This window comes from Phaethon aethereus (genome assembly GCF_964289735.1).
Source record: "Phaethon aethereus genome assembly, chromosome: 16".
In the NCBI taxonomy this organism is placed as follows: Eukaryota; Metazoa; Chordata; class Aves; order Phaethontiformes; family Phaethontidae; genus Phaethon; species Phaethon aethereus.
The window spans coordinates 15,995,695-16,100,982 of record NC_138592.1 but is presented as its reverse complement, the minus strand read 5'-3'; the positions used below and the strand labels follow the sequence as shown (position 1 = coordinate 16,100,982).

The 105,288-nt window shown below is 49.7% G+C and overlaps 1 protein-coding gene across 1 annotated transcript; it reads left to right on the top strand.

Moving 5' to 3' along the window:
- Nucleotides 1-39,481: 39,481 nt before the first annotated feature.
- On the top strand, nucleotides 39,482-82,286 carry LOC309410741 (uncharacterized protein; the record flags this gene model as incomplete). The annotated part of the gene is given in 39 exon segments (XM_082007187.1): nucleotides 39,482-39,532; nucleotides 40,037-40,234; nucleotides 45,534-45,695; nucleotides 46,427-46,533; nucleotides 47,111-47,177; nucleotides 47,700-47,840; nucleotides 48,475-48,660; nucleotides 48,823-48,912; nucleotides 49,274-49,650; nucleotides 51,684-52,110; nucleotides 52,606-52,786; nucleotides 54,082-54,312; nucleotides 55,115-55,482; nucleotides 55,677-55,745; nucleotides 56,462-56,544; nucleotides 56,947-57,112; nucleotides 57,844-57,950; nucleotides 59,240-59,467; nucleotides 60,060-60,361; nucleotides 60,493-60,743; nucleotides 61,050-61,211; nucleotides 61,539-61,717; nucleotides 62,156-62,338; nucleotides 63,284-63,428; nucleotides 63,711-63,857; nucleotides 64,064-64,294; nucleotides 66,188-66,381; nucleotides 68,679-68,806; nucleotides 69,012-69,181; nucleotides 70,039-70,182; nucleotides 70,614-70,939; nucleotides 72,199-72,358; nucleotides 73,134-73,451; nucleotides 73,883-74,008; nucleotides 74,265-74,385; nucleotides 76,129-76,283; nucleotides 78,060-80,594; nucleotides 81,368-81,523; nucleotides 81,946-82,286. Coding segments are annotated over 39 exon segments (9,594 nt in total). The 3' UTR covers nucleotides 82,168-82,286.
- Between the last annotated feature and the right edge of the window lie 23,002 nt (nucleotides 82,287-105,288).

Sequence of the window (105,288 nt, the reverse complement as noted above, 5' to 3'; positions counted from 1 at the left end):
AATTACTCCTATTTGTCCACCAACACTGGGATTTACAAAAAACGTCTGAAGGTTGTTCCCAATCTGAGGCCACTTTCCACCCTGCAGGAGTCACATACGCTCCTCAGATAAAATTGTTCATTTCCCCTTTTTATCCAATGTCTTCCTTCATTTAGATATCCCCAAGGTTTGAGCCCGAACCACTGAAGGAGTAATTCCCTTTGCCCCGCTTCTTCATTAACATATAAAGGTATTCACAATCTTTCTATATATTACACACATAAAGACAAAGACTTTTAACATAAAATTCCCGGGTACTTAATTTATACATTCATCACTCCAGGTAACACCCATCCAGCAGCTGCAAATATATAAAATAATAACCCTACCGCAATTGCGAGGAGGTCCGCTTACCCTTCTCCTGCTTCTTATATACTAGTCATTAGCAGGTCCATCCTGGCTCCCGACACTGGGATGCAGCGGTGACCTCGGATTTGCTTGATCTACCCTCAAGATCGCTAGCGGCCTCCCCTTCGGTCAGCAAATCCCCTTATTCCCATACAGGGTACCCTCCTCCTACAGGGACTGTGCTGCACGCCAGACGTCTCCGCGCGATTTACCAGCTGCCCCGGCCACGCGTACGACTTACAGGCTCCCCTCATAAAACATACCGTTTTCTTCCGCAGCTTCAGGAGGTTGTTGTCTGCTCCCGCGGTGAGCGGCTGGCAGCGGACTCCCCTCCGAGGAAAGTGCTCGAGGCGCGCCCAGGGGCGTCCGCTCTGTAACCAAGGTGGTAGAGAATTAAAATAAAATAGGGTTAGAAAATAGGTTTGTGAATTTGTAGAAAGTTGTAACTATAAGAACATTATGCACCAGCAATGCTGCTCGAGAACCCACCTAACCCTTCTCATCTTGATTTAATTATCAAGGAGTTAAGTGTAACGTTGTGATCATGGTATTATGTTTTGTTCTAATAACAAGTAGTCAGAAAGAAGGAACACCTTGGTGAGTTCTACGGTCCGGTGGGTAGGTAATTATTCATTCTATAGTCTTGTCTTAAAACAAAGGACTGCGGGGTGAATGATTGCATACTGGACCGATAGCCTGTGAAGATCTATTTAGTGTTGCCAAGCTTAAGTGAACTTTGTAGGAAAGGTAATTCCGGCAGGGGGAGATCGCGACCACCGACTCAGAGACCACCCACTCAAGAAACCCTCCGACTCAAAAGATTAAGGAAGTAAAATCCCAAGAAATTATAGTGAGCATGCGTGGTCATTTACATGGTAGGCGAGGAATACTTAACCAATCATTGTATGGACACTTGATGAATATGTATTAATCTTGCCTATAAATGTTTGATTTTTGAACTGATCGAGCGAACACGATTTAGGAGGAGCTATCCCCCGTGTTCCCGGCGCCGTGAATAAAGAATGCCTGCCTTTTAACACTACATTGGTGTTACGAGGTTTATTCCCAATTTCGGTGACAGTTTTGGCGACCCAGGTGGGACCCTGCTTGTGAATCTCGACGGATCCGTGGGATCACAGGACCTCCAGCCGGCACCGAGGGATTCTCGGGGAGAACCTCTGATCCCCGGACCGAAGAATTCTGAGCAAGTCCCCTGGAAAGGTAATAAGGCATTCTTTAAAGGATTGAAGTAACGTGGGTTCGAGTCCCACTAGCTCGCTCGTAAGGCGCGGCGAAAGCTACGCAGAGTAGGGCTGAAAGGTACCTCTGGAAAGGGTGAGGGTACGAGACCCTCACAAGGAATGCCTGCCTATAAGACGCGGCGAAAGCCTCGCAAGGTTGGGCTAGGGGCCCAGGTAAGGAGGTTGGGGGATTTCTAGCAGGGGGCTAGAAGATCCAGAGGGACCCTCGAGGAGAGTAGGGGTCCCTCCAACTAGTGCCTGTGATAGTGCACAATCACACCCACTAGTCTTGGGAAGATGGGAACATTTCCGAGTAAAAGATCTATCCCACAAAAAACACCTTTGGGTTGTATTTTGAGGCATTGGAAAGATCTGGGAGGTGATCCTCTGACTCGGAAGCAATTAATTGAATATTGCAATCATTGGTGGCCAATGTATGTCCAAGGTTGGACAGTGGGGAGAAATGGTCAGAAAATGGGACATTGCAATATAACACCATCTTGCAATTAATGTTGTTTTGTAAAAAGGAGGGTAAATGGGAAGAAATGGCTTATATTGATTTGTTCTTTACACTACAAAATCATCCAGAATGGCAGAGACAGTATGGAATACATCTGTATGATCCCATGGTAAAGATTATGAAAAAGGGAAAATGTGATGAGAACTCGAAACAGTGGTGGTGAAATTAATTTTCAATTACTGATTTAAGATCATGGAAAGAGACTGCAGGTACCTATCAGGAGGATCCCGAAAGGGTGGCTAAGGTAAAATGCTTGAAATTGCTTAGGCTGTATATAACAATAGAGTAAAAGAAAAATAGGTGAGGCAAACCCGAAGGGGTGGAAAGCTACTAGCAGTTTTGGCAGGGAATAACAGGATAGGCAGAGGGAGAGGACAAGGAATGAATATCAGAGAGAGAAGGAAAATAAGCCCCGATTGGCAGAAGATCAATGTGCTGTTTGCAAGAAGTGTGGGCACTGGAAAAGAGAATGTCCTAAGGCAGGAGAATTAGATCCGGCTCTGCAGGCAATTAAATTAATGACTCTGGATGAAGAACTATGAAGGGGACTGGGGGAATCAACCCTAGCTGAACCTCTGGTTACATTGAAGCTAGGGAATGAAGAAATAGAGTTTCTGGAGCTACTTACTCAGTATTGTATACATGTAAAGGGAAATTTAGTCACAAATCAGTAGATGTTGTTGGTGCGACAGGGCGGAAGGAAAATTGGCCATTTTTAGAGCCATTAAAGTTTAAATTGGGAAAACAATGGGTAACTCACCAGTTTCTGTATATGCCTGAATGTCCACTGTCTTTGTTGGGACGAGATCTATTGAGTAAATTAGATGCACAAAGAACTTTCAAAGATGGAGAAATCAAGTTGTTAATGCCAGAATCAAAAGCCATAGAGGCAAGAGTGTTTATGTTACAGGATTCCTACAGGGAAGAACAGATTCCAGAAGAAGTGGAAAATGCAGTTATTCCTTTGGTCTGGGCAAGTGGAATTCTGGGACGATCTAAATTGGCAGAGCTGGTAAAGGTGATTTTAAAACCTGGAGCCAAACCGGTAAGACAAAAACAATATCCTATTAAGTGGGAAGCTCGAAAAGGATTAGAGGGGTTGATTACAAAATTTTTAGAATATGGACTATTGGTAGAGTGTGAATCAGAATATAACACTCCCATATACCAGTAAGGAAATCCGGAGGTAAGGAATACCGATTGATTCAGGATTTAAGAGGTATAAATCAGATAGTCCAAGATATACACCCAGTAGTGGCTAATCCATATATTTTACTGACTTCCTTAAAAGAGGAACATAAATGGTTTACTGTACTAGATTTAAAGGGTGCCTTCTTCTGCATACCTCTAGATATAGGCAGCCAAAACATATTTGCTTTTTATTGGGAAAGTCTGGCCACAGGACGAAAGACCCAATTGACATGGACTGTACTTCCACAAGGATTCAAAAATAGCCCTACGATATTTGGGAATCAATTGGCAAAGGAATTAGAGATATGGAAGAGACAGGACCAAAAGGGAAGTGTTCTGCTATCAGTTTACTAAATTTCCTAGGCCAAGGAGGATATAGAGTCTCCAGAAATAAGGCCCAAATAGGAAAAGAAACAGTAATTTATTTGGGATTTGAAATATCCCAAGGACAGAGACAATTGGGAAATGAAAGAAAAGAAGTTATCCGTCAAATTCCTGAACCAAGTAGCCTGAAAGAATTGAGAACTTTTCTGGGAATGATTGGGTGGTGCTGACTTTGAATTTTGGATTATGGATTGTATGTAAAGCCACCGTATGAGGCTTTAAAGGAATCCAAGGATCAGTATCTGACTTGGACACCACAATGTTAGAAATCATTCAAAGAACTGAAAAAGGCATTAATGATGGCACCTGCTCTGGGATTACCTGATGTGACCAAACCTTTTGAGTTGTTTGCACATGAAAGGCAACATCTGGCTCTTGGAGTGCTGACGCAACAGCTGGGACCCTGGAGACGACCAGTGAGGTACTTCTCTAAACAACTTGACAACGTGAGTAAAGGATGGCCAGGATGTTTACGCGCTGTGGCAGCAACAGTATTGCTGATCCAAGAAGCTCGAAAATTGACCATGGGTCAAAAGACGGTGGTGTACGTACCGCATATGGTAATAACTGTTCTAGAGCAAAAGGGGGGGGTCACTGGCTATCCCCCAGCAGAATGCTGAAGTATCAGGTTGTCCTATTGGAACAAGATGATGTGGAATTGAAAACCACACCGATTGTTAATCCAGCAATCCAATATTTTTGTCAACAGAGAATCCAACAGGAAATTTGGAACATGATTGTTTGTTAACTATTGAACAAGTTTATTCCAGCAGACCAGATCTGAGAGATGAACCCCTAGAAAACCCTGATCTGGAGCTATATACAGATGGAAGCAGTTTCGTACGAGAAGGAAAACGAATGGCTGGATATGCTGTCATCACCACCTCTGAGGTACTGGAATCAAGGACACTATCTGTAAGTACCTCAGCACAGAAAGCAGAATTGGTGGCATTGAGGCGGGCTCTGCAAATAGCTGAAGGAAGAAGGGTGAATATTTGGACTGATTCTAAATATGCATTTGGTGTGATCCATGCTCATGGAGCCCTCTGGCAAGAAAGGGGACTGCTGTCAGCCCAAGGAACATCAATAAAGTATAAAGAAGAAATTCTCCAACTCCTGGAAGATGTGCAGAGGCCGAAAGAAGTGGCGGTAATGCATTGTAAAGCTCATCAATTTGGTCAGACGGCTGTAAATATAGGTAATCGATTGGCAGACAAAGCTGCAAAAGAGGCCGCAGAACGAGGTATCCTTGCACTAGTACCAGTAAAACAAAAAAACAGGTGATAGTAACCCTGCAAATTATGACATAACTCACAGAGGAAAAACATGAACAAACACACTGGGGAGTAGATGCTATGGTTTCAAGTTTAAAAACGTCTGTAGTATGTGTAGGAATGACAGGAATAGTTAAATCAATAATAGCTAAATGTCCAATCTGCCTTAAAAATAACGCCATGAACCAAAAGAGGCCACCTCTAGGAATGATAAAACAAGGAAATTCTTCAGGAGATTATTGGCAAATTGATTTCTCTGAGTTACCCAGTCAGAACGGGTACAGGTATTTATTAGTACTAATGGATACATTTTCTGGATGGCCGGAGGCCTTCCCTTACCGCACCAACAAAGCTAGAGAGGGAGTTAAAGTGTTGTTGAAGGAAATAATACCAAGATTTGGAATGCCATTGGGAATGTCTTCTGATAGGGGACCACACTTTGTGGCAGATGTAGTTCAATAGTTCAGTAAAGTTTTGGGTATAAAATGGGACTTATATACCCCTTGGATGCCACAATCGAGTGGAAAAATTGAGAGATTGAATCAAATGTTGAAAAGACAAATAAGTAAAATTTGTCAGGAAACATCTTTGAAGTGGCCACAGGCTTTACCACTAGCTCTCTTGAAAATCAGGATCCAACCAAGATCAAGAGACGGTATAAGTCCATATGAAGTCCTGTATGGTAAACTGTACCAGACTCCTTTAATCCCAGGGGATATGAAGGTAGCTGGGGAAACTGATTTGCAAGTGTATCTAATTTCTTTAGGAAAAGTCCTTGGAGCACTTTGGAGATATATTGTGCTGAGTAGGTCACTTGCCTGTACATCAGTATCAGCCAGGTGATCTTTAAACTTGGAACTCTGAACCACTGCAGGAAAAGTGGAGGGGACCATTCTAGGTACTGTTAACAACTTATACTGCAATCAAGGTTGGAGGAGTGGAACCGGGGATACACGACACCCGAGTGAAGAAAGCCCCGTCATGGAAGGTCATCAATAGGGATTCAGAGACTGCAAAGTTGATTTTAAAACATGTTTAAGAAATTATCATTGGAAAATATGGAAAAATGGGTTTTGATTTGGAAACTGATGATGTTGGGAGCATTATTTGAGATGATAATAGATCAATTGGAAGGGAGGGTGAAGCAGAGCAGCTAATATACATTCCAAGGAGAACTCCAGAAGAAAATTTAATGGTAGGATTGATAAAAGAATTTGCAAATTTACAAAATGTAACCCAAATAACCGCATGTCTTCCAATTCCAAGAGCAGTAGGTGAATCAATTCCATGGGGAATCTTAACAACAAATTTGAGTGCAGTAAGCACAAGGGATAAACAATTATGCAAAGAAATAAGTAGAGGCCTCCCTGTACATGATCCCGAGGAAGCTGGACATGTAGTCCATAATTGTGAAAATCAGACTAAGCTAGAGGCAGAGGCTGCATGGGATTCAGTGTGGTCTATGACTATTCTATCTCAATTTCAATATATGGCTAATACTTCATGGTGTTTTGCCTGGGACAGAACAATCTTTACAGTTTTCCCATCAGTTAATGACAGGGGAACCACATCCAGGGAAAAGGAAGACATAGTACCCTGGTGGAATTGTAAAAAGATATGTAATTGCAGTGCAGTTGATAGAGCAGTCCAAGAAGTTCCTCCCTTAGCAGCTGCATTGAAATATGGGTGTTAGTGCAGAGGACTCAAGAACGATTTAAATTTGACTAGTGTATATAAAATTAGAAAGGGATCAATATTTAGTTGTAGAAGATCTACAGTTCAGAACCCAGGACATTTAGTTTGGGCAATGAGTGATGGAACTTGGACCACCCATTTACCAATGGACGGGAAAGTAAAACAAATTACTTTAGGAATGCCAACATTATGTCCAATCTGAAAGAAATCTTCCTTTAGGGGAGATTCTGAAAATTTTAACTTTATGGACAAAAAGATCACAAATTGATGATGATGATTGGAATGAACCCTCGACAGGAGTGAAACTTGGATGAGCCTTAGAATCCTTATTGACTCCCTTGGCAACTTACAGGAATAGGGATTGGTTATATAAGTTAACAGGTCAAGTGAAAAGATTAGCCAAAATAATGAGGAAAGGATTTAAACAACTAAATTTACAGTTACAAGCCACTTTGAAGATGACCCTACAAAATAGGATAGCTCTAGATATGCTCTTACTAAAAGAACATGGAGTTTGTGGATACCTGAGGGATAGGATAGATCATTGTTGCATAGATATCCCAAATGTTACCCAGGATGTTGAATATGATTTGGACTTATTGAGAAAAATAGAAAAGGATACTCAGGAAATGCAACAAGACATGCAAGAAAATTGGTTTGATAAAATTTTCAGTGGATAGGGATAAAACTTGAGTTCTTGGGTGAAGTCCTTTAATTGATACTGTGTTATTATTATTAATAATATCTTTGAGAATATTATTCATTTATCATTGTTTGAAAAAGAAATTTACAAAAAGAGCTACCATTGATAGCAGAATTACACTTGCATTGACTACAAAACACCAAAATTTAAATGGACTAACTAATAATGCTCCTACCATCATACAATAAAGTGATTGAATGTTAATAAGGAAATTAATTTGTAATGGAAGTATTGAAAAGAAATTATTTCAAAACTTCCAAAGGGGGGAAATGTAACCAAGGTGGTAGAGAATTAAAATAAAATAGGGTTAGAAAATAGGTTTGTGAATCTGTAGAAAGTTGTAACTGTAAGAACATTATGCACCAGCAATGCTGCTCGAGAACCCACCTAACCCTTCTCATCTTGATTTAATTATCAAGGAGTTAAGTGTAACATTGTGATCATGGTATTATGTTTTGTTCTAATAACAAGTAGTCAGAAAGAAGGAACACCTTGGTGAGTTCTACGGTCCGGTGGGTAGGTAATTATTCATTCTATAGTCTTGTCTTAAAACAAAGGACTGCGGGGTGAATGATTGCATACTGGACCGATAGCCCGTGAAGATCTATTTAGTGTTGCCAAGCTTAAGTGAACTTTGTAGGAAAGGTAATTCCGGCAGGGGGAGATCGCGACCACCGACTCAGAGACCACCCACTCAAGAAACCCTCCGACTCAAAAGATTAAGGAAGTAAAATCCCAAGAAATTATAGTGAGCATGCGTGGTCATTTACATGGTAGGCGAGGAATACTTAACCAATCATTGTATGGACACTTGATGAATATGTATTAATCTTGCCTATAAATGTTTGATTTTTGAACTGATCGAGCGAACACGATTTAGGAGGAGCTATCCCCCGTGTTCCCGGCGCCGTGAATAAAGAATGCCTGCCTTTTAACACTACATTGGTGTTACGAGGTTTATTCCCGATTTCGGTGACAGCTCCACAGCCGGTCCCGCGGTTAAGCAGAGAGTCTCCTGCCTGGCTCGCCAAAACTGACGTGCGGAAAACAGACTCCACAATTTGTAAGATTGTAAAGTAGGTACGTTTATTCAGCGCTGGGCAGCACGGGGGGGTAGTCCCACCAAAAACCGTGCGCGCCCAACGAGGCACTTACTTCAAATATATACAGCAAAGTGTTGCATATACATAAAGTTTAGCAATATACCTATACATATGCATGATCTATCCCCGCTTCGTATTAAAATGAGTTCTCCTCCCATCTGCGCTTGCGTGTTGCCTCCTGGTGGTGGTCGTCGGGGGTCGTGGGGATGAAGGCCGGTGGTTCCTCTTCATCACCGCTAGTAACCTTTTGACTTTGCGCAGGCTCCGTTGTTTTTTGGCTTCTATCCAAACTGCAGAGCTAGTTTCTTGAGGTAAGTTCTTAATTCTTATCAGGGACCGTCCTTGTGAGGACCCACAAATCTTCTTTCCTCTTTTCAGTTTATCAGGACCTGTCTTTGGGAGGAACTACAGTTCTCCTGCTTTAACTACTTCACACAATAGCTAACAAGATTTCAAGCTTCATCTACTAATTAACTGCTAAGATTCCCTTAACCCCTCCTCTCATTGGGAGCGGATCCAACAGCAGCCGGACTGCTGAGGCTGTGGCGCTTCCCAGAGAGATGCGGGGGACGCCCGCAGCGTGCCAGAGCAGGGAGGAGGAGCACCCTGGCCAGGGAACTAGCCCTTTTTCTTGATTAGCTCGCAAGCGCAGGAATTAAGCGTTACTTAAGTAAGTGTAAGCTCTGCAGCCTCAGGGCTTGAGTGGCGGATAAGGGAATCCACGTAACAGCCTGGTCTGGGCAAAGGGGACTGAGCCCCGCTTGCCGTGTGTGTTTGTTGTCTTTCTTCACGAGCTGCTGACAGCGAGCTTCAGTCACAGAGCAGGCTGTCCTGGCAGTGGGTTTGCAGTTCTGTCTGCCACAGCGTGTTTTCTCTTTTCTGCTTGCAGCCCGTCCCGTTCGTGCTGCAACCGGGGAGACGAAGCGCCAGCGACTCCACCCGCGGAGCTCTGGGTTTCGCACCAGACGGGGCCTCCTGCTCCAGCGCAGCCAAGGGCTGAAGCTTGAGCTTTCAGCCGAAAGCTGCCGCTGCTCCGCGGGCTGCCCTGGCCGAGGGAGCTTCCCCGTGCCGCCGCGGTGCCAGCCCCCCCGCCCCAGGGTGCCTACACGCCCCATCGCCGCCCCGGTGCCAGGGGCTGCCCGCAGCGCTCTCCGCGGCCGGTAACGGTCTCCGCGCAGAACGCGCCGGAGCAAACCGCTGCCTGGGCGGCCTCTCCCCCGCGGCAGCCCCGCAGCCCGGCGCGGCACCGTCAGTGAGGAGCGAGAAGGGAAGCGCTGCCACAGAGCGGCCCCGAGCGAGCCCGGCGCTCCCGGCCCGCGGCCCGGGGCCGCCTGAGCTCGGTCCGCCGGGGCCGGCCGCGGAGCGGCCCCCGCCGCGGGGCCCGTCAGGCGGCGGAGCCCCGCGGGCGGCGGGCCCGGCGGGCGAGCGGGGCCATGGCGGCGCGGAGCCAGGCCTCCCTGCGGCGCCGGCTGCAGAGCTCGCAGGAGGCGCGGTAGCGCCAAGCGGTGCCGGTGCGGCTGCTACAGGCGAAGGTGAGGAACGCGGGCGCCTGCCCGGCCCGTGTCGGGAGCTGCCCCGGGCCGCCACGGCTCCCTGTTGCCCGTGTGGGCAGCGCCGGGCAGGGCCCGGTGCTGGGGCTGTCGGGACCGGGAGAAAAGCCGGGGCGGGAGGAGCCGAGCCCCTCACAGGCTGCAGCCGCTCATGGCCACTGCGTGTGCCCATCCAGGTCCTGCAGTACCGGGCTCGGTGTCGAGAGCTGGAGCGGCGAGCGGGAGCAGCAGGGGTGAGTGTGCAGGTTGCGGACGAGAGGTCGCCTGCGTAGCATTCGTTGACGCAGACAGCACAAAGCTCCCCGAAGCCGGGGCAGAGGAAAACGAGGTTCTGCCACCTGAGGCTGGAAGGAAGCGCTGTACGGTTGCCCGTTGGTGGTTTGTCTGGTTGCCGCGCGTAGAGCAGCCGGTAGGCGCAGAAATGCCCATCCAGAAAAGCCTGTCAGGAAGGCTAAAAGCCGCAGAAGGCTAAAACCTGCGTGCAAGAGGGCTTTGCTGCTGGAGCAGCGTTTGTCCTAGGTCTCGGGAGAGGGCTGTGCTGCCTGGTACGCTACATGGCTGTCTCTGAAAAAGAGCCGCTTGAAACATGGCACGTTGTAGGCGAGAATGCTGGCGTTCGACATGCAGAGCCGGCTCTGCGCTTTTCTTTCCGCTTCACGGCTAAAGTGAACCCAGGGAACGAAGGGCAGGAGAGTGGGAGAGCGTTCCCGGGCTTCGGGTCGAAGTGAGCGCTCGCGGTCATGAGCTGAGGATGCCTCGCTGTGAGAGTGCAACAGTGGGAGACTGAGGAGAGCTGCTGCCATTAGCTAGTAACGCCCCTCCCCTCCCTTCCTGTCCGTAGTCCCGAGACCGTTACGCCGGGAAGGAGCCCCGAGCTCCTGAGATGATAGCCAGCAAAGGGAGGGGAAAGCGATGGGTGCTGACGGGAGCGAAGGGAACAGGAGAATTTGACTAAACATGTCCTTTCTCCTTCAGGGCTCCCTTGCAGGCAGGTGGGAAGCCGCCGAAGAGCACAGCCTGGAGAAAGCACTGCTTCAGTGGGAAGAGGAGCAGCAAAGGTACCAGGAAGGAGTGGTACTTGGTACCCTGGATGCTCGTGGAAGTGAGGGGAAACCCGTCAGTGCTACCTGGTCACCCCAGGGGAAGCGGCTGGGCAAGCGGCTTTGAAAAGAGAAAGGTCCACAGTCTGTTTTCCGTGGGGCAGTCCTAGGAGTGTGTGCCGAACAGCTCTGTTTTGGGCGGGGGGCTATTCCGGGCGACCTCCAAAGGACCCTTTCCAGCCTAAGCAAATGAGTTTGCCCTCACAGAGAGCTCTCAGTTAATGCTAGAAAGCACTTCTACTGCCTCTCGGTTTGACAACAAAGTCTGTGTGGAGGGAGCTGGGAAATGACGGGGATGCTGCTTGTGGATAGCAGTTGTTCAGAGGCCTCATTGCTGTTTCTCCCTTTCCAAGGTTTTCCTGGCCAAAGTGAACACTGTCCTGCGGGAGCACCTCGATAAAGCGAATGAGGTTAATTCAGCCCTCAGAGAAGATGTTGGAGAACTGACGGCGGATTGGATGAGGGCCCGGCAGGAGCTGGAATTGAGGGAGAGTGAATGGCGCGCTGAACGTGAGGTAAGGAGCGGCTACGGGAGCGTCACGGGCGATGCCAGGGTGGAATGCGAGTGCGTTTTATTTGTGGCCTAGAGGACTTGCTGTGGGAAGGTTGTGGCTTTGTTGAGGCTGTGTTGGTGTTGACGAGCAGAAGCCAGGGGTGTGAGATGGAGGAGTGTCAGCAAATTGTGGTGATGGAAAATGGATGGGCTTGAATCTGGACAATGCGGTAAATCAGAGGATGTTCAATATGTTCAAAATGTTCATTGGGCAGTCGACTCAGGATACAAGGAGAAAGTTGCAGAAAGTTGAGGGGGCTGGGGGAATGTCGATTTTGCAAGTGATAGAAATGGCATATAAAGCGTATAACGATTGGGAGGAGGAAAAAAAAAAGGAAAAACAGCAGAATGAGGTTGCAAGTATCTTTGCTGGCAGCAGCAATAAATGGAAACGATGTCAGAGGAAGAGGCAGAGGAAGTGTATGGGGAGGGTTCAGAGGTAGAGGTAAGGGTTGTGGAGGTAGTAGCGGAGGCCACTGTGAAACCCCTCTAAAAACAAATCAATGTGCCCATTGTCAACAGGAGGGTCACTGGGAGAAAGAATGTCCACGTCTTTTGAATGGAGAAAAGAGGGAAACGGGGGAAGCTGTTGGGGTAATGACAGAGATTGCATTAGATTGAAGGGGACCAGAGGAATCTATTAAAGTTTCCCCAGCCGATCCTCTGGTTCTAGTTAAGCTGGGGAATGAAATAATAGATTTTCTGTTTGATCGTGGGGCCACCCATTCTGTAGTGACTAGTTGTAAGGGACCATTAAGCAAGACTAAGATAAGCCTTGTTGGTGTGACAGGGAAAAGAACTTCCAGACCATGTTTACAGCCTATGGAGCTCTCAGTTGGGGATGACACTTAAATTCCTCTATATGCCAGAATGTCCTTTACCATTACTCAGATGAGATTTACTTTGTAAGTTAAATGCACAATTAACCTTCTCTAAGGATTCTGTTCAGTTACGTATTCCTCCAGAGAATGCATGGAGGGCCCAGATGTGTTTGTTAACTGAGAATAATGATGTGGAAGAAGGAGGCATTCCAGATGAAGGAGGCATTCTGGATGCGGTGATACCTTTAGTATGGGCTTCGAGAACGCCAGGACAAGCAAAGAATGTGACTCCGGTCAAGATTGAGCTAAAACCAGGAGCCCAGACGGTAAGAAAGGAGCAATATCCTATTAAATGGGAAGTTTGGAGGGGACTGGAGCCTATAAACAATTCCTTCTTAGAACATAGACAATTTGGGGAATGTCAGTCAATGTTTAACACCCCAATTCTGACTGTAAAGAAACCTCACTCTCATGAATATAGGTTGATACAGGATCTACGAGAGGTTAATGCAAGAGTTACAGACGTGCCCCTATGGTTCCAAATCCATATACCCTCCTCGCCTCAATCCTGATAGTGATACCTACTTTACCGTATCGGACTTGAAAGATGCTTTCTTTTGTATACCTGTGAACTAACAGAGCCAGACCATTTTTGCTTTTAAATGGGAAAACCTGACCACAGGACAGAAAATGCAACTCTGCTGGGCGGTCCTCCCTCAAGGGTTCAAAATTAGCCCCACACTGTTTGGTAATGCATTGGCAAAAGAACTAGAGCAATGGCACAGTTTAGCCAGCTACCGAGTGTCCAAGAAAAAAACCCCATCGGAAAAGAAAGAGTCCAGCATATGGGATTTGAGGTTACAAAAGAAAAAAGAGAATTAAGTACCAAAAGGAAGGCGGCTATTTGTAGGATTGCAGTACCTGCATCAAAGAAACAATGAAGGGGATTTTTAGGAATGGCCGGATGGGGTTGGCTACGGATTCCTAATTTCAGACTAATTGCCAAGCCGTTGTATGCTGCTATAAAAGGACTTGGAGGGATCTTAGAATGGACAGCAAAATGCCATGAAAGCTTTGATGAAATTAAGAGAAAACTGATGGAAGCCCCTGCCTTGGGACTACCGAATTTAAGAAAACCCTCTCAATTATATGTACATGAGAGACAACAGATAGCATTGGGAGCACTAACACAAAACCTGGGAGTCTGGAAGAGACCAGTGGGGTACTTTTCCAAACAAGTGGATGAGGTCAGGAAAGGTTGGCCTACCTGCTTGAGGGCAGTAGTAGCAACTGTAACCCGAATTGTAGAATCTTGAAAACTGACACTGGGGCAACCCATTACTGTGCTTGTGCTTCATGCTGTATGATCCCTCCTTGAAAATAAAGGACACCACTGGATTTCCCCAAATTGATTAGCTAAATATCAAGTTGTGTTATTAGAAGAAGGTGATGTCACACTTTCTTTGACTTCCACCTTGAATCCTGCCACCTTACTCCCAATCTCTGAGTCTGATGAACTGCAACATGATTGTCTAACCACTATTGAACAAGTGTATTCCAGCAGACCAGACCTACGGGATGAACCCCTGCCTGACGCGGAAGTGGAGCTCTTCACTGGTGGCAGCAGCTACACGAGGGAAGGAAAACGAAGAGCTGGATACACAGTGGTAACCAATACCCAGACATGAGAAACCAAAGCACTGCCTAGTCATACATCCGCTCAAAAGGCAGAATTAATAGCCTTGAGCTATTAATTTATTTCCTATTAATTTAGCTATTAATTATAAGTTCCTCGAGACTGGAACTAAGTTGCGGAAAGAACACGGATATATATATTGATTCCAAATACGCATTTGGAGTGGTACATGTACATGGGGCAATTTGGCTATTAAACTCACCGGGGACTCTCATAAAATATGGAATAGAAATTATGAGGCTATCACAAGCAGTCCTCCAACCAAAAGAGGTTGCAATAATGCATTGTAGAGCCCACCAAAAGGGAAATAATGAAATTATAAAAGGAAATAAGAAAGCAGATTGGCTAGCTAGAGAGCCAGCCCTAAAAGAGTCAAACCTAGAAGGAGCTTTAATTCAGGGTCTTGTTTAGAATTGCTGCCACCAAAATACATTGAGAAAGAAAACCAACTGGCATAACAATTAGACTGCACCAAAAATGATCAAGGATGGTAGGTAACACCACTAAAACAGTTCTTGGTCCCTGAGAAAATGGTGGAAAATCTGCTTAAAAGACTACACCAAGAAACACATACAGGAGCAGATGCGCTGATAATAACTGCTAAGAGAAATTTTTTTTGACTGAAAACGCAGATTGTAGCAGCCGTTGTAGTGAAGAAATGTACTATCTGCCGTACCAATAACCCAAAATTGGGGAAAAGATTATAGGAGGAAGTGTGAAACAAGGAATAACTCCTGGGTAATACTGGCAAACAGACTTTTCAGAATTACCTAGATGTAACCGATATAAGTATCTATTGGTATTAGTAGATACCTTCTCTGGTTGGCCAGAGGCTTTTCCTTGCTGTACCAACAAAGCTAGAGAACCGATTAGGATTTTGTTAAAAGAAATTATACCTAGATTTGGTATTCCAGAAGGTATCTCTTCTGAAATTGGGCTTTATTCTACTGCAGAAGTAGTGCAAGTTTTTACAAATTAAGTGGGAGTTGCACACCCCTTGGTGGCCAGAGTCTAGTGGGAAAGTAGAAAGAATGAATCAGACTTTCAAAAGACAAGTTGCAAAACTTTGTCAGGAAGCCCACCTTAAGCGGACAGAGGCCTTACCCTTAGCTCTGTTGCAAATTTGAATAAGCCCTAGGGTTAAGGAAAGAGTAAGTCCCTTTGAGATTGTATATGGGAAGGCGAATCTTCTGACCATCAGGGGAGACCAAATGCATATAAAAGGACAGACCAACGTTAAGAATATTTGATTTCTCTTTCACAGACTTTATCTTCACTGCACGGGTACCTAAATCAAAAGGTTTCTCTTCCATTGGATACACCAGTTCACCCATTCCAACCAGGAGACACCGTTTACCTACAGACCTGGAAAGATGAACCACTAAAGGAGAAGTGGAAAGGACCTTATACTGTACTATTAAAGACTTATACTGCAGTCAAAGTAGAGGGGATTGATTCCTGGATACACTACACACGAGTGAAAAGGGCACCAGAACCAGATCAAGAAACGTGAACCTCCACGCCATCTGGAGAACTCAAGCTTCGATTGACCAGGGACTTTTAAAATGCAATTTGCTTATGTAGATGTTGAATGTCTACAAGGCCAATTGTTTTAGTGTTGGGAAAGCAAAAGTCTTGGCAGTGGTTTCAATTTGTTTAATGCTCACTGTGTGTGAAGGCAATCTAGTTTTGCGACTCATCCAGTCATTTGGGAGAATCCATAATAGTAGTTACCTGAGGCAAATGGGAGGCTCTAGTGTGCAGGTGGGTAGGAGTTAACAATACCATAAAGGTTACAACATTAGAATGAAACCAGATCCTGGTGGTCAAGAAGACGAAGAAGTGTTTGTACTTAAGCAGTAAACCGTGAAGACTTAGCTGTTCCCGCACTCTTGAAAAACGTAACTGTCATGAGGTCAGCAGAATCCACAGTAATTGGGATAAAGGTAAAGGTGGCAGAGGGAGATCGTGACCACCGAGTCAAGTGAGGGACTCTGTGAATTACCCCCCTACTCTTTCTAGGACCATGCGCACCAATTTGAGTATGTGTAACCAGTAACGGGCAATGTGGTAATTACCAGCCAGTGAATTTAACCTTGGTGGGTTCTCTGTTGTTTTTGCTGATAACAGGATAATGTAACAGGATAAATATGTGGTAATTCCTCTGTGTGGGGTGCTAGCTTTGTAGAATACCACCTAGCACCCGTATCTGCGCAAATATGCTATAAATAAAATAACTCTGTGTGTATATTGGCGTGTTGCGCACCGGCTATATGACTCCATGTTTGGGACAACGCTATCACAAAGTGTGATGAGCAGGAAAGATTCAAAGGGGAATGCGGGAGGTAGTAACAATTCAAGGGTGGGTTTCACTGCAGAAATTTCTGGGGGCGTTGTTATGCGCTTGGAATTTTACACATCTCCATTCTCATCAGGTCTGCAGTTCACATGAGCGATATAGGTTTGCGCAGACATTGAATGTGTAATGCAGCACGTGCGTTTGGGACGTTCAGATCTTCCAGGAGAGAGTGTGTGTGATTGCCAGGGAGTGTCACAGAGGATTGGCACCTAACAGCCGTATCCCTTTCAAATTCCAGGATGAAGTTTTAACAACGTTTTTCTTTTTCTCTTTCTTTTGTCATGTTGTGTTGATTTACTGCTCGCTGAGCTCCTGAAATTCTCTGCTGTAAAATTCAGTGGATGTCTTTGCAGGGATGTCACCATGCTCACAGCATCACAGGCTATCCCAGCTGATGTGTAGCCATCAGATCCTTCCCCTGATCTTTACTGATACCTAACACACTACAATTATGAAATAGTCTTTATTTTAGGAATGATTGAACTGCAGAGGTCTGACAAACCTTTGAAGGGGTTCTTAGTGTAACTAGAACCTTCTCCTTTTCCGATACCCTGGCATCGAGTGCACAGGGAGTTCTGCTGTGCCATGCCTGGCCTCCCTCTGTCTTCTTTTCTCTAAAGACACAAATCAGGAAGTAGATGTTAACAGCAATGGGTCAAAAATCCCAATCAGCACAAGTCCCCGAGTTGAGCCGCTTGAAACATGGCACGTTGGAAGGCGAGAATGCTGGCGTTCGACATGCAGAGCCGGCTCTGCGCTTTTCTTTCCGCTTCACGGCTAAAGTGAACCCAGGGAACGAAGGGCAGGAGAGTGGGAGAGCGTTCCCGGGCTTCGGGTCGAAGTGAGCGCTCGCGGTCATGAGCTGAGGATGCCTCGCTGTGAGAGTGCAACAGTGGGAGACTGAGGAGAGCTGCTGCCGTTAGCTAGTAACGCCCCTCCCCTCCCTTCCTGTCCGTAGTCACGACACCGTTACGCCGGGAAGGAGCCCCGAGCTCCTGAGATGATAGCCAGCAAAGGGAGGGGAAAGCGATGGGTGCTGACGGGAGCGAAGGGAACAGGAGAATTTGACTAAACATGTCCTTTCTCCTTCAGGGCTCCCTTGCAGGCAGGTGGGAAGCCGCCGAAGAGCACAGCCTGGAGAAAGCACTGCTTCAGTGGGAAGAGGAGCAGCAAAGGTACCAGGAAGGAGTGGTACTTGGTACCCTGGATGCTTGTGGAAGTGAGGGGAAACCCGTCAGTGCTACCTGGTCACCCCAGGGGAAGCGGCTGGGCAAGCGGCTTTGAAAGGAGAAAGGTCCACAGTCTGTTTTCCGTGGGGCAGTCCTAGGAGTGTGTGCCGAACAGCTCTGTTTTGGGCGGGGGGCTATTCCGGGCGACCTCCAAAGGACCCTTTCCAGCCTAAGCAAATGAGTTTGCCCTCACAGAGAGCTCTCAGTTAATGCTAGAAAGCACTTCTACTGCCTCTCGGTTTGACAACAAAGTCTGTGTGGAGGGAGCTGGGAAATGACGGGGATGCTGCTTGTGGATAGCAGTTGTTCAGAGGCCTCATTGCTGTTTCTCCCTTTCCAAGGTTTTCCTGGCCAAAGTGAACACTGTCCTGCGGGAGCACCTCGATAAAGCGAATGAGGTTAATTCAGCCCTCAGAGAAGATGTTGGAGAACTGACGGCGGATTGGATGAGGGCCCGGCAGGAGCTGGAATTGAGGGAGAGTGAATGGCGCGCTGAACGTGAGGTAAGGAGCGGCTACGGGAGCGTCACGGGCGATGCCAGGGTGGAATGCGAGTGCGTTTTATTTGTGGCCTAGAGGCCTTGCTGTGGGAAGGTTGTGGCTCTGTTGAGGCTGTGTTGGTGTTGACGAGCAGAAGCCAGGGGTGTGAGATGGAGGAGTGTCAGCAAATTGTGGTGATGGAAGATGCCCACCTGCTGTGAGCGTACTGCTCGGTCTTGGAGGCAAATGCTTGCTGTTGCTGGGCACTGCAGGGCAGTCACAGAGGACCGCTCGTCTTTTTAATAGTCCTGGAGTGTCCGTCTAGAGCAGTGGAGACCAGAGAGGACTGTGTGCTTTGAGGTTCAGAGGAGCCAGCAGAAGAACAAGGCAGGCCTCCCTTACCTCCCGTAACAGCCTGTTGGCAGGAAATCTGACGCGGGTCTCGGAGGGGCTTGTTTTTGTCTTCCTCCACCACGACCGCTGGACACCTCGGCAAGGCGAGAGGAGGAATCGTGATCAGTTTGCTTTGCTGCCGTCCACTCCTGCAGGAGGAGCGTGGACGTTCCCTTCTTGGCAGTCAGGTGGCAGGTCTGCTGAGGATGCTTCTGTGGTGGCTCCTGAGCCCTTGATGCCCCTGTTGCAGTGGTTGCTAAAGGAGACCTGGGGATGGTGGCTGTAGTCTCTCCTGTGTAGAGAGACTTGTGCAGTGGCAGCGAAGGCTGACTTGGCATTTCTTTTTGTCTTTGCACGTTCAGCTTTATGACAGCTACTTAAGGGGTGAACATAACCGTCTCCTCGGCCTGTGGTGCCAGGCGGTAACCTTCCGCCGTCATTTCCTGGCAACGAAGACTGCCACTGACCGGTGAGTAGAAGCTAAGGCTAGAGCTCTTGCAGAAGAGCTGTAGCTTCCCTTCACACCTGCTTTTGGAGCCGCGATGTTAACGTTAGTTGCGGCTACAGCTCGGATTTCTCCTAAAGCATTAAGCGTGCTTTAGGCTATTTTCAGAACCGTTTTTGTTCGATGCTGGTTTTCAGCTAAAGCTGAGGGACTCGGGCTAGAAGCAATGCAGGGGCCCTAAACAGGTGACTTGACTATGGTGATGTTTGGTGATTCACAGAGACACGGGCGAGTGTGGACACATTGGAAGTGACTCATCAGCGCTATGCATGCCGCAGGTAGAGCAGTCCCTTTTACAGAATGATGAAAATCTGCCTTAAATCTCACTGAGTTGCTTTTCCCGCTGCTCCCGTTGGAGAGGTCGTTCATGGATGTATTTTTTTTCCTTCTCATTCCCAGCTTACATTTATTCTGGTCAGTTTGCATCCGCTTCTTCAGTGCAAGTCCCCGACTTGAGGCTGCTTTGCCCGTGACAGGGAAGAGGTCGGAAAAGGAAAAGGGGGTAAACCCGAGCCAAGCCCGAGCACCTTTGGTGCGGCAGTCCCTTGCGTCTCCTGCCAGTGGGCGAGGATGCCGGCTTGGCTTCACCGAAGCACGGAACAGTCGAGGTGGGAAGGGGCCTGTGGAGATGGCCTCTCAAAGCCCAGTCAGCAAGAGCGGGTGGCCCTCGGGCCTGTCCAAACAGGCCTCCAGGCGGGCCCGCCCCACCGCCCGGTGGACAGCAGCCGGGCGGCGTCTTGGCAACCCAGTGAGGTGACAATGTGGCGACGTGGCAACGCGATGATGGAACAATGCGCGATTGCGCTCTATAGCCGCTGGCTGGGGGACCGGCTGGGGCGGCCGCAGCTGGGTGCCTCTGGAGCGAGAGGTGCCAGCGCAGGGTCGCAGCTCCAGGAGAGCTCTTGGAAGAGGCCATGGAGCGCCGTGTCGCTGCTGGCGTCCGAAAGGCAGACGCAATGCCGAGCGCACCAGGGAAGGGGAGAGAGGTGAGCAGCGGGCCGCTGAAGGGGGCTGGGCCGGGGAGCCTGCGCCATGGGGGGGCTGCTCCGGGCCCTGGGGACGTGCTCTGTCTTGCAAGGGCCGTGCAGGAGGCCTGTTGAGCTAGCGCCTGATTGTCTCTGTCTTCCTAGTGCGGGCACAGAAGACGGGACCCGGGAGAAGGAGCTGCTGGGCTGATGGACCCTAGGCTGCTGGACCTCCCCCTCGGGTTCAAGGTCCCGATGCCGCCCGGCTGCAAGCCTGTCTTCTGCAGGGCAAAGCTGGGGGAAAAGGTAAAGGCAGTAGAAAGGGGTAGAAAAGCTCTGCTCTTTGGCGGGGTCCCCGTCACGCAGAGAAGCCCTCGTGGCCACCTGCCGTACAGCGGCAGCTGCAGCCCTTGCGTCGGACAGGGCTGGGGAGCCGAGGGAGGCGCCTGGCTCCGTGGTGCCGAGAGGAAGGAGGACTTGCCCGTAGTTCCAGGCTGGCCAGAGGTGGATGGAGAAGAGTGTTGGAGTCAGCTCTTCCCACTACCTTTCCCTTTCCACAAGGGCGGCTTGTGGCACCTCCCATTTTGCAATCGGACTGAATTGCCCGAGGAAAAGACCCGGCTGTAGGCACTGCTTCAGCTTAGCTCCTTCCAGCTGCAGCGCCGGGCACAGCCCTCTCACGCCCGCAGTACGCAGCTCCTTGTATTGCTACAGCAACAGTAGACAGCCCCCAGATGGAGGATGGGGGCACAGGGCCGCTTCTCCGTTGGAGAGTCTCGGAAGTAGAGAGACCTTTCCTCTGGGTGGGAAGTAAGCCCGGGATTAGCCTGTACCTCGGAGGTTTGGAAATGCCGCCCTGCGCGAGGGAGGAGCTCGGGGGTGCGTTCGTCTCTGCTGCGCTCTGCTGCCCCGTTCCTAGTCCGGAACATCCCTCTTACAGCTTCACCGGCCCTCGTGCTACTTTGACCTGGGAGATCCCTACTGTCGCCTAACGCGCACAGAGTACAACAGCCTGCATGACCCGCACCTGCGGGTGTACCACAAGCGCAAAGTCAACATCCGGAGGCTGAAGAGAGGGGGTTACGTCACCGCCGACGGCAAAGTAGGTTTGGACGTCGTCGGACTGGTAAAAAGGCTTCCCTCCGAGCGGGGTTCCCCGAGCGCAGAGGGCGGGTGTGCAGGGGAGCAGCTGCCCTCCGAACCGCTGGGTTCGGGCCGTTTCGGGGAAGGCAGTCTGCGTAGCTGGCTTGACAGCACTCGGGGCATTTCTGCCCTCGTCTCTCCGCAGGTGGTTTGCACTCTGAAGGAGTTCAATGAGTACAGGGAGTACCTGGCCAGGCTCAAGCTGGAGGCAGAGAGAAGGTCGAGGCGAGAAGAGGTAGGCAAAGCTCAGTGTTGGCGGGCAGCGGCCGGCGGCGCGCTGCCGAGGGCTGGGGCTTTACTTGCCGCATCTCGGGGAGGCGGTCGGCGCAGAAGAGGCGAGGGCTGTGCTGCTGGGCCGGGCGTTGTGGCGGGGCCAGGACCAGCCGGCTCGGAGCCGAGCTAGCGCAGGGTGCTGGGGCGGGCACAGGCAGGACGGTCACGTGAAGCACGGGGAGGCCGGAGGGAAGCCCTTCTCGTCTGCCCGCGACGCGTGGCTGAAGCAGAGCGCTGGCCCGGGCCCGCGTGAAGCCTCAGCGCGCAGGGGCGTGAGCGCTTGTCCAGGCAACAGCGAGCCACAACCTGCTGTCTCCTTTCAGGAAAGGCTTCGGGAAGAGCTGCCCAAATTAAAGGACGTCCCCAAGCCGCTGGTAGCGAGCAACACATCTTGCCTGGCAGAGTGGCTGCTGCGCCCTCGGAAGCCATCTTGCTCACCTCCACCCAAGAGCAGAAAGGACTCCCTGAAATCGGGGCGATGCAGAAGAGTGAAAGCAGCCTGCGACGAGGGCCAAACCTGCTCCCAAGCTGAGCTGGGACAGGAAGGTGCCAAGCTGCCCCGGGGGGTCAGTAGCGATGCAGCCAGCGGGTTCCGAGCTGCCTCTGCACAACAACCTGCAGCAGGAGCCCAGAAGCTTGGAGAGGTGGCTGAGACTGTGGTGGAGGAGGTGTTTGAGAGGGTGAAGGCTCCTTGGGATCAGTGTGCCTGGGTTTTAAGGAGGGCTGCCCTGGCGATCAGAGGAACAATGAGCGGCAGCGCCAGAAGAGCAGAGCCGTCGGAGATTTCTCCTCCAGGTTGCTGTCAGGAGGTTGCCCTGCTGGCCAAAGAGCTTGCAGCGAGCGTGTTGGAGAGCTTGGGCAACCGTTTGGCGTCCAGCATACCCAAAGCGTCCGAGCCAGGGCCAGCAGCCAGGCGGAAGGAGCAGCCTGTTGCCGAAGGAGCCAGCCGAGTGGGCAAATGGGAGGAAGAGAAATCGGGGCAGGCGGAAATGGCAGCTTCCGACAGAGCATTTTCAGAGGCTTCCCTTGCCAGGCTCACCAGAGAAGTTGTTGACGGTGTTTGCTGCACCATGGAATCCTTTGTGGCTTCCCCGTTTAAACAACACTCTTGCTGCAGCGATTCCAAAATCCTGGAGCTTCCCAGGGGAAATGTCTCCAATAGGCAGCCGCAGCCACCCCAGACACCTTTCTCAAGGCAGGGTGGGGAAGAAGGACGAGGATTGCCCAGAGCGTCTGAACAGCGGAGCCTGGCAGCAAGCAAGGGAGCAAAGCTGCCTGTGTCGCAACCACTGGCAAACACAACCGCTGCCGATGACTTGCGACTGAGCCGCACGGCTGCCAGGGAGGGCATCCAAACTGCACGGACCCCCAAAGTTCATTTTGGAAGCCGTGTAGCAGAACCGCCAAGACCACGAGATGGAAAGGAGAGCTGTCCCGCTGAGAATGCCCTCCCCGCCACGGGCGCACGCGTTTCCAGACAGCCCGTCCCCCCAGCAGGTCCGAAGCCGCCTGCCCAGACAGGAGCACGGCGCAGATCGGTGCGCGTCACGCACTTGTCCGAGGCGAGCCCCAGCAGCCCGTATGAGAAGCGAGGGCGTTAGTTGGGAGGCTTGTGGACGACGTCCTGAGGAGGCGTGTGGCAAGAGAGGTGCAGAGCCCCTGGGCAGCTCCACCAGGCACCAAGGACAGACCTTACACCCTTGTGCTCGCAATAAAGTGTTCACTCGCAAGTGCTTGCTTGTGCCTACCTTCGTTCAAGCCAGGCCATACTGGGCCTGGGCGTTTTCCCTGCTATAACCTGTCTCATCCTCTTCCCCCCGACAGCCTCTCTCACGCTAAGGCCCAATTTGACAGGGAATCTTAACCAGGGAGGCGAGAAGTAGCCAGCATTTTTGCCTCGTTTAGCAAGCTTTGCTGCCGGGCTGGTGGAGGGACGGGTCCCGTTCTCGGAAGCCTGCTTTTCACATTGTGTGAAGGGTAATGTTGGTCTTTGCCTCGAGAGCCTTTTTCCAGGGCCCTTTCTCCTCCGACCGAGCTCCCCAAGCGGCTCTGCACGAATACTTCTCGCCGCTCCGGGGACGGCTCTGCCACACGGCGTTTGGGTCTCGTCTGTCCGGAGCCCGGGGACGGGTATATTGCGGAGGCCCATAATCGTGCACGTGAGCAGGTTCAGGCAGGCGGTGCCAGGGCTCACCCCAAGGGAGCGGGGGGAGCAGCCCCCTCTCTACCGGGAACTTGCTACGCTGCAGTGCCGCAGGCTGGGCCCTTGACCCTGCGAGGTGCAGCATCCCCTGGGGAAGGGAGGCCTTCGGCCCCCCGCGGAGACAAGTCAAACCCTTGGCAGGAAGCAGAGCCTGGCCTGCCCCGCTTGCCCCCAAAGCCCGTTGTCCGTGACGCGCTCAGCACTGGCGGCTGGAGCTGGACCCTGGGTGGCAGCCCATGTGCCCGGTGCCGGCTACTGGCGCGGGGGCGAGTGCCTGCATCTTCCCCAGAGTGTGCGGGGGGAGGTGGGGTGGCTGGTGGGAGATTTGTCGTCTGCCAGCAAACGTCAGGCTGGGCTGGTGGGAGATTTGTCGTCTGCCAGCAAACGTCAGGCTGGACCATACTGGGCCATACATACAGGCATACATTGCCCTTGACTGGTTCTCATCCTCAAGCTTCCCACTATCAGACAGCCACAGGCATCCCAGGTGCCTTTCTCAGCATTACAGGAGCAATGTACTCTGGGAGTGACGATGGTGGCAACAGACCAGGCTGGATGGCCGGAGGGCAGCGTCTGGTTCCCTTTACTCAGCAATTGCCCCCCACTTTTGCAGTCGTGCATGCAATTGTAGCTCCCTCATGACAAGAAATACGGTGCTAAACTGATGCGAGTCCTGTGGACCCCCAAGGTGGTGAGGGGGCTGGCATGCACAGCTTGTAATACAGCTTGGCTTGGCTTGCTTAGCCTGGAGACAAGAAGGCTTTGGTGGCCCTGATAGCAGCCTAGCATGGAGCCTCCGAGGTGGTTATCAGGAAGATGGGACCACACTAACACCAGCTGCAGTCTGTGTTGTTAGCAATCACCAGGTGATCTCTTACAGTGTCATGGGCCTGGCTGCTGCTGTGTCAAATGTAACGTTCAGAAGCTTGCAGCACTCAGGTTTATCTTAAGGCAGTGCCACAATCTCGGTGTAGTGCAAAGATTCACCCAAGTCTGTTGCACAGCAGCACAGCATCAATAAGGTTAAGACTGGCACTGGGACACATTTATACGTGGTAAGGTAGATGGCATAAAAGTGGACTGAAAGTGCCCCCTAAAACTTTAATGCTCATCTTCAGATCTTCACCCCGTTCTGTATCATGAGGAAAATGATCGGCATTGCATTTGTATCTTTGCTTGCTGGGTGCCCTGCCCTACGTATCCTTGTCCCAGGCTCATCTGGGTCATATTGCCCCCAGAGAAACATCTGCTTCCTCCTGCCCTGGGGGTTCCATCATTTGGCATCAGCCAGCACCTGCGTACAGCTGTGCCGCAAAATCTGCTTGGCTCAGTGGCTCAGCTCTGGGTCAGGTTAGCTGGTTGGGTCAGTTCTGGTCAGTCCGTTAAGCCAGTCTGGCAAGTTTAACTTCTCTAGTCAAGCAACGCCTAGCGGCACCAGGCTACGAAAAGCCCAGGCAGGCCCTCATGCACCAGCAGTTGCTTGCATCAAAACACCCAGCACTTCCCGAGCTTCTCTAGCTGAAGGGTAGCAGAAAGGGAGGACAAGGCAAAGGTCCACTTTCATCTCCCACATGGCAAGGGAGGGGCAAGAGAGCAGCATTTCCATCCGGAGACCTTTGAGAACCCGTAGGTATTACAAGCCAGGCCAGCGCGGACTCCAGCTGAATCTATAGGATAAACAGAACTGTGTACGAATGAGCAGGGCTGGCATGTGCCCCTGGGGCTCTGGGGATGAGCTCCAACTGTTACTCACCATCATTTGCAAGTCACAGGGAACTAAGGGCAGAGTGGAGGAAAGGAGAACAGCAAAGAACCACCTGAAAATCAGTGAGAGGAGAGATTCTGGAAGTGGTTGAACCTTAAAGCCAATATCACATAGGAGGCAAAAGGGAGAGAAAATAAAGTGATTTAGCAGCAACTCTGGGCTATTCTGAAGGGAAGCTGCTCTAGCAGTAACCTGATGTCATTTCCTCTGCTTTTAATATACTCAAGTGCAGCCCTGCGGAGAAAGACTTGGGGGTACTGGTGGATGAAAAGCTGGACATGAGCCGGCAACGGGTGCTCGCAGGCCAGGCGGCCAACTCTGTCCTGGGCTGCACCCAAAGCCGTGTGTCCAGCAGGGCGAGGGAGGGGATTCTGCCCCTCTACTCCACAGGGGTGAGACCCCCCTGCAGTGCTGCATCCAGCTCTGGAGCCCTCGGCACAGGAGAGACATGGACCTGTTGGAGCGGGGCCGGAGGAGGCCACAAACATGCTCCAAGGGCTGGAACAGCTCTGCTGGGAGGACAGGCTGCGAGAGCTGGGGAGGTTCAGCCTGGAGCAGAGAAGGTTCCGGGGAGACCTTATTGCAGCTGCCAGGGCTTAAAGGGGTCTTAGAAGAAAGATGGGGACAGACTTTTTACCAGGGCCTGTAGCGATAGCACAAGGGGTAACCCTAAAAGAGGGTCAATTTTGACTAGATCTAAGGAAGACATTTTCGACAATAAGGCTGGTGAAGCAATGGCCCAGGTTGCCCAGAGAGGTGGTAGATGCCCCATCCCTGGAAACACCCCAGGTCAGGTTGGACAGGGCTCTGAGCAACCTCATGAATAGAACAGAACAGAATTGAATCGAATAATCTGGGTTGGAAAAGACCTTTAAGACCATCGAGTCCCACTATTAACCTAACACTGCCAAGTCCAACACTAAACCATGTCTCTGAGTAAGTGCCACATCTACACATCTTCTAAGTACCTCGAGGGATGGTCACTCAACCACTTCCCTGGGCGGCCTGTTCCAAAGCTTGATAACCCTCTCGGTGAAGAAATATTTCCGAATATCCCATCTAACCCTCCCCTGGCACAACTTGAGGCCTTTTCCTTTATCCTATCACTTGTTACTTGGGAAAAGAGACTGACACCCACGTCGCTACAACCTCCTTTATGGTAGTTGTAGAGATAAGGTCTCCCCTCAGCCTCCTCTTCTCCAGGCTAAACATCCCCAGTTCCCTCAGCTGTTCCTCAGAAGACTTGCGCCCTAACATGTTGAAGATATCCCCACTCATGGCAGGGGGGTTGGACTACATGACCCTTAAAGGTCCCTTCCAACCCAAAGTATTCTGATTCTATGCAATACGTTGACACAGGCAGTGCCGTTTTGCCTCTCCCATAGCTCTGCCTTTTGAAAGCATCCTTTTGCTGACTGAAGCACATGTAGCAGAGACCCATCGTGGTGAGGTGAATCAGCCCATCTCCAGGTGACTGCATTCATGGTGGAGAGAGTGAGACACCTCAGCTCCACTACTATACCCCACCAAGGGCTCCAGCCCACTGTGTTTAAGCACATCTGCCACTCCTTTCCCAACTCCCAAAGGGAGACGCCTCAGCTGGGCTGACGCTGCTGTGGGGCCGCATCACCTGCAGGAGCCCATCCCACAGGGAGGTGGATGCGAGAGGACCTTTGCTCAGCGACTAGAGTTTAAATACCATGAGGCTGGTGCTTAACACAGGGCAAGCCCCATTGCTGCTCCCACTGCCAGGACCAGTGGGGCAACTGTTCTCACCCACACTCTGCTGGCTGCTGTTGCTTCCAGCTGGCTTCCTACCATCTTTCTTCAGCGCTTGCCCACCTGCGTGCACTCCGCTGGGTCTTGTCCCTTACACTAGCTCCTTCCCTGGACAGGAGATTTCCTGCAGGCGTGGGACATAAACAAGACAGTCAGCTGTAACTCAGGGAAACAGTATCTAAACCCCTCTCTGCTGGGCAAAGGAATTAGAGCGAGCCGAGGGGCAGGGAAACACACTGAAATGCTAAACGGCCACCAGCCCCTGCCTTTGGTTGGAAAAGAGTTTTGACCGAGTGCTCAGGGAGATTATCTGCACTGCTCAAAGCTTCCTTTAAAAGCAGAGACTTTGCAAATGCCCCCCACCTCTATTTTCTTTTTTTTTTTCCCCCCAGATGAGGAAACTTGGTCACAGGGTCAGAGACTTACCTAACACTATGTAACAGGTAGGGCAGGGCTTCCCATGCTTCCCACCTGGCTAACCAGTGCTCTGTCCTCTAAACCGAGCTTCCACCTTTTGCCTCAGCCCCTCAACCCCAGCCAGCCGGTTTTGCCGTAGCTTGGACTAACCAGCTCCAAAGCCTGGGCAGGCAAACAATGCGCCAGCGAACACGGGGAACACACATCGCTCTTACTTGACACCAGGGACATTAACACAGACAAATGAGATGGGAACAGAACATTCCTACAAGACACAACTTGAATTCATGTTTATTTTTTATATATATATATATTTTTATATATATTTACCTTTGTCTAGATTAAACTGGGTGAGATTTTATCATATACATTTTTTTGGTATAATACATGAGAAACAGGAACGGGAACATAGCAAATATAAATCAGTACATTCCTTGAGCAAATTCTTTGCCACACTGAGACTGAAAAATGGCATGCAATGGGGAGACAGAGAGAAGGGAAATCAATTTTATTTAAAAAAAAAAAGGAATAAAGACAATCTAGGTACAACTGTCAACAGAGGAGCAGCACTATATACGGCCAACGCGTATAAATTAAAAGTAAATTCCACTCTGACATCTACTATGCTTTAAAGTGCAACGAAGCCCAATTTATTTACCTACAGAATACAGGAAAGATCACCCCCTCTCCCCATTCCAATCTATCCCTTAAAACAAACAAACAAACCAAAACCCAAAACAAACCCAAAGAAAAAACCCAATAAAATAAATCTAAAGGATATACATTATCCATAGTCCTACAGAGACGTCTACATCTACTCAGTAGCACCAAGAATCTGATATGGGTGTAATTAAAATCAATTAAAACTCGGGAGCAATGGTAACATCTGTTTGCTGCTTCTGCAGACCTCCTGCCCTTTACTAGTGTCTTGGAGGAGAGGCGGCTCTCCCTGTGCTGAAAGCGAAGGTGACAGTGTCCTGTCCTCTCTCCCGTCACCGGCCGAACCGTTCTGGCAGCAGGCTACAAGGACGCGCGCACACACATACACAGCACGGTGAGAGCAGCCGAAGGTTACACGCAGGGGATGGGAAGCCGAGGCCCCATGGGTGCGCGTGGGTGTCTGTACGTACGTGCGCACATGGGTGTGCGTGCGTGGAGGGAGCGGGACCCATCGACACAGAGGTGAAGGGCTGTGCAAGTCCAACACACGCCACGAGCCTCTGGTGACAGGGTGATGGGAAGGGGAGGGAGGGAAAGGGAGTCAGCACAGTCCCCTCTGGTTGTGTTGTCTTCCAAGGCCGGGGGCCTGTGCGTCACAGTTCATCTGTCTCGACACGCCACCTCCCGGCAGGCCTCAGTAGCCAAAGGTTTCCTGGGAAGCATAGACCATGTAGAGGAAGCCATCCTCGTCCTTCTCCTGCTCGTAGATCTCTGAGATGGGGGTGGACACACTCACCATGCTGTGCTGGTTCACCAGCAGGAAGAAAGCCTGGGTGGGATTCAGCTGCAAGCGACGCCTGTGGGGGCAAGGGCAGGAGGGCCTGAGTCAACCCACCTGGGGCAGGCACCGCGACGGCACGTCCACCTCCCCCCAGCAATGCTGTTCACATGGGGCCAGGCCCTCCCACAGGCTCAGGACATGGTGCCTGTGAGCCCAGCGGAGCTGCTCGGGGCTCCAAGGCCTCCGGAGTCAGGACTCTGCAAAGCCCCTTTCTCCAAGCGCTGCCGGCACGGGCAAAGCAGAGGGGCCTCTTCCATCTGAGCTGGAGGATAAAAGAAGGGGATTGGAGTCCCCCTCATCAGCTCATGGGGCATCCCTATGAGGGAGACGTCACGGTTCCTCACCAGTTGCTAGGAACCTGCCTCCCCTCAGCCCCCCAAGCACTGTACCACAACACAAGGATGCTGTGGTTGTCATGTCCCCATCACCACCCTCATCAGCTGCCTCTGCCTCACCCTCACCCCACCACCCTGTGTGCAGGGCCTGTGGGTGAGGACAGGCTCACAGCACGCCAGCCGGGGCCACCCCACTCACCAGATTATTTTGACCAATTCACTCATGTTGACATGGTCTGGGACGAGGAACTTGGTCTTGTCCAGCACTGGCAGCTGTTTCTCCCCTTTATAGCGTTCGATGATGACCTGGGAGAAAGTCATCAGGGTCAGCCACAGTTTACAGTGCCCCAAGCACTGGCCTCAAGGTCAAACTAGAACAAGTGGAAAAGTTGAGCTAAGGCCCCACTTTGCTTCACCCTCCCAGGAAAACAACAACAACAACAAAGGACATGAGCAATGACCATCAGGTTGGCTACAGACAGCTCTTGAGCAACGAGTCATCTGTCTGCCTGAGCCACATGGTGGAGAGCATCCAAGGTAAGTGAACTACAGCACCACTTGCTCTGGCTGGCTGACAAACAGCAGGCGTCAGTGGATTGATATAGCTACCTCTCCTGACATGCAGGAGATCCGGAAGAGGAGTGAAGTGTATTTTAACATCATTTTCAGACTGACCAAAACCACAGGTTTTGCTGGCTTGAGCTAAGGATTGAACTCATGGTGCACAGCAAGAGACATTTTTCTTCCCTTTTGTGCCACTGCTCGGGGCTGCTGCTGTTCAGCGTCACCCTGCTTGCTCGGGAAGAGCTGCGGATATTCCCCAACAAGGAGCTGTTAGAAATCACCCTGAAACCACCCAAAGCATTCCTTCAGAAAAGGGTAGTTTGGATTTCACCAGTCCCACTCCTCATGTTAACGCTAGACACACTGACGCCAAAAAGGATCAGAAACCCATGGACGTTTCTCCTGTGTGCTACCACAACTGCGCGGTGAGCTTCCAGACTTCGGCACAGTGCCACCACGGGGACAGCCCAACCAAGAGGCCTTACCACACTTACGTTCTGAAATGGCTAAACAATGTTTAGTTCGGTTTTCCTGCTATAACAATTAATGAATTTCTTCTGTTAAGGAGTGTCCGCTGACGGCTACAACTGCTATTCTACACCAGCTTGGAAACGCACTATTTGTATTCTAAGAAAGAAGGCAGTTAAAAGAAGTAATTACATTACTTATAAAGCTCAATACGTGCCCATTACAGTGATACACTGACTCTCACATCTCTCCAGTACGTAGTTGTTTTCTCCACAGAAAGACGCTTGTATACTAATCAGTTCATCATCCTCTCCGAGTTGAGACTGAACATTATTTTTCACTATAAGGCAAGGAGTTCCCACAAATAATTCTCCCAGGTCTTTTCCAAAAACACACGGAAGACTGCAAATGCCTTTGGATAGTGAAGGGATGGAGCAGCACGCAGAGAGCAGGATCCCCAGAGGATGGCTCTGTGGAGCCAAAAGCATGAAGGGAACCTCTGGGAACGTTGATTTGCCTTTCCCTTAATCATTTGTTGACACACCAGCCTCCATCAGCAGCAGCAACGTAACTGCTGCTGCCTCTACCCTAAAGCAAATCAGACACTGGTTGGGATGCTGCGGTATCACCAGTGAGCTGGGAATGTCTGATGAGTTCCCCAGACTTGTTTGTCTCAAGGCCTGCCCGGACGGGCCAAGCTTTCTTGCAGGCAGTTCCCGGATGAGGGAGGAGTGCGAGGCACCTTGGCGAGAGCTCTCTACCTAAATGTCCTCTGAAGAGCCCATCCTGGACAAAGCTCACACAAGGGGAACCCAGGAGCCCGAGGGCTGGACAAGCAGCATACGAAGGCCTCCGTGAATCCACAAATGTATTCTCACATTGTCCATTGTCTCCTCTTGATACTAAGCAAGAGTGCCAGAGACAAAGACCAGAGAAAGCCAGGTATTACTCCTTCAGCGCCTTTGGCAAGACGGAGACCTGATGAAAGACTAATTTTCTGCAACAGACTAAATCGTACATCAGATGCCCCTCACCAACCTGCTAATGTCCCTTCCTCCCACCAGGAGGAGAGCAGAGGAAGGAGAAAGACAAGCAGAGCCATCCTACTGTATTTAATTTGAGTCTTACTTGGACAGATGAGAATTTTTGGGAGATGAACAGTCTCAAGGGGCTGGACACTCACAACAACCACATACAGGGCATGCTGCTCTGGCCACTGGGAAACAGGCAAGAGCGGGACCTCAAGTTTCTAACGGCAGTTTGCAGAACGGGGCAGCTACGCAGCAACTGTTTGTGTATATACAAAAGAGGCAGAGAGGGCCCTGCGCACCTGGGCTGTGCCTCATTTCTCACATCTAGCAGGAACAGAGGCGGACATCTCTAATTACCAGCCAGTTCCATCCCACAAAGAAAAGCCTCTTAATTAGCCCGAGAATGGGCTGAGAAGGATGTCCTGGCTGTTAAAGCAGCAACTGCCTTGTGCCCTGAGGAGACAGAGGGCCTGTCATGTAGAAGAGCTCCAACAGTTTCTGTCTCCGGAACACGAGCTGCTCTTTGGGTAACCCAGCTATGGGAATAGGTGGCCAATGGACAAAATGTTCTTGTCTAGCTTTGGAGGGAAACGCATGATCACATGCTAATATTACATCCCTGTGGCCACAGGGCTTGTATACAAAGCCACCTCCCCTGCCGCATCCTCTTCTAAGCTGCTGCCTCAGGCCAGGGGCTTCCTCAGTGTGGGACGCCTGCTCTTGCAGTGGGAACCCACCATAGACCTCACCGCAGAAATAACATGAGCTGGGCACAGGTGGAAAGGCTTAGGGCAGAGCCTGGGGTCCCAGTCCCATTGCAGAGGGGGCTTGGGCAGCATTTCAAAACTCAGACCTTGTTCTGGGGCCAGTCTGAAGACGTGGAAAGGGATTTTGGTAGAGGATGAGGCCAACCTGGGAGCATGGAGCGGTGGCAGCTCCCGAGTTTTAACTGCTTTTAATTACACCCACAACAGATTCTTGGTGCTACTGAGTAGACGTAGGTGTCTCTGTAGGACTGTGGATAATGTATATCCTTTAGATTTATTTTATTGGGTTTTTTGTTGATCCATCTTGAGTCATGTCAGCCCTGGGCACTGGGCCTGCAGCTCCCTGCCACAGCCCTTGCAGGAGCCTAGAAAAGGCTGCCCCTTCCTCCAAGTCTGCACTTTGGGTTTCTGTGCACCACTGTGCCGGGGCAGGGGATTTATTTGGGCTCCCTCACCTGCCGTTGCCTCTCCATGCTCCTCTGTGGGTATGCAGATGAGCTTTTTATCAGGCAACCTAAGAGACCTCTCTGCACGGCCCAAACACGCCGTAGTATTCAGGACAGACCCCTTCACACTGGGATGATGCCACCATTTGCTTTCAGTGGAGGTAACTTCACTGAAACTAGTAATTTGGGCCAGTCAAGCAGCGCTGAGGTCCCCAGGGTGATGGAGGCATGCAGACCTGCCTATTAAAAACAGCCGCCATCCCTACTGAGTAACTGGGGCAGACATCAGAAATGCCCAAGAAGCCCTGTCCTTGTTCCAGAGACCTCCTGTGCACTCTGTTGCCTTGCAATTGTGAGATTTCTCAGTCCCCACAGCAGCATGCTCCCAATAACCCACTGCCGACCACCTACTGCTGCCTCTGGACCATCACTCCAAGCAAACGGCTTAACGGCCCTGGGCAATCCCTGCAAACACAGGTTCAGCTTTACACTTGCACTAAGCACAGGAGTATTTCTTTCAAAAAAAGAAACAAAACAACCAAAAAACACACTCAGAAGGTTTGCAGGGACTCTGGTTAGATGCACTTTTCCTCTACTAATAGCAGGTATCTAGCAAATTGTCAGAACAGGAAAATAGCCAACTCTCCTCAAGGAGCTTTGCCCCTTTTCCCCGCCGCCCCCACAAAATGCAGCCCTAGATAAAACCACATGTCAAATTTGTCAAAAGGCTAAGAACAGCGTTTTCAAAAACGCCCATTAATTCAGGATTTTTTTTTCCCCTCCCCTCTCTTCCCGCCCCACACCTTCACTTTGATACCACAAGAAAAAGGATTAATTCGCTATTATGAGCAAATGCCAATAAAACCCGAATGAACGCTTGCTTTCATAAACTTTCCACCATAACTTTTCAACTATTTTCACTTTCTTTCTTCTGGCCAACACTCCAGCCCTCCGATTCAATACTTGGACAAGGATTACTATGAGATCGACATATATCCTCTAAGATTTTTCCAGCCATGAGGACATTCCCTCTGACCCACAGGACACAAACACTGACGAACCATCTGTGCGCGCTGCTCTCACACTGGCAGCCTGATCACTCAGAGCAGCGGGGAGGGGAGATGCACGACTTTCCCTCAGCATAACACAGCAGCGGGAGAGAGGCTCACGTCAGGAGGAGCTCAAGAGGGAGAACAATCCCCATTTCTCTGTGACAACAAGAAGATACCAGAATCCCTTGGCAAGACAGGAAGGCCTTGCTTCCAAACCAGGAGAAAAAAGGTGTAAGGCAGCATCTGGGCCGGGCACGTTAAAGTTCACCAAGTAAATGGACATACAGAGCTATTCAAGACGGACATCACCAATGGCTCAAGACAAACCTGAGCTACAAAACTACTTGGAGACTGGACATTTGCTACCACTGCCTTGGCACCTAGCACTGGCCTCTGACAAACAGCGTGCTGGAACACGCGGACCTTCGGTCTGACCAAAACAAGCTGTCCTTGAGCAGCAAGGGCAGAGCACGCTAACCAAAACAGTTCTGACGGGGGCTGGGCTACCTTCGCGTATCCCCTTCCCCCCCGGCCAGGCTCGGACGCGGCAGCGGGCGAAGGAAAAGGGCCACGACACAACGCACACGCACCAACCAAAGCTCCTCCCGGGACGCTGATGCTCAGCAGCACACAGGAGGGGCACGACTGCCTTCGCCTGCCGGTTCCCAACCTGCCCAGGCACAGCAGAACGGCTGCCAGCGGCCGCACACCTGAGCCCAGCCCGGCCCGGCAGCAGCAACCAAGACCGGCCGCCTCGGAGCGCGGCAGGACGAGGGCCCACAGCCGATGCACGAAGGCTTCTGGCGGGCGGCGACGGGGCTGGAGCCGGGCGCCGAGGAGCCGCTGCCCGCCCAGCTTTCCAGCGCACAACCCGGCCCCGGCCCTCCCGCCCCACGGTACCCCGGTCCCAGCTGCGGCACCACCGGCCCCGCCGCCTCACAGAACCGCCCGGCCCGGCCCCGCTCGACGCCCCGCCCGGCGCCCCTCCCGCTCCCAGACCGACCCGGCCGGTGCTGGTGTCGGCGGCGGCGCGGAGCAGGGCGCAGAGCAGCGGCAGCAGGGAGCCCGCCGCGGCCAGGCCCCGGCGCCGCCTCGGCGCCATGGCAGCGCGGCGGGGCTCCCGCCAGCGCTCCGGCCCAGCGGCGCCTGCGCGCGGAGGCCGGAAGTGGAAGGCAGCCGCCGCCGCCGCCCCGCCTCTTCCTCCGGCGGGCCGGGCCGGGCCGGGTCGGGCCGGGCCGTGTTCGGGGGTGCCGCTCGCTGCTGCGGCTGCCTCACGGCGTCGTTGGTAACGGTCTGATGGTCTTCAGCAGACGTGTGTGTAGAAGCCCCCGGTGCAGGAGGCCAGCCGTGTACACCCCATGACGAGCCCTGAGAAGAGGAAAAGTGGGGCTGGCAGTTTGTTGGCCGGGGGTCCTGCCTTGAAGCCGCCTTGAAGCCGTCGCAGTCTGAAAGGAAGTGGGGTGCTTCTGAGATGTGCAGCCAGGTGGAAGCATGGATTTCTGTGCTATCTCAGAGAGACCCAAGGGCTGTGTCAGACCCCATGAAAAGCTGGACATGAGCTGGCGATGTGCCTGTAGCCCAGAAGGCCAGCCAGGGCCTGGGCTGCACCCAAAGCCACATGGCCAGCAGGGCAAGGGAGGGGATTCTGCCCCTCTGCCCTGCTCTGGGGAGACCCCCCTGCAGTGCTGCGTCCAGCTCTGGAGCCCTCAGCACAGGAGACACAGAGACTTGTTGGAGCGAGGCCAGAGGAGGCCACAAACGTGCTCAGAGGGGTGGCACAGCTCTGCTGTGAGGACAGGCTGAGCGAGCTGGGGTGCTTCGGGCTGGAGCAGAGAAGGCTCCGGGGAGACCTTATGGCAGCCTGCCAGGGCTTGAAGGGGGCTTCTGAGAAAGCTGGGGACAGACCTTTTAGCAGAGCCTGTAGTGGTAGGACAAGGGGTAATGGTTTTAAACTGAAAGAGGGTAGATTTAGGCTAGATGTAAGGCAGAAATTTTTGACAATGAGGGCAGTGAAGCACTGGCCCAGGTTGCCCAGAGAGATGGTAGATGCCCCATCCCTGGAAACATCCCAGGTCAGGTTGGACGGGGCTCTGAGCAACCTGATACAGTCGAAGATGTCCCTGCCCAATGCGCCAGTCTATCTGGATTCCTCTGCAAGGCATCTTGTCCCTCAAGAGAGTCAACAGCACATCCCAGTTTCGTATCCTCAGCAAACTCGCTAATGGTGCATTCCACTCCTCCATCCAGATCATTGATAGAAATATTGAACAGAACTGGCCGCAGGATTGAGCCCTGAAGGACACAGCTGGTGACCGGCCGCCAGCCAGATGTAGCCCCATTCACCTCAACACTTCAGGCCCTGCCCTTCAGCCGGTTCTTCACCCACCGCACCATAAACCTGCTCATCCCACAGATGGACAGCTTGTCCAGAAGGTTGCTGTGAGGGACAGTGTCAGAAGCCTTACTAAAATCCAGAAAAACATCCCCCCCCATCCTCAGGGATGTTAATTCAAAGCTTTTGGGGAATGATAGCATCTAATTGCATATTATTCGACTCAGCCAGTCCCCGTAGCTCAAGGATCCGTTGCCTGCGTCTGTGCAATCGCTGCTGCAGCACTCCTAGTTGAACAGAGTGGAAACGTGCTTGGACATCCTCCAATGGTATAAGCAGGCAATGTCACCACAGCAAATACACCACTATGAGCTGATTCTAACAATGAAAAACATAGAACTTAAGCAGTGTAATACACTGGACCCTGCTATTCTGCTCCCTTTACCTGGGGAAGGAACTCCTATCAGGACTGTATAGTAACAAGCTGTGAAGCTGAAAAGGCTCGAGGACATTGAACAGATGTGCCATTTCTAGATCCCAGTCTGGAACTATTTGTAAGTGGGTCTTCATATTATCTGAATGGCAAGTGTGTTATGGGTTATTCAATAACTACGGAGAATGGAGTAGTGGAGACTTCACCACTCAGTCTGAAGCTGAGTGCACAAGCAGCAGAATTAATGGCATTAACAGAGGTCTATCAGCTGGCCAAAGAAAAGACTGTGAATATTTGTACTGATTCTCAGCATGCATTTGGAGTATGCCATGCTACTAGGCAGTTATGGAGGCTGTGTGGGTTTATACTAGTGGAAGTGAAACATCCAATGCTCTTCACATTACTGAACTGTTAAAAGCTGTACAATTCCAGAGAAACTTGCTGTCATTCATCAGCCAGCCCACACCCACAGAAGGACAAAAGAAGAGTTAAGAAATGGTCTAACAGATATTGCCGTTAAAGCCGCAGCACGACAGCCGTACCAACCACCGGGCTTGCAAACAGTCCCAACAGTCCAACCTGGTGTTGCCCACTCCTGCAAGGATGTGTTTGACTGTTCCTGGTGAAGAAATGGCCTCTAGGAAGAGGTATGAAGTTGGTGTACAGCAGAAAATTAGACTTTTCACTAAGTATCCTGTGAAACAGGAGGCCGGGTTACTTCTGGCGTGCCTTACTAACCACCAGCCTCTGGAGGAGGAACTGGAAAGAGGGACTTCAGGGATTGATGAAGGAAACATCTTGCCACAAGGAAGCGCTGGTATGAAATCATCAGAATCCACCATAAGTGGGGGAAAGGTAAAGGCGGCAGGCGGAGATCGCAGCCACTGACTCAACTGAGGGACTGTGCAAATTGCCCCCCCACCTGCCAAGAGCACGCGTGCTGATTGACATAGCAAGCGAGGCTAATTGAAAGATAACTGACCAGTAGCAAGTGTTACGGTAATCACTAGCCAGTGAGCATAGGTTTAGGTGGGTTTTTACTAATCAAGTAACAAGATAAATACGTAGTAGTTCCTTTGTGTGGGCTGCTAGCTTTGTGGAATACCGCCAGCACCCATATCTGCACAAAGACGCAATAACAGAACACCTCTGCGCTGTGTGTATATTGGCGCGTTGCACACCGGTTCTTAAGGAAGAAGTTGAAGTTGTTATTTGTATAAGCTCTGCATAAGACGCTTCGGAGAAGATACGCAGCAGTAGCATAGTTTTGTTTCCACACATTGTAACATAGGGAAGAGATCCCTCGTTTTGTATTTGGAGTTTTTGCGTATGAAACGTTGGCTTAGGAAATTTTTCTCAGTACCGAAATGGGTAAGTACTATCTTTCTAAAAAGCTCCTCTTTTTTCTCTCTTAGGATGCATCCTAAAGAATTGGAATAAATTTGGAGGGGACCAATGACTAAAGATAAATTAAAATGGTATTGTAACCAATGGTGGCCACAATATCAATTGGAAGATGGTGAAAGATGGCCTGAAAATGGGCTTTTGAAGTATAACACTATATTGCAGTTAATGTTGTTTTGTCATCAACTTGGGAAAATGGGATGAAGTTTTGTATGTTGATGCTTTTATGATTCTGTGCAGAAATCCTGATATTCAGAAAAAATGTAAACTAACAACTGACCTAGTGATGTATACAGCTTCTGATTAGAAAAAAAAAAAAGAGCGGTTGTAGCCTAGGCTGTGATAATAAAAAATTGCAGATGAAAAAGAACAGAGGGATGTACAACTGTTAGTCCCAGCAGCCCCACCTGTATTGAAAAATAGCGTGGGACAATTGCCAATTGATTCTAATTCACAATCGGGTGATGAGAATGTCAGCCCCATTTCCAGTCAGACTAGAGGGCACACGCAGCCAGTTATTGAGGCTCCCTGGAGACAAGCAGTGGGACTGAGCGATTGCCAGTTTTTGTACATGTTCTGTTCGCTACCTCTGACCTGTTTAATTGGAAACTGTTGGTTTGTACAGAGAAAATCCTGAAGGAATGCACTGGCTTTTAGAGACTGACTTACAATCCTAGCCAGGGAGGTGTACAACCGCTTTCTTTACAGCAGAGGAAAAAAGAATGATAATAAAAGCCAGGGAAGAGGGTGGGAAAAGAAATCAACAGGAGGACCCTGGGGTTTATTTGCCTCCTAGAAAAGATCCAGAGTGGGATCTTAATAGAGGCGGGGAGAGCCCAGCTGAGGCAATACCAACAGTTAATATTATATGGGGTCCTGCATGGAGTACCAAAACTGAAAAATGTGCCTCCTCCCAGCTTCTTGTGCACGCCCCCTTCTCGCTGGCAGGCCGGCGTGGGAGGCTGGACAGTCCTTGACTGCTTGGCGCTGGCTGGGGACGTGAGTACTTTATCAACATTGGTTTTGTCCCAAATACAAACCACAGCACTATACCAACTACTAGGAAGAAAAGTAACTCTATCTCAGCCAAAACCAGGACAGAGGTGAGACAGGGCCCCAGTGAAAATCCATCGGCCTTTTACGAGAGATTAGGTGAAGTAGTTAGAAAATGGATGGGCTTGAATCTGGACAATGCGGTAAATCAGAGGATGTTCAATATGTTCAAAATGTTCATTGGGCAGTCGACTCAGGATACAAGGAGAAAGTTGCAGAAAGTTGAGGGGGCTGGGGGAATGTCGATTTTGCAAGTGATAGAAATGGCATATAAAGCGTATAACGATTGGGAGGAGGAAAAAAAAAAGGAAAAACAGCAGAATGAGGTTGCAAGTATCTTTGCTGGCAGCAGCAATAAATGGAAACGATGTCAGAGGAAGAGGCAGAGGAAGTGTATGGGGAGGGTTCAGAGGTAGAGGTAAGGGTTGTGGAGGTAGTAGCGGAGGCCACTGTGAAACCCCTCTAAAAACAAATCAATGTGCCCATTGTCAACAGGAGGGTCACTGGGAGAAAGAATGTCCACGTCTTTTGAATGGAGAAAAGAGGGAAACGGGGGAAGCTGTTGGGGTAATGACAGAGATTGCATTAGATTGAAGGGGACCAGAGGAATCTATTAAAGTTTCCCCAGCCGATCCTCTGGTTCTAGTTAAGCTGGGGAATGAAATAATAGATTTTCTGTTTGATCGTGGGGCCACCCATTCTGTAGTGACTAGTTGTAAGGGACCATTAAGCAAGACTAAGATAAGCCTTGTTGGTGTGACAGGGAAAAGAACTTCCAGACCATGTTTACAGCCTATGGAGCTCTCAGTTGGGGATGACACTTAAATTCCTCTATATGCCAGAATGTCCTTTACCATTACTCAGATGAGATTTACTTTGTAAGTTAAATGCACAATTAACCTTCTCTAAGGATTCTGTTCAGTTACGTATTCCTCCAGAGAATGCATGGAGGGCCCAGATGTGTTTGTTAACTGAGAATAATGATGTGGAAGAAGGAGGCATTCCAGATGAAGGAGGCATTCTGGATGCGGTGATACCTTTAGTATGGGCTTCGAGAACGCCAGGACAAGCAAAGAATGTGACTCCGGTCAAGATTGAGCTAAAACCAGGAGCCCAGACGGTAAGAAAGGAACAATATCCTATTAAATGGGAAGTTTGGAGGGGACTGGAGCCTATAAACAATTCCTTCTTAGAACATAGACAATTTGGGGAATGTCAGTCAATGTTTAACACCCCAATTCTGACTGTAAAGAAACCTCACTCTCATGAATATAGGTTGATACAGGATCTACGAGAGGTTAATGCAGGAGTTACAGACGTGCCCCTATGGTTCCAAATCCATATACCCTCCTCGCCTCAATCCTGATAGTGATACCTACTTTACCGTATCGGACTTGAAAGATGCTTTCTTTTGTATACCTGTGAACTAACAGAGCCAGACCATTTTTGCTTTTAAATGGGAAAACCTGACCACAGGACAGAAAATGCAACTCTGCTGGGCGGTCCTCCCTCAAGGGTTCAAAATTAGCCCCACACTGTTTGGTAATGCATTGGCAAAAGAACTAGAGCAATGGCACAGTTTAGCCAGCTACCGAGTGTCCAAGAAAAAAACCCCATCGGAAAAGAAAGAGTCCAGCATATGGGATTTGAGGTTACAAAAGAAAAAAGAGAATTAAGTACCAAAAGGAAGGCGGCTATTTGTAGGATTGCAGTACCTGCATCAAAGAAACAATGAAGGGGATTTTTAGGAATGGCCGGATGGGGTTGGCTACGGATTCCTAATTTCAGACTAATTGCCAAGCCGTTGTATGCTGCTATAAAAGGACTTGGAGGGATCTTAGAATGGACAGCAAAATGCCATGAAAGCTTTGATGAAATTAAGAGAAAACTGATGGAAGCCCCTGCCTTGGGACTACCGAATTTAAGAAAACCCTCTCAATTATATGTACATGAGAGACAACAGATAGCATTGGGAGCACTAACACAAAACCTGGGAGTCTGGAAGAGACCAGTGGGGTACTTTTCCAAACAAGTGGATGAGGTCAGGAAAGGTTGGCCTACCTGCTTGAGGGCAGTAGTAGCAACTGTAACCCGAATTGTAGAATCTTGAAAACTGACACTGGGGCAACCCATTACTGTGCTTGTGCTTCATGCTGTATGATCCCTCCTTGAAAATAAAGGACACCACTGGATTTCCCCAAATTGATTAGCTAAATATCAAGTTGTGTTATTAGAAGAAGGTGATGTCACACTTTCTTTGACTTCCACCTTGAATCCTGCCACCTTACTCCCAATCTCTGAGTCTGATGAACTGCAACATGATTGTCTAACCACTATTGAACAAGTGTATTCCAGCAGACCAGACCTACGGGATGAACCCCTGCCTGACGCGGAAGTGGAGCTCTTCACTGGTGGCAGCAGCTACACGAGGGAAGGAAAACGAAGAGCTGGATACACAGTGGTAACCAATACCCAGACATGAGAAACCAAAGCACTGCCTAGTCATACATCCGCTCAAAAGGCAGAATTAATAGCCTTGAGCTATTAATTTATTTCCTATTAATTTAGCTATTAATTATAAGTTCCTCGAGACTGGAACTAAGTTGCGGAAAGAACACGGATATATATATTGATTCCAAATACGCATTTGGAGTGGTACATGTACATGGGGCAATTTGGCTATTAAACTCACCGGGGACTCTCATAAAATATGGAATAGAAATTATGAGGCTATCACAAGCAGTCCTCCAACCAAAAGAGGTTGCAATAATGCATTGTAGAGCCCACCAAAAGGGAAATAATGAAATTATAAAAGGAAATAAGAAAGCAGATTGGCTAGCTAGAGAGCCAGCCCTAAAAGAGTCAAACCTAGAAGGAGCTTTAATTCAGGGTCTTGTTTAGAATTGCTGCCACCAAAATACATTGAGAAAGAAAACCAACTGGCATAACAATTAGACTGCACCAAAAATGATCAAGGATGGTAGGTAACACCACTAAAACAGTTCTTGGTCCCTGAGAAAATGGTGGAAAATCTGCTTAAAAGACTACACCAAGAAACACATACAGGAGCAGATGCGCTGATAATAACTGCTAAGAGAAATTTTTTTTGACTGAAAACGCAGATTGTAGCAGCCGTTGTAGTGAAGAAATGTACTATCTGCCGTACCAATAACCCAAAATTGGGGAAAAGATTATAGGAGGAAGTGTGAAACAAGGAATAACTCCTGGGTAATACTGGCAAACAGACTTTTCAGAATTACCTAGATGTAACCGATATAAGTATCTATTGGTATTAGTAGATACCTTCTCTGGTTGGCCAGAGGCTTTTCCTTGCTGTACCAACAAAGCTAGAGAACCGATTAGGATTTTGTTAAAAGAAATTATACCTAGATTTGGTATTCCAGAAGGTATCTCTTCTGAAATTGGGCTTTATTCTACTGCAGAAGTAGTGCAAGTTTTTACAAATTAAGTGGGAGTTGCACACCCCTTGGTGGCCAGAGTCTAGTGGGAAAGTAGAAAGAATGAATCAGACTTTCAAAAGACAAGTTGCAAAACTTTGTCAGGAAGCCCACCTTAAGCGGACAGAGGCCTTACCCTTAGCTCTGTTGCAAATTTGAATAAGCCCTAGGGTTAAGGAAAGAGTAAGTCCCTTTGAGATTGTATATGGGAAGGCGAATCTTCTGACCATCAGGGGAGACCAAATGCATATAAAAGGACAGACCAACGTTAAGAATATTTGATTTCTCTTTCACAGACTTTATCTTCACTGCACGGGTACCTAAATCAAAAGGTTTCTCTTCCATTGGATACACCAGTTCACCCATTCCAACCAGGAGACACCGTTTACCTACAGACCTGGAAAGATGAACCACTAAAGGAGAAGTGGAAAGGACCTTATACTGTACTATTAAAGACTTATACTGCAGTCAAAGTAGAGGGGATTGATTCCTGGATACACTACACACGAGTGAAAAGGGCACCAGAACCAGATCAAGAAACGTGAACCTCCACGCCATCTGGAGAACTCAAGCTTCGATTGACCAGGGACTTTTAAAATGCAATTTGCTTATGTAGATGTTGAATGTCTACAAGGCCAATTGTTTTAGTGTTGGGAAAGCAAAAGTCTTGGCAGTGGTTTCAATTTGTTTAATGCTCACTGTGTGTGAAGGCAATCTAGTTTTGCGACTCATCCAGTCATTTGGGAGAATCCATAATAGTAGTTACCTGAGGCAAATGGGAGGCTCTAGTGTGCAGGTGGGTAGGAGTTAACAATACCATAAAGGTTACAACATTAGAATGAAACCAGATCCTGGTGGTCAAGAAGACGAAGAAGTGTTTGTACTTAAGCAGTAAACCGTGAAGACTTAGCTGTTCCCGCACTCTTGAAAAACGTAACTGTCATGAGGTCAGCAGAATCCACAGTAATTGGGATAAAGGTAAAGGTGGCAGAGGGAGATCGTGACCACCGAGTCAAGTGAGGGACTCTGTGAATTACCCCCCTACTCTTTCTAGGACCATGCGCACCAATTTGAGTATGTGTAACCAGTAACGGGCAATGTGGTAATTACCAGCCAGTGAATTTAACCTTGGTGGGTTCTCTGTTGTTTTTGCTGATAACAGGATAATGTAACAGGATAAATATGTGGTAATTCCTCTGTGTGGGGTGCTAGCTTTGTAGAATACCACCTAGCACCCGTATCTGCGCAAATATGCTATAAATAAAATAACTCTGTGTGTATATTGGCGTGTTGCGCACCGGCTATATGACTCCATGTTTGGGACAACGCTATCACAAAGTGTGATGAGCAGGAAAGATTCAAAGGGGAATGCGGGAGGTAGTAACAATTCAAGGGTGGGTTTCACTGCAGAAATTTCTGGGGGCGTTGTTATGCGCTTGGAATTTTACACATCTCCATTCTCATCAGGTCTGCAGTTCACATGAGCGATATAGGTTTGCGCAGACATTGAATGTGTAATGCAGCACGTGCGTTTGGGACGTTCAGATCTTCCAGGAGAGAGTGTGTGTGATTGCCAGGGAGTGTCACAGAGGATTGGCACCTAACAGCCGTATCCCTTTCAAATTCCAGGATGAAGTTTTAACAACGTTTTTCTTTTTCTCTTTCTTTTGTCATGTTGTGTTGATTTACTGCTCGCTGAGCTCCTGAAATTCTCTGCTGTAAAATTCAGTGGATGTCTTTGCAGGGATGTCACCATGCTCACAGCATCACAGGCTATCCCAGCTGATGTGTAGCCATCAGATCCTTCCCCTGATCTTTACTGATACCTAACACACTACAATTATGAAATAGTCTTTATTTTAGGAATGATTGAACTGCAGAGGTCTGACAAACCTTTGAAGGGGTTCTTAGTGTAACTAGAACCTTCTCCTTTTCCGATACCCTGGCATCGAGTGCACAGGGAGTTCTGCTGTGCCATGCCTGGCCTCCCTCTGTCTTCTTTTCTCTAAAGACACAAATCAGGAAGTAGATGTTAACAGCAATGGGTCAAAAATCCCAATCAGCACAAGTCCCCGAGTTGAGCCGCTTGAAACATGGCACGTTGGAAGGCGAGAATGCTGGCGTTCGACATGCAGAGCCGGCTCTGCGCTTTTCTTTCCGCTTCACGGCTAAAGTGAACCCAGGGAACGAAGGGCAGGAGAGTGGGAGAGCGTTCCCGGGCTTCGGGTCGAAGTGAGCGCTCGCGGTCATGAGCTGAGGATGCCTCGCTGTGAGAGTGCAACAGTGGGAGACTGAGGAGAGCTGCTGCCGTTAGCTAGTAACGCCCCTCCCCTCCCTTCCTGTCCGTAGTCACGACACCGTTACGCCGGGAAGGAGCCCCGAGCTCCTGAGATGATAGCCAGCAAAGGGAGGGGAAAGCGATGGGTGCTGACGGGAGCGAAGGGAACAGGAGAATTTGACTAAACATGTCCTTTCTCCTTCAGGGCTCCCTTGCAGGCAGGTGGGAAGCCACCGAAGAGCACAGCCTGGAGAAAGCACTGCTTCAGTGGGAAGAGGAGCAGCAAAGGTACCAGGAAGGAGTGGTACTTGGTACCCTGGATGCTTGTGGAAGTGAGGGGAAACCCGTCAGTGCTACCTGGTCACCCCAGGGGAAGCGGCTGGGCAAGTGGCTTTGAAAGGAGAAAGGTCCACAGTCTGTTTTCCGTGGGGCAGTCCTAGGAGTGTGTGCCGAACAGCTCTGTTTTGGGTGGGGGGCTATTCCGGGCGACCTCCAAAGGACCCTTTCCAGCCTAAGCAAATGAGTTTGCCCTCACAGAGAGCTCTCAGTTAATGCTAGAAAGCACTTCTACTGCCTCTCGGTTTGACAACAAAGTCTGTGTGGAGGGAGCTGGGAAATGACGGGGATGCTGCTTGTGGATAGCAGTTGTTCAGAGGCCTCATTGCTGTTTCTCCCTTTCCAAGGTTTTCCTGGCCAAAGTGAACACTGTCCTGCGGGAGCACCTCGATAAAGCGAATGAGGTTAATTCAGCCCTCAGAGAAGATGTTGGAGAACTGACGGCGCATTGGATGAGGGCCCGGCAGGAGCTGGAATTGAGGGAGAGTGAATGGCGTGCTGAACGTGAGGTAAGGAGCGGCTACGGGAGCGTCACGGGCGATGCCAGGGTGGAATGCGAGTGCGTTTTATTTGTGGCCTAGAGGCCTTGCTGTGGGAAGGTTGTGGCTCTGTTGAGGCTGTGTTGGTGTTGACGAGCAGAAGCCAGGGGTGTGAGATGGAGGAGTGTCAGCAAATTGTGGTGATGGAAGATGTCCACCTGCTGTGAGCGTACTGCTCGGTCTTGGAGGCAAATGCTTGCTGTTGCTGGGCACTGCAGGGCAGTCACACAGGACCGCTCGTCTTTTTAATAGTCCTGAGGTGTCGGTCTAGAGCAGTGGAGACCAGAGAGGACTGTGTGCTTTGAGGTTCAGAGGAGCCAGCAGAAGAACAAGGCAGGCCTCCCTTACCTCCCGTAACAGCCTGTTGGCAGGAAATCTGACGCGGGTCTCGGAGGGGCTTGTTTTTGTCTTCCTCCACCACGACCGCTGGACACCTCGGCAAGGCGAGAGGACGAATCGTGATCAGTTTGCTTTGCTGCCGTCCACTCCTGCAGGAGGAGCGTGGACGTTCCCTTCTTGGCAGTCAGGTGGCAGGTCTGCTGAGGATGCTTCTGTGGTGGCTCCTGAGCCCTTGATGCCCCTGTTGCAGTGGTTGCTAAAGGAGACCTGGGGATGGTGGCTGTAGTCTCTCCTGTGTAGAGAGACTTGTGCAGTGGCAGCGAAGGCTGACTTGGCATTTCTTTTTGTCTTTGCACGTTCAGCTTTATGACAGCTACTTAAGGGGTGAAAATGACCGTCTCCTCGGCCTGTGGCGCCAGGCGGTAACCTTCCGCCGTCATTTCCTGGCAGCGAAGACTGCCACTGACCGGTGAGTAGAAGCTAAGGCTAAAACTCTTGCAGAAGAGCTGTAGCTTCCCTTCACACCTGCTTTTGGAGCCGCGATGTTAACGTTAGTTGCGGCTACAGCTCGGATTTCTCCTAAAGCATTAAGCGTGCTTTAGGCTATTTTCAGAACCGTTTTTGTTCGATGCTGGTTTTCAGCTAAAGCTGAGGGACTCGGGCTAGAAGCAATGCAGGGGCCCTAAACAGGTGACTTGACTATGGTGATGTTTGGTGATTCACAGAGACACGGGCGAGTGTGGACACATTGGAAGTGACTCATCAGCGCTATGCATGCCGCAGGTAGAGCAGTCCCTTTTACAGAATGATGAAAATCTGCCTTAAATCTCACTGAGTTGCTTTTCCCGCTGCTCCCGTTGGAGAGGTCGTTCATGGATGTATTTTTTTTCCTTCTCATTCCCAGCTTACATTTATTCTGGTCAGTTTGCATCCGCTTCTTCAGTGCAAGTCCCCGACTTGAGGCTGCTTTGCCCGTGACAGGGAAGAGGTCGGAAAAGGAAAAGGGGGTAAACCCGAGCCAAGCCCGAGCACCTTTGGTGCGGCAGTCCCTTGCGTCTCCTGCCGGTGGGCGAGGATGCCGGCTTGGCTTCACCGAAGCACGGAACAGTCGAGGTGGGAAGGGGCCTGTGGAGATGGCCTCTCAAAGCCCGGTCAGCAAGAGCGGGTGGCCCTCGGGCCTGTCCAAACAGGCCTCCAGGCGGGCCCGCCCCACCGCCCGGTGGACAGCAGCCGGGCGGCGTCTCGGCAACCCAGTGAGGTGACAATGTGGCGACGTGGCAACGCGATGATGGAACGATGCGCGATTGCGCTCTATAGCCGCTGGCTGGGGGACCGGCTGGGGCGGCCGCAGCTGGGTGCCTCTGGAGCGAGAGGTGCCAGCGCAGGGTCGCAGCTCCAGGAGAGCTCTTGGAAGAGGCCATGGAGCGCCGTGTCGCTGCTGGCGTCCGAAAGGCAGACGCAATGCCGAGCGCACCAGGGAAGGGGAGAGAGGTGAGCAGCGGGCCGCTGGAGGGGGCTGGGCCGGGGAGCCTGCGCCATGGGGGGGCTGCTCCGGGCCCTGGGGACGTGCCCTGTCTTGCAAGGGCCGTGCAGGAGGCCTGTTGAGCTAGCGCCTGATTGTCTCTGTCTTCCTAGTGCGGGCACAGAAGACGGGACCCGGGAGAAGGAGCTGCTGGGCTGATGGACCCTAGGCTGCTGGACCTCCCCCTCGGGTTCAAGGTCCCGATGCCGCCCGGCTGCAAGCCTGTCTTCTGCAGGGCAAAGCTGGGGGAAAAGGTAAAGGCAGTAGAAAGGGGTAGAAAAGCTCTGCTCTTTGGCGGGGTCCCCGTCACGCAGAGAAGCCCTCGTGGCCACCTGCCGTACAGCGGCAGCTGCAGCCCTTGCGTCGGACAGGGCTGGGGAGCCGAGGGAAGCGCCTGGCTCCGTGGTGCCGAGAGGAAGGAGGACTTGCCCGTAGTTCCAGGCTGGCCAGAGGTGGATGGAGAAGAGTGTTGGAGTCAGCTCTTCCCACTACCTTTCCCTTTCCACAAGGGCGGCTTGTGGCACCTCCCATTTTGCAATCGGACTGAATTGCCCGAGGAAAAGACCCGGCTGTAGGCACTGCTTCAGCTTAGCTCCTTCCAGCTGCAGCGCCGGGCACAGCCCTCTCACGCCCGCAGTACGCAGCTCCTTGTATTGCTACAGCAACAGTAGACAGCCCCCAGACGGAGGATGGGGGCACAGGGCCGCTTCTCCGTTGGAGAGTCTCGGAAGTAGATAGACCTTTCCTCTGGGTGGGAAGTAAGCCCGGGATTAGCCTGTACCTCGGAGGTTTGGAAATGCCGCCCTGCGCGAGGGAGGAGCTCGGGGGTGCGTTCGTCTCTGCTGCGCTCTGCTGCCCCGTTCCTAGTCCGGAACATCCCTCTTACAGCTTCACCGGCCCTCGTGCTACTTTGACCTGGGAGATCCCTACTGTCGCCTAACGCGCACAGAGTACAACAGCCTGCATGACCCGCACCTGCGGGTGTACCACAAGCGCAAAGTCAACATCCGGAGGCTGAAGAGAGGGGGTTACGTCACCGCCGACGGCAAAGTAGGTTTGGACGTCGTCGGACTGGTAAAAAGGCTTCCCTCCGAGCGGGGTTCCCCGAGCGCAGAGGGCGGGTGTGCAGGGGAGCAGCTGCCCTCCGAACCGCTGGGTTCGGGCCGTTTCGGGGAAGGCAGTCTGCGTAGCTGGCTTGACAGCACTCGGGGCATTTCTGCCCTCGTCTCTCCGCAGGTGGTTTGCACTCTGAAGGAGTTCAATGAGTACAGGGAGTACCTGGCCAGGCTCAAGCTGGAGGCAGAGAGAAGGTCGAGGCGAGAAGAGGTAGGCAAAGCTCAGTGTTGGCGGGCAGCGGCCGGCGGCGCGCTGCCGAGGGCTGGGGCTTTACTTGCCGCATCTCGGGGAGGCGGTCGGCGCAGAAGAGGCGAGGGCTGTGCTGCTGGGCCGGGCGTTGTGGCGGGGCCAGGACCAGCCGGCTCGGAGCCGAGCTAGCGCAGGGTGCTGGGGCGGGCACGGGCAGGACGGTCACGTGAAGCACGGGGAGGCCGGAGGGAAGCCCTTCTCGTCTGCCCGCGACGCGTGGCTGAAGCAGAGCGCTGGCCCGGGCCCGCGTGAAGCCTCAGCGCGCAGGGGCGTGAGCGCTTGTCCAGGCAACAGCGAGCCACAACCTGCTGTCTCCTTTCAGGAAAGGCTTCGGGAAGAGCTGCCCAAATTAAAGGACGTCCCCAAGCCGCTGGTAGCGAGCAACACATCTTGCCTGGCAGAGTGGCTGCTGCGCCCTCGGAAGCCATCTTGCTCACCTCCGCCCAAGAGCAGAAAGGACTCCCTGAAATCGGGGCGATGCAGAAGAGTGAAAGCAGCCTGCGACGAGGGCCAAACCTGCTCCCAAGCTGAGCTGGGACAGGAAGGTGCCAAGCTGCCCCGGGGGGTCAGTAGCGATGCAGCCAGCGGGTTCCGAGCTGCCTCTGCACAGCAACCTGCAGCAGGAGCCCAGAAGCTTGGAGAGGTGGCTGAGACTGTGGTGGAGGAGGTGTTTGAGAGGGTGAAGGCTCCTTGGGATCAGTGTGCCTGGGTTTTAAGGAGGGCTGCCCTGGCGATCAGAGGAACAATGAGCGGCAGCGCCGGAAGAGCAGAGCCGTCGGAGACTTCTCCTCCAGGTTGCTGTCAGGAGGTTGCCCTGCTGGCCAAAGAGCTTGCAGCGAGCGTGTTGGAGAGCTTGGGCAACCGTTTGGCGTCCAGCACACCCAAAGCGTCCGAGCCAGGGCCGGCAGCCAGGCGGAAGGAGCAGCCTGTTGCTGAAGGAGCCAGCCGAGTGGGCAAATGGGAGGAAGAGAAATCGGGGCAGGCGGAAATGGCAGCTTCCGACGGAGCATTTTCAGAGGCTTCCCTTGCCAGGCTCACCAGAGAAGTTGTTGACGGTGTTTGCTGCACCATGGAATCCTTTGTGGCTTCCCCGTTTAAACAACACTCTTGCTGCAGCGATTCCAAAATCCTGGAGCTTCCCAGGGGAAATGTCTCCAATAGGCAGCCGCAGCCACCCCAGACACCTTTCTCAAGGCAGGGTGGGGAAGAAGGACGAGGATTGCCCAGAGCGTCTGAACAGCGGAGCCTGGCAGCAAGCAAGGGAGCAAAGCTGCCTGTGTCGCAACCACTGGCAAACACAACCGCTGCCGATGACTTGCGACTGAGCCGCACGGCTGCCAGGGAGGGCATCCAAACTGCACGGACCCCCAAAGTTCATTTTGGAAGCCGTGTAGCAGAACCGCCAAGACCACGAGATGGAAAGGAGAGCTGTCCCGCTGAGAACGCCCTCCCCGCCACGGGCGCACGCGTTTCCAGACAGCCCGTCCCCCCAGCAGGTCCGAAGCCGCCTGCCCAGACAGGAGCACGGCGCAGATCGGTGTGCGTCATGCACTTGTCCGAGGCGAGCCCCAGCAGCCCGTATGAGAAGCGAGGGCGTTAGTTGGGAGGCTTGTGGACGACGTCCTGAGGAGGCGTGTGGCAAGAGAGGTGCAGAGCCCCTGGGCAGCTCCACCAGGCACCAAGGACAGGCTTTACACCCTTGTGCTCGCAATAAAGTGTTCACTCGCAAGTGCTTGCTTGTGCCTACCTTCGTTCAAGCCAGGCCATACTGGGCCTGGGCGTTTTCCCTGCTATAACCTGTCTCATCCTCTTCCCCCCGACAGCCTCTCTCACGCTAAGGCCCAATTTGACAGGGAATCTTAACCAGGGAGGCGAGAAGTAGCCAGCATTTTTGCCTCGTTTAGCAAGCTTTGCTGCCGGGCTGGTGGAGGGACGGGTCCCGTTCTCGGAAGCCTGCTTTTCACATTGTGTGAAGGGTAATGTTGGTCTTTGCCTCGAGAGCCTTTTTCCAGGGCCCTTTCTCCTCCGACCGAGCTCCCCAAGCGGCTCTGCACGAATACTTCTCGCCGCTCCGGGGACGGCTCTGCCACACGGCGTTTGGGTCTCGTCTGTCCGGAGCCCGGGGACGGGTATATTGCGGAGGCCCAGAATCGTGCACGTGAGCAGGTTCAGGCAGGCGGTGCCAGGGCTCACCCCAAGGGAGCGGGGGGAGCAGCCCCCTCTCTACCGGGAACTCGCTACGCTGCAGTGCCGCAGGCTGGGCCCTTGACCCTGCGAGGTGCAGCATCCCCTGGGGAAGGGAGGCCTTCGGCCCCCCGCGGAGACAAGTCAAACCCTTGGCAGGAAGCAGAGCCTGGCCTGCCCCGCTTGCCCCCAAAGCCCGTTGTCCGTGACGCGCTCAGCACTGGCGGCTGGAGCTGGACCCTGGGTGGCAGCCCATGTGCCCGGTGCCGGCTACTGGTGCGGGGGCGAGTGCCTGCATCTTCCCCAGAGTGTGCGGGGGGAGGTGGGGTGGCTGGTGGGAGATTTGTCGTCTGCCAGCAAACGTCAGGCTGGACCAGCTGGCACAGAGGAGGCCCTGGGTGCGGGCTGGTGCCATCTGGGACAGTATTTGCATCCGCAAATGGCACCTGGAACGGTGTCTGCAGCCACACTGGCATCTGCATCTCTATTTGTGTCTGCAATTGTACATGCATCTGCAAGGGCACCTGTGGTTGTATGTGCATCTGCAGTGGTGTCATCTGCATCTGCAAGGGCGTCTGCAAAGCTGTCTTCAGTGGTGTCTCCCCCCAGCAAATGTTCTTCTTCTACTGCATCTGCATCTGCAACGCCATCTCCAATGGTCTGTGCATCTGCAGCAGTATCTCCATCTGGAATGGCCTCTGCACCTGCGATGGTATCTGCACCTGTATGGGCATCTGCAATGGTCTGGGCATCTGCAGCGGCGTCTCCCTCTGCCATGCTGTCGGCATCTGCCATGCTGTCGGCATCTGCAGAGGTATCTCCATCCGCATTTCCATCCTGAATTTCATCTGCGTCTGCAACGGCCTCTGCAAAGATACCTTCCTCTGCAACGGTATCTGCATCAGCAACGCTGTCTCTATCTGCAAGGGCCTCTGCATGTCCCGTTTTGTCTCCATCTGCAGCAGCACATGCAGGGTATCTCAGCACAGGAAAGACACGGGCCTGTTGGAGCGGGGCCAGAGGAGGCCACAAACGTGCTCAGAGGGGTGGCACAGCTCTGCTGTGAGGACAGGCTGAGCGAGCTGGGGTGCTTCGGGCTGGAGCAGAGAAGGCTCCGGGGAGACCTTATTGCAGCCTGCCAGGGCTTAAAGGGGGCTTCTGAGAAAGCTGGGGACAGACCTTTTAGCAGGGCCTGCAGCGGTAGGACAAGGGGTAACGGTTTTAAACGGAAAGAGGGGAAGATCTCGCCTCGATCGAAGGAAGACATTTTTGACAGTGAGGCTGGTGAAGCACTGGCCCAGCTTGCCCGGAGAGGTGGTAGATGTTCCCATCCCTGGAAACATCCCAGGTCAGGTTGGACGGGGCTCTGAGCAACCTGATCTAGTTGAAGGTGTCCCTGCTCATGGCAGGGGGGTTGGACTAGATGGCCTCCAAAGGTCCCTTCCAGCCCAAACCATTCTATGAGTCTAGGAGTCTATGATCTGGAGGGGCACCTGCATCTCCAGTGGCACCTCCACCTGCAATCGCATCAGGAACTGCATGTGTTTCGGCAGGGGTGTCTGCGTCTGCCCGGGCATCTACACTGGCACCTTCATCTGCAACGGCCTCTCTAATGGTTCCAGTATCCGCGTCTGCAGTGGTATCTCTGTGGGTACCTGCGTGCCTCGTTGTGCCTGTGTCTGCATCTGTACGGGCACCTGTATGTGCATCTTCAGTCGCATTCGGACCACACCTGTTTACCGGCGCCTCCATCAGTAACGGTATCGCAAGCGGGGGCTGGAGTTGTAGGTGTAACGGAAAGTGTGCTTGTATCTGCAACTGCACGTGTAATCGTGTCTTTATCTGTAATGGTATCTGCAGTCGTATGCGTACTGGTTTGTGCGACTTTTCTTGCATGAATAATTTTGCGGGGTGTGGTGTCTGTGACGCTAATTGTGTCTGTGTTTATATATATTTTACGCCTGTGTCTGCAACTGAACGGGTGTATGGGCCTTTAGTTATAATGGTGCCGGTGTGTGCTGGGTTTGGCTGGCATAGAGTTAATTCTCTTCATGGGAGCTGTATGGTGCTCTACTTTGGATTTGTAATGACAACAGTATCGATCACACAGCTCTGCTTTAGTTACTTAGTTATGAGTAATGTAGTTAGCTATTTGCAAGAGCTCTTTGTGGTTCAAGAAGCCCTAACCATGGCATAAGAGCTCTTACAGGCGGGTGGAACTCAGTGCTGCACTCCATCAGAGGGGTGTAGTGCTTTTTCTTATATGTACTGGTAGTTGTGAGCTACAGAGGCGGGAGAGATACTGGTTCTAACCGCTGTGGGTGCTTTTCCTGCAGCTGGAATACACTTCGCACCCCGGGCCGCGGGCAAATGCTTGAATGCCCTTTCTCCACATTTCCAATATTGCCCAGGTAGTTGTGTCGATAGGGCAGTGTAACCTGCACATAAATCTTAATCATCTAAGATCTATTTCCTGTCACAGGCTTGGTCAGTGCTGCATCTGGTGTTTTAGGTAAGCCGGTGAGGCTTGGACCCAGATGAGGTGACTCAAACCAATCAGGATCCCATAGGACACCAACATTCTCTAACTGCCTTTACTTTGATTACGGCTGCCTACAGAGCACCAAGTTAATTAATCTGCCAGGAACCCACCACTTGCTCCTTCTGGCAGCCGCAATCATGGCTTCTTTGGCCAAGAAGGTCATACATATATCTGTGGGAATATATATTCGCACATCTTCATGGGAAACATCATCAGAATCCTTCACAGACAATTGAGACGACTGATGATCAAGCACAGCACCGATGTGAAGACTAAACCAGTCCTTGTCCCTCTCTGAAATGTTACAGTGCCAGAAACTTGTGGACGGTGTTAGAGAAACTGTAAAGCAAACCTCACACCAATGCTGGTGCAATTCTTGCCTACAACTTGGTCCGTACCCTTAGGAACATTGTGGGGCACAGTGTGCTCTCAACTGGAAGAGCTGGACTCCTTAATCAGCAGCTACGACCAAGCTGTTGCGTACCAGAACCACGGGACTATCGCTGTCAAAGACGACACTGGCCGGGTTGTCAGCATCGCAACAGAAATTGAACTGCTGGACATCACTGGTGTGATCTTCTGTCCGACTCTGCTGACTTTGGGCGATGGTGGAGACCAGACTGCCAAGCTGGAAGGTACAAAACATCAGCCGGTCCCAAACGCCTTGGGAGCGGATCCAACAGCAGCCGGACTGCTGAGGCTGTGGCGCTTCCCAGAGAGATGCGGGGGACGCCCGCAGCGTGCCAGAGCAGGGAGGAGGAGCACCCTGGCCAGGGAACTAGCCCTTTTTCTTGATTAGCTCGCAAGCGCAGGAATTAAGCGTTACTTAAGTGTAAGCTCTGCAGCCTCAGGGCTTGAGTGGCGGATAAGGGAATCCACGTAACAGCCTGGTCTGGGCAAAGGGGACTGAGCCCCGCTTGCCGTGTGTGTTTGTTGTCTTTCTTCACGAGCTGCTGACAGCGAGCTTCAGTCACAGAGCAGGCTGTCCTGGCAGTGGGTTTGCAGTTCTGTCTGCCACAGCGTGTTTTCTCTTTTCTGCTTGCAGCCCGTCCCGTTCGTGCTGCAACCGGGGAGACGAAGCGCCAGCGACGCCACCCGCGGAGCTCTGGGTTTCGCACCAGACGGGGCCTCCTGCTCCAGCGCAGCCAAGGGCTGAAGCTTGAGCTTTCAGCCGAAAGCTGCCGCTGCTCCGCGGGCTGCCCTGGCCGAGGGAGCTTCCCCGTGCCGCCGCGGTGCCAGCCCCCCCGCCCCAGGGTGCCCACACGCCCCATCGCCGCCCCGGTGCCAGGGGCTGCATCCCGCCGCTCCTGCTCTCGCGGACGCTCCCCGGAGCGCGTGCTGCCCGCAGCGCTTTGCGCGGCCGTTAACGGTCTCCGCGCAGAACGCGCCGGAGCAAACCGCTGCCTGGGCGGCCTCTCCCCCGCGGCAGCCCCGCAGCCCGGCGCGGCACCGTCAGCGAGGAGCGAGAAGGGAAGCGCTGCCACAGAGCGGCCCCGAGCGAGCCCGGCGCTCCCGGCCCCTGGCCCGGCTCCCGGTCGCGCCCGGCGGGCAGGGTGAGCCGCTCCGCCCGGCCCGGCAGGCGCCAGCCCGCGGCCCGGAGCCGCCTGAGCTCCGTCCGCCGGAGCCGGCCGCGGAGCGGCCCCCGCCGCGGGGCCCGTCAGGCGGCAGAGCCCCGCGGGCGGCGGGCCCGGCGGGCGAGCGGGGCCATGGCGGCGCGGAGCCAGGCCTCCCTGCGGCGCCGACTGCAGAGCTCGCAGGAGGCGCGGCAGCGCCAAGCGGTGCTGGTGCGGCTGCTACAGGCGAAGGTGAGGAACGCGGGCGCCTGCCCGGCCCGTGTCGGGAGCTGCCCCGGGCCGCCACGGCTCCCTGTTGCCCGTGTGGGCAGCGCCGGGCAGGGCCCGGTGCTGGGGCTGTCGGGACCGGGAGAAAAGCCGGGGCGGGAGGAGCCGAGCCCCTCACAGGCTGCAGCTGCTCATGGCCACTGCGTGTGCCCATCCAGGTCCTGCAGTACCGGGCTCGGTGTCGAGAGCTGGAGCGGCGAGCGGGAGCAGCAGGGGTGAGTGTGCAGGTTGCGGACGAGAGGTCGCCTGCGTAGCATTCGTTGACGCAGACAGCACAAAGCTCCCCGGGAAGCCGGGGCAGAGGAAAACGAGGTTCTGCCACCTGAGGCTGGAAGGAAGCCCTGTACGGTTGCCCGTCGGTGGTTTGTCCGGTTGCCGCTCATAGAGCAGCCGGTAGGCGCAGAAATGCCCATCCAGAAAAGCCTGTCAGGAAGGCTTTTAGCTGCGTGCAAGAGGGCTTTGCTGCTGGAGCAGCGTTTGTCCTAGGTCTCGGGAAAGGGCTGTGCTGCCTGGTACGCTACATGGCTGTCTCTGAAAAAGAGCCGCTTGAAACATGGCATGTTGGAAGGCGAGAATGCTGGCGTTCCACATGCAGAGCCGGCTCTGCGCTTTTCTTTCTGCTTCACGGCTAAAGTGAACCCAGGGAACGAAGGGCAGGAGAGTGGGAGAGCGTTCCTGGGGTTCGGGTCAAAGTGAGTGCTCGCGGTCATGAGCTGAGGATACCTCGCTGTGAGAGTGCAACAGTGGGAGACTGAGGAGAGCTGCTGCCGTTAGCTAGTAACGCCCTTCCCCTCCCTTCCTGTCCGTAGTCACAACACCGTTACGCCGGGAAGGAGCCCCGAGCTCCTGAGATGATAGCCAGCAAAGGGAGGGGAAAGCGATGGGTGCTGACGGGAGCGAAGGGAACAGGAGAATTTGACTAAACATGTCCTTTCTCCTTCAGGGCTCCCTTGCAGGCAGGTGGGAAGCCGCCGAAGAGCACCCCCTGAAGAAAGCACTGCTTCAGTGGGAAGAGGAGCAGCAAAGGTACCAGGAAGGAGCGTTCCCTCATACTTGATACACTGGATGCTCGTGGAAGTGAGGGGAAACCTGTCAGTGCTACCTGGTCACCCCAGGGGAAGCGGCTGGGCAAGCTGCTTTGAAAGCAGAAAGGTCCACAGTCTGTTTTCCGTGGGGCAGTCCTAGGGGTGTGTGCTGAACAGCTCTGTTTTGGGTGGGGGGCTATTCCGGGCGACCTCCAAAGGACCCTTTCCAGCCTAAGCAAATGAGTTTGCCCTCACAGAGAGCTCTCAGTTAATGCTAGAAAGCACTTCTACTGCCTCTCGGTTTGACAACAAAGTCTGTGTGGAGGGAGCTGGGAAATGACGGGGATGCTGCTTGTGGATAGCAGTTGTTCAGAGGCCTCATTGCTGTTTCTCCCTTTCAAAGGTGTAAGAAGCTGGCCAAAGTGAACACTGTCCTGCGGGAGCACCTCGATAAAGCGAATGAGGTTAATTCAGCCCTCAGAGAAAATGTTGGAAAACTGACGGCGGATTGGATGAGGGCCCGGCAGGAGCTGGAATTGAGGGAGAGTGAATGGCGCGCTGAACGTGAGGTAAGGAGCGGCTACGGGAGCGTCACGGGCGATGCCAGGGTGGAATGCGAGTGCATTTTATTTGTGGCCTAGAGGCCTTGCTGTGGGAAAGTTGTGGCTTTGTTGAGGCTGTGTTGGTGTTGACGAGCAGAAGCCAGGGGTGTGAGATGGAGGAGTGTCAGCAAATTGTGGTGATGGAAGATGCCCACCTGCTGTGAGCGTACTGCTCGGTCTTGGAGGCAAATGCTTGCTGTTGCTGGGCACTGCAGGGCAGTCACAGAGGACCGCTCGTCTTTTTAATAGTCCTGAGGTGTCTGTCTAGAGCAGTGGAGACCAGAGAGGACTGTGTGCTTTGAGGTTCAGAGGAGCCAGCAGAAGAACAAGGCAGGCCTCCCTTACCTCCCGTAACAGCCTGTTGGCAGGAAATCTGACGCGGGTCTCGGAGGGGCTTGTTTTTGTCTTCCTCCACCACGACCGCTGGACACCTCGGCAAGGCGAGAGGAGGAATCATGATCAGTTTGCTTTGCTGCCGTCCACTCCTGCAGGAGGAGCGTGGACGTTCCCTTCTTGGCAGTCAGGTGGCAGGTCTGCTGAGGATGCTTCTGTGGTGGCTCCTGAGCCCTTGATGCCCCTGTTGCAGTGGTTGCTAAAGGAGACCTGGGGATGGTGGCTGTAGTCTCTCCTGTGTAGAGAGACTTGTGCAGTGGCAGCGAAGGCTGACTTGGCATTTCTTTTTGTCTTTGCACGTTCAGCTTTATGACAGCTACTTAAGGGGTGAACATAACCGTCTCCTCGGCCTGTGGCGCCAGGCGGTAACCTTCCGCCGTCATTTCCTGGCAATGAAGACTGCCACTGACCGGTGAGTAGAAGCTAAGGCTAGAGCTCTTGCAGAAGAGCTGTAGCTTCCCTTCACACCTGCTTTTTGAGCCTCGATGTTAACTTTAGTTGTGGCTAAAGCTCAGATTTCTCCTAAAGCATTAAGCGTGCTTTAGGCTATTTTCAGAAGCATTTTGTTCGATGCTGGTTTTCAGGTAACGCTGAGGGGCTCGGGCTATAGGCAATGCAGGGGCCTTATTCAGGTGACTTGACTATGGTGATGTTTGGGCATATTCACAGAGACACAGGCGTGTGTGGACACATTGGAAGAGACTCACCAGCGCTATGCATGCCGCACGTAGAGCAGTCCCTTCTATAGAATGATGAAAATCTGCCTTAAATCTCACTGAGTTTCTTTTCCCACTGCTCCCGATGGAGAGATCATTCATGGATATATTTTTTTTTTTTCTTCTCAATTCCAGCTTACATTTATTCTGGTCGCTTTGTATGTGCTTAGTTCTGTACCAGCATTGCTGAGAGAAAGAATATCTTCTCTACCCTGTTTCTGCATTTATCCAATTAATTTTGCTTAGTCCAATACCTCTTTTTGTGATTGTTTTCTTGTATTTGGGCTCTCTGAAGTTCCTTTCTCACAGTTGCCTTCTACACAAACAAATGTAGCGTAGCCGTAATAGTACCTTCTTCTGGTGTCAGCATGCAGTTTATTTCCAACTCTGGGTTATTGTCAGCCATTTACCTTCTTTGGCGATAAGCCATCCTTAGTGTGTGGAGTGTGCCTGACTTACTATTCAATTCTTGTGATATTTGTGCTTTTTTTGTTACAACATTTTAAGCTTATTCTTACAGCACCTTGCTGGAATGTTTATTCTGTAGATATTGTTGTGAGCCTCTTAGCAGTCCAAGGGTTGATAATAATAGCCCGCTTAAGGCTGATCCCCTAGGTAGGTATAGAAGCTGGGGACCTTGGTAAAATGCCTTACATCTGTTGATGATAACTAGAGGATATTAATAAGAGAGAGCAGGAGCAACAGTTAATAAGAGTAATGAGAGGCTCATGAAGACTTCTGGCTGTGCCCTCCATTTCTTCCTCTCTCTGAGGAGAAAACAGGCTCATTTCTCAACCGTCCCTAGACTTGTTGCTCACCTGTCAAGATGTGTCCTGGTCCCAAAGTGTCAGATGAATGATTCGTCCGCAACGAAGATGTCATCTTTCCTGCCAGCTTTTACTGTTGCACAATTACGTGCTTCAGAGGTGAGTCGGCTGCTAAAGATGGTGGCGTGAACATGAGCTCTTTCTTTATTCTTCTTCAGAGATTTGTCTGAGCTGAAGGCAGAGCAAATGAGGGTTTCTGGATCTATACTTGTAAACTGCTCCCATCTAAAATCCGTCGTACAGCTCCGGCAGCCCATCACGCTGGGTAGAGCTGTCCTCAAGGATCGGGCAGAGCAGCAAGCGGGACAGGAGATAAACCAGGAGACTCAGGAAGTGATGAGCTTACAAGTCAAGGGGGACCAGGAGAAGAAGGAGCTTCAAGACAGGTGAAGGTGTTTTAAATGTGGCTGTTGCCAGCGTGATCTTTTGTGGCTGCTACTTGGATTCCTAGCTGGGCTGTGCTCACGTTTAAAACACAGCCATTCTGCACAGCCTTGTTTCTGTCCCTCGTCAAAGTACTGCCTTCCGCAGAAAGGACAGAAAAAACGGTCTGAGTGACAGCAGCTCTTCTGAGTAAGCCCGGACTGGAAAAGAGATTGCGTCTTTCAGTGCTTTTGCCGTTAAGTGGTTCTTGGTGAGCGGTTGAGACCAGTATAAAGAGAGCTCTGTCTCGCGTACAGTCCTTTTGCTAGCCAGGGCTGTGCTAAAGGGAGTTGGGAGGCATTTGCCCAGGGCCATCATAAGCAGTGTAGCACCTGTGTACTGACAAGTCCTTGCAAGGCTGAGTGCAGAAGGCCTCTTTGGGGCAAGAAGTGCTGTTTTGCAACATTGAGCATATGAACCTGTAGAGATGAATGCTGCCCTTGCTGTATTTTCTGGGTTGAACTTTCTCTGCTATGCTTCTGGGAGCTGCTGAGCTCTTTAACAGGCGATGGTGTGCAATGCTTCTGGAATGGCACGTGGACCTTCTGTTCTCAGGGTGATGGAGCTCTCGGCCTTGCTTGTACAGTCTCAGAAACAGAATGAGGAGAAGGAGACGACCATGAGGACACTTCACGACACCGTGGAGATTCTAGTATGTTCTCCCTTTATCTGGGAGGTGGCACAGCGTTTGCTCTCCAGGCTCAGCACAAAGAGGTGTAGCTTCCTCAAGAGAAAGAGTGGCAAAGGTGCTAACTGTCTGGGAACGTCAGGCACATGGCCCAATATTCCTCGTGCGTTGGGCCCATGTGGAGTCAGTCCAGGTGCAGGCAGTGGCAGGGGGGCTGGAGACAGTTCAGGTGTCTTCCTCAGGGGGGTTGCAGCGGTGCTATTGTGCCTGTGGCTTTCAGTCTCTAGGGATGAGAGTTCCTTGGAATGGACAGCTTGACAGCAGTCTGTAGAAACTAGCTGTTGGTCTTTCTCCTCTTAGTTTTTGCAAAGAAGAAATTGAATAGATGTGGGAGGGAATATACTGGAGTCACTAGGGCTGAGGCTTATCGGCATGGCAGTGCTACTGAGGATGGGAATGCTACAGAGGGGAGCAGCTCTCCCCTGCCCACCCTTGCCTTATTCTGTTCCCAGGAAGGAAGTCGATTAGAGAAAGAATATGAAGCTTCATTGACTAGAAGTGTCAAAGAAGAGAATCTTTCCCTCCAGAAGCTGATAAAAGATATAATGGAGGTGAGTACAGAGTTCAGAGACTCATAGAACCATGGAATAGTCTGGGTTGGAAGGGGCCTTTAAAGATCACCTAGTCCAACCCCCCGGCAGTGAGCAGGGGCATCTTTAACTGGATCAGGTTGCTCAGGAGTTGGGACCACAATCGCGGAGCACTTGTGGCCACAGGGACAAAACTGCTTTGTTGACTGAAGAAATGAGAGAATTGAGTTTTGAATGACTCTAGGGTGAAGTGGGGGGAAAAGGAGAAATAGATAAAGGAAGCCCAATAGAATGAGCAAAGAGTAACGGCTTGATGCGGGCTTTCAGGTGGTGTTAGATGACAGTGACAGTATGGTCAGCATTACCTGCCCTGAGAGTTCCCAGCATGCAGAGCCTAGCAACATCCTCTCTTGTCTGAGCCCCCTTGATGCAGAGCGTGCCTTTGTATTGGTTCAGGAAGCACTGGCAAGGAGGCGAGGAGCAACACAGGTGAGAATTTCTGCTTGTCTTCCCTGCTGGCTCAGCTGCTAATGCCATGCTTAGCTTGACAGCTTTCCATTTACTTTGCCAGTTGAGCCAGTTCCTTTCTAGCCTGCCCACTCTTGCTATTGAGTATTGCTACCTTGAGTATTACCTTGGCAGTCTCGCCAGCTCTGTGTTCTACTTCTTTTCTCTCCTTGATCTCCACCCCCTCGTGACAGCTTTTGCCTTCAGGCGAGCTGTCTCTCTGCTTGCTGCTTCCACTCCAGCTACCTGGAGCCATCTTCCCTGCTCCTTATGGCTTTTTTGTGCTCTTTCCCTGCCCATTCCTTGCAGGCCGTAAGAGAAGAGCTTTCTGCCAGGCAGGACTCTCTCAATTTCCTGCAGCAGCAGCACAGACAGCAGGAAGAGAAGTGCAGGAAGCTGCAGCAAAGGCTTGAGCAACTGGAGGAGGAATGCAAGGCGTTCAGCAGCCACCGGCAGCACCTCCAGGCTCTGGTAGAAGCCCTCCAAAGGTGAGTGTTTCCTCCTCCTCCTGCGCTCTAGAGGCAATCTGCTTCCAGTGCTGGGAGTCCGGAGGATTTATGGGCAAAGAACTCGCCTGCCCTGCCACGCTTGGCACTTTGTCATCCTCCTGTCACTGCTTTTCATGCTCTACTGTGCATCGTAAGGCTGTCTTGGAGATTCCGAGCGTTGTTGGACTACAAGAGGCCTCCCTCTCGACATGCTGCTTCTCTGAATTGTGTTCTTTGGGTGCCCTTCCTAGCCACTGCTGCTCACTGAATGAAGGCAAAAGCCTGCCTTCCTTTCTCCTTCCCTCCTCGGTTACCTGGCAAGGGGGAGAGCAAGTTCTTCCTTACTGTGCTCCCCACAACTCCATCCTGGCATGATGAAAATGGGACCTGTGACTCTTCAGGCCTCTGTGTTCTTCTAAGTGAGCCTTGTCTCTGCAGTGACTGTGCAAACCTTGAGCAAACCAGGGAAGAGCTACAGCAACAGCTTGAAGTAACGGAGCAAGAAGCCTCGCGTCTGCGTCAAAGTAACTCTGAACTGCAGTTGAAGGGAGATTCAGCCCAGAGGGAAAAGGTGGAGCAGCAACAGGCGATGGAGAGAGCACGTTGTGACCAGGAGCTCCTGTGAGCGTTAAAGCTTTCTCTGGGCAGGGGTGGGCATTGCTGGACTTGAGGAGGCCCACCGTAAAAGAATGAATTTTGCATGCTCCTCGTTTGTAGCACAGAAGGGTGATGGGACTGCGTGGGCAGGTCTGGCTACCTACTGACACACAGCATAGCTGCCTCCTTGTACTTTCTTTATGACCCTTTAAAAAAAGTCATTCCAAACCTGGCCAGAGTAGTTGCTGACAGGCATAAGCTGAAACAAGAGAGGCTCAGACTGGATTCAAGGAGAACAAAAAATTTGAACCATGAAGGCGATCATGCAGCAGAACAGGTTGCTCAGGGAGGCCATCCAGATGCCATCCCTTGAAATTTGGGAGACCCGAGTGGAGAGAGCCTCGAGCAACCTGGGCTGATCCCATAGCTGACCCCAGGTGCTTTGAGTTGAAGATTGGGCTAGAGGCCTCCTGGGGTCCCTGCCAGCCTGAACCATCCTGTGATCCTATGATTATTGGACTGGAAATTCATACACATCTCCTCCCCAAACAGATTGCAGGCTCTTCCTTCATCTCACTGCTGAAGGCAAGAGCAATTGTGGGAATATGAATCTGGACTTAGAAAGTCTGTCTTGCCCAAAGACGAACTTTGGAAAGTCTCGTATCCAATGTGTGGAAAAGGAGAGAGAGAACTAACAGGCAGGAAGCGGTTGAGAGTACCTGAACCTTTTGGAAACGTTCTGTGATTTCTGGAAGCTTGTTTTACTTTCTCAGTGACAAGTGTTTCACCTACATCAATGACAAAGAGTGAGGCAGCTCTAGTCAGGGAATTCCAGTATTTGTTAGGTGCAAATAGGAAGCTGTTGGAAGTCATTCAAACTGCCATATCTGGGACACAGGATGTGCTCTTGGTTTTGGAAATGAGCATATTTTTACATTAACCACTTGTTTGCCTTTCCCCTTCTCCTAGACTGAAGGACTTAGCCGCACTTGAAGGCAAACATTCATTATTACAGAGTGAGCTGGCAGTCGCGAGAGAGGCACTGGAGGAATCGCACCTTCAGAGGGATCTGCTGAAGCAAGAGAAACACGAGCTTACGGTGGCACTGGTGAAGGTATGGTCACCATCTTGCTAGGCAGCGCTTGTGGGAGAGGGAGTTGTGATAACAATCCCACCGCAGATGCTGCTTCTGGCAGTAGAGAACAGGGACAACGTTGTTCTCCATCTTGGAAAACGGTGATCAGAGCACCCAGGCTCTTTGGGGTAGTTAGTCCCCACGTGCTTATTGGGAGCGCTGAACTGGGAGTATGTCAGAAACGCACGGGGGTGTGGGCTTGCTGCTTGAAGTCGGGGATTTTCCTGCTTTTATTGTCATGTTGTTCTTTTGTCTCTTCAGGCTGAGCAGTTGGTAGCAGAGTTGACCGGGGCTCACAGTGAGCTGAGTGCTGAAAATGCTGATCTGCATGTTGCAACAGCAACCATGAGCAGCATCAATGAAGCTCTCGCACTGGATAAAGTGCAGCTGAACAAACTTGTGCTGCAGGTGAGCAGCGCTGCCAAAGAGCTTGTGAGGTGTTTGTCTCCAGCTGCTGCTGCTTCTGAGACTTCTTGCCTTCCGACCGTACAGCTGACTGAATATGGACATGTTGTTCCTCTTCCTGTGCATGCCAAAGCTTCTTCATAGTAAACTCTGTATTTTATTTATACATAAAACTGTATTTTGTTTCCTCTCTGCTTCTGTGATTGTAGCTGGAGCAAGAGAATGAAGTTCTGTCAGGTAGAGTGGCCGACATGGCGAGAGCAAAGATGTCTGACCAGGAGAAGCTGAGCCTGTGTAAAAGAGCAAATGACGAGCTCTGCGCAGAGAAAGCCCACCTGGAGCAGCTGCTGCAGGAAGCAGAGGAGCAACAGGAGAGGCTGCAGGCAGAGCTGAGGTGGCTGGCAGAGGAGAAGGAAGAAACCCAAGAGAAACTCAGTCAGGTGAGACCAAAAACCTGGTGCTTCTGGGTGGGCATTGGGCTGCTTGGCTCAGTGAAGCTGCATCCGTTGGATTCTGCAGTGGTTTTGTCCAGGAGACACATGGCAGTGCTGGAGGTCATGCTTTTACTGTCATGTTTACTTCTTCTTGGAAACGTCTTGATGGCTTGCAGAGCTTTTGATAAGCTGCAAAGAGACGATTGCATTGTCCATGAATCTGAGTGGGGCTACTACTCTCACATGTGGCCAAAGCAGCAAACTGTGTAGCTCTGAGTCCTTTTTCTGAGGTGAAAAGCAGGGCTGCATGTTCCTATTTATGTTTTTCATTGAGAAGTCTGCAACTTTCAAAACTCCATTTGTCTGAGCCTAGAGAGCGGGACAAAGCTGCAAGTCAGTGCCTGCTGTCATGTATTGCTAAGAGCGGCAGTGACATCCTGAAATTGTTGAAATGGTATTGTAAGACATACATGCAACTTTGTGGCTGGAAAGCTGCCTAGGGGAAAAGGACCTGGGGGTGCTGGTCGACAGCCAGCTGCGTATCGTCTGGCAGCGTGCCCAGGTGGCCAAGAAGGCCAACAGCATCCTGGCTTGTGTCAGAAACAGGTCCTGCCCAGCAGGACTAGGGCAGGCAGTGATCGTGCCCCTGTGCTTGGCAGTGGTGAGGCCCCACCTCAACTACTGTGTTCAGTTTTATGCCCCTTGCTCCAAGAAAGACACTGAGGTGCTGGAGCGTGTCCAGAGAAGGGCAACGAAGCTGGTGAGGGGTCTGGAGCACAAGTCTGATGAGGAGCAGCTGAGGGAACTGGGGATGTTTAGCCTGGAGAAGAGGAGGCTGAGGGGAGACCTTATCACTCTCTACAAGTACCTGAACGGGGGTTGTAGCGAGGTGGGTGTCAGTCTTGGCCATTATTAGGTGTGCGGTGGGACTCGATGATCTTAAAGGTCTTTCCCAACCGAAATGATTCTGTGATTCTATGGATTGTTAGAGTCTCTTTAGGCGTTGAGGAAGAAGAGGAGAAAGAGGTGATCACACAAGACTCTTCAGTCAGGACTAACTGATTTTGGTAGCCTGGAAGAAGAGCTTGGGAGAATCATGTCCCTGGAGGAGACTAGGGAGTTTGTCATCACGGAAATGTCAGTGTCACAATGTATGATCTTGGGTATTATGGGATAGCTTTGAGAGAATTGTTTGTTTCTGACGGTCTGTTCTCTGTTAGATAGCCTTAGTTTTGGAGTATGTGGTATGTTTGGCAAATACCCAGCAGCGGTGTTAGACTGAAGAAAAAAGCCCAAAAATTGTGGTTAATCTTCAAGCTGGAATACCAGCAAGGTATATTAGACAACTTGTTTGTGTAAGACAAGTAAACAGTGTTCTTGACATGAGCTACTGTGCCAACAGAGTCTACCATCTCTTTGGCCACATCAGCCAGACTTTAGACACCAAAGTAGGTGACACTTTGAGTATTTTCTTTTTCTAGAAGGTGAAACCATGTGTATTTTCACTTTCTCCCATGAGCAAAGATGCTTTTGCTCAAACCTTCCTGAAAATTTCCAGCACTACAATAGATCCTGGTAGAATGTCAGTTTGCAAGGTGGCAGTTCTGGAAAATGCAGAATTTGTGCATGAAAACACGTAGTGTGGGATACGTACGTTTGTCGTGAAGGAGCTGTGTGGTCCCCGGCACGCCAGCAGGGCCTTACGCATCTCTTCCAAGTTAACGGTGCCAGTGCCTTTTGGCAGCCCAGGGTATGAGCGCGGTATACAGCAGATGCTGTTAAGCTTTCAGCCCACGGTACAGGAGCTCTTTCTGCGGTAGCTGGTTCACCAGTGGCACTGGCTGGCTCTGCACAGAACTCCAGAGAAAGGGCTCTAACTGTATTTTGTCCCGCTTTCAGGTTTACCATCAGCAAGAGTTGGCAAGCAGTGGTCTGGAGCAGTTGCGCCAGGAGTCCTGTCGCCAAGGGCACGCGCTGGCCGAGGCATCCAAAGAGAAGGAATTGCTGGTGCATGAGAAGGCCGCCCTAGAGGTGCGACTGGCAGCCATGGAGCGGGACAACCAAGGCCTTTCAGAGCAGTTGGCGGAAACCAGGTAAAGGCAGGGAGGAGAGCCTAGGCAGGACGTTATTTAATGTCTGTAATTATAAAGGTAATCATTACACGAGGTTTTATTGCATCTTGCGTGCTTTTCAGATGTTTTCACCTTCCATGCACAGAAAATGGAAGACTCTCGAGCCAAAAGAAAAAAGAGTCTACCATGATTTGAGTGTTATTTTCTGACAGCTAAAGCTCCCCTGAGCCTTGGGCTCATGTTTCTGCCCCCTTGCACTTCACACAGGTGTGAAGTCCAAAGCAAGCCAACTTGGCTCTGCGTTGAGTAGCAATTAAACCATGCAGACATTTACTGAAACCTGAAGTTTCTCTCTAGTTTTGGTTTCTTGTTCTGTGCCTTTGAACATAGATCTTCCCTTAATAAGTAGCTTGGCATGGGATCTTCAGAATTCAAGGCTGTTGCGTACGGACATTGTGAGGAGGACACTGCCATTTAGGGTGAAGCTAGAGGCTGAAAATCTTGAGGGCCTTCTGTTTCTAAGCTAACTCCTGTCAAGTATGGTGCAGGACCTAGAGCTGGTTACAGCAGCAGCAGAGAAACCTCTTTTGAATTCTCACCAGTCTTTGGGGATTGTTGCCCATCACTGATGCCTGGGTCCTGGGCTCCTTACCACCTGCTGTTCAGAGACAGACGTTGTGGAGAAGTTATACAGGGAAGGAACAAGCTTCTGTGCTTCTGCTGTATCGGGTTTCTGAGATCACATGTGACAAGTTCTGCTTTTCCCTTCCACAAAGAAAAAGAGAAAAAGACTTGAGATGTTTGTCCTCCTCTTAGGTGTTTTTTAGAAGACTCCTGAACTTGCAGATCTGTACATTTGGTATTTGAGATTGATTGTCGTACTTCTTGACTTCTACACTTTACCACTCCAGAGTATGTTGTTAGCAAAGCTGATAAACGCCATTTTGACTCAGTGTGTTTCTTGAGAGCTGCTGCTTCTTTGGAGCTCCAGCTTCTCTTATTTGATCCAACTGAATTATGTTTGGTCAATTATTGGGCTGTTATTAAATTATTAAATGTTCAGCTCCTTTTTTTTTTTTTTTTCCGCCAAAGAGATAAATGCTATTTTTAAAAAGAGATCAGTTAGTTATGAAGAACCTTTGGCAATAGATAATGAAAAATCAGCAACTGTTCTTGCCAGATGCTGTTCTCAAGAGCCTTTTGTTGTCACAGTTTTGGAGTCCCATCTTTTCTGTTTTAGAGCCTGAGTTCTATTTATCCATGAAATGGGGCACATTTACTCTGGACTGCCCGAGATCGGCGTAATCAGAAATCTGTGCTTGTTCTCCTTCTTGGAGATCAATCCTCCATTGTCCATCAAAGCAGTGAAATCCTCCCGTTGAGGGTTTTACTGTTGTACCACTCGGGTGCCCCGTTGCCCTGAAGGACGTTACCCTGATGGCATCCCTGTACTAGTGAGGCGGTGCTGTGTATTGGAGGACGCTGGCACGCAGGGCGCTGTGTGAGGTCAGGGAGGTAACTGCAGCTCCTGGTTCCAGAATCCTGTGTATCTATGCACCAGCTGGTTGAAGCCTCTGGAGTAACAGTTTGCCTCTGCAGTACTACAGCTTCCTGTCTAAGGAGTGACAAGTCATTTGGGCTACTGCCTACTTACTTAGCAACGTGGAAATAAAGGTAGCAAGTTTTTCTCTTGACCTTCCCAGCGTTTAAACGGAAGGATACCTGTCTCTCCTTTCAGATCGTTCTTGTTCAGATAAAATCTAGTTCTGATTTCTTACAAATGCTGCTACCAGCATGAGATTTTACTATATCACCTGATGTATTTCTTTGGCCCCTTTTAAATATAGGGAGTCTGGAAAACTACCTACCTATACCCATGCTATGAACAGCACTAAAAAGTCACGAGTCAGACAGGGTAATACTCTTCTGTTTTCTGTGCTGCTGCAGAGCAACCTGGAAGTGCTGATGAGATTAAGGGCTGCGAGCAGAGGCTGGGCTTTTGCTTGCCGGCACAGACGTTGTGGGCACAGCTACCCGCGTGTCCTAGATCAGACAACAGCAATTTAAGATTTGTCTACTGAGATCAAACTTGGCTGGGCTTTTTGCGTTACGCTAGGTCGTAAGGAAAGCCCGGGCATTCCCTCGGAGGGGCCTGCATTGCTCTTGCAATGGTAGAAATGTGATGTCTGTATACACGTTTCCATGCAAGCCATTTTCCATCCTCAGGTGTAGGGACCTTGAACGACTTCCTACTGGCATAAGTCTGCGTGGATGTCAGGAGCAAGAAGCTCCTTTCTCTCCGTATTCACAACTTGCAGGTCTGTGAAGGAGACCCTGGTATCCAGCCTGTTTGAGGCTCAGCAGCACTTATTTCAGCTGGAGATCAGCAGGAGTCAGCTTGAAATCCAACTTCACGCAGTCAAGCAAGCCAAGGAGGTGATACAAGGTGAGAGCCTCATGTGCCTTGTTTCTGGTGGTGCCCTGCCCTAGGGAAGGTGGTATAAAAATGGCTCTGTGTCCGCAGTGCTTCTGAGGAGTGAAGGAGCTGGAGGCAGATCCCTCCTAGACCGAAATTCAAATGGCGTAAGGTCAGTAAAGTCAGAAGCGCTGCTTGTGTAGACTCTGAATCTTGCTGTTTGCCGTGTTTGCAGGGGAAGTGCAGTGCCTTCGATATGAGCTGGAAGCAGAGCGATCTCTCATGAAGCAGGAACGGGAAAACATGGCGCAGCAGCTCTTGCGGACAGAACAGCAGTGTGACAGTACCCTCCAGCTTCGGGAGGCTGATCATGAAGCGGAAATAAACAAGCTCCTGCAAGACCTGGTAGGAAACAATATGCTTCTGAATTCTTGACGCAAGCCTTGTGGGCTGGCTTCAGGAGAAGAACAGCCTGAGCATGTGAAAGGGCAGCAATCATCTGTCACAGGCCACACGTTGCTAGGCCAGGCAGCAGAGCCAATGGCTCGCACTTGAAGGCCCGTGAAGACCCACGGGGCTATGGTGGGAGAGTATATGCAGCCACAGGTTCTGTGTGGGCGTAAGACGAGTTCAACAGAAGATTGGGTGGTCTCCACCCAAAGCGTGGCAGCTTACGGAACAGGCCCCTGGTTCCTGGTACTTCAGTTCGTGGCCTGTGTTGTGACTAGGGCATCAGGGTACTGGTCTCTTTCTCACCCTGCAGTCCACCTGCACCTTGTCATTGATGAAAAGGCAGGTGAGCTTTGAAAATAGAGACTCTGAGAATAGAGAGAAATCATGAGAAGAGAGGTGCTAGGAAACAGGCAGCCATCAAAGAGGGGAAGGAGACATCCCCTTTTCTTTGTGGTTGGACTCAATGGTCTTAAAGGTGTTTTCCAACCTAAATGATTCTATGGTTCTTCTCTGTGCTGAGCCTCCCTTTAAGTTCCTTGATGGGACATGATTTATGGATGGCAGAGAGCCACTGCTGTGCACTGTTGAGGTGGGGGTTTGTGGGAGGGATGAAGCTTTGCTTTTTTTTTGTGGAGCTTGTCTGGGAGTTCATCTTGAAGCCTTTTCCTCCACTCCTCAGGCAAGCAGAAGCAGAGCGGGGCAGAAAAGCAGAAAGAAGTGGCTGAGTGAATGTGATTCTGAGACAGGAAGAGGAGAGAGGTGACCCTGATGGCATGTCCCAGTAACTTGCTCTCCATTTGTGTTTACAGAACATCACAGAAAAGCTGCAAGCAGAGCTGGACAAAACTCGGAGAGAGATCAAGGCAGTGGAGAAGAGGCACAATGAGGAAATCCAAACCACCAAAGAGGAAATTAATACTGTTCTGCAGGAGAGGGATGCTCTACGAAACCAGGTGACTGGAACAGCAATAGATGACTCCAGTCATCAAACAGGTGGTCTCTCCCCTTCTTGCCTTTCCATTGCAGAGCAGCAGGCTGATGGGGTAGTCCCTCCGACTGCCACCTTACTGTGGTCTCCATCTCAGCTGGTCTGAAGGAGACTTACTGGTCAGCTGAATTGCAGCTGCTGCCCTGGACAGATGGGTTAGTCCCTCTGCCTGTTTGCCAGCGATCATCAGAATGGATTTCTGCTGGCCAGTTACTGCTAGCCATGTTTCGTGAGGTGGTTTTTCAGATGAACGTGGTGACCCACGTGGATTTTTCAACAAGTCGGCTGTATCCACTGTGAATCTAGTACTGTCGTGACAGGGTGAAATTTAAAGTTGTTCTGTCCCTTTCCTCACAGTGTGTGATATGTCTGGCAGTGACAAGCTGTAGTCTTTGACTGCTTTGTTCTGTTTTGCTTGAGGTGGAAGAGTTGACGTCTCAGTTAGCAGCCTCCAAAGAGTCCCAGCAAGTGATTGGCCGCAAAGCTCAGCAAGATCTGAGTGAGGCACAGGAACTGTCAAGGCAGAAGGTGCTGGAGGTTGTGCACCTCCAGAAGATCCTGGAGGAGAAGAGGAGTCAATGGGAGGAGGCAGAACATCAGAATGAGGAGCTGCAAGCGTGTCTGCAGTCCTTGCAGGAGGAAAGGAGTCGATGGGAAGAAGCGGAGCACTGCAACAGAGAATTTCAGGCTTTGCTGAAGGTCCTTGAGAGTGAAAAAGCCAGGTAAACAAAAGCCAGTGAGAGTCTCCCTTCTGTTTGATGGCTTGATGCCATTTCCAGATCTTTGCATATACAAGCGGCTCTGGCAGCATTTCCTAAAAAGCAGATTTCTGAACTACCCATGCAGAGATGTTTCATTCTCTTGATGCTGTGTTTCATTTTCTTCTAATCCTTCAGTTACTGTTTTTCTGAAGACGGTGGCTTTTGGAGTAGTCCTTTCCTTCAAAGGCGGTGTTCTTTTGTTAGGTCGGCACATTAATACTGATAAACGAGACTTTCAGGGGGTTCAAACCTGAAATGCACCGAAGGAGGCAGGTGGAGCTGCAGTACAGTGAGCTGGATTGATCCATCAGCTCCTCCTCGGGTCCAGTAAACTTGAAGCATTTGGGATCTGTATCGGTCTTCCAGCCCGATACCTCTGGTTGGGAGAAGCCATCTTAAAACCATGGTTTTGAACTAAGCCAGATTCCCCTCTGAGACACCCAAGAAAGAAGAATGTTTCTGATTGCCATCTGTTTCCTCGCTCCTCAGAAAATCCCCACAGGTGTCTGGAGAGGCTCGAGCAGGGTCCCTGCCAGCCTCAGCAGCTGCAGATAGGACTGACTGTCCAAGGAGTGCACGAAAGAAGAGAAAGGGTAGGCAAGCTACTTCCCCTGGTAAAGTCCTGCCAGTCTTCAGCACATGTCTTTCCTGAAGAAGAGAAATAAAAGGCAGTGCAGTCTTGCTTCCCCTGCGAGGGATCCTGCGTCTTCTAGACGGATCTGAGCATTTCCTCCAAGCCTCCATTACCACGGCTGGTGTCAGCCGTCATTTCTCTAGCTGAAAGTGATATGGGTGCTGGCAAAACTCCCCAAAGATCACCTTGCTGTCAGTTGCTGCTCTTCCTATCAGGACATACAAGCTAGGGGGAGAAAATGTCTCTGCATTATTGACAAAACGTCTCCCTTGGCATCTCATTAGTCAGAAGAAAAACTTTCCTCTTCCCTGATGTCTTCATTTCAGGACTTGGTTGTGTTTCTATTCACATTCCCATCTCCAGAAAGATCGGGTAGGTAGGCAGTAATTCCCCTTTCTTCTGTGGAAGCAAGCGTAGTGGGCACATGCTTGGGTGTGGCTGCCAACCTGGCTTAGGACTGAAGCAGCAGCCCGGATGTTTAGACAAACCTCAGCAGACAAAGCACTTTTCCCCTTGGTGGTGGAAGTCCTAAGAGTTTATTAAACGTTATGCCACGTAGTAATGAGTTGCATGCTTTGTCTGGCAGGCTGACCTTGTCTCTGGAAGAGAAGGAACTGAGCCTCAGAACCCTGGAAGAAAACAACCTTGCCCAGCAAAACGAGGTGTCTCAGCTTCTTTCTGCTGTTCACCAGGCCCAGAAGCTGCATTCAGACCACAGAAGGGAAATACAAGAGCTCAACAACCAGGTGAGCTAGGCACTAGCATCTTCTTCTCCAGGGACATAGAATCCCACCTTCAGCTTGTAGGCCCCAGCTTGTTTCCCCTCCCAACAACGTACACACCTGCTGTACTCTGCCCAGGGACTTTGCACATGGAGGTCAAGGCTGGATCTGCGATGTTCTGCCTGTGCTTTCCCCTATTCTCTCATGGTTCACGGCATTAAATCTCTGAGGAGAAACGGAAGGCTCCTTTGGAGCTTCTCAGTACCTCTGTTACAAACGTCGTCCCCAGATGGCGTTTCTGCCTTCGACGGGCACTGAGCAGTCTGGTGAAACAGAAGTGGTTATGGCAGTCTGTGGAAGTCACTTCCATCTCAGCCGGTTCCTCGGGCATTTTGGAGATGCCCCATGAAGGATGCTGATTGTTTCCCTTTCACTTCTACTCCTGAGCATCCCTGGCAGCCCCTTTCTCCATGTGGGGATGCTTGATCTGCCACCTCACCTGCCAGCCACCCGCTCTCACACTCACCCCGCCCACAGAGCTTCGTTTCTGAGGTTGGAAAGCATGAAAGCCTGACAGTTTGATCGTTCCTTTGGGGATGGGGAAACCGCCTTCGGGCCCCTCAGCCTCCGGATACCTGTTTCTAGCTTATTTTGCTCAGTTTGAATCCTTGGCTTTGTGCCTTCTGTTTCCAGTGGTTGATTTGCTTGAGGTGATTTCTCCTTCATTGCTTCCTCTAGTTCCCGCTCCGCTGCCTCAGGAGCAGCGGTGTCCCTGAGGCTCTGTGCGTCTGTGTTCTAGATACAGTCACTGCAGGCGGTAGTGCTGGAGAAGGAGGCTGACCTGGCAGCTCAAGAGAAGCAGCTGCTGCAGGATCTGGAGGAGTCCCGAGCCGGCGAACGTTGCCTGAGGGAGACTCTGCGCACGCTGGAGGCTGAGACGTCTGAACTGCGCTTGAGGCTTCGTAGCACAGAGAACAGAGCAGAGGCATTGGCCGCGGAGCGTCAGCAGGCTGACAGCGCCCGCTGTGAAGCGCGATCCCAGCTGGAGCAACTGCACTTGGTTCTCCACCACACGATCTGTGACAGCAGAGACTTGGTCGCTTGGAGCTCAGGCAAGTGTGGCAGACTGGCTGAGCAAGTCCATAGAGCACGTACAGGAGAGCAGATGGAGGGAGGGGTGGTTCGCTGTAATCCCGATGTGGTAGCCTCATCCTTTCCGCTTCGGCTGCCTCAAGCCTCGGGAAGTCTTGAAAGCCTGTCATCGCTGCAGAGAGGCAAGTCCATGTTTGTACATGGAGAAATGACCAGCATAAAAACGAAAGAGGGCCCAAGTCATGCCAAGTCAGAGGGCACGTGCCTTCTTCCTTGGGGCAGCGCTGGCTTTAGCGGTCATCCAAATAACGCTAGCCTGTGACACACGTCTTGCTGTAATGTGAGCTCTCGGACGACGTCAAAGGCACCGCCACCTTCTCCTGTGTAGAAAGGTGGCCTTGTTGGTTGGAGGCCCTTCAGTTAAAGCTTGAAACAGAATGGCTTCTTTCTTCAGAACAGGGACATGTGTGGGGCCAAACTGTTTCTCAGGCCAGGGACCCCCCTGCAGAGCTGACAGTGGACAGAGTGGCAGCAGCCCTACAAGACCTGCGTCAGCACCTGAAGCAGACTCAGCAAGATCTGGTAACGTATGTCTGGTGCAGCCAGAGATCCCGTCCCTCGGCGGGACAGAACCAACGAGCAGAGTGCCCAAGCCAGAATGGGGGTAAATTCTTGTAGGGCAGGTTGGCTTGCTGCCGTGGGGAGTAAGGAGAATGATGATAACAGCTACCATTACTGTCCAACACCCCCTCCTGCCTTGGCTACTTCTGCCTTAGCGTTTGCACCTCTTTGTCTCCTGCCAGCAGTGAGGTGATGCTTCTCTTCTCTCCTCTTCCAGAATGATGCGAGGAAGAAGATAGAGGACTTGGAGCTGGAGCTGAGCAAGAGGCAAGCTGAGAGGGACCATTTCAGCGCCCACAATCAAGAGCTGCAGAAACAGTTGTCTCAAAGCCAGGAAGGTACAGCTTCTCCTTTCCAACCCACTGACCCCGTCCTGTCTCACCAGCGGGGTTCTCTGATACCAGGCGGAGGGAAAGTGCAGTGCCCAGAGATGGGAAAAGGAGTAAAACAACAAGCAAGAGACTTCTCGGTAGAACTACTAGTGGAAGCTTTTGAGAGAGAAGGATCCAGTGGCTGGCAGTGCATCTCGCTGTGCTACCGGTGACACATGTGCAGAGGTGGTGCCTTCGGGTCACGGGTCACTGCTAGGTAGGGGTAGCTTGATGCCTCACAGCATCCGTCTCCATATGCTCTGTAACAGCACCAACCTGCAAAAAGGCTTGTCTTTAGTGACTTCCTTTTCCTCTTACGTGGCAGATTCACCGAGCGTTAGTTCAGTGTTAAGTTCCCGTGTTATTGCATCCTTTCTTCCGCTGCTTTTCCTCGTTCCCCGGTGCCTCGTGCTTCTGCATCCTTCTTACCTGTTTTCTTGCTGATACTGATTTGGTGTCTGAGCTTAGAGCCATAGCAAACACAGGTTCTGACTTCCCTAGCCACTTCTTACTTACGCCTTTGCTAACGTGTTCACGTTGGGTTTATCTATAAACTGTTTTTCACATGTAGCTAGTCACCTCTTCCTCTAATCTGCAGGCCATCCCAGAGCCTCCAGGGCTATTGGCCTCTCTACATCATAGCTGGACAGGCATCCCTGCTCCTTCCTCTGTCATTGTTTTCCCACTCTCCCCATCAGAAAAGCTTTTTCATCTCATCGCCTTGTTTTCCGTGTCTCAGACTGCAGGAACAGGGAAGGGTGGGCATTGCTCATTGCCTCTGCCACAGGCTGTCGCCTGCTCATGTCCTGCCTTTACGTGCTCAGCATTTCTTCATGTTCCCGCTCTGAGATGGCACTGCTGGTCATTTTTCAGACTCTTTACAGGAGAGATCGTCTCAGGCCTTAGATCATCCCTTTTTCTGGAACAGCCGTAGTTTTACCACATGTGTTACATATGATAAGAGCTTCTGTACTTTAAATTCTGCCATTGGATGGATCCTGCTTGGCCCACGCCTCAGTTCTTTTCCTCTTTAGTTCCTGTCTATCAGTTTGGTCTATTGGCTTAGTTTTAGCTCCTGTCTATCTGTAGTCCTCCTTGCTTCAGGTCTCGGTCCTGGTGTGATGCTCAGTTGTTCTGGCCTTGCTGTTGTCCTAGTATCACTGGGATACTTCCTTTCTTCTTTTTTCTGCCCATGCACAACGTACTCCCCAGCGTCCTTTTGGACAAGTAGCAAAGTGCATCTTCAAGCACAACACTGACATCTGTTCTTTTCTCTAACGTCTCTTAAGTCTTCCTGGTCAATTAGCTGTGTTATAGTCAGTCTTTGCTTTTGCTGCTGCTTCCTTTTCCTTTCGCGCACTAGATCTGGCTCTCACCTGCTGTCTGTGTCCTTGCTTCGTGGACGTTGGTTCAACCTGCTTCTGACACTGTGGGTGATGTGCTGCCATGCCCTTAGCCCCGGCCTTTCAACAAGCAGAAGAGCAAACACATTTTCATATTCTTCTGAACCTTGCCACATTCCATTCTTCTTTTTTTTCTCTGCCTGGAAGTTTCCTGTACTCATGTCTACTTTGAAAGCCCGTGTGGGCTTAGTCCTGGAAAACACAGACAGGCAGAGAAAAAATGATGTTTTCTCGATGGGGTGCAAATCAGGGTTTGGTTTTGCTTCGCTTTTCACCTTCTCCTTCTCCTTCCCCTTTGCTGCTGCAGAGACACAGATGGCAGAACGCAAGAAGAACTCTCTACAAGCTGCCTTGCAGGAAGAGGCCACTGCTCTAAAGGAGGAGGCTGTGACTCTGCATCAAGAGGTGGCATCTTTGGCAAGGAAACTGGAGAGCACCGAGAAGCAAAGGAAGGATGTCCTGGTGAGGCTGGCAGATGCCGTGAAGCGCCATTCCTTACACTTTTTTTTTGCCTTCTGTTACTAATTCTGAGGAGCAACTTTTTCCGTTGGAGAGCTGATTTTGGGTGGTGGTGTACAGGTTCAGTCCAGATGTGAGAAGATGCAGAGTAGTTTCCCTCATTTTCCCCTTCCTTCCACTCCTCCTTCCTTGTTTCCCAGGCTTTTGCTTTCCTGCCAGGCCGTGTAGCTGCATTAGCAGGGTCATAGCCTTGGGTAAGAGAAGACAGTCCAGAAAGGAGAGATTGCTAAGATGACCAATGTCACAGACTATGTGGAGAGACCACAGACCACTACAAGAGCAGAAGAATACTGCTTAGACCAGTGGTGTTTTTTCTGGTTTAACATTTCCAGTTGCGTTCTTGTGAATAAGTAGGAAAAGATGCCATAGTCATAGAAAACTCAGTTATGATTTGGGTGTTTATTTTCCTCAGTTCTGAAGATTTCTACGCTTGAAGCTTAAGTCAAGGTAATTTCCAAACTTGTTGCTTACCTTGCTTACTTACTTACCTTGCATGGTTTGGCAATTATTGGTGTCCAAATCCATATGTAGATTTCTCAATGTCTGGATCAGGAAAACAGGGGGAGAAGACAAAGCTGGATAATAACAGAAAGTTGTTCAACATTGCCCGTCTGAGCACAGACAGCGGGGAGAAAACAGAGGCATTTGGGAAATGAAAGTGCTGATCCAGCTAAATATGCATGTCTGCAAGGGGAAAACTAGTCCTGATTTCAGCCACAGAAACGCAGAGTGATAGACTGTGATCTGACCATTACTCTTTCAAGAGAGGACAGTGGGGTTCTAGAGGATGGTACCATGAAAATTCTGCACAGTAGAAGTCCAAAACCAAAAAAAAAGGTGAATGAGGTATTCTCTCTTCCCATCCTAATAGAGAGAACTTCATCATGCCACTGCCTAAATGATGCTTAGTCTGGACTTCAAATCCTGGCTGCAGTTCTGGCAGCTCCTGCCCAGAAGAACACACTAGAGCCAGAAGAGCTTCCGAGAGGGGCAAAAAGAAAGATGGGGCTGGCTGAAGAAGCTGGGCAAGACGCAACCTAAAGAGTGGTGCAGGAAAGGGCTCCACCGTCCTGAGAGGCAGGGAGAGAGGGGGCAGCGGTCGTTCACTCTCTTCTCCGGGAGATGAACAAGAGCCACCTGATGAAGGTAGTGAGAGCCTCTGCTGCAGGCAGAGGACAGGAGGTGGTGTACTTACAGCAGAGCAGACCTGTTGAACGCCTTGGCAAAGGGTGCTGCAAATACAGCAGGTCTGCATGGCCTCAGGAGGAGGCTGCGAAAGTTCTCACAAGCTGGAACAGTGCTGGGCTTGGGGAGGTATCATGTCAGTCTACCCCACCCTGAGGCTTTCTTCCCAGTGTATGCGCTTATAGGCAGGAGAGTAGCTCAGACATTTGAGCCAGTGCAGCTGTTCTTACATGACCAATATTTTCCCACTTCTCCATTTCACAATGACTCCAAAAATCAGCTGTGGACAGAGTTTGGTAAACACAGTGCAATTCCCAAATCTTCGTTGAGAGACAGCAGAACATTTACATTGAGCAGGGAAACCAACTGAATAGCTGCTAATTTCTAGTAAAAGCTCAAACTTCAGTGCTTGACTGCCACTGGAGCTGGAGTTCAACTCTTGTAGGAAAAACAAACGTCTAGATATATTTTAGACCTATATATATTTTTCTGTATATATATATGAAAATAGGTATTTTCCTCCCTGTTTTGCAGCATGAACGGGAGAGGCTTCAAGCAGTTGGAGAAAAACTGGTATGGAAGATAAAACTTCCTCAGGAATCAGTCACAGGCTCTGAAACCCAAGCAAATACAGCAAGAGATGATATGAATCACTCCCGGGAACATGAACTCCAAACTACATTGTCTATCTTAAAAATTGAAAATGAGGACCTGAGAATGCGGTGGGAGAAAATCCAGATGCTACAGAAAGATGCAGCAGAGGTGAAAGCTTTGCAGGATACTCTCACTCACATGACTGCCCTCCTGTCAGAGAGGGAGGGAGAATTGAAGTTATACCAGGAACAGATGAGAATGCTGGAAAAGCAGAAAGAAATGCATAAAACTGCTCTTGATCAGGTTATTAAGGACATAGCAGAGGAAAAAGAGAAGACAGAATCCCAGCAAGAACACATACAGGAGCTGGAGAAGCAGCATGAAAAACAAAGGACTGCTGTCAGCAAGATGAGCCAAGAGCTGGAGGAGAGAGACCGGAAGATCAGATCCCAGCAAGAAAAGATACAGGAGCTGGAGAAGCAGCTGGAATTGCAGAGGGCTGCTGTCAGCAAGATGAGCAAAGAGCTGGAGGGGAGAGACCAGGAGATCAGATCCCAGGAGGGGAAAATAATGATTCTAGAGCAACGCGGTACATCACAAGTGAGAAATCTGCTTGCGGATCTTGATCATATGAAAGGAAACTTGAAGGAGAAAAACTTAGAGCTTATGTCTCTGACTCAGCAGATGCAGGAACTGGAAAAGGAGAGAGAACAGGTAAAATCTCTGCACGCAAGCCTTGAACACCTGAAGGCACTTCTGAAGGACAGAGAGAGTGAGTGTGATTCTCAAAGGGATCAGTTAAGTCTCTTGCAGCGGTACAAGGAACAGCAAGAGGGACACCTGCAAGAGCTTCGTGGTAAAGTAGAGAAGATGACACTTTCTTTATCTGAAAAAGAGCGAGAGCTTGAGTCACAACAAAAGCAAATCCAGGAAGCTGAAGAAGTCATGGGAATGCAGTTAAGGACTGTCCGTGACCAACTGGAGCAGACCTCAGCAACCTTAAAAGAAAAGGACAGACTCCTAGACATGCACAAGCAGCAAACAAGGAGCTATGAGGAAAAAACAGAAGAACAGATTAATATCTTACACAGAGACTTAGAATACACTAAGGCAATACTGCAAGACAAGGATTTAATGATTGAGTCTCAGAGGGAAGTGATTGAGGCCTTCCAAAAACAAGAACAAGACTCTGAACAGCAGAAGGAAATTCTGCAGCATCTTCAAGTGGCACTACAGGAGCAAGGACAAGAAATCTTATGCCTTAGAAAGCAATGTGAGGCACGCAAGGAAAAGGAGGAAAAGCATGCAGCTGAGCAAAACACATCTCAAACACATCTTCAAGCACCAAAACTGACTCTGAAAGACAGCAAAAAAAAGATAGAGGTTCTGGAGGAGACTATCTCTAGGCTTCAACAGCAAAAGGAGGAGGCAGTGCTGCAGACTAAAGCCATCCTGCACAAACTAGAACGTGCTGAATCGTTTCTAGAAGCTAGAGATCAAGAGATAGTGTCTTTGCAAGAGCATGTCCGGGCCCTTCAGGAGCAGAAGGAGTTGGAAGGCAAGCAGGCCAAGAGTCTAGAGCAGGATCTAGACAAAATGAGCCAAATAGTGAAGAAGAACCATTTGGAGTTCCTCAGGCAGACAGAGCAAATGAACATGTTGCAGCTTCATGAAGAAAGCGTGAAAGAAGCACTAGCATCCTGCCAGAAGCAAGTGAATCTGCTTGAGGAAGTGGTGAGGAAGAGAGATGAAGACAATGCAACTCTTCTGCAAAAACTGGAGCTCCAAGAAGAAGACCTGGAGGCCTTGCAGAATCTCCAGCTTAGGCGAACCAAGAAGAACGAAGAGCTTAGACAGCACGGAGAGCAAGAGAAGCTCCTGGAAGAAGGCTTGCCTGAGAGGGAAGGAGAGACCAAGGCTCAAGGTGAGCTACAAGAGTTAGAAGAGGAAATAAGAGGTCTTCGGGAAGACCTCCAGCACGTTCAGCAGACTCTGACAAAGAAGGATGAAGAGATCAAGCGCCAGAGAGACAGAGTCAGGTATTTAGAGAAGACTCTGACAGGGAGAGAACGAGAGCTTAGGAGGCAGAGTGAACTCGTGAAAAAACTGGCATCAGCTTTGCGATGGAACGGTGAAGGGGAGACCCTACAGAAACAAATCCAGAAACTCCAGAAATGGGAGGAAGAGGAAGCCGAGAAGAGGAAAGTTCTCCAGGAGAGAGACCATCTCCTGAAAAGGCAGAAGGAGCTAAGCCGACAACTGGAAGATGAGAGGAGAGCAAAGGGGGAAGAATTGGAGCGTGTGGTTGCTATTTTGAAGCAGACTGAAAGCGGAGAAATCGAATGGAAAGAGAAGGCACAAGCACTGACTCTTGCCCTCACCAAGAGTGAAATGGCCAATGGGACTCTGAGGCAAGAAGTAGCCATCCTGCAGAGTATGGTTTCGGAGAGGGACAAGGACCGGTTTCATCTTCAGGTAGGCACTGTGATTGATCATCAGTCACCTAAAATGTCTAGAAGGGATTCTAAAGATGTTTCCCATAAAAACATGGGAATATATGTTTCCCATAAAGATATGACCTGCTTGGCCAAAGAAACCAGGATTGCAGCCAGCAGGCTTGCCTGTCTGTGTAGCTGCGGCCAGAGACCGTTCACATGCTCGAATGTGTTCTGTTGAGTCTAGAAGTACTCAAAGAACTACAGAGCTTGCTGTGAAAACTCAGTCAAGTCCAAAGGTTGGGGGTGGGTAATTCCCATCTCCTGTCTAGGCAAGTTTAGCCAGCGTGTCATGGTTAGGATTGGGCATGGAAAGGAAAGGGCACAGCGGACCAAACTAATGCGCTAAACTTGGTAGAATTTTATAGCGATGTCTGAACAGCAGCTACACTGCCGGTGCTTAGAGGATGCTTTCAGAGGTGCAGATTTCTGAGGTGCAGCTTTTCCACTGTATTAAATAGAATGGAATTCGTAGCGTTGCCTGATCAGGGTAAAAGCTTCACTGCACACTCAGGATGTCCGTGTGCCACAGTCCAAAAAGCACGAAGGCAAATTTGTGCGCATTTCTCCAAGTTGATGTGGAGGAGGGCCCCTAGGAAGAACGTGTGTTGTTTTGGCCTGTGGACCAGGAGGAGAAGAAGGGACTTGGCACTGTCCATTCCCGAGTCCGCTCACTCTCCCTGGCGTGTTGATCCTGGCCCTCCTAACCTTTATGTGGCACCAGCTCCCATAATCTCCTCTCTGGACACCCAGCAGGCTGTTGCAGAAGGGGAGCAGCTACCGTGGCTCTCGGAGAAGGGACTCCTGTTGCAGCGGCTGGAATGTCTGCAGCGAGCAGTTGCGAGGCTGGCACATGAGAAGACGGAGCTGCAGCAGTTCAATGCTGAGCTCAGGAGGACTCTTGAGCAGGTAAAACAGACTTTCGCCGCCTCTGCAAAGCCTCGCGGTCCTCTGGAGCACAACACATTTGCACAGGCAGCGCTTTGGAGTCCTCTGCTTGTTTCCTTCCCTCTCCCACTTCCCCCTGTGGACACACACTTTTGTACTTTCCCTCTCTTCTGGCACCCCATTGCCCTCACAAATGCACATTCACTCCGGTACCACCCTTCTCGCCCACACACCCATTTGACTCTCGTGTGTGTCAGGAACTGTTTCCTCTTGCTCTTTCTCTTTGCACAGTCTACATCGAGCGCCTTCTGCCCGTAACGTTCTCTGGTGCAATGAACAGTCTCTGAGCAGACATCTCCTTGCCATGGCGTGATGTCCAGAGGTCCTTTTGCTCCTTGTTCGGTGGCAGGTTTCTGTGACCCTTTCTCCTCTGCAACGTGCAGGTGGAATGTGAACGGAGGAGACTGAAGAGAGTTTATGGTGGTCGGTCGCTGCCAGATGCCCGTGGATTTTCTCTCTCGGAGTCTGACCAGCACAAGATGCCTGCTTCTAGGGAGGTGAGGACAGAATCTGACTTGGTGGGAGGAGGCTGTGGCCACAAGGAGGAACAATGGCAACTCCCAGTGGCAGCAGCCCCCCAGTACAGACCTAATAACGGAAGTTGAATATATTCAACCGTGCCCCGACCAAACTGGAGACTAAAAAGAAACGCTTGCATTTTCTTCACAGGAGGAGTCTCCTGCTCGCTGCAGTCGATTATCTGAGCTACAGAACCAGGTGAGGAGTAGGAGAGCTCTCGCCAAAAACCACTGTGGCTGTCCTGATGGGCACAGCTTTGCATTGTGCTTCAGGCCGAGTTTTGTCTGGCTGTCAGGAAGGGACCACCCCAGGCACTGTCAGTTAGACACATCTGTTGGCCCTGGCCAAACAACATCATTCACCTAGGTCTAGTCTCTGACTCGCCTCAAGGTCAGGCAGGGTTGGAGGAAAGTCAGAAAACTGGAACTTGCCTGAAAATAGAGAATATTCCATGGATGTTCCCCTTGAGTCTTACTCATCTTGTTGACTGCTTCCATTTTCCCTTGACTCCGTTAACAGTGGAGCTTGCATCGTATCAGATCTGCAGGGACCTGAGGGAGTGCCAGCACTTGTAGCCTTCAGGCAATTGTTGGTCTCATACTGCTGTGCCGTGCTAATCGTGTCTTGTGGTTTAGCCCCAGCCAGCAATTAAGCAGCACGCAGTTGATCGCTCACCCCCCGCCCAGGTGGGATGGGAGAGAGACTCGGGGAAAAAAACCTCATGGGTTGAGACAAACACAGTTTAACAGGACAGCAAAAGAAAAGGAAACAACAAGGATAACAATAATAACATTAGTGATAAAGGAATATACAAGAACTGGTGATGCGCGGTGCAGCAATTGCTCACTACCCGGTGATCCATAGCCCATCCCTGAGCAGCAATTCCCACCCCCCCACCCCGACAACTCCAGTTTATACGCTGGGCATGACGTTATCTGGTGGGGAATATCCCTTTGGCCAGGTTGGGTCAGCTGTCCTGGCTGTGCCCCCTCCCAGCTCCTTGTGCACCTCCCTGCTGGCAGAGCCCGGGGAGCTGAAAAGTTCTTGACTGAGTAGAAACACTACAACTACTTAGCAACAACCAAAAACGTCAGTGCGTTATCAACATTATTCTCATACCAAATCCAAAGCACAGCACTATACCAGCTGTCAGGAAGAAAAACGAAAGAAAAATCCCAGCCAAAACCAGGACATCGTGATCCCAGTATCGGACCGAGTCAGAGACCTAAGCTCTTTTTATCGGTGTAAGAATGTACATTCCAGCTACTGAACCCTACTGCATCCTCTGACAGTGGTGCTGGCAGCAGCAGCAGCAGTCGCCAGACTGCGCTTCCGTGTACTTTTATGGGTCTGGTGCACCCCGGTCTCCCTGAGGCGGTGAATCTTCACAGGCGCTCAGGGCAAAATGCATATTTATGTCAGTCAAGTATGCATCTCCTTACTCATGAACCAGCCAAAAGGGAAAGCACAGGAGAAGTCGTATCTTTTCTAGATACAACAGGGGTTAAACTTTATCAGTTCTCAAGTCTTCCAGGTAGGTATGCTAGAAATGTGAATAGGGCTGGCTGGCTGGCTGGCTAAAAATTGAATTAATGCAGCAGAGCCTGACCTTGCTCTTCAGTTATCTAAAGACAGATAAACACCCTCCCTCCATTTCCAAATCATGTTTCCTTCTGAGCCTGGTCTTAAGAGAAAGCAAAAGGAATGCAAAACTGTATTTAATGAGTGTGCAGAACAACTTTCATCGAGGTTGGGTACGTGTGTATAAATACAGAACAACATCAAAAGAACATGAAACCAAAGGTTACATACGAGCATTGAAAAACATCCACACCAATAGTAAGTGAAGTGAAATAATCCCCCTGGGATTTAACATTCATGCAAGCAGAAACAAAACAAACTAAAAAGGACAAAATAACTTTTTTCTTACAAGCGGGCAAGCTTTTTATTTAAGAAAACAATTTTAGTTTTTCAGCATTTCCAGTGTTTCTTGTTCCTTCAGACACGTGAATATTGCATAAAGACAGGGAGGAGAACTTGTGTTAAAACAAGCAAAATGCCCAACACTTACTTTGCAGAGAAAAAAGATGATCATCATCAGGAGACGGTCAGAGGTCCTCAGGGCATAAAGATTACCATGGTATAAGGATATTAAGAAATAATTCTGGGGTCACATAAGGTTTGGGTAACGCACTTTTTTCTGAGAAAGTCGGAGATGTTAGGGGCTTGATTTTTTATGAAAAACGCTCAGGACATTTAGAATGCCAAACAGAAGTGAAATGTGGTTTGAATCTGTTTCAGCAGCTGTTACCCAATGATGAGATGACAGTGCACTTACATCTCTTAAGAGCATGAGATTCATAGGCTACCTGTTTCAAAACACTGATTCGTGTTAGTCTATAGACATGTCTGCGTTAAAACAGACATATATACCATACTGTGTCAATAAATAACTCGGAATATCCCAATGTGGTTGTAACTAATAAAACCTGACATACAGTAACTCTGAAGAAAGACCTTCATGAGGTTTACCCACTCACACAGTATTTAAAAGTGAAAAAAACTGGAGAGCAATTGCTGGTAATCTGATTTTGGTGGCTCCTCATTAGCTTTCTCCTCATTGGCAAAGTAATTGAATTTAGCTAATGTTAGCAAACTTGTATGTAACTTCAGTCTTTTTTTTCCTAGTCTAAACAGGACCTCTGTCGTAATGGAAGGATTTCTGCCAAGCCAAAGACAGAGAATCAAGGCTCATAGATCTGAGAAATGGGATCAACTCCGCTGGGCGAGGGCACTCCCTGCCTTTTACCTATATTCCTCTCAGATTCTGCTGGCGCCGTCAAACCTCTCCTTATGATGAGTATTAGAATCTATAAAGCATTATTTCAGGCAAATGATTTCTGGGGACAAAATGCGAGTAAGTGAGAACAAAAACACTGGCAAGGAGAGAGAACTGAAGGGTACACTGAAGGGTAGGGCTGCAATTCAGAAGGACCTTGACGGGCTGGAGAAATGGGCTGGACTAAGAGGAGCCAGGAATCCTTCCTCTCAACCACCTGTCTTAAGCCTACAAAAGCCCCCTCCTCGCCCAGTGGAGGGATAGACTGTCAGAGTTACAGCACCCAGCACTCTCTAACATGTTATCTTTCCTTCCTGGTTTTTGCTGGGAACAAAAACACTATTAACGACTTGCCCTTGGTTGTGCAAATGAGAGGTTTTGTTGCAATTATCTTAATGGTCATTTTAATCCTAATTCTTTACATTCTTTTTCCTGGCACTGCTGACTTCCTGTTTGGTCAGCAGACTGCTTTTATGTTTTTGTAATAAAGGCATTCTTTAACTCTTGTTTCCAGAGCTGATGTGAATATACAAACCACTTACTTACTAAAAGGACAATCAATTAGAGGACTGACCCTGAAGAAGTGGTCAGTGAAACCTTACTAGAAGTCCTCTTCCCAGGTAGAGGGCAGACCCACAGTCCTTTCCATTAGCCAACAGTGCTCCTTCTCCCATCAAGCAATTCAGTGATCTGTTTTACACATCAGACTCTAAAAAGTTCTTGAGAAATCTCAAGAACAGTTGAGACAAAGGTCACACTCTGTCTTTGTCTTGAGCACAGCTGCTTCCTGTTTGGCTATTCTGAGGTTTGAACAACCTGTCCTTTCAGGGCAGAATCAGCAGCTTCAACTCCTGATAATGAGATATTTTCTGTCTTGCTGAAAGTTTAAATTCTACATGAGTCTCCACAGAATGAATTCAGTAAAGAAGAAAAGGGAGAGTGGAAGGAAAGTTTACTCATTGCAAACAAAATCCAAACCTATAGTTTGCAATTGTTAAAAGCCAAAAAAAGAGTGGTGGTGAAAAAAGATGCTGGGAACTGAGTTTTAAAGATAGGTGGGTGGTGGAGAATGCTTTTTTTTTTTAGTAAGGGTTGATTTCAAAGTCACTGACAGAAATAGACTGTCAGACCTGCTGCTGACATTTACAGCTGATGTCAGACATTGACTGTAAATTTAGGCAAAAGGTATATTGGGGGGTGAGGAACCAGAACAAAAGGAGAAGGAGAGAAGGGAAAGGGAACACCGTCCCCAGAGAGCAGCCAAGAAGAGCAGCAACTAGATTTTCAAGTGTGTCCTCTCACAGGCATCCCCTCTGCTATGGCAGGGGGTTCCCAACACTTCTCCTATATAATAACTGCACGCTTCTCCTCAGGATCTTCTCAAATGTCCTATTAGCCACTACTCTTACAGTCATAATCAGGGTATGCCTTTCTCAGGGGGAGGTGTGGCTTGCTGATTAGCTAGAAGAGGAGCCCTGGGGAGAACGCAGGTCACCAAGGCATTAGGACATGCTCCCTGCTCTAACTCCTGGACTTCACTTCCACTAAAGGCTGATAAACACAGGTGTCCAGGTTTGCAGGCACCCTACCCTTCTCTTTCCACTGAACACTTCATCTACAGTCTGCAGAAGCAACCAAACATCCAGGACATAAGGAACCTCCTCCCTGCAAGCTAGAGGAGGACCCAGGTGTTTAGGACTTCTTCAAACCCCCACTTTCCTCTTACCGATGGGAGGACAAAGGCATGCAGGGTCAAAGCACCCTCCTCCTACTCTAACTTCAAGGTTCCCACCCAGCTGGCAGGAGGATCCAGAGCCCAGGGCACAGGCTCCCACAGAGGAATCCTGTGATGGACCCTGTGAAGGACCCCAGCTTCCGTGCTCCATGAGGAGCCACAGCCTTGATGCCTGTCCTGCTTATAGAGTCCTGGTGCCACTGGGGCAGAAGTCCCCACTGGATGGCAGCACTCTTCCTCTTCCTGGCTGGAGCCACCCCTCATTCCTATGGTCCCCAGAAGCTCACAGACACACTTCCCACTGATGTCATGGCTGGCCTCAGCTCCTTCTTGCACCCTATGCTCACCACAGAAGATAACTGCAGATAAGAGACAGAAGCCATGTATTCAGTCTTCCCAGTCTTGAAGGCACATGAGCCTCCACCTTCTACAACTGGTCAAGGGCCAGGGCACCTGACAGTGACGTGCAGAAAACAGACTCCACAATCTATAAGATTGTAAAGTAGGTATGTTTATTCAGCGCTGGGCAGCACGGGGGGTAGTCCCACCAAAAACCGTGCGCCCAACGCGGCACTTCAAATATATACAGCAAAGTGTTGCATATACATAAAGTTTAGCAATATACCTATACATATGCATGATCTATCCCCGCTTCGTATTAAAATGAGTTCTTCTCCCATCTGCGCTTGCATGTTGCCTCCTGGTGGTGGTCGTCGGGGGTCGTGGGGATGAAGGCCGGTGGTTCCTCTTCATCACCGCTAGTAACCTTTTGACTTTGCGCAGGCTCCGTTGTTTTTTGGCTTCTATCCAAACTGCAGAGTCAGTTTTAGCTAGTTTCTTGAGGTAAGTTCTTAATTCTTATCAGGGACCGTCCTTGTGAGGAGCCACAAATCTTCTTGCTCCTTTCAGTTTATCAGGACCTGTCTTTGGGAGGAACTACAGTTCTCCTGCTTTAACAATAGCTAACAAGATTTCAAGCTTCATCTACTAATTAACTGCTAAGACTCCCTTAACCCCTTCTCTCAGTCCCCCCTTTTTAGAAAAGTTAGTAAATTCTTTTACTAGATTTATTTCTGATACTATTTCTAATACAATGTTTCTTTATCTAACATTTTCAAAGTACTTGTTAGATTCCAATTTGCGTCGTAATTGGTTTTTCTTCCATTCACTGTAAGAGTCTCCTGTGTTCTGAAAACACCAGAGACCACATCGAACTGTAATACAGAGAGTTATAACCAAAGAGATAATCGCAATTATCAGAACAAATAATTGTCTTAACCAAGTCAAGTTTGGGAGCCAAGAAGTCAACTTATTCCAAAGATCAGAGAAACCCAGTGAAGTGTCATCTAGTGTTACTAGGTGTAATATTTTTGACTGTTTCCAAATTTGGTTGATGTCTGCGGCAATTCTTTTACTCTGATCAATATAAGAACAACAACTACTATTAATCACTGCACATGTTCCTCCCTGATTAGCAAATAAAATACCTAAAGCCATCCTATTCTGTGCCGCAAACAGTCGCAAACTCTCTATTTCTTTTTGCTGAGACAACAGGGCATCTCCTGTTGCATTTAAAGACAACTCCATTGTTGCTGATATGTTTAGGATAGCTTTTTCAAGTTCGCTTACTCCTAACCAAGGGAGGAACCATCGAGTGAAACTGTGAAAACTAGTAGGTCTATCTATCAATGGGTTATTCCGTTTTACTCGTACCCAGGGGCTCCTCAGGACTCCTGAAGGTACCTCAGTTTGATTAACGATCCTATATTGTGTTGTGAGATACCCAAGAGTACAGGTCCCTTGCCAAGCTCTGGGTAATATCTTTTGTGCACGTCCATCTCCACATAACCACCAAGTCCCTTGAGGGGTTGGATATATAGGTACTGGGCTTGCCGCGTTACTCCTTCTTTGGGCAGTTATATTAAGATAGATTCCATTCAAAGTCACCTGTAGGTCGTCATTAACCAGGTTACTTAAGGTTCCGATTGATTCCTGTTCTGTAAATCAATGATAGTACAGTTTATGGTGCTCAAATTAAAGCTTCCAAATTGAGGGGCCCTAATACATGCTTCGGAGCTCTTGTTCTTACATCCCTCAAAAAATATTCCTCCCTCCAGGACCTGAAGTTCAAATTTAGGTCCTCTTTCTCTAATTGTCACCTTAGTTTGACACTCTAGTTTGGATGTGTTTCCTGACTTCCACATGTCCACCTCAGTGACTTCATTAATTATAGACCAATTAGAAGACATGACTCCAAAAGTGGGTATCTCCATCTGACCTCTGGGAAGAGCTATGCACACCCAACAGCTAGACAAGTTCATGTTATCTACTATTGATTTAGTCATTTGTACATACATATTTTGGTCCCATGTACACACAGCTTTTGCCCATAGTCCCATTATACAAACGATCAGGGTTCGTCTTTTCGTTGGAGGCGTAATTTCAAAGGTCCAGCTAATGTTGACTTCCATGGTAGCCGAGGAGCTTTCTTGACTCTGGTATGATGAATCCAAGCGTTTTGTTCTTTAATTTTAATTGCTGTAAAAGAGGTAAGGAGGACTTGGAAAGGTCCTTTCCATTGTGGCTCCAGAGTCTTTTCTGCAAGAGATTTTACATATACGTAGTCTCCTGGTTGTATATTATGTACAGGTCCATCCAAACCTCTCCCCCTAGTCCCAATTATGTGTTTTCTAATATTATTGAGTTGTTTTCCTAGGGCAACCATGTAAGAGGTCATGACTTCGTTTCCAGCTTGTGTGGATATTCCTCTCTGTATTCCATATGGTTGTCCATACAAGATTTCAAATGGGCTCAGTCCCTCCTTCGCCCTTGGCCTAGTTCGTATACGCAAGAGGGCTAAAGGAAGAGACTGAGGCCAGGCTAGATTTGCTTCCTGTCCTAGTTTCACAATCTGTTGCTTGATTAGATGGTTCATTTTTTCTACTTGGCCACTTGACTGGGGGCGGTATGGGGTATGAAGTTGCCAATCTATGCCTAAATGGTGGCTAACTTGTTGTACTATTTTTGAAACAAAATGTGGTCCCCTATCAGAGGACATTATCATTGGGACCCCAAAACGTGGTATTATCTCTTGTATTAATGCTTTAACTACTTCTCGAGCCTTAGCGGTTCTAGTTGGAAATGCTTCTGGCCAACCTGAAAAGGTATCAGTTAATACCAATAAATATCGATACCCCCCTTTTCTTGGAAGTTCTGTAAAATCAATCTGCCATTGTTGCCCAGGCCCATTGCCTTTCCCAATTTGGCCCATTTCTAGCCTGGGAATATTCTTGGGATTAATCTGGAGGCAAAGATCACATTGCTGAGTAACCTGTCTCACCGTAGTATATAAATTTCTGGCCACAATTTCTCTAATTAAATGTTTATATAGAGCCTCTATTCCGCAATGCCTCTTCCTGTGTTCCTCTCTTACCAAATGCCATATTAGGCAAGAGGGAATAACTAGTTTTCCTTGTGGGGTATAAGCCCACCCCTCTTCATTGTATAATCCTTCCAGATCTGTAATAAGTTTTTGATCTTCCTTGGTATATTTTGGCTTACCTTCTAAAGAGATTCGCCTGTCGGGGACTAAAGCTCCTTCTGTTTTTACCTCTGCTTTGGCTACCTGTTTTGCCTCTCTATCTGCCAGTTCATTTCCTCTTTCCAATTCTGAGCTTACTTTCTGGTGTGCCTTAATATGCATAATCGCCACTTTCTCAGGAAGTTGGATTGCTTCCAACAGTCTCAAAATTTCTTCTGCATGCTTAATATTTTTCCCTTGAGAGCTCAATAACCCTCTTTCTTTCCAAATTGCTCCATGCGCATGTACAACTCCAAAAGCATATCTTGAATCTGTATAGATATTCACAACTTTGCCTCGGGCCAACTCCAAGGCACGGGCCAGAGCAATTATTTCTGCCTTTTGTGCAGAAGTATTTATGGGTAAAGGTCTTGACTCTATTATTTCTTGACTAGTGGTAATGGCATATCCCGCGTGTCTTTTACCACTTAGGACATAGCTGCTTCCATCTGTGAACCAGTTTTCTCCGCTTTCCGTAGGGCTGTCTTTCAGATCTGGGCGGCTTGCATACGTTGCTTCAATAGTCTCCAAGCAGTCATGATGCACTGGTTCCCCCGTGTTTCCACTGAGGAAAGAGGCTGGGTTGACAATGTTAGTAACTACGATCTCCACATCATCCTGTTCTACCAGTATAGCTTGATATCTCAGGAATCTTTGTGGGGAAAGCCAATGCCCACCCTTTGCTTCCAACACTGCGGATACGCTGTGAGACACTAAGACGGTCATTTTCTGGCCCAGAGTAAATTTTTGGGCTTCTTGTATATTCAATATTACAGCTGCAACTGCTCGCAGGCATCCAGGCCAACCTTTCGCAGTTGCTTCTAACTGTTTGGAAAAGAATGCAACCGCTCGTCGATAGGGGCCCAGATCTTGTGCTAATACTCCCAGAGCGATTCCTTGTTTCTCGTAGGAAAAAAGGAAAAACGGTTTACTCGCGTCTGGGAGCCCTAGGGCCGGAGCCGACATCAGAGCTTTCTTTAGTAGCTCAAAGGCTCGTGCGGTCTCCTTGTTCCATTCAAGGTGTTTCTGTTCAGTGGTTGTTAATGCATACAATGGTTTAACAAGAAGTCCATAGTTTTATATCCACAGTCTTCACCACCCAGTCATTCCCAGGAAAGTTCGTAATTCTTTTACTGTCTGAGGTCTCGGGGTTTGGCATATTGCTTCTTTGCGGGCTTGTCCCAAAGTTCTCTGTCCCGCACTAATTTCGTAGCCCAAATAGATCACTTTCTGCTGTATTACTTGGGCCTTCTTCTTAGATACCCGATACCCTTGAAGCCCCAAAAAATTTAGTAGACTCACCATCCAGGTCATACAATCGTCCTCTGTTTTGGTGGCGATCAGGATATCATCTACATATTGTAACAGTTTCCCTTTTTCAGACGGGATTTCCCATGATTCCAGGTCTTTTGCGAGCTGGTTGCCAAAGATGGTAGGACTGTTTTTAAATCCTTGTGGCAACACCGTCCAAGTGAGCTGAGTTTTGCGACCAGTTTTGGGGTTTTCCCATTCGAATGCAAATAATTTTTGGCTGGCTTTATGGAGAGGGAGGCAAAAGAAGGCATCCTTTAGATCTAAAACAGTAAACCAAGTTAGCTCGGGTGTCAATACAGTCAACAGGGTATATGGATTCGCCACTACGGGGTAAAGGTCCTCAGTTATTTTATTTACAGCCCGTAGATCCTGGACCATGCGGTATGACCCGTCAGGCTTACGGACAGGTAATATAGGTGTGTTAAAATCAGACTCACATTCTTTTAATAATCCTAATTGTAAAAATTTTTCAATGACTGGTCGGATCCCTTCCCTATCTTCCTTCCTCAAGGGGTACTGTTTAACCCTTACGGGTTGCCGACCTCCTTTGAGTTTAACTTCAACGGGTGGGGCATTCTTTGCCCTTCCAGGTACATCAGTGGCCCATACCCCAGGATATACTTGATTTAGGATCTTTTCACTAATCTCTCCTTCTCCAGGAAGACTGGCTAGAAATAGGCTCAGTACTTGAATATAATCGTGGTCTTTTATCTCCAGAATAATCTCTCCCTTTCTAAATGTAATTTTTGCACCCAATTGTTCTAACAAATCTCTTCCCAAAAGGGCCTTTGGGGAGTTAGGCATATATAGGAATTTATGGATCCCCCATTGTTTTCCAAATTTATAATTCAAAGGTTTGCAAAAATATGCCTTTTCGCTTTGGCCAGTCGCCCCTTTTACCATGATGTAATCGTTCCCCAGGGGCATCAAGGCTTGATTCAAAACCGAGTAGGTTGCCCCTGTATCAACTAAGAACTCCACTTCCTGTTGTTCTTTCCCTAGCCTCATTATAACCAGCGGATCCGCTAGGGTAGATTCCCCGGGTCCCCGTCAATCTTCTTTTACATGGGCTACCATCTTCCCAATCTGGTAGCCCCGTCTCTTTTCCTTGTTTGGACATTCTCTTTTCCAATGACCAAATTTCCTGCATAGTGCACATTGGTCTTTGCCTAACTGAGGTGGTTCTCGTTTGTACCTTTTTCCTTCCTCTTCTCTGAGAGCCGCTATTACTTTCCGCTGTCCTTGTCTATATCCTTCTTCTCTATTGCTGAACACTCTCCATGCCTCATCTAACAATATTTCCAGATTCCTTCCTTCTGTAGTGCGTAGCTTCTGAAGCTTACGCCTGATGTCCCCTGTAGATTGACCCAGGAACAGAGAAACTAATTGTTGTATCCCTATTTCTGACCCAGGATCTAGCGGTGTGTTACGGCGCATTACATCTCTCAACCGATCCAGGAATTCAGACGGGGACTCGGAGGGGCCCTGTTTGACTGCATACAAAGCTGACCAATTTATTGTTTTGGGGATAGCTCTTTCTATTCCTCTCGAAATCCATTCCTGATACCCCTGCAATCTTTCCATATGTGAGGATTTGTTAGGATCCCATTTCGGATCTTGGAGAGGAAAATAATCTTTGACGTCCCCTCCTATACTCTTATAATGATCTTCGGCTAAATTCCCTGCCGTCTTTAAAATCAGCTGGTTTTCTGTCTCAGTCATATATTCTAATAATAACTGTATATCTTTCCAGTCAGGGTTGTGCTGTTTCACAATAAATTGAAAATGCCTCATTACTCTCACTGGATCAACTCTGTAATCCTTCGCAGCCCCTTCCCATCCTTGTAAGTCAGCAATAGAAAAAGGCACTCTGATTAGCATTGTCCCACCTTCGGGTCCTACCGCCTCTCGGAGAGGTGCCTGTAAGGCCACTGGAGCAGACTTCCCCCTAGTGCGGGAAGATACGGGGCTATCTGGGGGGGTGGAAGTTTCGTCTGAGTCCACATCCCGTTCCTGAGATCGAGGGGGAGGCTTAAATAGGTCAGTTAAATCTGGTTCCGGTGCCTGGTGGGTTTTGTTTACTTTAATGCATCTTTGTCCAATGCTGCACGCCGAGCAACATCGCTTTAATTTACCTCTAAGTTCTTTATTATTTTCCCGCTCAAGTGCGAGTACCAGGGGGTCCTGTGGTGGCACCATTCCACAGTCCCTTTGCCACTCCGGATGGTTTCGGAGGGTGAAAAACATGTCTGCATATGAAACTTCATCCCATTTCCCTTCTCTCCTTAAAAACAACATCAATTGTAAAAGGGTATTATAGTCTATAGATCCATTAAGTGGCCACTTAGCATCATTCTCTAACTTATACAACAGCCACCACTGATTACAATATTTAATAAGGGTTTTTTTACTTTCTGTTCCCCCAATCCCAACAATGTTTTTCCAATGAGCAAGCACACAGCCTAGGGGGCTTTTCTTTAAAACTCCCTTTTGAGTGTTACCCATTTTTGCAAAGCTTTTCTATTACTTTAGTTTCTGATATACTTTTCAATAAGTTTCCACACAAGCTGTTCCTTAGACTTCTTTATGGTTTCTTTCCAGTTCTTTTCCCACACTTCCCAAATTTCCGGGATTAGATTTTCCTTTCCACACACAAAACAGGGAATTACTCCTATTTGTCCACCAACACTGGGATTTACAAAAAACGTCTGAAGGTTGTTCCCAATCTGAGGCCACTTTCCACCCTGCAGGAGTCACATACGCTCCTCAGAAAAAATTGTTCATTTCCCCTTTTTATCCAATGTCTTCCTTCATTTAGATATCCCCAAGGTTCGAGCCCGAACCACTGAAGGAGTAATTCCCTTTGCCCCGCTTCTTCATTAACATATAAAGGTATTCACAATCTTTCTATATATTACACACATAAAGACAGAGACTTTTAACATAAAATTCCCGGGTACTTAATTTATACATTCATCACTCCAGGTAACACCCATCCAGCAGCTGCAAATATATAAAATAATAACCCTACCGCAATTGCGAGGAGGTCCGCTTACCCTTCTCCTGCTTCTTATATACTAGTCATTAGCAGGTCCATCCTGGCTCCCGACACTGGGATGCAGCGGTGACCTCGGATTTGCTCGATCTACCCTCAAGATCGCTAGTGGCCTCCCCTTCGGTCAGCAAATCCCCTTATTCCCATACAGGGTACCCTCCTCCTACGGGGACTGTGCTGCACGCCAGACGTCTCCGCGCGATTTACCAGCTGCCCCGGCCATGCGTACGACTTACAGGCTCCCCTCATAAAACATACCGTTTTCTTCCGCAGCTTCAGGAGGTTGTTGTCTGCTCCCGCGGTGAGCGGCTGGCAGCGGACTCCCCTCCGAGGAAAGTGCTCGAGGCGCGCCCAGGGGCGTCCGCTCTGTAACCAAGGTGGTAGAGAATTAAAATAAAATAGGGTTAGAAAATAGGTTTATGAATTTGTAGAAAGTTGTAACTATAAGAACATTATGCACCAGCAATGCTGCTCGAGAACCCACCTAACCCTTCTCATCTTGATTTAATTATCAAGGAGTTAAGTGTAACGTTGTGATCATGGTATTATGTTTTGTTCTAATAACAAGTAGTCAGAAAGAAGGAACACCTTGGTGAGTTCTACGGTCCGGTGGGTAGGTAATTATTCATTCTATAGTCTTGTCTTAAAACAAAGGACTGCGGGGTGAATGATTGCATACTGGACCGATAGCCTGTGAAGATCTATTTAGTGTTGCCAAGCTTAAGTGAACTTTGTAGGAAAAGTAATTCCGGCAGGGGGAGATCGCGACCACCGACTCAGAGACCACCCACTCAAGAAACCCTCCGACTCAAAAGATTAAGGAAGTAAAATCCCAAGAAATTATAGTGAGCATGCGTGGTCATTTACATGGTAGGCGAGGAATACTTAACCAATCATTGTATGGACACTTGATGAATATGTATTAATCTTGCCTATAAATGTTTGATTTTTGAACTGATCGAGCGAACACGATTTAGGAGGAGCTATCCCCCGTGTTCCCGGCGCCGTGAATAAAGAATGCCTGCCTTTTAACACTACATTGGTGTTACGAGGTTTATTCCCGATTTCGGTGACTGTTTTGGCGACCCAGGTGGGACCCTGCTTGTGAATCTCGACGGATCCGTGGGATCACAGGACCTCCAGCCGGCACCGAGGGATTCTCGGGGAGAACCTCTGATCCCCGGACCAAAGAATTGTGAGCAAGTCCCCTGGAAAGGTAATAAGGCATTCTTTAAAGGATTGAAGTAACGTGGGTTCGAGTCCCACTAGCTCGCTCGTAAGGCGCGGCGAAAGCTACGCAGAGTAGGGCTGAAAGGTACCTCTGGAAAGGGTGAGGGTACGAGACCCTCACAAGGAATGCCTGCCTATAAGACGCGGCGAAAGCCTCGCAAGGTTGGGCTAGGGGCCCAGGTAAGGAGGTTGGGGGATTTCTAGCAGGGGGCTAGAAGATCCAGAGGGACCCTCGAGGAGAGTAGGGGTCCCTCCGACTAGTGCCTGTGATAGTGCACAATCACACCCACTAGTCTTGGGAAGATGGGAACATTTCCGAGTAAAAGATCTATCCCACAAAAAACACCTTTGGGTTGTATTTTGAGGCATTGGAAAGATCTGGGAGGTGATCCTCTGACTCGGAAGCAATTAATTGAATATTGCAATCATTGGTGGCCAATGTATGTCCAAGGTTGGACAGTGGGGAGAAATGGTCAGAAAATGGGACATTGCAATATAACACCATCTTGCAATTAATGTTGTTTTGTAAAAAGGAGGGTAAATGGGAAGAAATGGCTTATATTGATTTGTTCTTTACACTACAAAATCATCCAGAATGGCAGAGACAGTATGGAATACATCTGTATGATCCCATGGTAAAGATTATGAAAAAGGGAAAATGTGATGAGAACTCGAAACAGTGGTGGTGAAATTAATTTTCAATTACTGATTTAAGATCATGGAAAGAGACTGCAGGTACCTATCAGGAGGATCCCGAAAGCGTGGCTAAGGTAAAATGCTTGAAATTGCTTAGGCTGTATATAACAATAGAGTAAAAGAAAAATAGGTGAGGCAAACCCGAAGGGGTGGAAAGCTACTAGCAGTTTTGGCAGGGAATAACAGGATAGGCAGAGGGAGAGGACAAGGAATGAATATCAGAGAGAGAAGGAAAATAAGCCCCGATTGGCAGAAGATCAATGTGCTGTTTGCAAGAAGTGTGGGCACTGGAAAAGAGAATGTCCTAAGGCAGGAGAATTAGATCCGGCTCTGCAGGCAATTAAATTAATGACTCTGAATGAAGAACTATGAAGGGGACTGGGGGAATCAACCCTAGCTGAACCTCTGGTTACATTGAAGCTAGGGAATGAAGAAATAGAGTTTCTGGAGCTACTTACTCAGTATTGTATACATGTAAAGGGAAATTTAGTCACAAATCAGTAGATGTTGTTGGTGCGACAGGGCGGAAGGAAAATTGGCCATTTTTAGAGCCATTAAAGTTTAAATTGGGAAAACAATGGGTAACTCACCAGTTTCTGTATATGCCTGAATGTCCACTGTCTTTGTTGGGACGAGATCTATTGAGTAAATTAGATGCACAAAGAACTTTCAAAGATGGAGAAATCAAGTTGTTAATGCCAGAATCAAAAGCCATAGAGGCAAGAGTGTTTATGTTACAGGATTCCTACAGGGAAGAACAGATTCCAGAAGAAGTGGAAAATGCAGTTATTCCTTTGGTCTGGGCAAGTGGAATTCTGGGACGATCTAAATTGGCAGAGCTGGTAAAGGTGATTTTAAAACCTGGAGCCAAACCGGTAAGACAAAAACAATATCCTATTAAGTGGGAAGCTCGAAAAGGATTAGAGGGGTTGATTACAAAATTTTTAGAATATGGACTATTGGTAGAGTGTGAATCAGAATATAACACTCCCATATACCAGTAAGGAAATCCGGAGGTAAGGAATACCGATTGATTCAGGATTTAAGAGGTATAAATCAGATAGTCCAAGATATACACCCAGTAGTGGCTAATCCATATATTTTACTGACTTCCTTAAAAGAGGAACATAAATGGTTTACTGTACTAGATTTAAAGGGTGCCTTCTTCTGCATACCTCTAGATATAGGCAGCCAAAACATATTTGCTTTTTAGTGGGAAAGTCTGGCCACAGGACGAAAGACCCAATTGACATGGACTGTACTTCCACAAGGATTCAAAAATAGCCCTACGATATTTGGGAATCAATTGGCAAAGGAATTAGAGATATGGAAGAGACAGGACCAAAAGGGAAGTGTTCTGCTATCAGTTTACTAAATTTCCTAGGCCAAGGAGGATATAGAGTCTCCAGAAATAAGGCCCAAATAGGAAAAGAAACAGTAATTTATTTGGGATTTGAAATATCCCAAGGACAGAGACAATTGGGAAATGAAAGAAAAGAAGTTATCCGTCAAATTCCTGAACCAAGTAGCCTGAAAGAATTGAGAACTTTTCTGGGAATGATTGGGTGGTGCTGACTTTGAATTTTGGATTATGGATTGTATGTAAAGCCACCGTATGAGGCTTTAAAGGAATCCAAGGATCAGTATCTGACTTGGACACCACAATGTTAGAAATCATTCAAAGAACTGAAAAAGGCATTAATGATGGCACCTGCTCTGGGATTACCTGATGTGACCAAACCTTTTGAGTTGTTTGCACATGAAAGGCAACATCTGGCTCTTGGAGTGCTGACGCAACAGCTGGGACCCTGGAGACGACCAGTGAGGTACTTCTCTAAACAACTTGACAACGTGAGTAAAGGATGGCCAGGATGTTTACGCGCTGTGGCAGCAACAGTATTGCTGATCCAAGAAGCTCGAAAATTGACCATGGGTCAAAAGACGGTGGTGTACGTACCGCATATGGTAATAACTGTTCTAGAGCAAAAGGGGGGGGTCACTGGCTATCCCCCAGCAGAATGCTGAAGTATCAGGTTGTCCTATTGGAACAAGATGATGTGGAATTGAAAACCACACCGATTGTTAATCCAGCAATCCAATATTTTTGTCAACAGAGAATCCAACAGGAAATTTGGAACATGATTGTTTGTTAACTATTGAACAAGTTTATTCCAGCAGACCAGATCTGAGAGATGAACCCCTAGAAAACCCTGATCTGGAGCTATATACAGATGGAAGCAGTTTCGTACGAGAAGGAAAACGAATGGCTGGATATGCTGTCATCACCACCTCTGAGGTACTGGAATCAAGGACACTATCTGTAAGTACCTCAGCACAGAAAGCAGAATTGGTGGCATTGAGGCGGGCTCTGCAAATAGCTGAAGGAAGAAGGGTGAATATTTGGACTGATTCTAAATATGCATTTGGTGTGATCCATGCTCATGGAGCCCTCTGGCAAGAAAGGGGACTGCTGTCAGCTCAAGGAACATCAATAAAGTATAAAGAAGAAATTCTCCAACTCCTGGAAGATGTGCAGAGGCCGAAAGAAGTGGCGGTAATGCATTGTAAAGCTCATCAATTTGGTCAGACGGCTGTAAATATAGGTAATCGATTGGCAGACAAAGCTGCAAAAGAGGCCGCAGAACGAGGTATCCTTGCACTAGTACCAGTAAAACAAAAAAACAGGTGATAGTAACCCTGCAAATTATGACATAACTCACAGAGGAAAAACATGAACAAACACACTGGGGAGTAGATGCTATGGTTTCAAGTTTAAAAACGTCTGTAGTATGTGTAGGAATGACAGGAATAGTTAAATCAATAATAGCTAAATGTCCAATCTGCCTTAAAAATAACGCCATGAACCAAAAGAGGCCACCTCTAGGAATGATAAAACAAGGAAATTCTTCAGGAGATTATTGGCAAATTGATTTCTCTGAGTTACCCAGTCAGAACGGGTACAGGTATTTATTAGTACTAATGGATACATTTTCTGGATGGCCGGAGGCCTTCCCTTACCGCACCAACAAAGCTAGAGAGGGAGTTAAAGTGTTGTTGAAGGAAATAATACCAAGATTTGGAATGCCATTGGGAATGTCTTCTGATAGGGGACCACACTTTGTGGCAGATGTAGTTCAATAGTTCAGTAAAGTTTTGGGTATAAAATGGGACTTATATACCCCTTGGATGCCACAATCGAGTGGAAAAATTGAGAGATTGAATCAAATGTTGAAAAGACAAATAAGTAAAATTTGTCAGGAAACATCTTTGAAGTGGCCACAGGCTTTACCACTAGCTCTCTTGAAAATCAGGATCCAACCAAGATCAAGAGACGGTATAAGTCCATATGAAGTCCTGTATGGTAAACTGTACCAGACTCCTTTAATCCCAGGGGATATGAAGGTAGCTGGGGAAACTGATTTGCAAGTGTATCTAATTTCTTTAGGAAAAGTCCTTGGAGCACTTTGGAGATATATTGTGCTGAGTAGGTCACTTGCCTGTACATCAGTATCAGCCAGGTGATCTTTAAACTTGGAACTCTGAACCACTGCAGGAAAAGTGGAGGGGACCATTCTAGGTACTGTTAACAACTTATACTGCAATCAAGGTTGGAGGAGTGGAACCGGGGATACACGACACCCGAGTGAAGAAAGCCCCGTCATGGAAGGTCATCAATAGGGATTCAGAGACTGCAAAGTTGATTTTAAAACATGTTTAAGAAATTATCATTGGAAAATATGGAAAAATGGGTTTTGATTTGGAAACTGATGATGTTGGGAGCGTTATTTGAGATGATAATAGATCAATTGGAAGGGAGAGTGAAGCAGAGCAGCTAATATACATTCCAAGGAGAACTCCAGAAGAAAATTTAATGGTAGGATTGATAAAAGAATTTGCAAATTTACAAAATGTAACCCAAATAACTGCATGTCTTCCAATTCCAAGAGCAGTAGGTGAATCAATTCCATGGGGAATCTTAACAACAAATTTGAGTGCAGTAAGCACAAGGGATAAACTATTATGCAAAGAAATAAGTAGAGGCCTCCCTGTACATGATCCCGAGGAAGCTGGACATGTAGTCCATAATTGTGAAAATCAGACTAAGCTAGAGGCAGAGGCTGCATGGGATTCAGTGTGGTCTATGACTATTCTATCTCAATTTCAATATATGGCTAATACTTCATGGTGTTTTGCCTGGGACGGAACAATCTTTACAGTTTTCCCATCAGTTAATGACAGGGGAACCACATCCAGGGAAAAGGAAGACATAGTACCCTGGTGGAATTGTAAAAAGATATGTAATTGCAGTGCAGTTGATAGAGCAGTCCGAGAAGTTCCTCCCTTAGCAGCTGCATTGAAATATGGGTGTTAGTGCAGAGGACTCAAGAACGATTTAAATTTGACTAGTGTATATAAAATTAGAAAGGGATCAATATTTAGTTGTAGAAGATCTACAGTTCAGAACCCAGGACATTTAGTTTGGGCAATGAGTGATGGAACTTGGACCACCCATTTACCAATGGACGGGAAAGTAAAACAAATTACTTTAGGAATGCCAAGATTATGTCCAATCTGAAAGAAATCTTCCTTTAGGGGAGATTCTGAAAATTTTAACTTTATGGACAAAAAGATCACAAATTGATGATGATGATTGGAATGAACCCTCGACAGGAGTGAAACTTGGATGAGCCTTAGAATCCTTATTGACTCCCTTGGCAACTTACAGGAATAGGGATTGGTTATATAAGTTGACAGGTCAAGTGAAAAGATTAGCCAAAATAATGAGGAAAGGATTTAAACAACTAAATTTACAGTTACAAGCCACTTTGAAGATGACCCTACAAAATAGGATAGCTCTAGATATGCTCTTACTAAAAGAACATGGAGTTTGTGGATACCTGAGGGATAGGATAGATCATTGTTGCATAGATATCCCAAATGTTACCCAGGATGTTGAATATGATTTGGACTTATTGAGAAAAATAGAAAAGGATACTCAGGAAATGCAACAAGACATGCAAGAAAATTGGTTTGATAAAATTTTCAGTGGATAGGGATAAAACTTGAGTTCTTGGGTGAAGTCCTTTAATTGATACTGTGTTATTATTATTAATAATATCTTTGAGAATATTATTCATTTATCATTGTTTGAAAAAGAAATTTACAAAAAGAGCTACCATTGATAGCAGAATTACACTTGCATTGACTACAAAACACCAAAATTTAAATGGACTAACTAATAATGCTCCTACCATCATACAATAAAGTGATTGAATGTTAATAAGGAAATTAATTTGTAATGGAAGTATTGAAAAGAAATTATTTCAAAACTTCCAAAGGGGGGAAATGTAACCAAGGTGGTAGAGAATTAAAATAAAATAGGGTTAGAAAATAGGTTTGTGAATTTGTAGAAAGTTGTAACTATAAGAACATTATGCACCAGCAATGCTGCTCGAGAACCCACCTAACCCTTCTCATCTTGATTTAATTATCAAGGAGTTAAGTGTAACGTTGTGATCATGGTATTATGTTTTGTTCTAATAACAAGTAGTCAGAAAGAAGGAACACCTTGGTCAGTTCTACGGTCCGGTGACTGTGGGGTGAATGATTGCATACTGGACCGATAGCCTGTGAAGATCTATTTAGTGTTGCCAAGCTTAAGTGAACTTTGTAGGAAAGGTAATTCCGGCAGGGGGAGATCGCGACCACCGACTCAGAGACCACCCACTCAAGAAACCCTCCGACTCAAAAGATTAAGGAAGTAAAATCCCAAGAAATTATAGTGAGCATGCGTGGTCATTTACATGGTAGGCGAGGAATACTTAACCAATCATTGTTTGGACACTTGATGAATATGTATTAATCTTGCCTATAAATGTTTGATTTTTGAACTGATCGAGCGAACACGATTTAGGAGGAGCTATCCCCCGTGTTCCCGGCGCCGTGAATAAAGAATGCCTGCCTTTTAACACTACATTGGTGTTACGAGGTTTATTCCCGATTTCGGTGACAGCTCCACAGCCGGTCCCGCGGTTAAGCAGAGAGTCTCCTGCCTGGCTCGCCAAAACTGACGTGCGGAAAACAGACTCCACAATCTGTAAGATTGTAAAGTAGGTACGTTTATTCAGCGCTGGGCAGCACGGGGGGGTAGTCCCACCAAAAACCGTGCGCGCCCAACGAGGCACTTACTTCAAATATATACAGCAAAGTGTTGCATATACATAAAGTTTAGCAATATACCTATACATATGCATGATCTATCCCCGCTTCGTATTAAAATGAGTTCTCCTGCCATCTGCGCTTGCGTGTTGCCTCCTGGTGGTGGTCGTCGGGGGTCGTGGGGATGAAGGCCGGTGGTTCCTCTTCATCACCGCTAGTAACCTTTTGACTTTGCGCAGGCTCCGTTGTTTTTTGGCTTCTATCCAAACTGCAGAGCTAGTTTCTTGAGGTAAGTTCTTAATTCTTATCAGGGACCGTCCTTGTGAGGACCCACAAATCTTCTTTCCTCTTTTCAGTTTATCAGGACCTGTCTTTGGGAGGAACTACAGTTCTCCTGCTTTAACTACTTCACACAATAGCTAACAAGATTTCAAGCTTCATCTACTAATTAACTGCTAAGATTCCCTTAACCCCTCCTCTCATTGGGAGCGGATCCAACAGCAGCCGGACTGCTGAGGCTGTGGCGCTTCCCAGAGAGATGCGGGGGACGCCCGCAGCGTGCCAGAGCAGGGAGGAGGAGCACCCTGGCCAGGGAACTAGCCCTTTTTCTTGATTAGCTCGCAAGCGCAGGATTTAAGCGTTACTTAAGTAAGTGTAAGCTCTGCAGCCTCAGGGCTTGAGTGGCGGATAAGGGAATCCACGTAACAGCCTGGTCTGGGCAAAGGGCACTGAGCCCCGCTTGCCGTGTGTGTTTGTTGTCTTTCTTCACGAGCTGCTGACAGCGAGCTTCAGTCACAGAGCAGGCTGTCCTGGCAGTGGGTTTGCAGTTCTGTCTGCCACAGCGTGTTTTCTCTTTTCTGCTTGCAGCCCGTCCCGTTCGTGCTGCAACCGGGGAGACGAAGCGCCAGCGACTCCACCCGCGGAGCTCTGGGTTTCGCACCAGACGGGGCCTCCTGCTCCAGCGCAGCCAAGGGCTGAAGCTTGAGCTTTCAGCCGAAAGCTGCCGCTGCTCCGCGGGCTGCCCTGGCCGAGGGAGCTTCCCCGTGCCGCCGCGGTGCCAGCCCCCCCGCCCCAGGGTGCCCACACGCCCCATCGTCGCCCCGGTGCCAGGGGCTGCCCGCAGCGCTCTCCGCGGCCGGTAACGGTCTCCGCGCAGAACGCGCCGGAGCAAACCGCTGCCGGGGCGGCCTCTCCCCCGCGGCAGCCCCGCAGCCCGGCGCGGCACCGTCAGCGAGGAGCGAGAAGGGAAGCGCTGCCACAGAGCGGCCCGAGCGAGCCCGGCGCTCCCGGCCCGCGGCCCGGCTCCCGGTCGCGCCCGGCGGGCAGGGTGAGCCGCTCCACCCGGCCCGGCAGGCGCCAGCCCGCGGCCCGGGGCCGCCTGAGCTCGGTCCGCCGGGGCCGGCCGCGGAGCGGCCCCCGCCGCGGGGCCCGTCAGGCGGCAGAGCCCCGCGGGCGGCGGGCCCGGCGGGCGAGCGGGGCCATGGCGGCGCGGAGCCAGGCCTCCCTGCGGCGCCGGCTGCAGAGCTCGCAGGAGGCGCGGTAGCGCCAAGCGGTGCCGGTGCGGCTGCTACAGGCGAAGGTGAGGAACGCGGGCGCCTGCCCGGCCCGTGTCGAGAGCTGCCCCGGGCCGCCACGGCTCCCTGTTGCCCGTGTGGGCAGCGCCGGGCAGGGCCCGGTGCTGGGGCTGTCGGGACCGGGAGAAAAGCCGGGGCGGGAGGAGCCGAGCCCCTCACAGGCTGCAGCCGCTCATGGCCACTGCGTGTGCCCATCCAGGTCCTGCAGTACCGGGCTCGGTGTCGAGAGCTGGAGCGGCGAGCGGGAGCAGCAGGGGTGAGTGTGCAGGTTGCGGACGAGAGGTCGCCTGCGTAGCATTCGTTGACGCAGACAGCACAAAGCTCCCCGAAGCCGGGGCAGAGGAAAACGAGGTTCTGCCACCTGAGGCTGGAAGGAAGCGCTGTACGGTTGCCCGTCGGTGGTTTGTCCGGTTGCTGCGCGTAGAGCAGCCGGTAGGCCCAGAAATGCCCATCCAGAAAAGCCTGTCAGGAAGGCTAAAAGCCGCAGAAGGCTAAAAGCTGCGTGCAAGAGGGCTTTGCTGCTGGAGCAGCGTTTGTCCTAGGTCTCGGGAGAGGGCTGTGCTGCCTGGTACGCTACATGGCTGTCTCTGAAAAAGAGCCGCTGGAAACATGGCATGTTGGAAGGCGAGAATGCTGGCGTTCCACATGCAGAGCCGGCTCTGCGCTTTTCTTTCTGCTTCATGGCTAAAGTGAACCCAGGGAACGAAGGGCAGGAGAGTGGGAGAGCGTTCCCGGGCTTCGGGTCGAAGTGAGCGCTCGCGGTCATGAGCTGAGGATGCCTCGCTGTGAGAGTGCAACAGTGGGAGACTGAGGAGAGCTGCTGCCATTAGCTAGTAACGCCCCTCTCCTCCCTTCCTGTCCGTAGTCACGACACCGTTACGCCGGGAAGGAGCCCCGAGCTCCTGAGATGATAGCCAGCAAAGGGAGGGGAAAGCGATGGGTGCTGACGGGAGCGAAGGGAACAGGAGAATTTGACTAAACATATCCTTTCTCCTTCAGGGCTCCCTTGCAGGCAGGTGGGAAGC